Source organism: Gopherus evgoodei, chromosome 1 (assembly GCF_007399415.2).
Source record: "Gopherus evgoodei ecotype Sinaloan lineage chromosome 1, rGopEvg1_v1.p, whole genome shotgun sequence".
In the NCBI taxonomy this organism is placed as follows: Eukaryota; Metazoa; Chordata; order Testudines; family Testudinidae; genus Gopherus; species Gopherus evgoodei.
In genome coordinates, this window is record NC_044322.1 from 276646377 (window position 1) to 276786114 (window position 139738).

Consider the following 139738-nt stretch of genomic DNA (forward strand, 5'->3'; position numbering starts at 1 on the left):
CAGTTGTTGAAGTTCTAGTGAAATTTATGAGGAAGTTAAGGCATCTCTCTGGAGGATGAAAATAACATTGATATAACTCAATCAATCTCTCTGTTGGTTTTGTGGCGCATTTGAGAAGGTTTGCATATTGGGGAACCATGCTAATACCCATGGTTGTTCCCACGGTTTGGACAAAGTGTTGAATGTAAAACTGTTATGGGTGAGGTTGAAATAGGTGAGTTTGGAGATGTGCTTGGGGTGGATACCCTAAGCATTATCCTTTATCTTGTAGATATTTATGGCAGTCGATCATGGAGTCCTTGTGAGGGATGTTGTTGTAAAGGGAGGTGACATCCATGGTGGCAAGAATAGTGTTCTGAGGTAGGTTGTTAATGTTGCAGAGTTTCTAGAAGAAGTTGGTTGTGTCCTGGAAGAAGGTAGCCTTTTGTGGGGTGAGTGATTTGAGGATGGTTTCTATGAGTCCCAGTATTCCTTCAGTATGAGTGCTGTGGCCAAATATGATGGGTCTGCCTTGGTTCCTTTGTTTGTGTATCCTGGGAAACATGTAGAAGAGTGGTTCTCAACCAGGGATACATGTACCTCTGTGGGTACACAGAGGTCTTCCAGGAGGTACATCAACTCATCTAGATATTTTCCTAGTTTTACAACAGGCTACATAAAAAGCACTAATGAGGTCAGTACAAACTAAAATTTCATACAGACAATGACTTGCTTACACTGCTCTATATACTATACACTGAAATTTAAGTCCAGTATTTATATTCCAATTGATTTATATTATAATTATATGATAAAAATGAGAAAATTAGCAATTTTTCAGTAATAGTGTGCTGTGACACTTTTGTATTTTTATGTCTGATTTTGGAACTTAGAATCAGAGGACTGGAAGGGAACTCAAGAGGTCATCTGCTCCAGTCCCACGCACTCATGGCAGGATGAAGTATTATCTATCCTAGACCATTCCTAACAGGTGTTTTTCTAACCTGCTCTTAAAAATCTCCAATGATGGAGATTCCACAACCTCCCTAGGCAATTTATACCAGTGCTTAACCATCCTGACAGTTAGGAAGTTATTCCTGATGTCCAACTTAAACCTCCCTTGCTGCAATTTAAGCCCATTGTTTCTTGTCCTAGCCTCAGAGGTTAAGAAGAACAATTCTTCTCCCTCCTCCTTGTAACAACTTTTTCATGTACTTGAAAACTGTTATCATGTCCCGTCTCAATCTTCTTTTTTCCAGATTAAACAAACTCAATTTTTTCAATCTTCCCTTATAGGTCATGTTTGCTAGACCTTCAATCATTTTTGTTGCTCCTCTCTGGACTTTCTCCAATTTGTCCACATCTTTCCTGAAACGTGGTGCTCAGAACTGGACACACTGCTGAGCTGGGTTTGTGGTGGATGAAGTTGTAAAGTATCTCTTGAAGTTGTTTGTGAAAGTATTTGATGATATCTTTTATTTCCTGGGTAAACTGTGTGGTGTAGTTTTCTTTGTGTTCTTTATAATAGGTAGTAGTTCAGAGAGTTGTCCGTTGATCTGGTTAACAAAATCATGGTTGAAGACTATGATGGCACCCCCTTTGTCTGCTGGTTTAATCACTATCTGCGGATTGGATTTCAGGGACTGTATAGCTGTCCTGTCAATGGTGGAGGGATTGTGGTGTATGTGATTTCAGGTTTTTTTGTGTTTTTTTTTTGGTATTGTTTTTGTTTTTTTTCCTGAGCAATTAATGATCAATAGTGTGGATTTCTCAACTGTGGGGTGTCCATTGTCCATCCAAATGATTTTTTTTTCTTATGGCTGTTGGTGGAAATGTGATTATTGTGGCTGGTGTCATCATTGTTGTGAAAGAATTCTTTGAGGTGGAGTTGGCAGAAGAATTATTTTAGTTCTCCACGTTAGTATGGTAACAGTTTCTGTTGTGGGGCAGAAGTCCAGTCCCTTGGAGATCACAGATAATTCAGCTCAAGTTAGGAATAGTTTTGATAAATTGATGTTGTTGGAGTGTCACATTGTGTCCATGTGGTGGGTCCTGGTGCCATGGTTTCTCCAGGAGATGGTGTTCTGTGGGTTGTGGAGTTGTTGTAGTTGGTTCCACTTTTAATTTTGGTGTTGGTTTTCAGGTATTTTTGTTTTTCTTTGTATAGCTCCTTTGGGATTTCCAGGCTGGTTCCCAGATAGTTTTTTTCTCCAGTGTGTGAGAGTCTGTGATGATTTCTTGTTTGATTATGTGAGGTGCAGTAAGTGGTTTCTCAGGATAAGTCTTCACTAGCAACATTAAAGCACTGCCACAGCAGTGCTTTAATCATGACTGTGTAGTTGTGGCACTAGAGCTGTAAAAAAAACACCCCCACAAGGGAAGTAGCTACCAGCGCTGGTGCACGGCCTACAGTGCCACTTTACAGTGCTGAAACTTGCAGCGCTCAGGGATGTGTTTTTTCACACCCCTGAGCGAGAAAGGTGCAGCACTGTAAAGTGGCAGTGTAGACAAGGCCTCTGTTTTTTCTGAAGTCCTTCTGCAGAGCTATTCAACATATCTGGAGTTTTTATGTAGTGGTCAAAGGGTTATAGATGATGAAACCTCTGGGGATGATGTTTTGTTTCTTGAATTTACTCAGGAAATAGATGTTGCTGTTAAGTTTTTCTTCCTTTTGCTTCATGTTATGGCATTTCCATTTCAAATGGCAAAATTCAATATCTTCCATTGTTGCATGCAATGTTGTTGTAGCCATGTTAGTCCTAGGATATTAGAGAGACTCAGCAAGACGGGAGAATCCCAGAGCCCAGGTTCAAACCTGAGCCAAATGTCTACACTGCAATTAAACAGTCCCATATAGACCGACCTCTGCGAGCCTGAGTAAGCTGACATGGGCCAGCAGTGGGTGTTTCATTTCTGTGTAGACATACCGTCTGTGCTCCTTTTACACCTTTGTCATCTAGTGGCCCCAGTGCCTGTTTGGCAGGCTTCCTGCTTCTGATGTACTTAGAAGAGTTCTCACTGTTAATTTTTTGCATCTTTAGCAAGTTGCTTCTCAAATTCTTGCCTGGCCTATCTTCTTATACTTTCACATTTAACCTACCAGAGTTTGTGCACCTTTTTTTCTATTATCCACACTAGGATTTGACTTCCAAATTTTAAAGGATGCCTTTTTGCCTCTAAAGGCCTCCATTGCTCTGCTGTTTAGCTACTGTGCCATTCGTTTGATCCTCGTGTTGTCTTTTCTGACTTGGGGAACACATTTAGTCTGAGCCTCTGTTATAGTATATTTAAATAGTCCTCATGCTGCTTTCAAGCATTTAACACTTGTGACTGCTCCATTCAATGTATATTTAACAAGTGTCCTCATTTTTGTGTAGTTTCTTTTTTTAGAGTTAAATGTTTCTGTGGCTGGTTTTTTTTTTTGGTATTATCCCCTCTACAAGGATGTTAAATTTAACTACATTATGGTCACTATTACTAAGCAGTTCAGCTATAGTTACCTCTTGAACCAGATCCTCTGCTCTCCTTGGGACTACATCAAAAATTGCCTTTCGCCCTTTCCCCAGGTGGGTTCCAGAACTAGCTGCTGCAAGATGCAGTCAGGGCCAGCTTTAAGCTGATTCACCCGATTCCCTAGAATCGGGCCCCATGTCTAAGGAGGCCCCGCTCTGGGGGTCTTCAGCAGCATTTCAGCAGTGGGGGGTCTGCTCCAGGGGTCTTTGGCAGCATTTCGGCAGCGGGGGGGGGGGGGGGGAGTTGTCCTTTGGTGCCATGGAAAACCCAGAGCAGACCCCTCCACTGCTGAGTATTCCAATTGGGCCCCACGGGTCATAAAGCTGGCCCTAGATGCAGTCATTTATAGTGTCTAGAAATTTTATCTCTGCATCATGGTCTGAGGTTACATTTACCCAGTCAATATGAATATAGTTGAACTCACTCATTATTATTGTGTTTTCTGCTTTTGTAACCTCTCTCTAGTCTCCCTTTGCATTTTACAATCTCTGTGACCATCCAGGACAGCTGGCCAGCGGTATATTCCTACTGCTATACTCTTTTTATTCAAGCATGGAATTTCTATCCATAGAGATTCTATAGTATAGTTTGTATCACTTAAGATTTTTGCCCTATTTCATTCTTCTTTCTCTTTAACATATAATTCCACTCCCCCACCAGTGCAACCTACTCTGTTGTCATTCCTATCTATTTTATATCCTGGTATTGCCATGTCCCATTGATTATCCTTTATCCACTAGGTTTCAGTGATGCCTATAATATCAATATTCTCTTTCAATGTCAGGCACTCTAGTTCACCCATGGTATTAAGATTTCTAGCATTTATATATAAGCATTTGTACATTTTGTCAGTATTCAGTTGCTTGCCTTCATGTGTTATATTTAAATGGGACTCGATTACCTTTGACTGTCCCTCACTGCCTCCTACCTATACTTTACCAACTTCTTTCATATCCTCTTTATTAGGACACAGTGTTCCCCCTTTAATAAATTCATCCCTAAGGGACATCTCCACTCAAACTGTGTACTCCTCTGCACCTGTCAGTGCTCTCCCAGCACTTCTTTTTAACTATATGTGACAGCTGTCTGGTTGCCTCTTGGTTAAGGGGGAGCCTCCTGTATAGGCCACTCCTTCCCCATAAGGTTCCCCAGTTTCTAATAAATCTACGTCCCTCATCTCTACACCATTGCCTCATCCACACATTAAGACCCTGCAGTTCTGCCTGTTTTACTGGCCCTGCATGTGGAACTGGAAGCATTTCAGAGAATGCTACCATGTACATCCTGGACTTTAATCTCTTACATAGCAGCCAAAATTCCAGGACTTTTCTCTTACATTTCTTTACATTATTGGTACCCACACGTACCACGATCATCAGATCATCCCCAGCAATACCTATAAGGCTATCTAGATGTCCTGCCTGTGGCTGCCTCACCAAGCTGGATAGGGTATATGGCTCCCCTTCCCTCCACTGGTCTCTGAATACAGGAATAACACAGAACTCCCCTTCTGCTCCATGCTGTCTCCAGCAGTAAGGCCACGTCCAGGCTACCCGCCGTATTGGCGGGTTAAAATCGATTGCTCGGGGATCGATATATCGCGTCTAATCTAGACGCAACATATCGATCCCCGAGCGCGCTTATATCGATTCCGGAACTCCATCAACCCCAACGGAGCTCCGGAATCGACACAGAGAGCCGCGAACATCGATCCCGCGCCGTCTGGACGGGTGAATAATCCGATCTTAGATATTCGACTTCAGCTACGTTATTCACGTAGCTGAAGTTGCGTATCTAAGATCGATTTCCCCCCCCTAGTTTGGACCAGCCCTAAGAGGCGCCAGGTTAATCCTACAGCCCCTCATACTTCTGCTCTTGGAGGGAAGGAGAAATCAGAGCAATGCAGTCAATTGTGTGCACAAAGAGAGTCTAGAGAGTTGGAGGTGTGGAGTGGGTGACACAGGGAGGTTCAGCTCTGCCCTTTCCAAAATACTACAGCCATGCCCTCCAACCCTCCCCCCATTTCTGTCCCACTTCAAAATTGCTGCTTCTGACTGCATGTCATCCCTTCATTGTTCCTGTATCTGCTTCTGAACTCCTCAGCTTGCTCCTATGCAGAGAGGCATGCTGGGGAGGAAGGGCTGAGCTGTGTTGGACATGTGAAAAGTCCTTGAGATGATGCATAGACAATGAAGAGATTAATGTGCAGCCAGTGCCGTCTCTGGCTGGGGTAACTATTGCCAAGGAACTGGAAGAACTGGAAGAGACTCTCATCTGTAAAATATGAAGATACTGAGAAATTAAGTTTTAATAAAACATGGAAATTTACTACCCAAAAACTTTGTTAATGCAGGTTGCCCAGCACTGCCTAGTGCCCCTCCACATGGTAGAAGTTTGGTAAACTTAAACCTCTGAAAGCCGAAGTTAAAAAGTCAAGGTACACAACACAATTTTTATTGTGTACTCTTTGATTGATGTCCCAAAATGATAATAATAAGCATACTAGCACTCTACACCCATAGATGCTTCAGAACACAGTGGGAACAGAGCACAATGAGCACTCTGTGACAAAGTTTAACAACTTCTGTTCACTAAGGCAAAACTTTGATTAGTTCAGGCATAGCCAACAGGAGTTACCTACACGTGGCCAATACTCAAAGCCTACTCCAACCAGGCCATCCCAAACCTGCAAAATGTTACCACCCCTTCTTTCTTGCCCTAAAAATTCCTATGACCATTATCTTCACCTATCCCCCACTAAGTCCTGGAGATCACTCTTATGTATGCCATCAGGCTGCTAACAATCCCCAGGATAAGAAGACCAAACATAAAGATGAGCATATTCTCTTACTCATTTATCATGTTCACTTTTTAAGGCATAATAATTATTGAACCATTTCCAGTGGCTAATTCAAGCTTTAGGGATGCATTGGGGGAGCAATATAAACTTTAATTTACCATTTTCTGGTTTTCAGAAGTTTCAGGTTGTCCACTCTCCAAATTCTGGAAAAGCAGAAGGTAATGTTTGGCAACCTTAACTCTACATTACCTAAGTTTTTAGGCATTAAATTAATTATTAATGTACAGTTTTGAGAGAGAAAAAAATGTATACATTCAATTTGCCTGGGCAAGAGAATGACTTGAGAAACTGGAAGGGAAAGGGATTTATAGTCAGTCATTTAAATTTCTATTTTATTTTTATTTTATGGCTGGTCGAATTGTATTTGTTTATTTTATCAAATCCTGATAGTTGAGAGAAGAGACCTTGTTCTTAAAAATCACTATTCTGTTATCAGAATCAGATTGTAATATTAATATTGATATTTTATAAATAAGTAATTCAATACTTAAATTACATAAAAGTTATGCTAATATATTTGAAAAGGCAAATAGGAAACAATACAGAAACAAAACAACCATCAGGTGTAGCTACATGTGTCAGTTTCTCCTGTGCAGTTTAATTTCATATTGTAATCTCTGCAACTCTGAAAGAACAAATTGAAACATCCATGAAAATAGAAACAAAATATGAGGATGGAAAAACTGCTGCTGTATTTCATGTATAATTACAAGACCAGATGATCGGTAAGTAGGGTCAAGTTTTTTGTGTTTTTCAGAACACCAGAAACAACCTAATGAAACACCTGCCAAATATGAACCAACCGACCAGCCAGAAACAAAACTTACTCCAAGCAGAGTCAATAAGGGAGAAAAGCCAGACACCTTCAAGTTCATTCCTATATTTATTGATTTTACCTGGAAGCTGGAAGTATTGGATAGCATATACACAAGATTAGCATGAGAGAGAGACTACACAGCAGTGTGTGTGTAACTGGGAGAAAAAGGTGCTATGACTGATTAAACATTTAATCATTACCATCTATGATTTGCAGAGATTAACAAAACTAAGATAACCCATTACTGCATAGAACTTTCACTGTTTTGTTTTGGGGCCTGGGCAATATATATATATGCACTAGCTTTCCAATTAGCTGGATAAATATAACATATAATAAATAAATATAACACAGTATATGTGGTTCTCCCCGTATATTCAACTGAGTAATTCAACAAGTAGCCCTTTCACAATCACAAATATTAAACCTTTGCTTCAATTTTATACATTAAAGCAAAGATAAGTGTCTCTTCCAGCCACCCCACTCCCAGCTTTCCCTTTGTGAAATAGGAGAGAAGCCTGATTTTTTGAGTGTCCTTTCTGCAACCATTCAAATCACTAATCACACTGTGGCAGCGACATCATTCACATTAGGTGAGGAGACAGAGAAGAAACATACATGCGCTGCCCCTCGCTACTTTTAATTAGATCTGAACTAGCAGATTTTAAACCTTCCTTTGTTCAAGTTTGGAAAATGGCGACGAACGTCAGGGAGGCGGGGGGAAGCATCTGTCGGGGAACCCGATTGGCCATATTTCGCCGCAGATTCCTACTAGAAATGGCAGGGGGGAGGGGGAAGCTTTACTAAGCCACAGAATAGCACACACCCCCACGGGGAACCGCGTTATCGAAAGATTTTATCAGAAGGGAAACTATTCAAAAGACGAATAGAAAAGATATTGTAAAGAGATTCCTAATTTAACCAGCAAGACGTTGAGAGCCCCAGCAGTGTCAGGAAACGTGGGCTTCTAAAGCAGTTATAATGATTACTGCTAGCCCTTAGCACTGAGTCTCCTAGTCCTAAAGCTATAAAACAACAACAACAACACGTTGGAATGTTTTGCCTGCCTAACGCTGTCCCCCCACCCCCAACCGCCGCATGCATAGACAGTGAAGACCTTGGGAGGAGGGAAGGTGCAAATAACCCGCCCTTTTTCCTCTGCAGTTCTCAATCAGGTCGTACTCCAGGCAATATACAGAGACGTTCACCCACACTCGCTACACAGCTGTCTTTGCAGCTCTAGTAAAGATGTCTGGTCGTGGTAAGGGAGGCAAGGGTCTCGGAAAAGGAGGCGCTAAGCGCCATAGGAAGGTGTTGAGGGATAATATCCAGGGTATTACAAAACCCGCTATTCGTCGTTTGGCTCGTCGTGGGGGAGTGAAGCGTATTTCAGGTCTCATTTACGAGGAGACTCGCGGGGTGCTGAAAGTGTTTCTGGAGAATGTGATCCGAGATGCTGTCACTTACACCGAGCATGCGAAGCGGAAGACTGTGACTGCTATGGACGTTGTTTATGCGTTGAAACGCCAGGGTCGTACTCTGTACGGATTTGGAGGCTAAGCTGTGCTACTAATTTTCTTCCAAAACATCTATAACCCAAAGGCTCTTTTCAGAGCCACCCACGCTTTCATGAAAAGAGCTGTTATGCGTGCATCTTTCTCTTTTGGCGTAAAAGCCCGATAAAGGGAGAGGAGAGCTTGTACTTTAGTTTATATCTAATCGAGCCAATTATCTGTACTGTGCGAAATGAAATTTTATAGAACGACTGCTAAATTATCGGGGTTTCTGTATACTTTTTTACTCTTACGTTATTTTCAAGCTGGGGAAGTAGTTCGTGCACAAACACCGAAATTCAGTGAAAGCTACAAACGGCTTAAAATTTGAGTGCGCCACCTACATGATGCCTGTCTGATCTCTGGAATTTTACAACTTCGGTTTCAAAGTAAGGGATTTGCAATCTTGTCAGGAACGCGGGAAGTGATGTTGTATGTTATTTTACAGGCGCTCTAAAGGAGAAGCCACCCCACGGCATGCAAAATATTCGTGCATTGAACTTAAAAAAAAAAAGCCTACGAAAATCCTAGACCAATGGCGGGGCTGTTTTACGTTCCTCAAGGATAGTATGTACTCTTCTGAGCTCTTTAAAACAGAAATATACAGCTCCTTCTCGTGTAAATGTGGTGGCTCTTAAAAGAGCCTTTGGGTTTTTAGATGATTGCAAAAGGGGCCTTTAAGCTCTTTCCCCACGGATGCGCCGAGCCAACTGGATGTCTTTCGGCATAATAGTGACTCTCTTAGCATGAATAGCACACAGGTTGGTGTCCTCGAAGAGACCAACCAGATATGCTTCGCTAGCCTCCTGCAGAGCCATAACGGCCGAGCTCTGGAAGCGCAAATCAGTCTTGAAGTCCTGGGCGATTTCACGCACCAGGCGCTGGAAGGGCAGCTTACGAATGAGCAGCTCAGTAGATTTCTGGTAGCGGCGGATCTCTCGCAGGGCTACAGTGCCAGGGCGATAACGATGAGGCTTTTTCACTCCCCCAGTGGCAGGCGCGCTCTTCCGAGCAGCTTTAGTAGCCAATTGTTTGCGAGGGGCTTTGCCACCGGTGGATTTACGAGCAGTTTGCTTGGTCCTGGCCATTCTGCACAATCAGTTCTCCTAAATCTGAAAACAAGAAAAAATGAACGGAACGAACTGCCCTGATCTCTCTTTATAGACCAACTCTGTATCATGATTGGATGAGGACACGACAACTCTCATTGGACTATTCAAAATACATTTTACTTCTCTCTCCTTCCAAATGTTCAGTGAGGAAGCGGCCAGAAAAAAAGTGGCTATAAATTTGAGATCCGTTAATTATATTAGAATTAATAATATAATGGATCAGTCACTTAAGAAATACCTCCCTACAAGCGCCCCATCCACAACAATTCCGGGGGTACGACTGACGTGCTGGAATCAGAGCTTTCTGTAAATAACGCGGGCTTTTCAAATGTATTTTAAATAGTCCAATGAGAGTTGTCGTCTCCTCCTCATCCAATCACGATACAGAGTTATTCTATAAAGAGCGGTCAGCACACTCGCTTAGATTCATTTGTTTCCTGTTTTCAGCTTTAGGAAAACTCATTGCACAGAATGGCAAGGACTAAGCAGACCGCTCGTAAGTCTACCGGTGGTAAAGCTCCTCGCAAACAATTGGCTACTAAGGCTGCCCGGAAAAGTGCGCCTGCCACTGGGGGAGTGAAAAAGCCCCATCGTTATCGCCCTGGCACTGTGGCCCTGCGAGAGATCCGCCGCTACCAGAAATCTACTGAGCTGCTCATTCGCAAGCTGCCCTTCCAGCGCCTGGTGCGTGAAATCGCCCAGGATTTCAAGACTGATTTGCGCTTCCAGAGCTCGGCCGTTATGGCTCTGCAGGAGGCTAGCGAAGCATATCTGGTTGGTCTCTTCGAGGATACCAACCTGTGTGCTATTCATGCCAAGAGAGTCACTATTATGCCGAAAGATATCCAATTAGCTCGGCGCATCCGTGGGGAAAGAGCTTAAAGCCCCCTTTTGCCATCACCTTAAAACCCAAAGGCTCTTTTCAGAGCCACCACGTTTACACGAAAAAGAGCCGCATTTCTTTTAACTGGTTGGGAAAGGTACATAGTATCTGTCATCGTTGAATGTAAAACAGCTTCCTGTTGGTCTAGGATATTTGCCGGGGAGGGGGTAAGCTTAATGCACAACTTTTAAATAGCTATATTCTCTTTTATTATTAGGAAACCCTCCCCTTTCCCTGCATTTCGTGGATGGAGTTAGTTCCTCATCACTATTTTACACAAACGTACAATATCGCTTTCTGAGTTGCTGACCAGATTTAAAATCTCGCTTAGAAATCTACATTCACTGAGGTTTGATGCTCGTGTAGTGTATAGATGACCCGACAGCAAGTGTGTGTGAAATCGTGAAAGGACTAACTTACACTTTATTTACAAAGAAAACTAGTGCAGTTCTAGAAAACCCACTTTCACCTACAATATGAGGTTTGATCAAATATAAACAGAAGCACAGGCTCTCGCTCTATCGGGCTTTTCTACTGAAAAAGAAAGATGCACGTACAACAGCTCTTTTCATGAAAGCGTGGGTGGCTCTGAAAAGAGCCTTTGGGTTATAGATGTTTTGGAAGAGAATTAATAGCACAGCTTAGCCTCCAAATCCGTACAGAGTACGACCCTGCCGTTTCAGCGCATAAACAACGTCCATAGCAGTCACAGTCTTTCGCTTCGCATGCTCGGTGTAAGTGACAGCATCTCGGATCACATTCTCCAGAAACACTTTCAGCACCCCGCGAGTCTCCTCGTAAATGAGACCTGAAATACGCTTCACTCCCCCACGACGAGCTAAACGACGAATAGCAGGTTTTGTAATACCCTGGATATTATCCCTCAACACCTTCCTATGGCGCTTAGCGCCTCCTTTTCCGAGACCCTTGCCTCCCTTACCACGACCAGACATCTTCACTAGAGCTGCAAAGACAGCTGTGTAGCGAGTGTGGGTGAACGTCTCTGTATATTGCCTGGAGTACGACCTGATTGAAAACTGCAGAGGAAAAAGGGCGGGTTATTTGTACCTTCCCTCCTCCCAAGGTCTTCACTGTCTATGCATGCGGCGGTTGGGGTGGGACAGCGCTAGGCTGGCAAAACATTCCAACATGTTGTTGTTTTTTTATAGCTTTAGGACTAGGAGACTCAGTGCTAAGGGCTAGTAGTAATCATTATAACTGTTTTAGAAGCCCACGTTTCCTGACACTGCTGGGCCTCTCAGCGTCTTGCTGGTTAAATTAGGAATCTCTTTACAATAACTTTTCTATTCGTCTTTTGAATAGTTTCCCTTCTGATAAAATCTTTCGATAACGCGGTTCCCCGTGGGGGTGTGTGCTATGCTGTGGCTTTGTAAAGCTTCCCCCTTCCCCCCCCCCGCCATTTCTAGTAGGAATCTGCGGCAAAATATGGCCAATCAGGTTCCACGACAGATGCTTCCCTCCGCCTCCCTGATGTTTGTCGCCATTTTCCAAACTTGAACAAAGGAAGGTTTAAAATCTGTTATGTTCAGATCTAATCAAAAGTATCGAGGGGCTGCGCACGTATGTTCCTTCTCTAGTCTGCCTTCTCACCTAATGTGAATGATGTCGCTGCCACAGTGTGACTACTGATTTGAATGGTTGCAGAAAGAGCACTCAGAAAACTTGACTCCTCTCCTGAGTGCAGGGGACTGGACTAGATAACCGCTCGAGGTCCCTTCTTGTCCTATGATTCTATGAAATCTATTAATTTGTTTCACAAAAGAAATTGCAGGAGTGTGCGGGAAAGATCGGTAGCATTTATTTCAACTTATAAAGTGGGCATAAAGGTTGTGTGTGTGTGTGTGTGTGATTTTGTAGGAGCTTGGTTTTTGCTTACTTGGACCAATTTACAGGGAAAAAATACCCAAATCTACCGAAAATTATGCAATCTATGTATATTTGCCCAGGTATACACACACGGTAATTAAGGAACTACATAGTAACAGGTTGTCTTTGGTTTGCTAATCTCTGCAAATCAAAAGCGATAAAGGTTTTTTCAAAGTTAGTCACGAAATACAGCACTGTTTTACTTTTCTTTTTCCTTTGTTTCCATCTTGGGGAGGTAGTGGTTTTGTTGGTTGGTTGGTTTTGGTTCCCCCCTCCCCAAGTCATTCATTTGGTGTGCTCTCCATAGAGACGAAAACAAGGACGTGTATAAATTTTAACGAGGCAGCACCTTTATTATTCAAATTACATTCAAGATTCCCATGGGGAAACAGATCACCACAGTCACTCCCACTCCACTGATCCTTTGCCAGTTCTTGGGTCCCCCACTGCACAGGGAGCCAATCACACTAGAAAGCTCTCTGTGCACTTCCACTCACTCATTAGCATCCCTCTCTTTTTCAGGTATTGAGATGAGAAGGGACCTCAAACCCCAGCTAGCACCACATCAAGTGTATTGGCAGGGTGGTTCCTATAGGATAATGCCTGATTCCTTTCCCTCCCTGTAAAGGCTGCTGTGCCCCATGCTAGGAAGAGGAATCTCTCATTTCCACAGAGTAAAACATGAGATAGACTAAGCTCTGGTGTCCTGCCCTTAAATCTTTCCAAGAGGAGTTAAGTATATTCCAGTTCCTGTCAGGGACATCAGACAAGCTTCTGTTCAGAATACAGTATGCATGTCACAGGTATGGACCATTTGGGGCAAGTAGGATTCCTTCCTGGAGTGGTTCTGCTCAGCTCAGCACAAGATCTGCACTCTTGAAGCCCACTTGAGGGCACACAAGGAGTGATATAGAAGAAATTCCAAAACTGAGCCATTTTCCTCACTGTAAAGAGTATTCAGTTCATGCAGTGTGACTGGTGCTCTCACACTGGAACCAGTGTGTGGGTACATGAAACACCCATCTCCCCGGAAGAATTGTGCACTGGCACTGGCCAATGTGCTTGAACAGGACTAGTGTGCAAGGACAGAGATGGACACATTTAAAACCTTTTAAAGCATAATCTAACAATCCAGACATTGTCAGGGAAGGGGGGAGAAGGGATTAAACTCCCATCTTCACTAATGCCTTGCCTTGAGGACCCAGTTAGGCCATCTGGCTCAGGGGATTCTACTCTAGGTTGTCCTATTTAACAGACAAGACTAGAGGCCTGCAAGGCTGAAGGCTGTGCCTTATCATGCTTTGGAGGCATGGCTTAGTGTCTCATGAGCACAGAGAGACAGAGGACATCAGAGCTACCATGTTTATCCATATTTCCAGCATGACAGAGATGCTAACATAGAGGTGGTTCCTTAATGCAAAGAAAAGTCGCATTAGCTCTGTGAGCAAGGAGGAGTCCCTCTTGAGACATTACATCAGACAACGAAAACTAAAAACCAGAGTTCTGCACAGCCTCACATACAAACCCCTTCCCGTATCTCATACCAGTGTCTGCTTAGTGTACATTTTTCACAGGGTTTTTTAAGCACCTTTCACTAGATGATCTATTCATACCCGCATTATCTTGGCTTCTCTTGGCAAGCGTGGGGTTCAGACAGGTGTGGGAATAGTCATTTGCCTTCTAGTAACAGATTGTCTTCCCCTAGCTTGTACATTAGAATGTAAAAGGTTGCATTCTCATGGACAAAGACTCCTCCCCTTGTGCTCCAGTTAGGGGTTTGCCCTAATAGATCTATGAGGCCTGGTCCACACTACGCTGTTAAACCGATTTTAACAGCGTTAAATCGATTTAACGCTGCACCCGTCCACACTACACTGCTCTTTATATCGATTTAATCAGAGTAGCATGTGGCTGCTGAACACCACAAATCACAGGTGATAATGATTTTCTTGAAATCAGTCATGAAATATACAGCACTTTTACTTGTCCTTATCTCTGCTTTTGTTGTTGATTCCCCTCCCCCCATTTGTTCTTTTCCAGTTGCAACGATGTCACCTAGAAGAGTAATTTAAAAAAAAGTGGAGTAGAAATAGTTGGGGAGGGGATTTATTGCCTTATTATTATATAGTATTCATTATAGAAAGAGCCCAGGAAAGTTTGTTTGATTGCTTGGTTTTCTTGTTGATTTTGTTTGTTAAATCACACTTGTTTTTCACCTTTGAAAGTAGTGATTTCATTAAAAAAAATTAATATTTACAGATCATCAAAATAGTGATGGATTATTTATATAGTTCCTAAGAGTTTACAGTATAAACATAGAAGTAAATATAACCAGAGGTGGATATGGGTGTCATAGAAATTTGTTTTTTAAAATACAATATATTTGTCATATAATTTGTTAGCATTACATTTTCTTTATGCATTTTCTAATTTTTAATCTTGTTGTCTCTGTTTTCCTTGCATCAGCAGAAAATGTTCACAGAAGCTTTCTCAGCCCTTAATTTAAGAGGCAGAAGTTATGTTTCTCAGCATTTCTTACAATTTTAGGTGATATCTCCACAAAATGCCTTCCTCAGACACATTTATGATAGATCTTTAAATTCTCTTTCAAACCAAGGCACTAAACAAAAAGCTTTATGACGTAAATGATATTATTTGTATGAAAATTAAACACAAGTGTTTTCAGGATGAAGTGCTAGAAAATCCTAATAGACATTATAAACTATATAAATTAAAAAAAAAAAGGTGATGGAAACAGTAACCTCAGTTTGTAAATAGATTTTTCACTCCATATTGTTTTGATAATATCACTTAAGGATTTTAGGGTGGAATTTTCCTCAAGAGCACTGAGATGTGGCCTAACTGCAGTAACTGGTAATAAAAATCCCTTTCTATTGAGTTCAGCTGGAAATGAGTTAGGCTGCACATGAGTGATTTTGACAACTTCCATTCCCCCGCCCGCCTTCCTTTAAATGACTGTATCATGAACATCAATTACTAATGATCTATAGGCAATGAGCATTTACTGTGGTTAAGGGGAAAAAACAGTTTTCTAGAAATCTAGGATGGAAGAAAGGAAAATTTGCATAGTCCAATAATAATATTAGATCACTGCAGTTTCTGTTTGCTAAATGTAAACAAATGAACCAAACAGCAGTGGATTTTATTAATCAATTTAAACATAATTCATAATGTAGAGAAAGTAGATGAAATATACTAACCTATTGCTACAGCACTTGACTGAAAATTGAAATGGCTCTAACCTTTGGATTTGAAAGTGTAGGATAACAACACCCAACTATGGTTTAGAAGGACTTATTAAAGAATATATATTTGTATAAAATCAACTTTCCATAATAAAAATATAGATGTCCACTTTGAAGATACTTTGATTATTGTATAAAATCATTACATTTTCTTATTCATAATAATTTTATTATCCCATGTTGAATGTACACATTATTTTTATTATCACAGCTACCATGGTTAGATGTCAATAAATAAATTTACATTTTGATTAGTAATATCTAGAGGTCTTGAAACTAACTTTGTTTTATGTGACATACACAGTTCATGTAAAACAAAAGAAAATACCAAGGTGAGGTAACTAAGCCAGTATCCTGAAAGCACATGGGATATATTTAATTTTAATCACAAGAAGGCAATGGGAAAAAAGCATATCATGAAGCATTTTGTCTTTGCAGGGTGAGAGATGAAATTCTGGCCCCATTGAGGTCAAGGCCAAAAACTCATTAACTTCAATAAAGCCAGATACTCCCTGACTTGTTGGTCTTGCCGTGAGTTGCACACAGGCAGATCCCTGTGGTCCTCATTATAGTATCATTTTTGTAATTTTAACCTTCACCTATTGTTCTTATAAAGGATTTCCATATTTATTGCATCTCAAATATTTCCACATCAAATTTCTTCAGTTTACAATTTTTTAACCAAACTGCCACAACTTTAAATTCATCATTCATTCTGAACAACTGTTTTTATAGTTGTTTTTTCTTCGCAATGATCATCAATAATAATAAATATGCCACTGTCCCTATTATTTCCTTAATTGTTCTTGTGCTAACTCATCTCCAAATTCTGATCACAGTTATAATTGTGTGATTTCATGAGCCTACACAGGGGATGTGCACCTACATCTGAAGCCACAGATTTGGCCTGTAAAAACATATAATTACTAGTGATGACAAACAGGGAAAGAATCAAGGTGAATTTTGGATCCCACTAGCAAGTATTAAGGATAGAGTGAGATGGAAACACAACTTTAGAAAGAAATCTGTAGACTGGATTAATTTAACCTCGAGAATATTGATAAACAAATATGGAACTTTATAATGACTTTTCACAAATGCACTATTTAGAGTGTACTTGTATAATTTGTGTCTTTAATAGATAAAGATCCTAATTTTTTTTTAGTTTAATTACTAATGTAGGAGTAGACCCCAATGATCCTAGGGGATTGAGAGTAACGTCTACAGGGATTTGTGTCCCCCCATAATATAAACAGCTATAAACCATCATTAAATTCGACTTTCGCTCTAGATTTACAGTTTTAAAAGCTATTTGGGACTGCACCTAGAGTGAAACGTTTGCAAGTACTGTTTCCAACGATTGGTTGGTAACTTGCTTTTTGATTGGCTGAAAAAAATAACAACCAATGGTGACATGGTATCTGAAGCTGACCAATTATGAAATAGTATGTGCCGGTGAGGACACTATTTGTTTCTTGTATCAAATAGGAAGTCAGACGGGAAAAGCTACTCATTTGCATACGTTCCCTATAAATAGAGGGGTAGCTGTGATATCAGTATACTATTGTTCTTGAACTGTACTGTAAACGTAAACGGTTACTATGCCAGAGCCAGCAAAGTCTGCTCCTGCCCCTAAAAAGGGTTCTAAGAAAGCTGTGACCAAGACTCAGAAGAAAGGAGATAAGAAAAGAAGAAAGACTAGAAAGGAGAGTTACTCTATCTACGTGTACAAGGTATTGAAACAAGTTCATCCTGACACCGGTATCTCCTCTAAGGCCATGGGGATCATGAACTCCTTTGTAAACGACATCTTCGAGCGTATCGCTGGGGAAGCGTCTCGTCTGGCTCATTACAACAAGCGTTCAACCATCACTTCCCGGGAAATCCAGACCGCTGTGCGCCTGCTTTTGCCGGGGGAGTTGGCCAAACATGCTGTGTCTGAGGGTACCAAAGCCGTCACCAAGTACACCAGCTCCAAGTAAACTTTCAAATCTTTTCAGCTATAACCCAAAGGCTCTTTTAAGAGCCACCCACTTTTTCAATGAAGGAGCTGTATTACTATTTTATTTCTGTCTACGCAGACTATCTAGTGTATAGGGAAAAATAGGATTTCATTTTCAAACAAACTCTAAATAGAGCTTAACTGCAAACTAAAGCTTTATTTGCTCTACTTTAGTTACCAATTTTCTTTGGTGGTTAAATAGGACAGTGTGTTACTACTTCACCCCTCGCCAAGGAGCACGAAGTCAACCGGCTAGCACTACCTACAGGTTTGTGTTTTATATTAGTCTGCAGCGTGTATCGTATCGGAAATACTGTAAACCATGTAAGTGAGGATAAGGATAAGATATTTGAAGTCTAAACTGACTTTTACACTTCATTTTTCTCTAGTTCCTGATTTGAGGAACTCCCCAGAGCCTTTTATTGAATATTTAGAGTGGGAAATGAGCAAATTAGTTTAATCCCTATAGCTTTGATTAGAGCTCCTAGTATAGATTTACTATGTATGGCCAACAAAACATTCTATTCTGAGTTTCATAACTTTCTGAAAGTTATAGCTAATGCACAGAGAGACTGTTTTTGGCATCTTTGAGCATTAGGAAAATTTAGGGGGAAGAGGGAGAGAGTTCTTCTCAAAATACGAAAATAATGTTCTTACAGCGCAGGCTGAACAGTTGTAAATCCCGACTGATGAAACGTGTGTAGAGTATCACAGTGAAAATTGGTTGGTGAAAAGCATATGCTATGCAATAAATGTATATTGATCCTGAAGCGTTCCTGAAAGGACGCCTATATACATGCGTACAATATAGGAATTTCATCGTCTGTGTGGTGGATGTGACCTTCAAATGAGTCAGTTGTGCAGTGGATACGTAATTTGTGTTTAAAATCTTGGTACTCTTAAGGTTCTCCATCCTACATATCCTCTTAATGAATAATTTAAATTAGTAAATGGCAGGCTTGTTCACAACATCATTATCGGTTTTGATCTAATATTAACGAGGAAGGCCTAGGCATTGAGGGGCAGAAGGTACAGCTAACGTACTAGGGGGGATATTGGTAGCGAGAGGGAATAATAACACAAGATAAAAGCTAAACACGCAGTGTATTAGTCAACAGTGAAAACAAAACTACGAAAGACTCACATGCACCCTCCCGCCCATCAAAATATACGTGTTCAGATTTTAAATTAATGTCAGCGCAGGATGCCCGGCTTTAAACCCAGGGCAGGAGACGGACCAATCCTTGCACAGCGCGGGCTTTTCAAACCCTCCACCAATTTAGTTCTGCTTCCCGCAGCCAGTCAGGTACCAGTTTCTACGTCAAACATTTGCTTTGTCCCCTCACTAGATCTCCTACCCTCCCCCTCTAGCTTAGGCAGAACAATGAAGGACCTGAGCACCACTTAAAACGTACTGGGGGAGAGAGGAAAGTCTTCCAAAGAGTGAGAGGGGAACTATTAGAAACAGTAACCACAAAATAGTTAGCTTCCCCCAGAAAGCGAGTAACTTTTTAAAAGTTACTTTGTAATATTTCCACGTTTCGTCACAAAGGGGGAATATTTGTTACTGCTGTTGCGGTGAATGCACGAAAGTTTCAGCTCCTTTTGGAAAAGGTGGGTGGCTCTTAAAAGAGCCGTTGGGTTTGTTCGCACGAGTTAAAACTCTATTTTCCTTTTCGAGTCGCCTCACTTCTTCTTAGGCGCTGCCTTCTTAGCCTTTCCTGCTTTGGGTTTGGTCGGCTTGGGCTTGGCAGCCTTGGGCTTCACCGCCTTGGCCTTAGCCGGGCTCTTGGCTGCCTTTTTGGGCTTGGCGGGTTTGGCCTTTTTCGGGCTCTTGGCCGCTTTCTTGGCCGCGGAAGCCACTGGTTTCTTGGCTTTTTTCGGGCTCTTTTTCACGGCCGCAGCCTTTTTGGGCTTCTTAGCGGCGCTGGCGGGTTTCTTGGCAGCTGGTTTCTTAGGCTTTGCGGCTGACTTCTTCTTGGGAGCTTTTTCCTTGATCTCACCCGGCTTCTTGTTGAGTTTGAAAGAACCAGAAGCGCCGGTACCTTTTGTCTGTACCAAAATGCCTTTGCTCACCAGGCTTTTCAGTCCTAACTTGATGCGGCTGTTGTTCTTCTCCACATCGTATCCTCCGGCGGCCAGAGCCTTCTTAAGAGCGGCTAAGGAGAGCCCTTTGCGCTCCTTGGAAGCAGACACTGCCTTGGTGATCAGCTCGGTCACGCTGGGACCTGAAGCCTTACGGGCTTTTGAACCTCCTGCCGCCTTCTTCGGCTTTTTAGTGGAGGTTTTTGCCCCAGGAGCGGACACAGCGGGAGTGGCAACAGGCGCAGTTTCCGACATTCTAGCAGACGTTTTCTACGAATCAGAAGAAAACAATTGGGCTAGAGTAAGTCAGATGCCTGGTATTTATAGAGAACAGCTACTCTGTGATTGGTGCGTTAAAGAGCCCGCCCAGCTGCGAGCCAAAAAGTACTCTTCTTCCCGTTCAGTTTGTGTTTCTTGGAAGTCAAAAAAGTGTGTTTTTTGCAGTATATCCGCCACCGAATCATCCCCACTTTATAGCCTGGTGAAGAGGAAAGAGGGTATTTTCATTCAGTAGAGTTTCCCGTTGAAGAAACAAAAGGTGAGTTTTAAAAGAGTCAATAAACCGCGAGTCCTGGACCTGGGGAGACCTCGGGAGAGAGAAACTTTTGTTTTTCCTTCTAAATAAAAACTGCACCGTGTACAAAGAAATTTCCAAAGTAATGAAACGTTATTCTTTAAAGGATCTTCTCTCAATCAAGGCTCAAAGCCAGAAATTTGAATCAATGTTTTCATAGTAAATTGATTTCAAAGAGAAGGAAGTAACACAAACTCGTCCGTGAGCGTTGAATATGGATTAGAAATTAGCTTCTTTGACCAAAATCTTTTACCCTCCTTAAAACGTGAAATGTTCAATTAGCAAACCATGGAACAATGCGAGGAGCAGACTGAAGTCCCGTGAGGGACTGTTTGTGCCCCAAAAGTGGATGACTTGTTAAAGCAGAGCAGTTCATAGTGTGCTGCCCTGTGTACAATACAGAGCTGCTAGTTCTATCTTATTTCTGTGTTACAGGAATATTAATTATCCTAATAGACAAGGTCATAGTAACTTAAGGTGGAAGAATTATTGGCCAGGTTTTATTAGACTATGAAGAAAATATTAACATTAATTAACGCAACACTGCGTTTCTGAACTGATCCAGTAACCAACTTTTGAAATCCTGATCCACTGTCTAAAGGGCATGGCTATTGCTAAAATCTTTTCATTCTTGTACATTACAAACTTTAGCAAATTGTCACTGACATTCATCTTTGGTTTAGGTCATAGGGGTTCTCAAACTCAGGGCAGGACCCCTCAGGGGGTCACAAGGTTATTACATGGGGGGTCACGAGCTTTCAGCCTCCACCCCAAACTGGGCTTTGCCTCCAGCATTTATAATGGTATTTATATTTTTAAACGTGTTTTTAATTTATAAGGGGGGCGCACTCAGAGGCTGTGTGAAAGGGGTCACCAGTACAAAAGTCTAAGAACCACTGCTCCAAGACTAGAACATTGCATATTACACATTGTTCAATTAGTTCCTTATTAATATAAACCCATCACTATTTAAGATAGAAAGGCTTGATGCAAACTTTGAGAACAAGATGATACAATAATGTTAACACACACAGGGAAAGAAACAGAAGAAAACATTCCCTTACTATTAAATCAAATGCAGAGCTCTCTCATAATTGGCAAGGTTTTACCTTGTGTTGTTACAAGTAATTCCTAATGGTACTATATTAGAAGATTAGATTGTAAATCAAGAGTTGCCATTTTAAAAGGTATTTTTTCCTGTTACTATCCTTTGATTTTGACATTTTTGAACCCACAGACCAGTTTCATATGCAACATCTAATCATAAATAGTTAATTTGATATAACAAGAGATTTCGTCCCTGATCTCCCACAAACTTTAATGAATCCAGACTACTGAGGGAATGGGTTAAACAGTATGTGTTACATATGTTTGAAATTAAACTTGTTAAAAACTGTTCTATGTACCTGAGGAATTTGAGACCCCCTTTTAAGGGAATTATGGTTTCACTATTTTGGATTCAAATGGACCAATCAATATTTGGGAAACAGTTCCTTAAACATGAGCATAAAAAAAAACACAGGGCAGATGAGAACTTGGGTGAAATTGTAGATATATTTTTTGTCACAGCAATATTTAAAAAGTTAGTCAAACAGGATGGATTGAACATTGAATGCACCATAATCACTTGTTTCTATCGAATTAGTAAACCAACGAGAAAAATAAATACTATGATTGATTTTATATATATATATATATATATATATATATATACACACACACACACTGTTTATAATCTGTTTGACCCCATCGATATTTATGGAATTTGGAAAAACAAAGGCTTGACACCTAGTTTCCCATCCCCCAAAGGGGCTTCCATTACCCCTGAAAAATGAATGGGGTGATTACTAATAAATGCTTTTTGGCAACCCATAGTAAATGGGGGGGGAATTTTCTATTTAAAACACAAGGAGCAGCCCTATTTGCTAGTGACATGCAGCTCTTTCCATGACAGTGTAGATGGCTCTGAAAAGAACCTTTGGGTTAGCGCTGAAGTTGAAGTGTTCATCTTTTTTCTTGGTCAGTTTCATTTGCTTTTGACCTTATGACTCGGTTTTCTTGGGCAGCAGCACGGCCTGGACAGTAGGCAGGACACCCCCTTGCGCGATCGTCACTTTCCCCAGCAACTAATTGAGCTCCTCGTCGTTACGGATGGCGAGCTGCAGGTGACGGGGGATGATCCTGGTTTTCTTGTTGTCCCGAGCAGCGTTGCCAGCTAACTCCAGAATCTCAGCGGTCAGATACTCCAGCACCGCGGCCATATAGACCGGAGCTCCAGCCCCCACCCGCTCAGCGTAATTACCTTTGCGGAGCAGCCGGTGCACACGGCCCACCGGGAACTGCAATCCAGCCTGCGAGGAGCGAGACTTTGCCTTAACCCTCGCGTTTCCTCCCTGCTTTCCCCGGCCTGACATCGTAATTCGTTCTCTAAAGACAGCGTACTACACACAGGCTCTCCTAATGCTACCCTGACCGCGTAAAAGCAGTTGTGATTGGCTAAAAAATGAACATGGTCTGGTCAACCAATGGTGATGCGGATCTGAAGCTGACCAATGGCTAAACAGTAGTGTCTCTAGTTTCACCTTTCCTCCCTGCACGCCGCCTTCGCTTTTGCATTTCCCAGAGATTGTCTTGCTCGAGCTATATTTCTGTCTTTGTCAACGTGAGGATTTTCTTTTACAGCATGTACTTTGAGTACGTGTGTTCTAGAATATTTTAACGTTTTTCTGGCTGCAGAAATAATAACTAGTCTTTCCACATCGGTGTGGTGTGGGATATTTAGTTAACTATAAAATAATTGATTCAAGCATGATTAAAAGGAGAAGAGGAGAATTTTTTTTTCCATAATGAATCTTGCCATAAATGAGATACTTTTATTTAGTTTTTTGCTTGCCCCTATGTCTTTATAACATCTTACCAAAATATCCAAGTATAATTTCACAGCTACAGAGATATTTTCAGCCCCAAAAAATAGAATAATGCTATCAAAAATGTACACAGTCAAAATACTATCACTCTGAGGAAAGCTCAGTAGCCATTCTTCGGTACCAAAAATGTACAGCTATTTAGAAGAAATGTAAACAGTTTGTCTTCAATAGTAATAATGTATATCTTTTTAGGAATGTGAATAATTCTGAGTAAAGTGTGTTTAGCTTGTCACAGATTTAGTTAGAATACCCAGAAAAGTGATTAGTTTGTCAAAAAAAGCTAAACAAGAAATTCAGATACTTTTCTTTGAGGAAGGAAGGGAGTTAAATCAATATTTGCCACCATCACAGTGACAAAATGTGGTGGGATTGGAATTTTTTTTTTTAATATAAATCAAGAATATGTTAATCTGGAAACAAATAATCCAGGTTATGTTTTACACTGGTCAAGGCTAGACAACATAATCCCTTTGTATGTTTTGGAATCTAATATGGTCTATCAGTCTCTGAGGAACAGTTTGTGATACCATTAGACAAAATGAAAAATATCTAACTACACCAGTAGTCCAATTGACTTCAGTAGGACTTCTCCAGGTGTAAGGCTATCACAATCTGGCCCTAAAAGAGAACCACTAAACAGGCTCAGCACCTCAAGTTGGAGCAAACAGAGACCCTAACTTCAGACCAGTTGTAATGATCTGCCCCTGATAAAAGTGTCATCACTGTTACCCCCTGTATTCAGTATTTCCAGCCCCACTATGAATATTAGCATAAACCAAATCTGAGTCAGAAACCAGCTGGGAGAGGACCTTCATTATTATGGAAGCTACCATATGTAATTTAAGAGCAACATAGAAGAGTCATCATCAGCATAGACAGTGAAATTACCTTGAGGCCGCAAGAGATCTCTGAGCCCATTTTCTCTGATGGCTTGGGACTCCAAAACCCTGTCTTGTTGAGCCAGACATGCTAGCCTGCTGCAACACAGACTATGGGTCTGAACCATGCCCCTAAAGCTGCAGACTTAAGTGAAAACAGCTCAGCAAGTACTCCTGTTTTCAGCACCTAGAGACCCAACTCCCAATGGAATCCAAACCCCAACTCAATTCATTTCACTCTGTATAAAGTGTATACAGGGTAAACTCATAAATTGCCCATCCTCTAGAACACTGATAGGAGATATATATGTAGCTGTTTGCTCCCCTAAGTATTAATCACTTAACTCTGGGTTAATTAATAAACAAAAGTATAAAAGTAGGATTTAAGTGGTTTCAAGTAATGACAGAAAAGAGTAAGTTTAAGCCGAATACATTAAAAAACTGAACACAGGTAAATCTCACCCTCAGAGATGTTCCAAAAAGCTTTTTTCACAGATTAGACTCCTTTCTAGTCTTGGCCCAATCTTTTCTCCTTGTTAGTTCCACCTCAGGTGGTAACTAAGAGATTTCTCATGACTGGCAGCCCCCTTTGTTCTGTTCCACTCCCTTTTATAGCTTTAGCACAAGGAAGGACTCTTGTGTGTCTCTGGATCCCCACCTCTCCTTCTAAATGGAAAAGCACCAGATTTAAGATGGATTCCAGTTCAGGTGACATGACCACATGTCACTGTAAGACCTCCTTCTTCATTACCTAGTAGCTGGAAGACAGGTACATAGGAAGGCTTGCAGGTAAACAAACCCATTCACAGTTCATTGATTCTGAAGCACCTTTAATGGCTTCCACTTATAAACTTGTTTACATTAGTAATACATGTTTTTATTTTATTCTCCTAACTCCAGGCATAGAAATAATATGTCCAAACAAATAGGATGAACACACTCAATAGATCATAAGCTTTGTAATGATACCTTACAAGAGACCATTTGGATAAAGCATATTCCAGTTATACTTGAGTGTATGTATGATGTATTTCCATAAAAAAAATGGAGTGCAACACCACAGGTGGGTCTCTGGGACAGAGATCTACTCCTCCCTTGCTTCCAGTACCGCTTTTGTGCCAGGGAGTGGGAGCGGTGCCAGGTCAATCCAGGGGGCTTTAGTGTCAGGGAGCAGCGGTGCCACGGGTCTCTGACAAAGTTCTTCCACAGTGCTGCTTCCATCACTGCCATGGGGGTGTTGCACACCAATGAGCTCAGTGACAGGTCTTGCTGCGCAGCTGGAAGTTGTGGTCTGAGTGAAGCCTCCATAAGGAGCCACTTGAGGTGAAAATCGTTCTTTTTTGTTCTGGGGCAAAACCTTTTACAAACCCAGCACTTGTCTGCTTCTTGAGCCTTCCCCAGACCCTTTAAATAAGCATTGTGGGCATCACCCATTGGCATAGGCTTGTTGCAGGATTTGCAGGGCTTAAACCTCTGGGACTTGGGAATGTAACCCCCCCCCAAGGAAATGTGGTCAGGGTGGAGGGTAAACCTCACAGTCCAACAGCTAACTAACTACTAACTCAGAACCTGTACACAGTTGTGCACATTGCCAGATGGAGGGGCTGGCTCCTGCTTCTGTCTGAAAGAAGCCTGGTGTAGAAATGGAACGGTGACATCACTGTTGTTGAGACAGGAATGTTCTGTGGCCACAGTCTTTCCATTAGTGCTTCCCAAGAGCTCCAGTCGGGAGGTGGGAGATGAAGGAATGGAATTTGAAGACATCAGGTGACAGTAGCCAGCAGAGAGAAAGCGAAGTTTGAGAGGGTCTTTGTTTTTCCCATTTTTGTTCAGACCAGGACAGAAATAGGGGTATACATCCAGAGAGGATTTCAGTCTAAAAGTGTAGATGTGAGACATTTCTGAAACATCATAGAAATTTAACCTCTGAGCTTTACCATCCAAGTGAACCCCAACTACTTCAGGCTGTTTGCCAAGTCTTACTTTAACTGGAGACTCCACAAAGGCTATATAATCAGTATTGTTAAAAAATCGTATCCCCCAGTACCCATTCTCTGGCTTCAGATCTTGCCAGCCTTTCCTATTAGCTTTCCCGTTTGTTACCCCAAGATCCCAGTCTGTCTTATTTCCCACATGCACTTCCCAGTAATATTCCTTCTCAGCTCGGAGGGTCTCAGATCCTAGCACGCAGGCCCATCCATCAAATCTCTCTGGAGTATCTGTCACCTCTTGCTTCTGGTCAGTGTGGTTTACATGTAGGAAATCCGATGAAATATGAAGGTTGGGATGCGCTGTTTTAGGATCCAATCTGATTTGCACTGTACAGTCAAATTGAGACACATGGGGGTGGGGGGAACAAAAAACAAGTGTGGGTGTTCTTTTACTTCCTACATAACCCAATTTACAGAAGCATCTCCTACATTCACTACCCGTCTTCCTGATTCCCTAAGGTCCTTCTACAGCCTTAAAATAATTTTCATAGTAGAAACATATATTTTAAGTAAACATTGTTTCTTCTTACTCATCAGAACTGTGCCTTGAGTGTATTCAAAATTATATCTGCTTACTTTACTGACTAAGATTCTGCTTCTTGCTACTGTGAGCAGAGCTCTGCACGCATACAAAATTTGCATCTGCATCCATGATCCACAAACATGGTTGGTAGATATAAAGAGGATACCTACAGATTCGCAGAGTTTTACCTGTGAGTGCCACACAGATAAGAGAGTTAGCTGGATTCCATTCCTTCTTGTAGTTTGTTAACAGAAGTCTTCATTACATTTCATTTACACCTGGCCAAATTCATTGACTGGAGGTTGCACAGGTGTCAGTGAAGTTTCTCCAAATTTAAGTCATCAAAGTTGCAGGAAAGATCCTAGCTAGACTTTCAGAGCCCAGATTGTGTTTTATATCTTTTTATTTGCACAATAAGCAAATTTCCTGTGGAAATCACTGACAGACAGCAACTGTGGACTCCCACTGGACTCTTTTTACAAAGACAATTTTCAGGGCAAAAATCATACTTTGATTGGCAAAGACTCCTTTTAGGTCACTCCGGGAGGTACTGTCCAATTTCACACACATTTAGAAACAAACTCTGCTCTCAGTGACACCAATGTAAATTAGAATAACTCCAATGATTTCGCATAACTACTAACTTTCATGTGGATTTATCCCTCTGCAATGAGATCTACTCAGGTCCCCAATAAACCCAATAATAAGAAAAAGGAATTTGACACAGCGGTTACAGAGACTGGGACTGTGAGCTACAGCTTTCAGGAAGTCTCACAAGTTCCTTTCCTTTTTATAGTTCCCTCCCACCCATTCTTTGAATAATCAGTCCTCTCTGGCAAGAAGGTAAGACACTGGATTTAGCTTGCCCACCTCTGTTACTGAGGTAAGTTCTTCATGTATACTGAGCAGAGGACAGACCTTCAGAACTTGGTGTTGGGCTAAAAAGGAGGTAATTTCACTGCTATCCCAAAGAATCAATAAAGTAACTTTTTTTAGTTACTCACCAGCTGAGTTTTTGGCCATCAATAGCTCTGAAATGTGAAACAAGAGAAGTTAGGAAAGAATACCAAAGTTAACAGAGTTTGCACCGTAAACCCGATTGTGACACGCCTCTTACATTCCACAGAAAAAGTACTATCAGTCTCAAAACTGGTAAGTTAGGTATGTCACGGAGATAGAATTCTTCTGCCAGATTTGAAATAAACTGGACAAGGAGTTCTTTGGTTGTGACACCTTTTAAAAAAAAAAAAAAAAAAGACCAGCTCCAAAAGTACATACTTATACTTAGACTCCAGCTATACCCACACTGAAATACCTAAACAAATGACCTGACTTTCTAAACTGATGTATACCCAGCAGCTTCAGAAAAGTCAATGGGAGCTGCTGGGTGGTCAGTACTTTTGAAAAATTGGGCCTCTTATTTTGGCATTTAAATATGAACTTAGAAACTTAACTTTAAATACTCACTTAAAAAAAATTGTCCATAGGTATTTAGAGTTTAATACAGACACAGAAATATCTGTATGTGTGTTTTATCTAGCAAGAAAACAGAATGAGGCAGGGAGATAAAACATAGTTTACTGAATTCAGTTAGTTGAGATCTATTGCACAGGGCCAAAGATTACTTTAATTTGATATTTTAAATAAGTTCTCCAGAAAGGAACGTTCACATCTGTCAAGCTGATTGGAAGTTCTGGAGACCAAACCAGGGAACAGCAAGAAGCAGCCAAGGAAGGAGTTCTTCATTCCCCATGTCGCCTGTATGGAACTCAGGGAGCAGGTTAGAAGAAATGCCCTTTTCAGCATGCTCCCATTCGCCCTGCCCTCAAAGTCTTTCCCCCTCCCCAATCCAGCATGCAATTTGCCCACTATTACTGAGCACTTTGACATATGCCAGAAGGAGGCCCCCCATTTTTTAGCAACTCCTATGGAGGAGTATGTGGGAGTACGAAGAACAGAGAAGTCAAGACAGCATAGGGAGAAGTACATATCCTCCCCTTGCACACGCACCCCCCGAATAGACTTTATGGTCTGATAGAGTTCACTAAAAACTAGCATATAAAAGAAATGTGCTGTTTCTAGATCACAGTGAGATACATAAATTTAGATTTTTCAAAAAGCAGAGTAGTCACTCAAATCAAAGTCTCAGATTCCCCAAACTGCTTTATCAGATTAACCTCAAACTTTCAAAAATAAACAAAAACACCTCTTCATGCTACGAATCACACATGCCAAATTTCAGGAAGAAAGTAAGTTTGGGTTTTGTTTGCTGTAAGGAAGTTATAGACAAAGGTCAAAAACAGGCTTATAATGACAACTGTCTTAGAATCTTTTAAACTACAGAGTCACTAAAGCAGCTCCAAAATATAACATCAGAAAGACAGTGCCACAGAAATCCAGTCACAGGCAGAAATACCCAAGACACCCATGTGCGGCTGGGGTGCGTGCCAACAGGGCATGTGTAAAACATTAGTGAACTTGAACATGTTACAAGTTATAACTGTTAACCCATACTAAAAAGGAAAATCACTAACTGTCTCACTCAGCAACTCAAGAGGGGGGTGATGCCCCCAATCAGCGAAGAGACAGTTATTCTTCTGAATGAATCCTCAGGCTTCTGAGAGACACAGACACAGACACACACAAGATACAAGAGCAGGGAGAGACAGACAGTAATGAAAAGAGAGGAAGGTGCAGAGAGAGAGAGAGAGACCAAAGGAGTCCATTCTAGAAAAACAAATTACATACCTTTTGCAACTTGAAGCTTTCCTGAGGGAAGAAAAGAGCAGAGATGACTGTGTAAAGAAGAGACCATTATACTTACAGTGTGTCCATCCTCAGCCAACCTGCACAATACCCTCATCCTGAATTGACACTACATTCCCATAATCAAAGGGTCTCCTTCCCACAGAGATCTACTTCAGCGAAATACGATAAAATGTTGGCAAAAATAAGAGCATTTTTTGGTGAGCCCGGGAAATCTAAATGTAACGGAGGAAATTTTCAGGGCCAAGGGGTAGAACCAATCAATCATTCAAGGGGGTTAAAAAACAAACATCTGTATCTTATTGATATTTCTCTCCCTTCACACATTCCATACCTAATTCTTGCTTTGAATCTCTATCTCAGGATGCATTTGTCTATGAAGAATATTCTACATTGGGAAAGGACCAGAAACGTACCTTTGGATTCTCTCTCTCTTTTGAATATGAAGCCTGTAACAACACCCAAATTAAGGAACAATAGACAGAATATCACTGTGGTGACTACATATGGGTGTTTATCATATGGGAATAAATCACCTGAAATGAAAGAGAAGTAGGTTGTTAGTTCAGGAAGAAGATAACTTTAGAACTGGAAGGAGTCTCAGAGTGTCTCACTGACATTCTTCATGGCACGTGTCCACATCTAGGATGCTCCATAAGCAGCTCTAAAGTCCCCCATGAATCCTACTGGGATCCCCTAAACTACAAGCATCTCATCTAGATTCCCTCATCCACCATAAGCCCCAGCCACAACATATGATACTATGTATTTTTAAATGCTATATAGAAAATAAAGAGGGGATGTTCAGAGAGACTAGAAATTCCCCAAGAAGGCACACTGTAAAGCTCCTGCTTTCTGTGGCTCTGTCCTGCCCTAACCATTCATGTCCAGCAAACCATTAACCGGTCTTCTACTACCCAGACAAACTCTTTGCAATATGATTGCCTTACTGGAAAGTTGCAGTGCTGACTGTCTTGTCTGGTCCCAGAAGTTGCTTTGGAGCTGACACATCAGGACCTGGTTCTTGTTATCTTTCACATCCACGTGACTCTGAATATTGTGTAGACCTTGAACATCTTTTACAGATGATACAGTTGAATTCTGTCTTTGACCATGAATGTCAGTCCACAGTATTGCTGGTTCCGGATACCACCCTTCTGAACTGCAAGTGAGTGTCACTGCCTGGTCCTGGGAACGGTGCACAGAGATTGTGGGGCCTGTGCCAACAGCTGTCAAAGCAAACCAAGTAATATTAGCTTATTCGACAGGGAAACACCAATACTTTACTCCCATTGGGAGGGAAAGGATTCACCATGTTGGTATCACTCACATGTGCATTGATGCTCTATGATAATGTGTAGTCAACAGAGGAACATCATGGCCCTCTGTAGCCATAGCCAGTTACCAAGGCCTCTCAGTAACTGCTTGCAGCTGCCATGGCATCTGAGTGACTAGAGGTGGATAATAACTGCTTAGGTATCTGGCAGAGATTTGAAATGAAATAAAAGAATGCCAGAGGAAAATGTGTGTGTGTGTGTTTGCAGGCGATACATGTCAGTGAAGGACGTGTCACCTGCTAAAACAGAAAAGCAATTCACTGACAACAAGAACCTACGTTACCTCCAACCTTTAACTCCACAAGGCCTTCCAAATAATTCAATTTGTTGCCAATGAAGCAGACATAGCTGCCTCCATCTGCCACCTGAACCCTCTTTAACAGTAGAGAGACATTGCCATTGGGAAGCTCCTCCTTGAATAGCTCTGTCCTTCCCCGGTAGTGTGGGTTCTGCTTCTGCGGGGCATTCTGCCCATTCACATAATGATGGGTCAGGCCAGGAATCTCACTGCTATGCCACCTCACTTCCATCTGTTTGGCGCTGGTCCTTGGTGAAAGTTGGCATGGAAGGATGACATCTGTGCCAACTGTGGCAATCACTGGAGAATCTGATCCTTTCAGGGTAAAGCTTTCTGAAAGGGATATGATGAAAGGTATTAATACAACACCTGCACCTTATTGCCTATTCAGTTCCAACATTGCCAAACCCCACCTCCACCACATTCTGGATTATAACCATCTGCATTTTCATCACTGTAGTTCTCCTCACTTTACTACCAACCATCTTCATCACCAAAACACAAAACTCCAACAGAGTGACAAAGGAGACTGAGACCACCATTACACAGGGGAAAACCATGCAGAGTGGCATCCTAGGCAACACAAGCATCCAACAGGTGAAATGGGAGCTACTCCTTTTAAATCTGATAGCACTGGGAAAGAACATGGCATAATAACCTAAAAATACTAGAATTGCTTACCACCAGCCCTACCTACCATCACTCAGCAGCACCGTCAACAGCCCATACATCACCACTCACAATTCTCACCATCTTTGTTACCACTACCATGGTCTAGGCAGATTTCCCGCTCACAAATGTGTCTCTCCCACCGAGCCACGCTAACCAGTATGCCCCAATCCTAAAATGGGGAGCCAAACGCACTGGACAATCCCCCAGCAAGTGCACATAGAACTTCTCAGGATCGAGCCTTATATTTACAAACATTTCCTAGAAACTCCATTCTCCAGCATCTGTCTTGATTTAGGAGACTCACGATAGGTAAGCAGGGAAATGTCCTCTTTATCCCATTTAGGAGATACATGGAGTAAAATTATTGGATGATCCTCTCTGTCAAATTCACTCCCACCTCCTCACCCCAATTTGGAACTAATGTCCTAGGAGTAAAAAGCTCCATAGCCCAATTCCAACAATACTATAAGCCATGTGATTCCTGAGCCAGGTGTGTTTATGATCTATGTCCAGGTGCAAAGTGAATGGGTGATTGGTAAAGAATTAAGGTTCTTGATAAAAATGGACAAATACTGAGAAAATTCATTCACTACTGATTTTCAGGAATACAAGCACAGAGTTTGGGCGATTTGTATTAATGGGGTAAAATTCAGTCACACATGAGTATTCAAACAAGTGCCAGGCATTTGCGGAAATGTTTGTGAAGCCTGATAGTGTCATGAATTTTAACATTAAGTGAGTGTTCATTAGAAAATTCACAGTAGAGGTGTGTTCCTGGTTATTTACCAGTCATTTATTATTTTCCCATGTAAAGAGTTCATTCACAACATCAATAGGCAGTAACAACAATAGGCAGTAACAATAGCACATAAGTTAAGTGACCAGTCACACAACAAATTGTCAAAAGTTTGTTTGCATGTACGTTATTTGCTTCAACCTTACTACAGAACAGGATTGGTGCATGGATCTGATCAGAAAGGGGCCTACATTAAGGACAAACAGTTTGATCAGCTTTAGTTCTTGATATCTTACACCACTTGGGCCTAACATAGGATGTTGTTTTATGTTTCTGTGGGTTTTGTTTGCTTCACCTAAATAAATATATACAAGGAAAATTACCTCTTCCACTCCCATTCTGGCAAAAATATATTAAAAAAAAAATCACCTCCCATCCCCCGATCTCTTGTTTACAATCTCTTGCTTCTACAGCTCCTTTCTTCTTTGCTCAGTAGCCCTAAGAAACCCTCCCTCTACTTCACCAATAACTTCATCTCCTTTTTCCCCTTTGTCTCTAAATTCCCTGAGCAAGTGGCCTTGATTTCCTATCCTCCAGCTCTCTTTAATCGCCTCAATCAAACCCCAACAAATCTCACTATCAGCCTCCTCCTTAACCCAAAGGGCTTGTGCTCTGTAATTATTCACTTCCATTCTTCTACTGCCCTTCATAATGTGGATCAAATTATTTTCCTCTTTTCCTTTCTTCCCTGGACTTCTGCTCTTATGCAGTGCTGCCATTCAAATCGTACAGCAGCACAAGAGCTGTCTCCTAAACAACCGCTATTTCTATGTGAATTCAATCCTCTCGTTCCCTCTCACACACCTTGGTGGTGCTGTTGTAATTCTGTCCACATGATTCTTGGGTAGAAGTGGCCCCTTTTCCCACCATGGGGCTAAGGCAAAGGTCAGTGAGAAGCGTGTGACTTGGGATCCAGGTCAAGATTCCGCTTACCTGAGGAGACCAGGATTCCTACATGGCAGAAGAAGGCAAAGGCCCAGAGCTCACTCCTGGCTGACAGTTCCATAACCCCTAAAACACAAAATAGAAGAGTTCACACCAATGTACAGAAAATTCTGGGGGAGGAGTCTGGAAAGCATTCACAGATCAAACCACACTTTCTGCCGGGTGAAAATAATATGAAGTTCAAACTAAATTTTTCAGGCTATAGTGGGAGAATTAGGAGTTTATAGTCTAGTCATATTTTACATTTAAATAGCACCTTTCATCTGCAGTGTGCTCCAGTGGACAGAGCATTGGACAGGGCCTCCGGAGTCCTATGTTCTATTCCTGTAGCTGCCACTAGCCTACTGTATAACCTTTGGCAGGTCAGATCACCACTTCATTCCTCAGTTTCCTCATGTGTGAAATAAGGACAATAAGGACAATGATAGTTACCTCCTTTGTAATATGTTTTGAGATCTACGGATGAAAAGCTCTATACAAGAGCCAGGCATAAGTAATATTGTTCTAAAGAATCCCAAATGACTTCTCCTACACAACACAAAAACAATGAAATGCAGCCTATGAAGTGGAAGTGTTATGATGAAAGGGCATATATGTCAGCCATATAAATAGGCTTGGAAGGATTAGATTGGGGTGGCCAACCTGAGCTTGAGAAGGAACCAGAATTTATCAATGTACATTGCCAAAGAGCCACAGTAGTATGTCAGCACCCCTCCCATCAACTACCCCCCACCCAGCACCTCCTGCCCATCAGTCCTCCCCCCCGCACCTCCTAATCAGCTGTTTTGTGGCATGCAGGAGGCTCAGAGGGGGAGAAGCAAGGGCACAGCAGGCTCAGGGGAGGGGGTGGAGTGGGAGCAGGGCCTGTGGCAGAGCCAGGGGTTGAGCAGTGAGCACCCCCCGGCACATTGGAAAGTTGGCGCCTGTAGCTCCAGCCTCGGAGTCGGTGCCTATACAAGGAGCCGCATATTAACTTCTGAAGAGCCACATGTGGCTCAGGAGTGACAAGCTGGCCACCCCTGGATTAGATTTTTATTGGTAAATGTTGATTTCACCATACACACACAAACCCATGAAAATATATTTCCATTGATGATAAATGAAATTTATCAAAAGGCAAAATAATTTTTTTTTGCTTGAGAACTTCTTACAGTTTGATTTAAGAATATTTACTTTGTATATTTTGACATTTGATGTTGACAGTATGTGTTTTCACAGTTAAAAAGTTTTAATTTTCTGAATCTCGGCATCTACTGTCATTTTCTGACTCCTCCTGCCACATAACTTCCTGCAACTGTGAAATTTTTAAATCAATACCAAAAATGCTTAAAAATAAGTGATTTTTTCTGTCAGAATTATAACAAAATAAAAACTGAATTCTACATAGATATGAAGCATTCAGAAGAAAGGAAGTAACATCTTAGAAAGGTGAATTTTCCTAATTCCAAAATGAATTGTGCTGATTTTATATTTCCAACTCGTTGGGGCAAGGACCCTCTTTTATTCTGTGTACAGCACCTAGAACAAGGGCTCCTGGCATAGGTGCTGGAACTATGGGTGCCAGGGGTGCTGCTGCACCCCATGGCTTGAAATGGTTTCCATCATATACAGGGTTAACAGTTTGATTCAATGGCTCTCAGTGTAACGCACACACCTCCTGGCTGTGGTGTTCTGTCCCATCTAGTGGCATCAAGACCACTTAGAGAGAGAGATTAATGAGTTTGCTCTCTCCAAGTGTCTCTGTGCCACTAGATAGGACAGAACACAGCCAGGAACTGTGTGCGTTACAGCAGCACCCCGCACTATACAAATTGTCCCCGCACCCTTGGCTCCTGATGGGATTGTAACAAGTACTAGCCCCCTCCAAAGGCCAGGTGCCGCAGTATAGACAGGTGCTGCCTGCAGTGACGCTGAAATACCTTGCCAGAGGCACACAACAGAAAGCCCAGCAGGATGGGAAGGAGCAGGGCACACCCAGCTGCAGTGACTCGGGGTAGCGCTGGCAGGCCTGAGCTCACCGTCGCCACGGCCAGGAAAGAGCCACCCCCCCGATGACCCCCCGGATCCCTCTGTTCAGTTCACCCTGCAGCGCGCTCCCCATTCCCGGGGCTGCAATCCTCCCTCCCCGCCCTTCTCCGAGCAGGCCCAGGGGCCTTGCCTTGCCCCGCCCCGCGCCTTGCTGGGGTGGTGTCCGCTGCAGGGAGCCGCCCCGCGAAGCCCCTCGCACCTGCAGGTCCAGCCAAGTCTGTAGCGTCCCGCTTCTTCCCTCGCTCTGGGGGCCGAGGCGCCTCAAGCCACCGAGGAGCGAAAGAGAAACAAGCGGCCCCAGACCTGCTAAAAGCGAAAGGAGAAGATCAAGGCGGGGCTGGAGCAGAAGGGGGGCTGGCTAGAAGCGCTGGGTAAATTTACACTCACAGCGCTGCTGTGGCTTGGGACGATCCTTGCACGGGAGGAAAGGACTTTTCTCCATAAACAATGGCTCTTCTTGGTTCCCTAAAATGAAGGAGGGGGTTAGGGTATTTCAGGGCAGGGAGAAAGCCAGAGGTCGATGAACTTCCGGGATCAAAATATGATGGTTCTAAACCAGGGGTCTCAAACATGCAGCCAGCAGAATTATTTCCTGCACCTGCCATAGGTGCCGATTCCAGGGTGGAGTTGGGGCAGGGACTTTGGCGAAGGGGTTGGAAGAGGCAGGAGTGGGGCCTCATGGAAGAGAGGAGCAGTCTGAGGTATGAAGTTCAAGCATGTTTGATTATTTGCTGTGAATAGTTGGGAAGAATGTTTATTAAAAGCAGCGATGTATTTTGTATCAATAGTTACTTTATAAACTTCCTGTGATTACAGCTATGTTGATAGACTGTTAGTGTAGATCATCATTGGTGTTACTGACCACATAAGGAATAGATACAGGTGTTTATATTTTATTAAAACCCCTCTTTGCATTACAGCTTTTAAAAAGTTAATACATTGACTTTTAATAGGATACTATATTACTCTTCATTTTTTTTCATTTTTCACCACACTTTGGTATTGTTGTATGAAAAGGCTTCAGTGATGCAGCCATCGGGCCAATGTAGTAGTCCTCAGGTGGCCCTCGTGGTGGGTTTGAGATCCCTGTTCTAAACCATACCCAAGAGAAGGTTGTTGCATATTTTGTCTTCTAAAAGGTTGTCTATAGCCTGAGAAATTATCTAAAACTTGTAGATGGAAGGGGGGCTCAGATGACTTACCCCCGGGGAAGCAACATAGATGCTGATTAGTACACATCAGATGTGAGTTTTCTTTATCAGTCATAAAAAGTAGGGTAGAAAAAGACAGTAAATTGTCACTGAGGCTTTAACCAAGTATAGGGCAGCTGAGCAAACTTGCCTATTTGTAGCCGCTATAATTAAAGAGTAGACAAATGAGAACAAGATTTTCAAGAGTGACTAGTATTTTTGGGTGTCCAACTCAAGTCACCCTAATTGAGGGAGGGGTGATTTTAAGGAAATGTACTTGAGTATCAGCCCTCCAAAAAGTCCAGTTAAGCCATATCAAGATGGGTACCCATTAATTTGGGAATCAGTGTTTATTCCCTAAAATCTTGGTCTGAGTGTGTTAGTCTACAAATTTAAAGCATGCTTAGTGAGATGTGTTCGCTTTGAGTGATTGTGAAGAAGCAGCTGTTGGAGAAGAGCTTATCAGATTGAAATTTCATACACTGAACTTTTATAATTTAGTATGGCATGTTAACATTCCCCTTCTGAAGTTCATTGTGTATTTTTTAAATAATTTTAATAAACCTTTATATAGAAACAATCACCTTGCAAATGACCACCTGAATTGAAGCACTGAGTCTTAATTTAGGTAATATTTATTTTCCAAATGGTTTTATTGAAATGTGCCAGTAACACAGACAAAAACTAAGATGTAGTTAAGTTTAAAAATGTTGTCTATTGAAAAAGTGTATATATATCCACACCAGCTGGAAAGCTCAAGGGGATAAGTAGGAGCACTTTGATTCTGACCTAGCCAGTGAGAGTTTAAAGCCTACCTAAAAAAATTGGGAGGTATATTTAAAAGAACAGAAAACTTGCCTTATGGTGATACTTAGTTAACTAAGAGAAGCTTAAAGGATGCCTTGAACTCATCCATAGCCCATTCCAAACCTGTTTGAAAAAGATGGAAGACTGGTGTCAGGGTAGCAGCTGACCCTAAAACTTTGCTAAAGTCATCCATAAAATGAGTCCTGTGAGCTAACTCCATATAGATGGGATGAAGGCAAGGAGGAGGAGGAGAAAGGATGATTTGATTACAATCTATAGGTACCTACATGGCAAACAGTTATTCAGTAATGGACTCTTCAACCTAGCAGAGAAAAGTGTAACAATCCAATGGCTGGAAATTGAAGTCAGACAAATTCAAACTGCAATGACAAAATTTTAACATTGAAAGTAATTGACCATTAAAACAAATTTACCAAGGGTTATGGTGGATTCACCACCACTGAATTTTTAAATCTAGATTGGATTTTTCTTTCTAAAAAATCTGCTCTGGGAATTAGGAGGTCAGACTAGATGATCATAATGGTCTATCAACTATATCATAGTTAACACCAAATACTAGAAAGTCAAGGAAATCAGAATTAAGTCCCAATCTCAGTGCTGCCCAAATCTCTACTCAACCTCCCCCTACTGACTGAAAAAGCACCTAGTTGTCAGGTGAAATTTCAGTTTCCCCAACTAAGCAATAAAGTATACAATTTAGTATCAATTTTAGTTTTATGATTAGCTCACAACCTTCCTATCCATACCAGAGAGAGGGAGTTTGTCTACAGATGCAGAAAATGGAAACACAAGTTAAAGGCAGATTTTCAAAAGCCTCAGTAGAGGACCCATGACAGCTGAGTGCTAGTGTCTTCTAGCTTGTGCAGCACAGAACATAGAGAATGGACAAGCAGGAACACACTGCATTTTTCCACCTCTTCTCTTCATATTACTTGACTTAGGTATTGCCCTGAAGGAAGAGGAACAGGCAGTAACCAGCAGGAGACACAAGGAGGTAGCCCTCCTAAGCATATATACTAGCTCCCCTTTCCCTCAGTGAGTATGAGAGATATTGGTGTCTCTACCAGATACTTAGAAGAGGAGGAGTCTCCAACCTATTGCTAAAGAGCGGGAGTCTGAATAATATCAGGAAGATGAGTGGGTTTAGTACAGTGCGATATCCAGTCCATATTAAAAGGGTGGATAAGGTGAACAGGATCCAATGCAATGGTACACTGTCTTTGGACTAAAGGTTGTGATGGATTCTCTATCACTGGAATTTTTTAAATCAAGATTGAACTTTTAGGGGGAAACAAAACTGTAAAATACACACACACGTAGTTCAACCACAGGTATTGGATTTGAAATAGGATGTAATTCAGGGAATTCCAATGGTCTGGGTTATGCAGGTCACCCCTAGATCACTGATACTCAAACCTGTGTTTCAAGAGCCAAATTAGTGATCGTTATCCAAAAGGGCCACAGTAGTGTGACTTGTTTCATTTACTATTTTATATATATATAATTATTCTCACAGTGAAATGACTGACCAAGTATTATTTTATCAACTACAATTGGTTAATAATGTAGTAAAAGCATCCTGATTAATAATTACATCACAGAGTGTTTTAATATCCTGTGCTGCAAAGAGCCACAGAAGACACATTAAAGAGCCACTTGTAGCTCATGAGCCTCAGACTGAGTATCACGGCCCTAGATGATCACAGCTGATCTTCTGGCCTTAAAATTGATGAGATGCTGTGGGGTTTAGTCCCCATTTGGCACAGAGAAGTTAAGGTACTGTTATCTCTTGAACAAAAGCAGGTGGACTAAAGGAGCAGGAGGATTGTGTCCTATGTGTGGTGGGAGGGTAATGATGCATATGGTTAGTATGTAGATGTGTGCTAGTGGTAGTCTGTAGTTCACACTGGAAAAGGAGATGGAGGAGTATGGTGAATGGAATTAGCAGGCCTATAGATGGAAGGAGAGTTGACTTATGAAGAAAGGTTAAATTTTAGAATCTCAATTTGTTAAGTGAGGAAACACTAATGTTTAACATTTTTAGTGCAATAGTCTCAATTTTTAAATAATTTAACAGAATTTTTGCATAGAAGTTTCCTTTTCAGTGAAAGTATTATTTATACTCTTAAATTTGTAAGGGTATGTCTGCACTACAAAATTAGGTCAATTTTATAGAAGTTGATTTTTAGAAATTGATTTTATACAGTTGATTGCATATGTCCACACTAAGCACATTAAGTCAGAGGAGTGTGTTCTCACCACCATGGCTAGCATCAACTTTTGGAGTGTTGCACTGTGGGTAGCTATCCCACAGTTCCTACAGTCTCCGCTGCCCACTGGAATTTGGGGTTAAATTCCCAATGCCTGATAGGGCAAAAACATTTTCGCGGGTGGTTTTGGGTATGTCATCAGTCAACCCTTCCTCTGTGAAAGCAACATCAGACAATCATTTTGCGCCTTTTTCCCATGTAGATGCCATACCACGGCAAGCATGTAGCCCGCTCAGCTCACCATCACTGCTGCTGTTGTGAGCATGGTAAACACCTCGTGCATTATCCTTGAGTATACGCAGAACTGGGCTAAGATACGCCAGCACAAGGAAGATTTTGATGAGGACATGGACACAGATCTTCCTGAAAGCACGGGCTGTGGTAATTGGGACATCATGGTCACAATGGGGCTGGTTGATACAGTGGAATGCCAATTCTGAGCCAGGCAAACAAGCACAGACTGGTGGGATCACATAGTGTTGCGGGTATGGGACGATTCACAGTGGCTGCGAAACTTTCACATGCATAAGGCCACTTTCCTGGAACTCTGTGAGTTGCTTTCCCCCACCCTGAAGCACAAGAATACCAAGATGAGAGCTGCCCTGACAGTTGAGAAGCGAGTAGCGATAGCTCTATGGAAGCTTGCAACACCTGACTGCTACCAGTCAGTCGGGAATCAATTTGGAGTGGGTAAGTCTACTGTGGGGGATGCTGTGATCCAAGCAGCCAATGCAATCGTTGATGTTCTATTATCAAGGGTAGTGACTTTGGGAAACGTGCAGGTCGTAGTGGATGGTTCTGCTGCAATGGGGTTCCCTAACTGTGGTGGGGCAATAGATGGAACGCATATCCCCATCTTGGCACTGGACCATCTTGCCAACCAGTACATAAACTGGAAGGGGTACTTAATGGTGCTGCAAGCACTGGTGGATCACAAGGGGCGTTTCACTGACATCAATGTGGGAGGGCCGGGAAAGGTGTACGATGCTCACATCTTTAGGAACTCCAGGTTGTTCGAGTAGCTGCAAGAAGACACTTACCTTCCAGACCAGAAAGTTATCATTGGGGATGTTGAAATTCCAATAGTTATCCTTGGGGATCCAGCCTACCCCTTGCTCCCATGGCTCATGATGCCTTACACAGGCAGCCTGGACAGTAATAAGGAGAAGTTCAGCTATAGGCTGAGCAAGTGCAGAATGGTGGTAGAATGTGCCTTTGGACACTTAAAAGCTTGCTGGCGCTGTTTGCTGACTAGGTCAGACCTCAGCACAACCAACATTCCCATTGTCATTACTGCTTGCTGTGTGCTCCATAATATCTGAGAGAGTAAGGGAGAGATATTTATGGTGGGGTGGGAGGTTGAGGCAAATCACCTGGAATCTGATTATGAGCAGACAGACACCAGGGAGCTAGAAGAGCACAGCTGGGCATACTGGGCATCAGAGAGGCTTTGAAAACCAGTTTCACAACGGGCCAGGCTTCAGTGTGACAGTTGTATGTGTTTCTCATTGATGCGAACCCACCCCCTTTTTTATTTTAATTCTCTGTAAGCCAACCACCCTCCCCCCTTCGAAATAAAGTAGCTATTGTTTTGAACCCATGCATTCTTTCCTTAATAATTAAAAAAAAATTAGATAATGGGCAAGGTAGCCTGGGTGGAGTGGGGGAGAAGAGAAGAACAAGGCTACATTGTTTATTGTAGCCACACTACAAATCCAACTGCTTGAATGACAGCCTTCTGTTACTTGAGCCATCCTCTGGAGTGGAGGGGCTGGGTGCCCGGAGCCTCCCTCCCCGCCTTCTTGGGCATCTGGGTAAGGAGGCTATGGAACATGGAGAGGAGGGTAGGCGGTTATATAGTGGATGCAGTGGGGGGGTCTGTGCTCTCGTTGGCTTTCCTGCAGCTCCAGCACACGCTTCAGCATGTCTGTTTGCTCCCCCATTAGCCTCAGCATCGTGTCCTGCCTCCACTCTTCATACTTACCCAATTCTTTCCTGGCCTCTGCCACTGAATGCCTTCATGCTTTGAGCTGTGCCCTATCAGTGCAGGAGGACTGCATCAGTTCAGAAAACATGTCATTGCAATGCGTTTTTTTTTTGCCTTGTAATCTGTGATAACCACAGATGGAGATGTTAGGAGAAGCATAGACACTTTTGCACCTGTGGGGTGATAAAAAGGGAGAGTAAAACTGGTTTTGCTTCTTATGCCTTCATAACATGTGGGAATGTTTTCAAACTGCAGCGCTCTACCTTTCCCAGAGCAAGCAATGGGTTGGGTTTCATATTTAGAAGGGCTGCAGTATTTGGGTAAATATGCAGCACACACCTACCCCCACCCCACCGCGTGGCTATTCTCCCGAATGATCCCTTTTAGCCAAGTGCAATCAGCCCATCATGAACGAGGTCCTTTTACTGTTCCCTTACAAAAATTCTATTTCAACCCGGTGACCACGAACACTATTTCTTTTAAATGCTGTACTGTAGTTACAAATGTGCACTCACCAGAGGTGCCTTCTCTGGCTTCAGGGTCAGGGATTCCACCTTGGGAGGGTATTGGCCCCAGGGTGATATTAAGTTCTTGGCTACCGGGGAGAATGGATTCACCGCTTGCCTGCTGCGCATTCTCCTCCTCTTCCTTCTCTGCAAAATCCTCCTCTGTGTTCCATGAGACTACCCCCCTTGCCGGTGTCCACAGACAGTGGTGGGATAGTGATAGGGTTCCCCCCTAGAATGGCATGCAGCTGTTCATAGACATGGCACGTGTGGGGCTCTGACCTGGAGTGACTGTTTGCCTCCTTTGTCTTTTTGTAGGCTTGCCTCAGCTTCTTAACTTTCACGCAGCACTGCTGTGTCCCCCTGGTGTAACCTCTGTCCAATATGCCCTGTGAGATTTTGGCAAATATATTAGCATTTCTTCTTCTGGATCAGAGTTCTGCCTGAACAGATTCTTCTCCCCAAACAGCAATCAGATCCAGTGTCTCCCTTTCGATCCATGCTGGAGCTCGTTTGCGATTCTGGGACTGCATGGTCACCTGTGCTGCTGAGCTCACCACGCTGACCAAACAGGAAATGAAATTCAAAAGTTCCCGGAGCTTTTCCTGTGTACCTCGATAGTGCAGCGGGGTTCAAAGTGCTGTCCAGAGCGGTCAAAATGGAGCACTCTGGGACAGCGCCCAAAGGCCAACACTGTTGATTTGTGTCTGCACTACCCCAAATTCAACCCAGCAAGGTCGATTTTAGCACTAGTCCCCTCGCCATGGGGGAGCACAGAAGTCGATTTTAAGAGTCCTTTAGGTTTACGGAACAGGGTTGGTTGTGTGGACGCAAACATTTTTAAATTGACCTAACGCGGCTAAATTCAACCTAACCCCGTAGTGTAGACCAGGCTTAAGTTGTTTCTACTTCTAACTTGATATGCTCTCTCATCAGTCCAAGGGACATCCAGTGTAGTCAAGTATTTTAGGCTTGATGTAAGTTAAAGTTTTGCCTGCATAAAGAGAGGAGCTTGTTAAGTGTTGCAAGCTCCACATTTCAGGTCTCAAAATGACAAGTTCCACCAGCAAAGATTGGTGGGCAAAGGGAGATTATAAATTACAAGTGAGGGTTATGAATGATACAGCAAAGTACAGGTGTTGTGACACACAGTTTCAGTAGGTTTGCTCACAACTTCATAAAACATTTTTTGAAAGAAAGATTGTACTTAATTCAAAATCTAGCCAGGTGCTTCTTCCATGAGGTTCAGTGCAATAGTCCCTTCCCACGAGCTATGCACAGCCTTTCCCTATCTGCATTAATACAAATACCAGATCACAAAAAGACAAGTGTTTTAGTACATCAAACATTTATTGTTTTCATGAGACACATTGAAGTTTTCCCTGTCAGCAGGAACCCAACAAGTTGACTCTACAGGGCACAGGGTGCAAAACTCCCATAAAGTATATGCAGCAAAATACCTTTTTGATAACCCCCTTGCAGGAAATGATCGATCAATCTCACTGCAACTAAAAACACAGTATTACAAAGTATTTACAAAAGACAACCAAAATGGAACATAAAAACTTAATGACCAGGTGTGTGTATGAAATGTTGCCAACGAATTTCCAGTACCTCAGAAGTTTATTCTAGCACTCTACCCAAAGCATTCGGGGGGTGAAAAGGTTCCAGTGGGAGTGCCAGACTCACTCATCTTTCAGTACCAGTGTCCCGCAAAATAGAATAAAGACCCAAGAAAGGTTCCATCATAGTGTCACTTCTGGATTTTAGTCTCCTCTCGCAAAGGGGACGGAAGTGGCAATTCTGGCTTTGAAAGGAAGGCCCCCACCAGAACCTGTCTGCAGTGGTCTCTATTCTGAGCCTGTTGGTAAATTAACCTGTGGGGAGATGGAATATTCCATCGCACAACACCCCCTCCCCACACACACTGAAAATGGGGTGGAGGAGTGGTCTCCTTCAGTGACTGGGTCTATTACAGGAAATACACCTTCCCACCCCCCTCAAGAGTAGTCTGATTTGAGCTGAGCAGGTAGGAGAGTTGACCAGGATGAGGATATGTCACAGTAGCCCCTCCATTTCCTTCATGAAGGCTTCATACACATCATCCTTAGTCTGCACAGAGACAGGGGCAGAGGAGCCAACCTTAGGGGTTGCTTTGGTTAACTGGAGAGCTGGCTCATCATCATGTTTTCTCTGAGACACAGCAGAAGCCCCCTTATTCTCACGTCGCACTCGCAGGGCAGTGGGCACAAAGCGGGTGATCTCTGCTTTGGGGTTGGTAATTTGCGGCTTGGCACTGATTGTGGCCGTGGCTTTCTTCTCAATGGTAGCTCCACTGGTGTCATCCGCCTTGGGGCGCTGGATTAGACTGGGTGGGGCACTCAGCACCCCTGGGTTTGGAATGGGAGCCGGCGGGAAAAGGCCTGGTGGAGGCCCCAGAGGTGGACGCAGCATGCCTGGACGAGGAGGAGGGATACCTGTGGACAGGGGGACAAAGTTTGAGCAAGCGGAAACAGCACTTGGAAACAATCCAGAGAAAACTCGTAAATTGGAGGCAGGGCCCCCATGTTAGAGTAGCAGTCGGTAATCTTACAAATTGTTTTCAAACCCTGCAGCATCAGATTCTTCCTGATGGAGAACAATGTGTACACACATTTAGGAAATTCTAGCTATTGGCCTTGTATGGAGGTTAAGGCCCCAGTGTATTCCCCTCCCTTGAATTCCTATATATATATCCAGTGCTAGAGCACAAGGGACAACATCCCATCATGTGTATGAGAATTTCAGAACTATCAGCAGCATGTGACTAGTGGGGTGTAAATAGTCCCTGCTTCAGGAGTGGACAGCTGCAGGGACTGTCCTTTTGTTCTGTTTATATATAGCCTAGCGCAATGAGGTCCTGCTCTATGACTGGGGCTCCTAGGCCCCAAGAAAATACAAGTAATAATGCAAATTCTAACAGGGAAGTCAATGCAAGAGGCAATCTGGAACAGTTCTGTGATATAGCACAATGAAAACAAACTCTGACATAACAGGAATTCAGACCTCCAGGTACAAGTCTGCACAGAACAGCAGGGACTTAGTCACTAATGTTAAACAAAAGTAACTCCAAGAGACCTGCAATGGAGGGGAACAGGTTACGCCGCCCGATGCCGCGCTTGTAGTAATGTAGCCTGAATGTAAGCACATAAGTAGCATGGGATTGTCTGAGGCCAGGCACTGGGAAAGAACGTTTCCCCATACCACATGTACTAACTCAGGCACCAGTGGGAAGGTTTAAAATGAAATACACATAATAAGGAAGCAGAAAATTTTACCTGGTGGTGCTGGAGGTGGCAAACGAGGTGGAGGTCCACGTGGGGGAGGGCCGGGTGGCAGTCCTGGAGGTGGGCCTGGTGGAGGGCCAGGGGGCCGGCCAGGTGGAGGCCCTGGTGGTAAGAGTCGTGGTAAAGGCCCACGCAGACCTGGCAATCCTGGCGGCCTCAGGAATGGAGGAGCCCCTGAAAATATACACCCAAAACAAAAGCTACTTAACTCATGGGCATAAAAACATAGCATCATGTAATATCAAACACCACCTGATTAAGGGGAGCTGTCTTCAATATAAGCCAACCCTCTACATAACTGATCTTCTAGGTCTTATGGTTTCTTAACCCCTTAGACAAAGGCTATGTCTATACTGTATGTACAGATATTCACGCTTGCTTTCACTGAGCTAGTGGGTATAAACAGTAGTGCAGCCAGGATAGCATGAGTAGCAGAGGTATGTCTGACCCATGCTGAGTATATATCTACCAGTTTCAGGCAAGTTTGTACTCAGCACAGTTCATCCCTGCCTCTACTGCCACTACCTACCTTTCCATAGCTATGCTATTATTTTCTACTAGCTCGATGAGCGCTGGCACAAATAAGTATTCGTGAGCAGGAGAATCACACCATTATCTTGTAGTGTAGGCAAAAAAGACCAGCCAATGTGGTGTCTTGGCTGGTCAAGCGAAGTCAGTTCTTTCTCTTCTCACCACAATCGTCCCTTCTGTTATCTTATAGCAGACGCTTCAGTGCTGAGCTGTATTCCCAAGAACACAACATGCTGATGTGATCTTTCCAGTGGGCAGATATTTGAAAGAATCGCTTTGACAAGCTGGTCCCTGAACTAGAGTCATCAGAGATTTCCCATTTGAAAAATATGTCAAGATTATGTTAAAGCCTATAGTCCTGTCATAACGATATTACCAGATTTTACCCATGTTTTATCCATTCTGGTAGTGCCTCTTTGGCAATTGTGAAAGCCAAGTATCAGAGGGGTAGCCAAGTTAGTCTGGATCTGTAAAAAGTGAAGAAGAGTCCTGTGGCACCTTATAGACTAACAGACGTATTGGAGCTGACGAAGTGGGTATTCACCCACGAAAGCTCATGCTCCAATACTTCTGTTAGTCTATAAGGTGCCACAGGACTCTTTGTAAAAGCCAGTTACTTGTGAGGATTTTATGCTTTCTTCTTGATGTAGCTGTGCAATATATTATGATGGAGGGTATTTTCTTCCTGATCCCAAGTGGTCATCAGCTTTTGGCTTGAAGCATAAGAACTAAACCTGGGCAGCCTCACAAATCTTAGGGACTGTGACTGAAGAGATCACTGCTTTTATAAAATAAATAACTTTTTGGAAATTTAATGAGTTAATATACTGCAGTATCAAATTCCACAGTTGCGTAAAAGAAGTGTCCTTTCCTCTATTGTGCCAACATCACAGATTGGTAAAAGGAGAAATCCTATTTCTCCTATACACACAGTGTTTACAAGACATTCAAGTGCTCTATGTCACACCACATTACCAAGACACTGTATTCTAGTACCCACGCTTCCTTTTCTTGAGGAATATGAAGTCCTACTTAGCAGCTGTCTCAGAGACTCTCTCCCCACCATGTACTGCAGTGACTCATTAGCTGTTCTTTCAAATGTCAACAATGCCTGAATTTAAATAACTGAAGATAAGGACTTCAATGTAAGGCCTTTACTCTGGAATCTGCTTCCCCCACTGTCCTAGTAGAGTCAGACTTTGTTGATTTCACGGAAACAGTAAAGGTGGAGGGCTGTTGTGGGTTTGGGTTGTTTTTTTTTGTTTTTTGTTTTAGGGAGGACGAGAGGAGCAGAAGTGAAGGACATGCCTTATGTTTACTTATTAAAATCATATTTGTTATTCATTGTATGTGTGCGCAGGAACAGCAGTGGGCTCATGTTATATATTGTTCTAGATGTCCTCACTCTATCAAAGCTAATATTCTTTTTAATGAAATTAGAGGGCTAGAGAATGGGTTAGAGAGATTTTCATTTTTAACCTAATTAATGCAATCCAGTTCAGACAGGTAGTGCCAAATCACTCCCCACTGATCTATGTGAAATAAGTTGCTGTCTCCCTCCAGTTCCTGGTAAAATAGGTGTTTACATTGCAAAACCACCATCAGAACAGGCACCAATTGGCCATCTGGCTCACTAGGGAGGCCCACTACTGAATAAGAATGTTTCCCTTTCCTGGTAAGGGTTGAAACACATTCACAGGACAGTTTCAGAGAGATGCCTGCACTGCTACTATAGCTGGTCAGGGAATAACAAGCCAACTCTTGGTCTGCAGGACTGGGACTGGAACCTAACGCCTTTCAGCAGCAGCAAGTTGATTTAAACAAAAATAAGCTATGTGTTCACCTGGTGGAGGGCCAGGAGGAAGACCAGTAGGTGGTCCTGGAGGTCTCAGGGGAGGGGCAGGAGGTGGTCCCAGAGGGGGAGGCCCAGGCATGGGCGGTGCCTGTATCTGAGTCGGAGGAACAGGCTGTGGCGGTGGTTGCTGCTGTTGCTGTGGCTGAGAGGGTGTAGTAGATGATGACCCAGTCTCTGTACGAGACTCCTCCTTGCGTTGCTGCTGTGGTGTCTCTTCAGACTCAGAATCATCTTCATCCTCCTCTTCCTCCTCTTCTGAATACTCCTCCACTTCTCGCCCCTCCTCAGGGATTTCCTGACCTGAAGAGACAAGATACATTTATAAGCACCATAGGAAAACCTGAGATGGGAGATCATCTCTCCCTCACACACACAAAATAGTGATGAGGAAGAGGGAAGAAACTGGCCTTAGTTAGGTAGTATACAAAACAGGGAACAGGAACACAGTACAGCTCTCACTGGTAGCATGGAAGGCTGTGTCATCATAACCCCTTATTTTCAGGGGCTAACAATTCCTTTGGGGCTGAAATTTCTCTTGCGTAACTTCACACAGCTACAGTCTGGAGATTTTTTTAGAAGGAAACCTGTGGGAAATTGATTTAGCCCTTTGAAGTAAAAAAAGTTCATTTTTTAAAAAAGGTGATTTTATATGAGCAGAGAAGTGAAACAGCTGACACTTCTACGCTGACAAGTGCAGTTCTTAATGAGGAAGGAAAAATGAGCTCAAATTTGGAGAAAGACATTAGTATCGATGAAGTTAAGAGGTTGCCTTTACACATCTGCAGAAGCATCTTTTATGGGCATCTTAATCCTGAAAGGCTTTAGAACATTGAGAGCATAGTAAATTTGCCTCAAGAGATAAATTACTTAAACAGCAACTCAGTTTTAAGTTCTTCCCAGCTCATTCTTCATCTTAAGAACAGAAATATTAAATGTTTCATTAGTCTTCGTTATCTTCATTAGGGTTGAGAAATGAAGCAAGCAAAAATAAAAATTTTTAAAAAGCTACATATTTTGTTCACCAGCTAGGGAATCTATGTTCTCACCTGCCATTCGCAACATCATGGCCTGAAGTGGAGTCAGTTCCTTCATGTTCTTTTTCTTTTTCCTTGACTTCCCAGGCATGTCAGCAAACCGCACACTAAGTCCTGCAGAGATAAGCACAGGGAAAAGGGAGAGATTAAATGTATACAAGAAAAGTTATCATTTGATGTGGATAGTAAATTAAATATCCCATGACTCTTCAAAATAGTAAGAATGTTAACATTGGTGTTATTTGCCGTATTACATCCTGCTAACCCAAAATTCCCATCAGTTTCAAATAAATACATTGTTCCTGACTTCCACTCAAATAGCTGAATGGATGATTGATACTCTCCTACAGTGAGTGAAGTAGTCTCTGTCTATGATTAGCCTGAAATTCAATAAGGTATCTTGTACAGTTCTTTTGAAAAGTGTGGTGACATGGAACTAAAAATTACATTGTGGATTTCATTGTTTCTGACTCAATGCTCCAGGTCGAGAGAGACCGAGAGAGAGAGAGAGTGTGTGTTTTAACAAGACAGCTAAATTTGAATACTGACGTAGCAATCTCAGCCTGGGATCTCAAATTTTAGCTGGGTGCTTTCTGACTCATTTATCAGCAGTAATAAAAATTCTATAATAGGAACTTAGGTAATAATTTAGTTAGTGAAGCCAGAACAGAAATCAGTTTGCTCTTCTTCCAGCCTCATGACCACAGAACAAACAGAAATAAGAGTGTCACTTTTCAGGCTATAATGAAGTGGAGTTCCCACCACACAAACCTGATTTCTTGTCTTCACCCTCCCTTTCATTGTCATTGTCACGATGCAGGAATTCATCACCTTCGCTGTCTGCATCTGATCTGTCGCTATCACTGTCATCACTACTGTCATCATGCCTGTCTTGATCCATGTCCTCAGGATACCCTTCATCTTCACTGGTACTGGAGGCATCATCATCGTGCCCTCGCTGACCTGAGAACGAGAGAGCAGAATATCAGAAAGCAAAGCACACCAGGGTGGAAGAATGAGAATATACATCATCTTGGGTTTATTTCTATAGTTACAGAACCCCCATCCCAGACAAACTCCATTCCAGTGAGGAAAAGACATACATTGTCTAGCATTTATCCTTTCAGGTCCTAGAGTTAATCAGTTCTATTTCTGATAGAAGACAGTAATTTCATTTCACTATCTAGGAATGAGGACAGGGGAACAAAAGGGGGGTTAAAAAAAACTCTACGATGGAGATCTTATTTGGAGTAGTAACAAAACAACCTCAATCACCATTGCTTGTTTTTTGCCTACTGAACAATATCTGCACCCTAAAATTCACCAGTTCATTTCTGTTTATCCATTTCTACTTTTCTGAATTTCTCTGGTCACTCTACTTTGGCGGTCCTGCAGGAAGTAAATGAAATTGGAGGGTCTAATTAGTTTCCCTTCTGGTGCTACTAATCCTACAGGTGCTAATGAGAATCACTTTGGGTGGGAATGAAAGAACATACACAACTTTTCTGAATGATGCCAGCTGGGGAGATTTTAAAATGCAGGATCCCACAATCTTGCAGCCATGAACCCTAGAGGGAGATTTCTCTCCCATTCAACAATATACTAGTGTAAAACCAAGTATTTGAAAGTTATAACTTGAAGCTTTGACATTTGATAAGTAAATGCAACTGATATTAAAATAACTGACTTTAGATTACGCAGCATACCAGCACCTTCCAAGGGGTTTAGGAGCATACTCATTCAAATGAAGGACGCTATCTCCAAAACTAAAGGGGCATGCACCTGAGACTTTTGTTCACAGAAGTCTGAAATGGAAAATTCTCTCTCCCCCAGTAGGGTAGTTTTTCAGATGGTTTTGTCCAATCAAATGATAGAAAACCCTATCATTTCCCTTAGTTAAATCTCAGACTAGAGAATAATTTCCTGTTAGCAGCAAAGACTTATTGATATCCAGTCTCATTTTCCCCCTTTATTCAATTTCATTCCATTCCACTTAACTATAACCATCTAGACAGGTTCTTTGTCTCAGAGGATTCTACACTCTTCAAACATTTGCAAATGTATCTTATCTTAGTTATCATTTGACCAAGCTATGTAGTTATTTCAGTCTTTCATAAGTAAGAAAATTCTCTGTGAACCTACAGAAACTAGTCTCAGATCATACAAGTCTGCACATTCCCTCACAATTAAGTCATAATGGCAATACCAGTGCACATCACATTCGCTGTAAAGAGAAGAGAAGACAGAAGTCAAGGTAAATCTCCAGTACAAGGATAACATGAGGACTGGGACAAAGGAGGAGCAGCTTTTACCTATGTCAGGACTGTAAGAAATCTCTTCCTCTCGCCTCCAAGGGGCCATCTCTAAAGTGAAGCCTACTTTACGGCCATACATCTGTAGGACCTGAGGTGGGGGAGGCCCTGGAGGAGGTCCAGGGGGCTTCCGACCTGGAGGTAACCGTGGAACACCAAGTCCAGGAGGTGGAAGTACAGAAATGGGCCGGATTGGAGGGCTGGAAATAAAAAAAAAATATGTATGAAGGAAATAAACATGAAAATCTGTCCCGAGTCCTCACGATCACCTTCACAGCAACCGTTTAGACAATGATCCAGATGTCCCTGTCCTAAGTGCTACGAAAATACGTTAGAAATTTACAAAAACAGATTAAGGCATGGTGCTTGCCCAACGAATTTATGAACTGACTCAAAAAAAGGTTACCAATTAAATGTGTGATGGTTTTGGAGACACTGCTGATGGACATTAGAGATAAGAAAGCTTTATGGAAGAAACAGGCTTAAAGGAAGACAGAAGGAGAAGATTAAGGACACATGGGACCTGGTGCAAATATAGGGGCTAAATGAAGACACCATGAAGCTGACAGAAATAAAAGGATGCTAAGTAATCAGTAAGAGGAAAGGGAGTAGGAGGATGTGAGAGAGAGAGGCCAGATTAAGAGGTTAAATAGAAGCTTGAATTTAACATAGCAGCAAACAAGAAGCCTATGAAAGTATTTAAGACAAAAGGGATATCACAGTGAGAACAATGGGAGAAGAGAACTCTAGCAATGGAGCTTAAGGTGGACTAATGTGCAAAAGGAGATATGCAGGAAGACCAGAGACACTTATCAGAGTCAATATGAGAGATGAGCAAGGCACAAAGAAGGGTTTTAACTACAAAAACAGAGGGGAAATACATACAGAACTTAGGATTCATCACTCCTTCAGGACTTCCAATTCCCTTCTCCCAAACATCACTTCTATCAATAAACACACCCACCTGCAATTCATGGGTGTTCACCATTTATTACCCCTCCATGACACTTCCCTCTTACCCATAGGCTGATGTTTTCTTGAGGATAGAAGGTGGTTGAGCCCCAGGTAGGGGGATGTCCTGTATAAGGATGTTGGAGGGGGCATGAGGCATGTCTGGCAGGGGTATACTCTCCACCTCAACATGTTGTGCATTCTGCAAGAAATACAAACAGCAAGCAAGTTAATCTCTTAGGAAGCAGAGGGAAGAAGATCATGTGCACACTCCACACTTTATAGAATATAGAGGGTAGGAAGTCAGTTCCTTCTCCCTCATAAAAATGGTTATTCAGAAGGGTGCCTGTCCAACTAGTATGTCACTCTCTGTGTTAGACCCCTGAATAAACATTTGGAGAAACAGATCACAAGCATAAGATAATTAAGGCTTCCTTGGTCAAAGGTAACACACAGAGCTCAACTAGCTGAAAACATTTTCCCATTCAAATAATCAAAACCTGATCAAGCTTATATTCCTCTTAAGATACTTAGCCCTGGTATACACAATAGTTAGGTTGACATAAGGCAGCTTATGTCAACCTATGTCAATGTACACACACTACCACCTTGCTCCCTCCGATGTAAGCGTCCTACTACACAGACATAATTTCACCTCCACAAGAAGCATAAGGCTTAAACAGGCGCAGTTAGGGCAAGCAGATGGCTCTCCCATCTCAGCTGAGCTGCTACTCAGGCTCCCTGCCAGGCTGCTCCCAGGGTCCTGACTCCCCGCTGGGAGCCCAGGCAGCTGCCCCGCTTCCAGCAGAGAGCTGATAGCTGAGAGCCAGGGGTAGCCAGGCTTCCAGCAGGGAATGGAGAGGCAGAGATGGAGCTGGAGGGGAGTCTGTCGGGCAGCCAGGCACTTGGTAGGGAGCTGCAAGTGGAGCTCAGAGCCCGGCTCTGCCTTAGTTTGGTGGAGGCACTCCTGGTGAGGACGCACACCACTAACTGAAGGAGGATATTGCAGATATGAACCACCACAGTAATTACTGCAGTGGCTGTAAGTCAACCTAATATAGGTCGACTTAAGTTTTTAGTGTAGATATGCCCTTAGTTCCCAAACAAAGATATACTGCAAGCAAGAACACCATGTCCTTCCAGAGTATCTGGGAAGCACCCATTATAGCAGGGGTCAGCAACTTCTGGCACACAGCTCGCCAGGGTAAGCACCCTGGCAGGCCAGGCCAGTTTGTTTACCTGCTGTGTCCGCAGGTTCAGCCAATCATGGCTCCCACTGGCCGTGGTTCGCCGCTCCAGGCCAATGGAGGCTGCAGGAAGCAGTGCGGGCTAACGGATGTGCTAGCCACGGCTTCCCACCGCGCCCATTGGCCTGGAGCAGTGAACCATGGCCAGTGACAGCCACAATTGGCCGAACCTGCGGACACGGCAGGTAAACAAAGTGGCTCAGCCCACTAGGGTGCTTACCCTGGCGAGCCACATGCCAGAGGCTGCCGACCCCTGCATTATAGGAAGGATTTATAGCTGACTGGGACAGAGCTTAGGAACTCAGATACTACAGCAGAATAACAGAAACACTTATAGATAAATGCTGAGAGACACTCATTACATGCATACAGACTTAGGAGGGTATTAAAACAAAATTAGCATTATTCATGTTACAAAAGACATCTCACAAGCCAGGGTATGCAAGATAGTAAGGGCTTCCATTGTAAAACCATTCCAAAACCATCCTTCCCTGTAACCTTCCAAGAAATAAAATGTAGCATATCACAGAAACACTGAGGACATATTAATGGTTCATCATGTTGTCCCTGCTAAAGTACTATGACTGAGGAGGCAGCCAAGGTCCATGGTACGCAGCTTGGTGAAAAGAGGACCAAGTATAGAACAATGTTACCTTGACAGCATCGAAGTATTGGCTGAGCTGTGATCTCTTCTGCTCATACTCTACTTCCAGCTTGCGCAATTCTTTGTAGATGTCAGGATTCTCCTTCTCGTAGAGCCGCAGAATTCGCTCGAAGGTCTCACGCAGCTTCTTACGCTTGTCCTTCAGCACCTTCTCATTAAGTTGCGGCTGCTGTACTGGGTTAAACTCTGATCCAGGAGAGTAGGACCAAGGCAACAAAATTCCAAAAAGGAAATTATAGGACTTGCAACAGACACCACGATTACCCAATTGCATATACTGCATATATGTTCAATATAGCAACCTCTGGAGACACTAACAGTGACTATCTGGAGACCTGATGGAAAGCTGATTCAGAGCCTTAAGGGGGTTGTCTCCTTTTACACAGCCATTAGAGACAATATGCACCATTCCTATCCTTTTGTCTTTCATAGGAACGTCTAGTCATCCAATATTCTCCAATATCCAATTACCTTGAAAAAGTTCACCATCTATTCCCATTCCACGAACCATTTACCAACTTCCTTCTCCAATCCTTCTAACAAGCAAAAGCCAGTATTTAGCAAAGTTTCCACAGTTACAACCCACATAGTCACTCCATTAACCCCTAAACCCATCTTGTCCCATCTCTCAATTCTCACCTCCCATCTTACCTGGACCTTCCATCTCCCCTCTCACCCTAAATGCAAGTCTCTCCAGATGGTACCCCACTCACCCATCTCATCCAATTTTTCCATGTCCCGAATTATCTGTTTGGGATCTTTCATCTTAAGTACAGCTGCCCGTACCATCATCCGCTGCTTCTTGTTCTGAGGTCAGAGAATAAAGAATCAGGAATAATGTTGTTTGTTGTTCTAGGATAAATACGGAGACAGATATAATCTATATCATCACATTTCTCTTTGTAATTCAGGTTTCCGGGACTTCTAAATGTGCTCAAAGAACTCCCTCAGAAAGAGATATAAATTAATCCATTCTTTTCAAAGTGCTTCACAAATGTTAATCACTCCACACCACCCTGTAAGGTCCATTTTAAAAGTGAGTTAAGCAATGGCTCTGAACCTTTCCAGCCTACTGTACCCCTTTCAGGAGTCTTATTTTGTCTTGCATAGCCCCAAGTTTCACCTCACTTAAAAACTACTTAGAAACTCAGACATAAAAATACAAGTGTCACAGCACACTATTACTGAAAAATTGCTTACTTTCCCATTTTTACCATATAATTATAAATCAAATGGAATATAAATATTGTAATTACATTTCAGTGTATAGTATATAGAGCAATATAAACAAGTAATTGTCTGTTATGAAATTTTAGTTTGTACTGACTTTGCTAGTATATTTTACGTAGCCTGTTGTAAAATTAAGCAAATATCTAGATGAGCTGATGTACCCCGGAAGATTTCTGTGTACACCCAGGAGTACACGTACCCCTGGTTGAGTTAAAGTACTTTTGGGTATTCCATATACACTGTTTCCCTGCACTGCCAATTGTTGTAAAATTAGTCTTTTTCCTCCTCACATTTAAAAATGTTTCTCCCGTCCCAGTTGCTTTGGAAAAGATCCACACAAACAACAGGGGGACACAAAGTGCTATAAAATGAACAAAGTAAACAGGAAGAAAAAAAATCTTGGGTTTCTCTTCCCTTCTATTTTAGGTATTACAAGTATAAGTTTCAGGTTAACAAAATTCAGACAAATGTGATTTAAGTTGACAACATTCCTTTAAATTACTTGGTCAGACACATTTTCCACAGAAAGAAAGTGACTCCTGAGGAGCCAACCAGAAAGGCTGGATTCTACCTATTGTCTCAAGTCTAATAGTTGGGAATGTGATGCATATTAGAGTGGTGCTAGCCAGGTGTTCTTAGTGATGGTAATAGTGTCTTACCTTCTTCAGCTCCCTCTTGCGGGCCTCCTTTCCTGTAGAGGAGAGAAATGACTAATTGAAAAAGAAGCAAATATAGTCATAATTCTTCCTTTGGGACTACTGGAGTTCTGTTTTTTAAAAGCTTGTGATTTAAAAGCCAAATTTTATCCACCCCCACTTTCACAGTCTCAGATATTTCATTAGAAACAATTTCATACCCATTATAGAAGAGGGAAGGCGATAGATGGCCATACTGGCAACCCCACTCCTCCAAAAGCAGAGATATTTCTATATACACACACCCCTAACTGATGTAACAAGTTCTGGAGTAAGCAGTCTTTTTGAAACAAGACTATATGAATTTAATGCTCATTAAATGATTAACACCCTAGAAACTGAAATATGCATAGAATAGAAAAAAAATTTTTTTTAAATCTACATTTCGGACAAACTTAAAACATTGCTAATCATAACCATCTGAAATTATTTCATAATGAGAGTTTATCTTTTTGCTTGTTTCAGAATCTTAGTAGTTACATCAATGCAGGAGGAATAGACGTGTGTAGTCTTGTTTCCTCCTCTAACTACACAACACTTGTGGAATCTGACCTGACTCCCAACCAGCTTTCATTCCCATCTTTATCTCATGAATTAACCATGCTTACAACAAGAAATGTAGTAAATACTTACGGGCCTGGTCTGTAGGGTTCATGAACTTCCCACTCTTGGTGGAGGATGTTGATCTCCGCCCCATTTTGACCAATTATCTTTATTGCTTCAATAAAATGGGGGAAAAAAAAAAGACACCTGAAAAAGAAAAAGCCACATCACACGCTGTATATAGTAGTTAGCATACTTCTATTCCTCCTCTTCCCTCCCCCATTAGTGCTTGTTTTCTCAGAAACTCAAAAGTCTATTGCCTCCCTAAATCCCAGCTCTCAAGAATGTGCAGAATGCCACTGCAGACTCAGGCAAACATACAAAGCCGCACAACCACAACATTTCATCAGCAAATGACTACTGCATCTCATTCATTTCAATAATCAAATGAAAAGTATGTTTGTATTTACTAGGGTTTTGCACACTTTGTTGCCTCTGTTATCAGAGTAGAGCCCTGCAACTCAACCTAAGCCCAACTAGAAGTGTCGGGCCCAGGTTGGGTGTGAAAACAAACAGACCCTCTTGGGCTCATGTCTGCTTGGTGATGGGGTCAACACAGCAGCGGCTGCATGCTCTGCTCCTGGTGGCCACCACCACCTTGCTGTGCTGTGTGAGCTGCAGAGTGAGCATGCTGAAGAGTTCAAGTGCCTCTCACTCTGCAGCTTACACAGCACAGCAGGAGCCGCTGGACAGCAGGAGCATGGCCCACAGCTGCTGCAATTCCAACAGCCAGGGCAGGAGGAGAAGACTAGTGCTGATTCAGATTCGGGGTTGGGTTGGAAAATGACTCAATCCTCCACGGCTTTGTCAGCTGGGTTTAGGTCTGATTCAGGCATTAGGCCAGAGCAGATTTGTAGGGCAGAGCTCATTGCAAACACCAGGGGCTCCTTCCTCCCTCTCCCCCTGCACCAACTCCTTGTATGCCATCATCTCATCCCTCTCTGTTTCAGGGACTCCCTGAAACACTGATCATTACAAGATCTCCAAGTGTCATTCAATCCTCCCACTGCAGGGTCCTCCAGACCCTCACCAGGGGTTCAGTGTGATCTCCCATTTCACCCCCATGCCAGGGCTTGTCCCACATTCCTCCTTCCCTCATAACAAGACTCCCCCTTCTTTCCACACTTCTCCACTGGCCTACATGCCATGGCTCTGTGTCCCCCTACTCTCCCCCCTTTATTACTTCTCTTTGTTCTGTCTGAGAGATAAACCATTCAGGATGTGAACATCAGACTGAACATCAGACTCTATTGGTATGATGGGCAGAGAAGAAACAGGGTACTGTTATGTTGCAAGGTGCTGGCTTCATCAATGAATTATTTAATCTGTAAACAACTACAGAGGTACTTGAAGCTGTGGGCAGCTCTGCTAAATCAATGGCAGGAGCTCTGCATATCCTCCCACTTTCCTCTTCTCAACTTCCTCAAAATCAATAGGGTTCTTCTGCCCATTGATATCTAGAACATTCTTTGAAATTTTAGAATTGATCCGATGCAATGTTCAAAAGTTATTGTGTTCCATTAAACAACCAACCAAATGGAAACATGACATCCAGTTGAATCTAAGGCTGCACAAGCTTTGTGGTCCTGTTACAGCCTACCACATATACCTCTCTGTACACTCTTTCCATACATCCAGTACCAATCACCTTCCTATCACAGGGATACCAGTTTACCATCAGTCCTCTTTTATGTGAAGTCTCAAAAATGTGCATTGTTGAACATCTGGATTTAGATTTTTTCTAAATTGTGTCTCTAGTACAAAGTGTGAAGATCTGTCACCACACTAACCTTTCCTCTTTTTATTCAAGTGCTCTAATTTCATTATCTAGAGCTATAAAGTCCTGTGGCACCTTATAGACTAACAGATGTATTGGAGCATGAGCTTTTGTGGGTGAATACCCACTTCATTGGATGCATGTCGGTCATCCACCTGACAAAGCGAGCATTCACTCACAAAAGCTCATGCTCCGATACATCTGTTAGTCTATAAGGTGCCACAGGACTTTTTGCTGCTTTTATAGATCCAGACTAACACAGCTACCCCTCTGATACTTGGAGCTATAAAGATATGGATATGAAGAATGTGTAATGAAACTTTTAATCCACCACCATATAATGATAATTATAATCACATGACTGCCTTTAAGGTACTGAGAAGTGCACTAAGGTGGCATTATGTGCCTTCAGTATGTTAGAAGATTGAGCCATTTACTGAAGAGCTAGGAATGATTGCATTCAATATACTGTTTAATTCAACATTTGTAAAATGCATTTATCTGTGCTGTCTCGTTATAAAGCACTATAACAGCCATGTGTACAACTAAAGCAATCTAGCTTTTGAGTTCACTGACAAAATACGCTCTCTCTTATGGATAGTTAAGGCAACACGAGTTTGATTTCTCAGATTCCTCTTTCTCTAACAAAGAACGCAATGGGGTGAGGAGTTAACAGATTTATACCTCTCACAAAAAGGTCACAAACGTTACATTTTTCAGGTATGTAATACCGAGGTCGCCTCCCCCACCGGCCCGCTTCGAACACCCTGAGGACACCAGATCCTTGGGTCATTATCGTGTTCGCAGCCTTAACTTCACCTTGTCTCTGTGCAGGACAGTTAGGTACAAGACCCCTCCATGTATAGACTCCGGGCCTGCAGGACACGAGGTCCGAGCCAACAGTGAGGGTGAGGCAGGGATGCGGTTGGGAAACAAGCCCTTGCGCTGCTGACCACAACCGGCCTGACATCGATACCTACCCCTCCCCCCAGTTATCCCGCCCCCGCCACCTGAGAACTTCCCCGGCATCACGGCTCCTTCCCTGCAGAGCCGCCGGCCTGGGTGCGCCGCCAGGCGGGGAGAGAAGAGGGGAAAGAGAATCCCCTCCCTCTCCTGCAGCTCCGCGATACCCACCCCGGGGGATCCCTGGGCTGCTCCTCCCCCCCTACCGGGGGGCGGGGAAAGACGGGCGCAGGGAAACAGCCCGGGACGCGCAGGAGCACCGCGGGCGGTTGGTCTCTCAGGCTGCTCCGCTCCTCTCACTCCTCCGCCTCGCTGCGGGGCGGCAGTTTCTACGCTGTCCCCTCGGCTCCTCGCCTCCTCGGCCTCGCCGCCATCTTCAATGGTCGCCGGCGGGACGCGCGCGCCACTTCCGCCCCGGAACCTCCGGTTGGGCGCAAGAGCCTTCGAGGTGCCGGAAATCGGCAGCCAGAGCGTCGCCCACCTCGGGCCGGTCTGAAACAGACCTCCTCAGGCTCTATGGTGCGGCGGCGGGAGGGAAGCCCACTCACCCGAGAGGAGGTCACGTGACGCTGCAGCGGAAGGGGCGGTAATAGCGACGAGGGGGCGTGTCCAGGCTCAGGGGAGGCCGCGAGGCTGCGCGGGCCGAGAGGCTCCGAAGGGCTGGGGGTGGGACTGCCCATGCCCCACCCCCTGCTCATGGGGTCGCCAGGCTGCGTCACCCTCTCTGAGCTCCCCCCACTCTTCGTCCCCCGCTCCGCCCCTTTGTGATGTCACCCGCCATGCTCCCAGCCTCGGATCTCGCGCGGTTTCTGCCCCCGGGCTGTGCCCTGTGCCCCTGGAGCCTGTCGGGAGTCTTTGCGGTGCGCAGGCCCGTTCTCCTGGCGGGCGTTCGCGGGCTTAGCTGAGCTCTTCGGCCCTGCGCACCAGGGGAAGGTGCTTTGGCTTTGATCCATCCAGCCCCGAGCGGCAGCCGGGGAAGGGCTTGTCTGCACCTGACAGGCTGCCGCGCGTCAGTGTGGCGACGGTCTGCGCCGATAGGAGGCGATCTCCTGCCAGCGTAGCTAATCCGCCTCCCGATGCGCTGGGTCCATGGGAAAATTCTCCCATCGGCCTTGTACTGTCTACACTGGGCGGTGGATTTTCGCTCTCCCAAGTCACACAGCTGGGTCAACCTAATTTTTTATTGCAGACCAGGCCTAAATTTCAGGCACCGAATAGGCCTCCTGCAGGTTTCCTGCATTTTCAGTCTCTCTCTTCTCTGCTGCCGCCTAATATGTCCTGTCCATTTCAGGCCAGCACTTCCAGTGTCCACCTGCTGGTCTTCCTCTCTTGCACCTGGTCCAGGCTAAATGTAGCTGCATGTAATATTACCAACTCCTCACAGTCAAGAATCGTGAGTCAGTTCTCCCGCACCCCTCCACCTACCCCCAAATCTTGAGATTGGTTTAAAAATCTTGGGTTCTTTTTATTTTCTTTATAGTTTTTGAACTTTATGCTGCATTTAAATAACTTTTTCATCCTTTCCTCCAAAGCCATGAGCACCGGAGCCTTCTTTGTTTTAAAGCTGAAATTCTTACATACTTACACATTCCCAGGTGCTGGGACTTTAAGAAAAGCACCAAATGTTACAAGTCTTGGCAGTACTGTTATATGGCAGGGTGCTTTAAACACCAGTAGCCACTTGTACCCTGATCTGCATGGGGGTTCTCACCTTTGCTGCCAATATGGAAGCTGAACTAGTAGCAACATGGGGGAAAAAAATACCAAAAAATAATATTTCTAGTGGTTCAACTGTAATCTCTATCCTTGTTTTTGTTATTTTTTTAAGTCCTCTCTCAGTTACTTCCAGTCTCTGTCACACACCCTTTCCCGCTTCTTCATTCTCTCCCAATGACTTTTCCTTCCTTTCCTCTCCATCCAGGGTTGGTCAGAGCACAAATTTTTTTACAGCCCTGAGCATCATAGCTAGGTTAATGTCAATTTTTAAGTGTAGACCAGGCCTAAAAGGAGACTTGATTATGGTGAATTATAACCTTCATGGGGAGAAAATTCCAGGTACCAATGCTCTTTAATCTAGCAGAGAAAAGTATAACAAGAACCAATGGCTGGAAGTTAAAACGAGAGAAATTCAAATTAGAAATAAGATGCATGTTTTTAACAATGAGGCTGATAACTTATTGGAATAAACTACCAAGGGAACTGGTGGATTCTCCATCTCTTTATATCTTCTGATCAAGACTGGATGCAAACACAAGTATTAGGTCTCTGTGCAGGTGAAACTCTGTGGAATTCTATAGCCTGTTTTACACAGAAATTCAAATGATGATTTAATTGTCCCTTCTGGTCTTGAAATCTGTGAATACATTAATCAAACTTCTGGTTAAGCATCTACAAGTCCATAAACTTTTTCCAAGCTGTTTGGTCTGGGGTTATTATGAAAACAGAAATTCTAATTTCAGTTAAGCTGGACAATAAGTATAGCATTTTCTCTCAGTTATTTTGATATTTCAGGTCTCTGGAAGTCACTTAAGTGCATAGGCAGATAATTATTGATACATGGAAAATATTAATCAAGATTTCTTCCCTGAACCTCAGGAAATATTTGGGAGGGGTCGCATTAATTTTGGAGTGAAGTTTCAGGTCTTGTACGTTATCACAACCAGTCTGATCTATAACCTAATCAAATATATATTTAGCTAAAATTAAGCTGTGTGGTCAGAAGTGACAAAGTCTGATAGCTGTTTAGTTGCCTGTGTGAAATGAGGTGATGATCACTCAGTTGTGTTCCTGCTGTACAAGTGCCCACGTCATAAAAGTCGCCATGCATTTGGGGTCCTAACTGACCCTTGGCAGTTTCACCAGGCAAGCTAAGGACTAAATGAGCCCTGTGAACAAACACCTCTATAACCCTTAGAAGTGGTCCTGGTGGCCTTGTGACACTTTCCCGTGGCAGATGATGACCCACTAAGCAGCCAGAAGAACAAACACATGGTACTGGCAAGAGGACTGGGGAAAGCAGACTTTTTTTCCTATTTCAAGAAACATTGTTTCACTTGCAGATGACACTTAAAAGGAGAAACAGCTAGGCTGCTTCTACTCTGCCTTCTCTTTATTCACTCTGATGATTTGCAGGCAATTGAGTGCACACTTCCATTTTTAAAAAATAAATTCAAACACAACCGTAAATAATATGTAAGTGGGAGGTTGGTCCCACTATTGTGGGGAACTTTCCAGGCTTATATATTACCTCAGTGGCATTGGCTAGCAAAAGGATCTGAGTCCTCGTTCCCACTCTCTTTACCCAGAGGCCTGCCTGACGTTGAGGACTCCCCTGCCACCCTCCTGTGCGGCAGAGTCCTCGTAACCGCAATAAGGCTGGGCCCAGGATTCCTGGGGGGCTTAACCCCCAATCTTGTCATGGTCACTTAGAACAGGAGCTAGGGTGTCTCTACTCCAGGGTGCTCTCTCTCCACTGGATGCTTCCCCAACCCAGTGATCATTAAATATAGTTCAAGCAAATACAATGTATTAAACAGCAATCAATTTAAAAAATAAGGAAAATGGGAAAGGTTAAAGGAAAACATATAACCCCGCTCTGTGGCTTGGGGACATCACAAACAGCAGTCTCTAGCATATAAAGGAAGTTCACAATCTTTTTCCTCACATGTGCCAAGCCTCCTGCCCAGGCCCTGGCTGTGCTGCAGGGATGCTATGGGTTGGACGCTTGCTCTGGCAGTGACCACACGCCCTCAGGCTCTAAATGGCAGGCTCTTTCTTCCCAGCATTGCCCCATGCCATCAGGGTTATGATCCCCCTCCAAGTCTGGCCTGTCTCCAGCTCCCTGGGCTGCTTTTCTGGCCCCTCTGGCTCTGGTTGCTGCAGCTCTCCTCCCAGCACAGGTTAGGGTTGCCAGGCATCCGGTTTTGGATCGGAACACCCAGTCAAAAAGGACCCTAGTGGCTCCAGTTGATGGTGCTAAAAGTCCAGTAGGGAGCACAGTGGAGGCCTGGGGCTAAGGGAGGCTCCTGGCCTGCCCTAGCTCTGCATAGCTACCAGAAGTGGCTGCCAGGTCCCTGCAGCCCCTAGACCAGTGGTTCTCAAACGTTTTTTTTTTCCCCCCATGGACCACTTGAAAATTGCTGAGGGCCTTGGCAGACCACTTAATGATTTTTTCAAATGTTGTTTGTACCGTTAGCTAACTACTGAAAAACACTTTGGATAAAAACACTATATATAAAAAAAAGTAATAATAATTAACATTTTTTTGTTCTAAATAAAAGCACACAACTCATATTTTAATATCAGGAGTCTTACCTTTCTACTGCGATGGATGTATCCTCTCCTTCCCACTGCAACAGCCCCTGAGCTGGGGCTGGGAAGGAGGGAGCACTCTCTCCAGCAGCCGCAGCCCGTAGAGCTGGGAAAAGTTGCCTTTTTCTCTGTGCCACAGCCCTGCAGATCCCAAATTTCCCCCACCCCCTCTTCTCACCCCACTGCCCCCTCCCACCTACTCCCTATTCCCACAAGACCACCACCTCACCTAGGGCTGATGCAATCCATTAAGCAACCTAGGCAGTCGCCTAGGGCACTAGCATTTGGGGGACAGCATTTCGGGTCCTTCAGCGGCAACCACAGCAGCCGGATCTTCAGCCGCCCCAGTTGTCGTCAGGATTTAGGCGGAGTGATCTGGGGCAGTAGGGAGCAGGGAGGGCCACCTGCAGCAAGTAAGGGGGGGGCGCGGCATGCAGGGGAACCACTCCCTGCCCCAGCTCACCTCTGCTCCGCCTCCTCCCCTGAGCAAGCCGCTGATTGGCACCGCAAGCCTGGGAAGCGGGAGGAGGTGGAGCAGAGGTTAGCTGGGGCGGGGAGCTGCTGCGGGGGGCACCTCAGGGGGGTGGGAGGAGCTGCCGCAGGGAGGTGCCTCAGAGCAGAAGAGGAGTGGGGAGCTGCCATGCGGGTGCCTTAGGGTGGAGGAGAGGGAGGAGATCTGCCACAGGGCTCGGGGAGGGGGGCGCAAGGTGGAAGTTTTGCCTAGGGTATGAAACATCCTTGCACTCGCTCTGACCTCACCTTACATGGGCATCTTCTCCATGATCCAGGCACCTAATTAGTGGAGCCACGCCTGCACGGCTCCACTAATTAAGTGGGTGGCCCTTCATTCTCTCACGTGCAGCCGCCATGGGGCACACAGAGGAAACTATCTGCAGACCACAGTTTGAGAACTTCTGCCCTAGACACATGGGCAGCCAGGGATGCTTCGTGGTGCACTGCCCGCACCCCAAGGACCAGCTCCACAGCTCCTATTGGTTGGGAACCACGACCAATGGAAGCTGCAGGGACAGCACCTCTGGGTGCAACGGCACTGTGCAGAGCCTGCCTGGCCACCCATGCATCTAGGGGCTGCAGGGAACAGGATCCTGCACCTGAACTCCCTTCCACACTCCAACACCCTACCCCATCCCAGAGTCCCCTCCTCCACCCCAAACCATTCATCCTTGGCCTCACCCCAGAGCCCACACCCCCAGCCACCTGCCCCAGCCCAGAGCACCCTCTTGAACTCCAAACCTCTCATCCTCAGTCCCATCCCAGAGCCTGCACCCCCAGCCAGAGCCCTCACCCTCTTCCCGGATTTCAACCCCCTGCCCCAGTCCAGTGAAAATGAGTGAGGGTGGGGGAGAGTGAGTGGGCATGGGGCCTTGGAGAAGGAGTGGGGTGAGGCAAGGACCTTGGGGGAGGTGTCAGGGAAGGGGCGTTTTCTGGATCTCTCTGGCTCTGGCCAGGGCAGCTCTGCTCCCCGGCTCCTCCTCTCTCCTTATCTCAGCTCCACTCTGGCCCAGGGGCAGTTCCAGCTCACACAGAGGACGGGATCCCCCTTCCTCCTGACTCCCTCATTAGCCTGCCCATGCTGTCAATCACTCTGACTTGGAGCACTGACCTCTCCCCATTGCCCCTGAGGACTGTCAGTCTCCTGATTTCCCCATTGACCCTTCCCCTTTCTTTTGGTACTGGAAGCTAGTCAACTAAAACAAAAAAAAACACCTAAGTTTTAGTAAGGAGCCAACAGTCCACTTACATGTAACCGTTCTTTCCCTCTGAGTTGGCAGCAACAAGGGCCGGGTTTTAGTATCCAGGGGTTCCGTTTCAATAACACAATGCAAAACCAGCTTGAGCCCCCATCCAGTGACCTGGGAAAATCTTACACACACCCCTGGGCACTTTGAAGAGGCAACACTTCCCCTCTCACAAGCACAGAGTCTCGATGTAGCACAAAAGGTTTAATTACATGAGATAAACAACAAGCATTAAATTGGGAAAACACCTCAACTAGAGTTCATAGACCAAACCTTGAGCAAAGACACCCCCCCCAGTAAATTGGGCCATGTCCTTTTCCCTGGGCTCTTGAGTCCAGCAACCCCCAAATCACCCACAGTCCCAAAAGTCCCACAATCCAAAAGTCTCTGTCCTGGGTCAGTGCAGCCCCAGAGTTAGAGAGTCTATCTGCAGAGGTTCCCCCACCCCAGCCTGGGTAGAAAGGGGCACCTTATGTGGTCCAGGGCCAACTACCCTGACTCTCCATGGGGTTCTGCTTCCGCCTTCTCCACTCCGCTCCTCCAGCTGTCCTCACAAACTGCTCCGCTCCGCCAGCCGCTCTGCTCCACCAGCTGTTCCGTGATCCACTCCAGCTGTCCCGTGATCCACTCCAGCTGTCCCCGCAAACTGCTTGGCTCCACTCTGCCAGCTGCTCTGTTCCACAGTATAGCTTCAGGCTCCCCCACTAGTTAGCACAGTACTCAGTGCTCTCAGCTCAGTAATTCCAGCTCTTTAGTGATTTCAGCTCATAGTAGCAGAGCCCCAGTGCTAGTGCACTATTAGCCCAAAGTGAGTTCAGCTCAGTAACCTGTATCTAGATTCTTAAGGGAATACAAAAAAATCAACTCTGATATTCCACAGTGGAGAGAGGAGTGGATGGAACTGTTGCTTCTGGCTCACACAAGGCACCTACACCACCAGTCATAGATAGATAGATAGATGCCTGCCTGCCTGCCTGCCTTTCTCTCAATTCACTGGGTTTTGGAACCCATGTCCCTTGTCTAGCAAGTGTCACTTAATTTATATTGAGACATCTCTGTCATAAAGCAGTCTCATAGTTCCTCATTCACATAATCCGGGTGTTGGATGTGCCAATGCAAATACCTAAAATTCCTTTTCACACTCCCCATAATTCATCATCAGATGTCAGGGTAGGGCTCATCCTGACTCTGCTTACATACAAATAAAAATAACAGCCCAAATTATACTTTTGTTGTATTTAGAAAGAAGAATTTGATAAATGTCTGGGCTAATTTACAGTTGACTATCTGCAAAGGCCTATACTTTAAGAATTAAGATTAAGATTACAGATATATTTGTGCACCATAAGCTGGGAAGTGTATGGTCACATCCGAACATTCCAAACTAGTCACATTGAAATAAGGTGCTATTGGGCTATTAGGAATACAATCCTGTCCTTGCTTCTTGGCTGTCTATGAGCTAAGATCAAGTGTGAGTAGTCTTTAAGGCCATGATCAAGTGTCTTGATGTTTTTGGTCTTTTAGCCTCAAGATGAAAACCTTGTCTGTGTCTCTGGGACCTTGAAGTAAAAACATTATCTAAGTTATATTCCTATCATCTCCAGAGACAGGGAAGAGCCTAGAAGATGTAAAAGGAAACTTAGTTTGATAGCATCCTGTCTGGCAAGAACTCACTTATCAATAGACACAGCTGGAAAACCCTTATGTCTGTATAGATGTAGTTGTAAAATCCTCACTTCTGTATTGTTTTGTATGTTTATTTGCATGGTCTCTGTCTGGTTCTGTGATTGTTTCTGTCTGCTGTATAATTAATTTTGTTGAGTGTAAACCAATGAAGGTGGTGGAATATAATTGGTTAAATAACCATGTTACAATATGTTAGGATTGGTTAGTTAAATTTCAGTAAAATGATTGGTTAAGGAATAGCTAAGCAAAACTCAGGTTTTACTGTATAATCTGCAGTCAATCAGAAAGAGTGAGGGAATGGGAACAGGGACTAGGGGAGTTGGGATCATGTTTTGCTAAAGGAATGGGAACAGGGGATAGGAACAGGGACACAGGCAAGGCTCTGTGGTGTTAGAGCTGGGAAGGGGGACACTAAGGAAGGAAACTGGAATCATGTTTGCTGGAAGTTCACCCCAATAAACATCAAATTGCTTGCGCCTTTGGACTTCGGGTATTGTTGCTCTCTGTTTATGCGAGAAGGACTAGGGGAGTAAGAGGGTGAAGGAATAAGCCCCCTAACATTGACTTTCACCTGTTTCAAGGTAAAGCACAAGGTTCCTCCTGTCTGGTTTATCTGCATATACCTCTGTGAGGTAGCTGCCTCCTCTGGATCATGCAGGACTGCTGACCTGCCACAGGTCTCTGTGAGGTCACTGCCCCCATGCTCTGTATTCTGTGGGACAGCTTGCCTCTGATAGGAGTAGTTCACAGAGATGAGCACCCCCTTCTCCTTTCTCTTTCCCTAGTGGATTTGTCTTTTCTTCTTTCCCACCGTTGTCAAGGAAATGTAGAAAGGTGAATGAATGCTTTTTGTCTTTACATGTTAATAATTTTTACTGGGATTTCCTAATGGTTTATGGTGGTTTGTCCCCTCCCGATATAGATTGCTAGGCGTGTGTCTGTAGCTCCTTCGATTGCCCTTTTGCTGAACTGATCAGACAAACTGAAGTGTGCACAACTGCATTGTCTTCTAGTGCAGCAGCCTACAGAGGAAATGAGACCTAGGGAAGGGAAAGACAAGAGGGAAAGGGGAAGAGGAATGTAAAGAGAAGGAGGGGCGATAGAAGGAGAAGAAGAGATTATAAAGTGGAAAAAGAGAATGGGAAGGGAATGAAAAGAGGAGAAGGAGCTACTCTGTTATAATCTCTCAGATATAGTAGTTTTCACAGATATGAGGCATTTATTACTATTATAGAAAACCACTGCTAAATATTCATGAATATTTCTGAATTGTTTAGTCACAATATCATATTTGTGGAATATGAAAAGATAGACCTGTATGCAGCCCTGGAATCTTCTTCTTAGCATATGCACAACGTGCCTCAGATGGCACGTGACCAGATTTCATCACCAAATTTGGTCTGCTGTTTGGATCATTAGCTTCCCTGGCCCAAGCCAGGTAATGATGGGGAGTGTGAGATGAACAGTGAATAACATGAATAATAATCTATATATGCAGAGTAATTTATATATGGCATCCTATAATAGAAATTGTAAACTTTCTCTTAGGGTCTGGTTTGATTTTTGAGATAGAAGGGAACACGTACATATGGACTAAATCAGCCACACACAGGGAGGAGAACTTTCAAAACCTATAATGTATATTTCTGATTCATTTTAAATTACAATTTTTCTGCAAAAAACAAAGCAGAGAATCAAATCACAGCATGTCAGAGAGAGAGAGAGAGAGAATACAAATCACACTTTTTACTCTAGCCTTTTGTTTACAAAGTATGCAAGTTAAAGACATTTAATTTTGTGCTATTCCTATAATGGTGTATGAAACTCAGAATTGTATTGAACAAGCCCTCTGTATGCTCACATCACTAGCATGTGAATGACTTTAAAGGAAAATAAAATAAAATAGCATAACAAGTCCTATGATTTATAGGCCAACGATCTTGCAGACACTTTTGCATGTAGTCCCAATGACCCTAGTGGGACTACACACGTACAGAAGGTTAATTATATGGGTGTTTACAGGAGCAGGGCCATAATGAGGATACAAAAAGTTATTAAGAGATACTGTAAATAAAGCCCCTTGGAATACTAGAGACAACTTCTCTTAACTATAGTGTTTAGGGGATTTTGCAAACCACAAATCTGTCAGGATTAGAATTTATTTTAAGATAGGCACTTGGTGGCTCCACCAATCTGGTACAATAGTTACAGGAAACAGCAGTTAAATATTCCTTGACCTTCCCCTATAAAGGTTACTGAAATAAGATGCATCTACATTAGAAAAGATTTGCTAATATAGTTACAGCAGCAAACCCTCCTACTCTAGATGCATCTTATTTCAGCAGAAACATTTATTATATTTTATTTTATTGCCCGTATAACTACATCTCCACTAGGGTTCTTGTGGTATAGAAATGTCATTTAAAAATCATGTCCCTAACTGGCATTACTGATCCAGCAAAAGTGTCTAATGTAAACCTGGCCTTTTTCCAAACTGTAGAAATTAGTGATAGTTTTGATGGTGATTTTTGTACTTTGAGCATTTGGAAGTGGATTGGAAATAACCAACTTGGTTCACATAAGCTACCAGACCTCTGGAGCAGGTACTGTCATACACTACCTACTTGGAGTGGTCTTGAACCAATTACCTATTTGTATAGTTCTGTGCTAATCTCCTCAGCCATAAAGGCCTCCATTTCCATGGCTATCTAATTGCTGCTAAAAAAAGAATAAGAGCACTCACTCTACCATAAAGAATCAGAAAAGTTAATATAAGCATAATTAGTGTGGTCATTGTGACAGCCAGAGAGAACATTAAAAGCCATTCATTTAATTTTACATTTCACCATAGAAGTTACTTCAGTTATGGCACGCTGATATTTTTCTGAGGCTGCCTTAAATTCAGCCAGATGCTCCTCATAACTTTTAACAGTTGCCAGAAGTTGATCCCTCTCGACTGCTCCCAGGATGGCCTGGAGGATCACGTCAATACCCAACCCAAGAATGGCAATGCCAATACCTCCAAGAACAGAAGCACCAATCTGGGCTAGCAGAGTGACCAACTTGTTAACAGCAACAATTATAATATTTGAGCCAATTAGTTTTACGGCTACCATACCAGCAATGGAAGTAGCTTCTCCTAGAACAATCGAAAAAACTTTGTGTGCTATTGCAATTTTCTCCACCTCTGGCTCTTTGATATCATAAAGCTTTTGGTACAGCATTGGCTCCAGCATTTCCTTCATTTCTTTGTCAATCTTCCATACTTCCCGTTGGATCTCGCTCATAGCTTGGATTATAATGTCACAGTTTTCCTTGATGGTGCCACTCTTTTCCATCTTAATCTGGGCAATTGTGCACCCCAAGTGTGCATTCAGTACTGCAATCAGTTCGTCTGTGGCATGGAAATTAACCAACATGCAGTCCAGCAGCTCCTGGTGCAGACGGATCACTTCTTGACGTCTCTTCTGGTTATCTGGGTAGAGGAGGTCACTCAGAGCCATTCTTCAGAGAAGAGCTGCAGAGAGAGGAAAAATAAAGTTTTTTACAATCTTTAAAACCCAGAACACTGGAAGGGGACTGGATTGCATTGGGAACTGGGATACAGAGCCTCTAAGTCAGTGATTCACTTCAGACCCAACAAGTCAAATCCAGAGGTGTGACTCAGTATGTCTTGAAGTAGTCTTAAGACGACATAATTTACAACTTCTGTATCTGTCCAACGTATACATTACACCACAATAGACTTCCTAAAACTTGTAGCTGCTTATCACTGTGAACTAACATCACCCTGGAATTTAGCCCTATGAATGAATCTGAGGACACGTCCAGACTAGGGTATTAAAATCGATTTTAGATACGCAACTTCAGCTACGTGAATAACGTAGCTGAAGTCAAATTTCTAAAATCGAGGTACTCACCCATCCAGACGGCGCGGCATCAATGTCCGCGGCTCTCCATGTCGATTCCGGAACTCCGTTCGGGTTGATGGAGTTCCGGAATCGATGTAAGCGTGCTCGGGGATCGATACATCGCGTCCAGACTAGACGCGATATATCGATCCCCGAGCAATCGATTTTAACCCGCCGATGCCACGGGTTAGTCTGGACGTGGGCTGAGTGACTGCAAGGGAATTTGAGTAGGTGTAAATCACTCCACCAGTTGTCTAGAAGAGAGGGGAGTAGCAAGAAAAGCAGCTCACAGATCAGTGTTGGCACATGTTTAAGGTAAAGTAGAGCAGTCCCTCCTGTAGATTATACCTTCTTCTGATTTTTTGGTCCATAAAGTAAACTGAGTGGACTCCCTTACACTTACTCACATATTAGCATGTTGATATAAAATAAGTCTAAGGGAATCTGAGAAAGTCAAAGTCAAAAGCATGTTCTACACACAGTTTTTGTAACAATATAATAATTTCACTTTACCAAAATAGTTATGACAGTAAAACCACTAGTGTGGACACAGTTATACCGGTATAGTTAAGCTTGGCAGGATTAGATAACAATGGATAGATGTTGCTAAACATTTATTTCAGCTGCCACACTGAAATCAATGGTTTCAGAGTAGCAGCTGTGTTAGTCTGTATCCGCAAAAAGAACAGGAGTACTTGTGGCACCTTAGAAATTAACAAATTTATTTCAGCATGAGCTTTCGTGAGCTACAGCTCACTTCTTTGGATGCATAGAATGAAACACACAGACAGGAGATATTTATACATACAGAGAACATGAAAAGGTGGAAGTCTGCATTACCAACAGGAAGAGTGTAATCAATTGAGATGAGCTATCATCAGCAGGAGAAAAAAAAATTTTGAAGTGATAATTAAGATGTCTCATAGAAGGTGTGAGGAGAACTTATGTTAAGTTATGGTAAGTTAAGTTAAATTCTCCTCACACGCCCGCGGCAGCTCCACCGGAGCCGCAGGACCATCGGACCCTCCGCAGGAACGCCTGCGGCAGGTCCACCGGAGCCACGGGACCAGCGCGCAGGGCAGCGAAATGGCCGTGCACCTAGGGCGCCAAAAACACTAGCGCCAGTCCTGCCTCCACTCTGTGGCCTCAGGGATCAGGTGTGATTAACTCTGTGGCAGTGAAGAGAGCCCTTTTCAGCCCCGCTGTCACAGTCCTGCTGTCACACCACCTGGAAGTGCTGGGTCTGGGAGTCTCTTCTCTGTCCCAACAGCCCTGCAGCCCTTCCTGCACCTGGCCTCTCCAGGATTCGGGTGTCAGGGGTCCTGTAGCAGCAAAGGGAGCCTTCTGCAGCCCTGCTATCAGGGTTCCCTGCACTGCTTTGAGACTGGTGTCGGTAACACCCAATCTGTGCAGTCACACAGTGTGAAGAAGACTGCGGTTCTGGCGGGACAGAGCAGAGAGTCCCAGCCAGACCTGCGAGGAGGAGAAGGAGGAGGAGTTGGCCCCAAGCTCCCATCCCCATGCAGGAGCCATTCAGCAGCAGGTGTCGTCCCCCCCTCCCCCCCACAGCTGAGAGTTCATCCTCCTTTTTGCAGCCCTGGCCAACGGTCTCTGCTCTGCCCTGCCAAGACTACAGCCTTCCCTGCACTTTGAGCCTACAGAGATGGGGTGTCACCGGCCTCACAGCCAGTCGTAGAGGGAGCGCTCTGCAGCCCTGCTATCATGACCCCGCTAACTCACTAGCCAGGAGTACAGAGGTTATCCAGGGCAGGAACTGTCCAGCAGCACCCTGTGGCTTGGGCCTCGTCCTCCTTGCAGGGCCAGGAATAAAAATCAATATTGTTGAAATGGAAAAAAAAAATTATATTCTGCAGATCCTAAGTATTCCTGTTCCCATAGGGGAATAAGCAATCCTGGAATAAGCACCTTTATACCAGTATTAGCCACAGTAGGGGGATGTCTGGCTTTAACTATACTGGAATATTTTATATGGTGTAGCCAAGGCCTAACTTATAGCACCTTACACATCATCTAATATATCTTACTGTATTTTTGTCCTGATATTTAACTTTAATGTTCGCTTTCTTACTTTGATCTCAGTATTCCTGTTTATTTCACCATAGAAATTATCTCCATCTGTTAGATATCTGAAGATGGTGATCTTGTCCCAGATTTAAAGTTAGCACATGACATTTAGGCACTGTCCATTTTAAGGGGTGACGCTTAACTGCACTGCCCTAGTTGGAGCACCAAGAGGCATCCTACCTCACAGATAAAATCTCTCTCTGAACTTCCCAGGCACACAGAGAGAACACATCCACTTCCACACCCTTTTGTGGTAGTGACCTTCTCCCCATTGTGTGTCAGTCCTGCTCCAGTGCAATTGGTGGGAATACTATAGCCCCATCTCCTCTCACACTTCTTTTGGGAATGCTGTGTGCCTGGGAAAGTAAGAACTGAGCTGACACTGCTCCCCTGACTGCAAGGTCCGCAATTCTACCTGAGCGCACAGGCTGCTTACATTGGCCTAACCACTGTAAAGGCTAGGCAGCATCTGGCTCTTAGTTATCACTTAACCAGGCTGTAATATGTCATTTTAGCTCTTTCAGTCTTTCCCTACAGGCTTCCCCCTAATAATCTGTGGTGTTCTTGTCTAAACAGTCTCAAGTTTGTCACTATTTTTCTAGCACTGAAGCATGGAGAAAGGAGTATTATTCCCCTGCTCCAGGACATGTTGCCTTTTTATATGCAGCCTAACATTTCTTGGCCTTCTGTGTTACATTAACAAATCATCCCTAGTGTGCTATTCACCTTCATCCCTGAGTGCATAGGTTGTCTGGTTTGTCTGTTTGCATTATCCTCCTTCTCACTGACAATCTGGGTTTGGGGTTATTTTTGTGTACTAGCCTGCCTTTTTCCAAGATAAGTTTCATTTTGTTATTTGTGCTTAGATAATACAATGATAGGCACCTCAGAAATATCTAAGATATGGTAGATCACATAGCTATTTCTACTACTAGTCTCCTTCATATCATTTGTCTGTCCTTACTAGCTTTTGCAACACTTGTCAATTTAGAATCAGCTGTCTCCTACCTGGTGGTACTCCACTAGACACCACTCCCTTCCTCAGCAGATGCATTGCTATATATAAATTTTTGAGTCGTCCTTCAACCAGCCTTCAATCCAAGTGACCGTGTTCAGCCACAAGCCAATTGGAATGTATATAATTAGTAACATTGTGTGGAAAATGAACATTGATTTATGAAAATCCAAATATATTACATCTACTGCATTTCCTTCACACATTTCTTTTGAAGTTCTCAAAAAAAAAATAGGGCAATCACTTCAACTCATGCTTTTTTTTCCTTTCAGGATGGAGGAGGTATTATTCATGTACACAAAGAGTTTATGATTTTGATGAAAAGCTGTGAACTAAACTGAAACAAGACCTTGTGAAAGCAGGTATGATTTCTTATTAATTCTGCCTAAGGAAAATAGAGAGCAGGCTTCTTTCTGACTCAGAGTGGTATTTGGGTCCTTTCCCTCTAATAAGTTCTCTGTTAAATGTTGTTGGTTAATACTGTACTGTGGAAATTTGGAGAGGATGAAATGTGCCGAATGGAGTGCAACTTTTGTGAATGTCATTAGTATAATAGAAATGTAAGAGATTGAAGAGGCCTATTAGTTCATATTCTTTATCGCTGGCCAATCTAGGATTATTTCAGTTTATGCTATTATACCTCCTCTGAACATCGTAACCCTCTCTCTCTTTGGCATTAACACTTTTCAGATGATGTTATATTACTCCTACAGTCAAATAGCCAAGTTGTCCATATATATTTATTTAAATCTTTGTGCATACTATAAGTTAGCCTCTGCAGCCCAACATAAATATTTTTAAGGGATTCTACACAGCAAATCATAAAGGCTACCTACCTGCTTTTTAGTCAGAGCTTTGTAATCAGCTGTAGGTATGCAGGACAGTGAATTCTCTTTTCACTGGATTTCTCTGGCTGTTTCTGGTGGAATGTGATGACCTAGGTCTGCAGGGATTGTTGCTTCAGTTGGGTCCTGTTGCCTGCCTGGTTTGTAGATTATTTTAGTGTAACACTGCTCTCTGGACTCTATATCCAGCCGCAGCTCATGGTTTCTCCATTCCCCTTTCAATTTTAAAATTGTTTAGTTTATTTCATGTTGGTAAAATAATTTGATTCACAACCCTAGAACCTGTAGCCTTCTGTTTATGCTAGGAACAGGTAAAGTACAAATCCATATGCATCTAATGCATGTTCCATCAAAAATATTTCTAAAAATATATACTTCATAAACTTGAGTGCCCTGCAAACATAATCACAAACAGCTAAATGTTGCTATAGCTGTAAATCTGTGAATTCCAAAAGCAAAGTCATGGACAGTCCAACACAAATAGAATAGTATATACCGCAACATATCTGCTTGGTAGTACAAGCTTCTGTCACAGCAGGACAGCCTGTACTCCAACACTAATCCCATTTAAACTCCATGCTGGGAGTTCCACAAAAAGACAGACTCAATCCTGTGCATCACACTTGGGGTAGGGGGGCCTCCGGCATGTCAGATGCAATCACCAGGGCCACACCAACTGACAAACCCTTCCTCAAGTCAAAATGGATACATTCTGAGAATGACAGGAAAAGCTCTATTCTACTGCTAGGTGGAGAAAGGTTAATCCATAATTTCCAGTTTGGTTTTCTTCTGAATGATGAGACATTGGTTCAATACAGAATCAGGGCACAAAATTCCTCTTGACTTCAGAGTTTTGGGCACAGAGAGAAAATTCTAACTACATAAGGACTAATTTTGTGCAACATTCTGATTTTTGTTTTATTTTAAAGTCTCCCGTTCAAGTACTGACCAGGGTCATCTAGTTTAGATTGCAAGACCTGATGATACCACATCCCTAGTGGATAGGGGTGCAGGAATGTGCCTTTTCTTCTCTCACTGATATGGAGATACCATCACCTAAACTTTGTTCCCTTTAAGCATTCGTCTAGTTTGTGCAGGGCTTCCTGCCAATTTCAACTCCTTGATACTACATCTGTAAGGTTTCTAGTCAGTGCCAGGGCCAGCTCCAGGCAGCAGCCAACCAAGCATGTGCTTGGGGTGGCACCTTCGGGCAGGATGGCACTCTGGTTTTTTTGGTTTGTTTGTTTTTGTTTCAGCTGGGCGGCGCTTGGGGGGCAGTGCGGGGACTTCGGCAGCGCAGCGCTCGTGGGAGTGGGGACTTGGGCAGCATGGCGCAGCACAGTGCTCAGAGGGGCAGGGGGCGCGGGGGGCTTTGGTAGCATGGCGCTCAGGGGGGCGGGGACTTGGGCGGTGCGGCGCTTGGGTGAAGCGGGGGACTTGGGCAGCATGGCTCTTGGGGGGACTTTGGCAGCGTGGCATTCAGGGGGACGGGAGCTTGTGTGGCACGGCGCTTGGGCAGCGCAGCACTCGTGGGGGGGGCGTTACTGCAAGGCAGTGCTCTTTTCTTTTTGCTTGGGGCAGCAAAAAATTTAGAGCCAGCGCTAATCCTTCTGTTCTGGAGTCTTCATGTTCATAGAATATCAGGGTTTGAAGGGAACTCAGGAGGTCATCTACTCCATCCCCACTTGATCAAAGCAGGATCAATCCCCAGACAATTTTTTGCCCCAGATCCCTAAATGGCCCCCTCAGGGATTGAGCTCACAATCCTGGGTTTAGCAGGCCAATGCTCAAACCACTGAGCTATCCTTCCACCCTTTTATGCTCTAGGTTAGAATGTGATTGGCAATCATTTAACAAGAAATGAATAGTTATTCCTCCACATACACTAGGAAATACCATATTTGTAAATATTTTAAAATTCGTTTAATATTTAAAAATATTTTCTTTCTTATAAAGACTTGGTAAATCCCACATGCCAGCCACTGATACAATGCTTGGAATTCTTCTTGGTTTCCATTTTATTACCAATAGTTCTTTAGTCATTATTAGAACTTATATTATCTTACACAAGTACATAACACATTTCAGGCCTGATTCTGCTCCTACTGAAGTCAATGGGAAATTTGCATCTAATTTAAAAGGAAGCAGAGTTGAGCCCTTCTTGAGCAGAAAATACACATCCAACAATCCTTCTGCCCTTTTGAGATAGATCTAAATTAGTGCTGGAAAAACCTCATAAAATTGTCATTTCTTTTCAATTCAGATGCTTATCTGAACTGTATTAGTCTAAAAATCAAACTGGAAATGTGCAGAGAACACAGTTTCTTGGGAGATAACTGGTGGTTTCTACTGGAATACAGAACACACAAATTGTCTTTCTCATGGTTTTTCAGAACTTCCACTTACAACCTAAACCAGGAAATTCAGGGATGCCTGACTTTTTTGTTTAAAGAATGTTAATCACAACTCTTTCAGAGCACTTGAGTTTGGGGGAAAGACTTAGTCTGGCTTGCCCATTACTAATCTTTTTTGTTGACATCTCAGTGCACCAGATGGGAGGATCTAGCACTTGAAAAGGGGCTAACAGTGACATAACATTTCTTCCCAGATCTGGACCTTAGCGTCCAAAATATGGGTGTTAGCATGAAAACCTCCAAGCTTAGTTACCAGTTTGGATCTGGTATTGCTGCCACCAACTAGGAATTATACAGTGCCTAGCTCACTGTGGTTTCCCCAAAACCTTTCCTAGGGGACCCCCAGACTCAGATGCCTTGAGTCTTACAACAAAGGGAAATAACCCCCTCCCCTTGTTTCCTTGTTACTTCCTCCCAGGCTCCCCTCCCTGGACGACCCTAGGAGATTCCCTGCTTCCAGTCCTGGAAACACAAGTACCGAGAGATCTAATCTCTCTTCCCCCTCACCCAGAGGGTATGCAAAGTCAGGCTTAGTAGATCTAACACAAAGAGATTTTCCCCCTGACTTCTTCCTCCCACCAATTCCCTGGTGAGCTGCAGACTCAATTCCCTGGAGTCCCCACTAAAGAAAAACTCCAACAGGTCTTAAAAAGAAAGCTTTATATAAAAAGAATGAAAAAGGACATAAAAGGGTCTCTGTATCAAGGTGACAATATACAGGGTCAATTACTTAAAGGAAAAAAATGAAAAAACAGCCTTATCCAAAAAGAATACAATTTAAAACATTCCAGCAACTACACACATGTAAATACAAAAGAAAACAATATAAATCTATTGTCTTACTATCCTTGTACTTACAACTTGGAAACAAAAGATTAGAAAGCCAGGAGAAAGAAAGATCACTCTCAGAGCCGAAAAGAACAGATCAAGAACAAAGGACTCACACCCAAAACTTCCCTCCACCCAGATTTGAAAAAGTCTTGTTTCCTGATTGGTCCTCTGGTCAGGTGTTTCAGGTTACTGTTGTTACCCCTTTACAGGTAAAAGAACATTAACCCTTAGCTATCTGTTTATGACAAACAGAGGCAGAGAAACTCTTACTTTTCACCACCCCATGCAAGAAGTACGGCAGAGTTTCTCCCTAGCAGTCAAAAGAATGATAAAATGAAAGCCCAGTCAGTGAGTTTGCTTGTGCCTCAACCTACCAAGAGCTGTGAAATGCTAGCTAAACGATGTGTATATCATCTTAGTCGGATATCAGGATTACAGCATTCAGAAACACGTGCATGCTGAGAAGATGCTCACTGCTCTAGAATAAGGAAGAAATAGTGTGCGTGACTCTCAGTCCTGAGTCATTCTGGTCTGTAACTGAAGAATGGCTCTTATGGGCCAAGTACCCTTCTGCTTCTGCCACAGAGGACCATGCTCTAATTTTGTGAGGCACACTGCATATACATATGGGAAAAAAATATTAGATTTAGCCAAAACAAGTACAGCTAGTAAGGATGAAGACAGGTATATTAGTTTCCAAAGACTTATAGTAAATCTAACAATAAATAGCTAAGCTGTCTTTCCTCAAGAGGAATGTTCTTATTCCTACTCTTAATTCCACTTTTCTGCTTACACTTAAAGGGTCAGATTCATTCCAAGTGTAAGAATCAAAATCAGTGAAGCTGCACCTACTTACATCAGTTCTACATTTGACCTAGAAAATAACATGAACTGTAGAGGCTAATGGAGGATACACTATTTAGGAGCAGTTGAACTATAGTTCTGGTTTGAAAAAAACCCTGTATGGTATTATTACTGGAGATTTATAGCTCAGGATACAGGTACTGTACCACTTAGATTCCTCACCTGTGTCTTTTGATTTGTTTTTCAGTGTCAAATCTCTTTTCTGGAAATGTTGTCCATCTTTGGTGCAGAGAGAGATAAACAAAGGGTGCTCGCAGCCAGCCAGACTCTGTATGATTTCGTATACATATATGTCTCTTCCACCAATACAATATTTCGAATCCTCAATCAGCACCTTGGCACCAGCTTCCCCGTCATTACCGTGAAGGAAAACCTTAGCATTAAGGAGAACCTTCAGCTCCTGATCAGTACTCTGAAAGAGATGCAGGCTGTTGTGGAAATGAAAGACAAAGATGTGCAGCAGAGCATCAGCCACCATCTATATGCTAAGATTGCTGGGCCCATCACTTCTCTGCAAGAAAAGATTACTGTTGTGAAGGACCTTTATGAAAATTATAAGGGAGTCCTAGGAAGTATCATAGGTCCAATCGCTGCCGTGCTACTGAAACACAGCAATCTCCCTGAGACTGTAGAGTCTGCCATTCATCATCTATTGACTTCCCCTGCCCTGTCCCTCCAAGTAGCTGACCTTCTCATGGGCCACAATGAAATTGCCAAAATATTCCCAACTGTCACTGAGAACAGCTCTTCAGGGAGTAGGATTCAAGAAGCTAGACCTCGCAGTTCATCAATTGCCTTCTCATTTTCCAATTTCTTGCAGGCTGTCCTTTGGGGACAGGCTTCTACAAACACCCTGAAAATAGCTGCAGGCTATCTGGAGGAAGCTGTCAGAGTGCTGAGACCATCTTGTGAATCTTTCCAGTGCATTGTTAAACTGGCTGAGGTCTATATCTCACTGATAACAGACAAGTTGCAATGATCATTACGGCAATTGTTCGTGTGTTAGCAATATGCTTCTGTTCCTTCTTTTCTTACAGCAAGGGAAGTTGCACAAAGGAGCAAGAGAAGGTTGCGGCTAATTGCTGATTCCATAATAATTTCTGCAATCACTTTTAGTGTCTAGATTTGAGCATTGCACTAAGGCGTCAAGGTGAAGTCTTCTTGCTTTGTTAATTTAAAAACTTGATAAATAAAAATCAACACGAAACTAAAGTAAACAGGAAAAAAGTCTAAGAATCAAAATGCTGAAACAGTATCTGTTTTAATAAGTGTATTTAAACTTTCTGGGCAAGCTTTTTAGATTATTCTGATAGCAACAATTAATTTTGACAAGTCAGGTTATAGTGGCTAGCTAACAGGAATTAGCTCATTCAAAATAAACTATGATAGTATCGGTCATTGGGAGGTTAGCCATCATGGTTGGATTTTCATCTGATTGACCAACTGGGAATAGTAAATCACTGTGATTTGAGATGAGAAGTAACTAGATAATCTGTGGTAGAGTGAAAGATAATCTTGTACTCTGCCAGAGGCTTTGTGTTCAACTTTTGGGCAATTCACTTAATCTCTCTTTGCTTCAGGTTCTCTGTGAAATTGGCATATTTTCTCCCTACCATAAAGGAGCATTGTGAGGCTACATTCATGAATGAATGTTTACCACTCTGAGATTCTTGCATGGAAGGTGCTGTATAAGTGCAAGTATGATGGGGACTAAACCTTTGTGATGGGGCAGGTAAACCAGAGAAACATAATTGATGGAAGGGGATTGTGGAAGCTCTTCCATATTTCATGCCTACGTATGACCTCAGAAACTAATTTGTTTTCTGTAACTCTCTTCTGAAGTCAAAATAAAACCTACAAGAGACTTTGCTGCCTTTGAAGCGTGTAATGCCTGAGCTGGAGGAATAGCATGGTGGCTAGGTTTAGGAAGTGTTTAGCAAAGCAGACATGATAAGGAGTTCACTGAGCAAACTGAAGGAGGAACTTGGTGAGGTGATTTGGGGAGGAATTCAACAGGGTGAGCTAAAGAAGGGGTACAGCTGATGGTCTGGAGGAAAGGCATATTGAGCAGGTTACTGGAAGAACACATCAGCTGAGATGCACAAGGAAAATTTAAAGGAAGAGAAAAGGTGATGCACAGCTGTTAAAATGGCGGAAGGGTATAGCAAGTGATCTGAAACAGAAGTGAGTCACCGAGACAGTTTGGGGAGAATCCCAGCTGCTGGGCTGGGGAAGATCTGTGATAGGAAAGGACACTGCAGGGTGGATTGGAGGAGGGATTTGATTGCATAGTCTAGGAATAAAAATAATTAGTGGTTTGGTTGAATAGGAGATAGAGTGAGGTAGGCTGGGGGAGGATTTACTTTCTGAACTGCTGTAAGACCCAATGTGTTGGTATAGAAAAGGAGCAAAATGACTAGACTGGACATGGGCATAGTGGTGTGGGCTGGAGAAGGGCAATTGCTAGCCACTTGACTTCAAAGAGATTAAAATTGAATTTAGTTCTTGTATAGTTCTCAGGGCGGCTCCAGGCTCCAGAATGTCAAGCGCATACCTGGAGCAGCAAGCCACGGGTGGTGCTCTGTCGGTCACCGCGAGGGTGGCAGGCAGGTTGCTTCTGGCGGCATGCCTGCAGAGGGTCCGCTGGTCCTGTGGCTTTGGCAAACCTCCTGCAGGTGTGTCGCCGAATCCGTGGGATCGGGGACCTCCCGCAGGCAAGCTGCCAAAGGCAGCCTGCCTGCCGTGCTTGGGGTGGCAAAATACCTAGAGCCGCCCCTGATAGTACTGTTCATCCACATATTGCAGAAAGCTTTTCTCCTCAACTTCTGCTTTATATTCAGCTAGTCATCAATCAGCAGTTTGTTGGTAGTCAAAGGGCTAGGTCTTTTAAGTTCAAGTCTATAATATAAACAACTAGCTCTGTGCATAGTGAATAGGTCAGGGGGATGGCACATAGAATATGGAACTTCTTGCCTTTTGATCACCAATTCCATGCCAACTCAGGTTGATAGTTACTGGCTGAAAATTGGTACTACCTGATGGCTATTTGTAGCCTATCTAGAATGTGTTAGTGAATTTCAATTCAGTACTTGGTGGTCAGATGTCTACATTACAAAACTATATTATCACAATTTATCATCTGATTGGTAGTCTGAGCTCAGTCCAAGAACAAAATGGGACAGAGGCTAAAAAACAATCTGATCTCCAAGATGTGTGGTCCAGGCATATTGGAGGGAGGCAGTATGAGGGGAAAATTTGCATTACATGCTATAGCTTTTGTGAGACTAGAGGATTTCAGGATTATTGCCTTGTGCCTTGCAGGAATGCTAAATTAACTTTTTAAAAGTTAGGAAAGAACATAGTTAAACTGGGAAGGAGAATTCAGTATGAATTCACATTTAAAAACAGAGCAATAGAACTATATATGTGTTTAATAACATCAACCTCTCTTTAAAATGGACACAACCCAATCGGCTCTACAATTTCAAATTAACCTTCATAAGAATTTGCAGGTGTTTTCTTATTGTCCACCAGAGGGTGCTCTTACTACTAACTCAAGAGAACCTACTGAGACCTGCAAAAGAAATGCTAATACAAATAGTAGTTCAAGAGTTCCTACTGTATGGTTGTATTCAAAGCCTTGCAGACTAGGTACCTAAATTGACTGGAGTCTCTGCCATGCTCTTCCTTAAGCACACAGACCCATTATCTTCCTACTTTGAATTAGGGTTGTAAAAGTTTAACTGGTTAACCGGTTAACCGATAAGTACAGTCTTATTGGTTTCAGTTAACGATTAAACTCCTCAGCCCTCCACGCCCAGGGTCCCAACTCCCAGCAATGTGCCCAGGGTCCTGGAATCCCAGGCACGGAGCCAGCAGCTGGGACCCTGGGCATGGAGAGGCAGTGGAGTATCGGGCATGGGGCAGCAGCCAGGACCACAGGTGCTGGGCAGGTGGCAGTGGCATGCTTGTCCCAAGACCGGCATTCCAGCAGCCAGGATGCCAGGCCCAGGGAGGTGGCCAGGACCCCAGACCTGGGGCAAGGAACCTGGGCACGGGGAGGCAGCAGAGCTCTGCACCCAAGCCTGCAGCCAGGATTACTGGTGCAGACAGCAGTGGAGCCCTGGATAAAATGTGGGGGTGCTGCAGCACCCCCACCCCACCCCTAGTTCCCTGCCTATGTGAACTCCTTAATGGTTAACAGTTTAACCAATAGAATTTTAATAGGTTAAACAGTTATTATTTTTAAACCCTATTTACAACCCTATTTTGAATGTACACCTGGGGGCTTGATTTTGCAAGGGATTAAACACTTCCTTTGAAATTCTGAGCACCCTTAACTCATTGAAGTCAGGGGGAGTTAGAGGTAAAATCGCAGGAGGTGTTCAGCACCTTGCAGCATCAGTAACCTCTGTGGCTGGTTAGCTGTAAATCCCTTGCTCCGTCACTCATTCCTTTCTATGCAGCACATGAATCCTTCTGTGACCAGGGAAAGAGTCATTGCCTGGTGGAGTAGAAGAAAGCACTGATCACACAAGAAAGAAAGGCAGCAATTGGAGGAATGTGGATACAGTTCTTGCTGCTTGAAGCTGCAAAAGAATCAAAAGAGATGTTCTTTAGAAATTCAGCCTAGAACTTCAATGCACAACTTATTCCTTTCTTAGGTTTGACTTTATTTAGTAGTTGGAATAATAGCACAACATAAACCTCAGCTCAGACTTGGCTGTTTCTAAGGTTTCCCTGCAGAGACCTCTCTGTCTAAGACTCTAATTCTGTCCAGAGAATCTCTTTCACTGCCTTTATATCCTGGTGGAATTAAACCTCACCTGCCGCAATGAGTAAGTAGAATTTACTCATCAGATTTATGCAGGTTTCTAACACAGTTTATAAACATCTGTCACCTTGTTACAGAGCTGTTTTAAAATAAAAAATCTCAAAACCCACTTACTCAATCAGCATTTCCAGAATATATTTTAATTGACAATAAGATTTAGCCCTAAAATGTGAAAGATTTTTGGTTTTGTTGGCGTTTCAATGGGAATCAAAATCAGACTTACAATGGCACTGTGAATGCAACTTTAACTACTGAGAAACCTTCGCCTCGCCATTCTACACTACATGCACCAGCTGAGCTGGTATTAAAATTTTGGTCCTATACCTCCAAAAACACAGACCTGTATCATTGCAGCTAAACAAAGACTGGTTTTACATGCCAATTACAGAAGGCAACATACACCCAGTGCCCAGTATATATATAATGGTAGCTGTTTGCACCTTGAACTATGAAAAGGTCATTCTCTGTGGATTGCTGCCTTTTTTGGAGTCTGCCCTACCACAGTCCTGAATGGATTTAGCAAGGAAAGTTTAGGATCCTTCTTATTGACTGAGATCTGCACTGGAGCAACAACTTGCTACTGTGCTGTCAACTTCATGAACAGAATCAGCCCATGCTTTAAGTCTACCTACTATTTTGTCTTAGTACCAGGCAGTTGCTTTCATTTTCTGAATGGTGTTCTGTCCTTAAAGGTTGCATTGACCATTATTGTCCTGGGACAAAAAATAAGAGCCCTGTGTCAGTGATGTGTAACGTACTACAGCTCTGGCAGCTATTTCTAGCATCATGCTGGGATTTTGCCAAGGGAATGTAGGTGGGAGTAATGGAAGCATGGAAGGAATGGCACTTGGTTAGACTCAGGTTCCTTTGCCAGCAGACTCTGTTAGAACTTTAACCTGTACACAACAAAATGTCTACTTTCTCCCCTGCCCTCCTCCCACACCTTTCATAGCAGCCAAAAAACACATGACAGTGCACACTCAGTCAAAGGACACTCCTGGCTTCCTCTGCCCCAGGGAAGATATTAGGCCTGAAACATGAGTTGTGGTGCAGCAGGGTGAGCCCTCAGGGTGCCTGTCAAGACGACCCTGGGTCTCCATTATGAGAGTTCCTATATACAGTACCTTTCAGGAGCTGGCAGTTGTATTGACTGTAATTTCCCACAGAGAGCAGATAAAGCCGGTTACCACTTGGTGTTCGACTGAAGTTTCTGACCTGGAATATCTCATAGGGTGGAATGAGGACCTCCCTCTCAGAGAAGTAGTGGGAGAAGCGTTGCACAACTGCCCCTAAGCAAGTCTTCAGAGTGAATATTGTTTCATTCCCAAATCTCCGGGCTTCCTTCCGGAGGAGTGAAGTGGAGGTGAAGCGGCCAAACCGCACTTTGGTGCCCAACTCAGCCTCAAAATACAGGCCTTTTACCCCCCGGTGCACCTGGTAGCACTTTTTTCTTGTGGTGCCACTCTGCCATCTCCTCACCAGTTGAATGGCTGTAGTCAGATAGAAGTGGAGGTATTTGAAGGGGAAGTTGTGTCTGTAGTGCTCTGGGGATGTCCCAGCTCTGGACACAGCCCAGTTCAAATCAGAGTGCAGCGAGGTGTTCATGGTGTAAGCCAGGAGCGCTACGGCATGATTCTCCTGCATCTCCCTTAGCAGAGCCATTGGCTTTTTTGACCAGTCCAGCTTTGCTTTCTCCCAGATGCTGGAATAGTTCTTATTATTACCCAATTCCTTTTGGAAATAGTCTCCTCGGTTCAGTTCTTCCATTACCTGCTCACGGCAACCCTGGTACTGGTCATCAAAGGAATCTGGTGCTATATCCATGAGAATGTGGGACACAGCCTGCAACATAAAGAATGGGACCCTATTAGTTTGTGTGTATGTGTATGTCAATAAATCAGATTGTCTCTACTATTTTTGTCCTGCTACAGAGATCCCAGAGTGTACGGTGGAGCATTAGAAGCTCACAGCACAATGTGTGGCACACAAATATTGTAGTCATTTTGAGCATGTCAACAGCACATATGCAACCTTGCACATTTTTGTACCAGCTAATCCCTGTGAGTGAATATTGACCAGGATTCTACCATTATTTCACTTTATGAAGCTCAATATTGGAGCGTGAGGAGAGTTCATAGGTATGCTGGGAATACATGCAACAGCCAGAGGAGATGAGGTTAGGACACATTAACAGGCTGAAGAAAGGAACATTCACTTGGTCGCCGAAAGATTTGAGGTCTAAGATGTGGTAGAACACTCCACGTAGGTTCTAAACAGACTCAGAAACTTGAAGTGAGGGGCTAGTCAGCTCAGAGCTATGGCTCTGAGGTTGCCTTTGACATTCTGTTCTCTGCATTGGGTGCAGTGAGGACATTACTTGTGAGGCTTTCTGCATGTTGCCAGTTCAAATGTACAAAGACCCATGTGCAGCAATTAATCTCAGCTCTGACAAGTGGAAGAAGCCCCCTTAATGAATGAAAGTAACTATATCTCCAGTGTCTCCACTCCCTTTTAATAAGAAAGGTAGATAGGTAGATGGAGGTAGTCAGGTGGACCATTGGTAGCCTAATTCTGCCTGGCAAGTGCTTCAGCGGCAAATGAAGGAACCCATAATGCAATATGTTAATTGTGCAATGCTGTGGGAGTGCACTAGAGAGGAGAATTTCTTCCTGGTGCCCTGTTTACAACTAGCGCTTTTTTTTTTTTTTGTCAAAGCAATTATCTATTGGAAAATGCCCTTTCACTAAAACTGAAATTTTTCACAAAATCATATTGATATCAATGACATTTTGTTGAGGGGAAAAATTGGGGAAAAAGTATAGAAAATATCAAAATGGAAAATTTTGACATTTTCAGAATGATAAGTTTTGATTTTTCATTTCAAAATTTACTTTATTTTGCATTTTAAATGTTAAAAAGGGTTGAAATTGAAACAAAATGCTTTGATTGAACTGAAATAAATTTTTTTTTGTTTTGGAATTCCATGATGCGAAAAATGTTGAAATTTTGGCTTATTGTCCTGATTCAGGACCAAAAAAGTATCAAAATTTCAGGATTTTTTATGGCATGAAAAATCAATTTTTCAGCCAGCTCTAGTCCTGTTGAATCAAAAAAGAGGTTCTATCTGCAGGGCTTTTTTACATAATGTGGTTTAAAAACAGTCCCATAGCAAATTATTAACAAAATAACTTCCAGATCTGACAAATCCTAAATCACATGAATAGTCTGTAGTCATATCATTCATCCTAATGAAGCTGGTTGGGCAAATCATGCAAGCTAACACTTGACAATGGTTAGGTTGCTGGTGTGCTGAGATCACTGCCCATCAGGGTGATCAATATTAGAATCATAGAAGATTAGGGTTCTTTGATAGGATAACGAGTCTTGTGGATAAGGGAGAAGCGGTGGATGTGGTATGCCTAGACTTTAGTAAGGCATTTGATACAGCCTTGCATGATATTCTTATCCATAAACTAGGCAAATACAATTTAGATGGGGCTACTATAAGGCGGGTGCATAACTGGCTGAATAACAGTACTCAGAGAGTAGTTTTTAATGGTTCCCAGTCCTGTTGGAAAGGTATAACAAGTGGGGTTCCGCAGGGGTCTGTTTTGGGACCGGCTCTGTTCAATATCTTCATCAACGACTTAGATGTTGGCATAGAAAGTATGCTTATTAAGTTTGCAGATGATACCAAACTGGGAGGGATTGCAACTGCTTTGGAGGACAGGATCATAATTCAAAATGATCTGGACAAATTGGAGAAATGGTCTGAGGTAAACTGGATGAAGTTTAATGAAGACAAATGCGAAGTGCTCCACTTAGGAAGGAACAATCAGTTTCACACATACAGAATGGGAAGGAGTATAGCAGAAAGGGATCTAGGGGTTATAGTGGACCACAAGCTAAATGTGAGTCAACAGTGTGATGCTGTTTCAAAAAAAGTAAACATGATTCTGGGATGCATTAACAGGTGTGTTGTGAGCAAGACACGAGAAGCCATTCTTCCACTCTGCTCTGCGCTGGTTAGGCCTCAACAAGAGTATTGTGTCCAGTTCTGGGCATCGCATTTCAAGAAAGATGTGGAGAAATTGGAGAGGGTCCAGAGAAAAGCAACAAGAATGATTAAAGGTCTTGAGAACATGACCTATGAAGGAAGGCTGAAAGAATTGAGTTTGTTTAGTTTGGAAAAGAGAAGACTGAGAGGGGACATGATAGCGGTTATCAGGTATCTAAAAGAGTGTCATCAGGAGGAGGGAGAAAACTTGTTCACCTTAGCCTCTAAGGATAGAACAAGAAGCAATGGGCTTAAACTACAGAAAGAGAGGTTTAGGTTGGACATTAGGAAAAAGTTCCTAACTGTCAGAGTGGTTAAACACTGGAATAAATTGCCTAGGGAGGTTGTGGAATCTCCATCTCTGGAGATATTTAAGAGTAGGTTAGATAAATGTCTATCAGGGATGGTCTAGACAGTGTTTGGTCCTGCCATGAGGGCAGGGGACTGGACTCGATGACCTCTCGAGGTCTCTTCTGGTCCTAGAGTCTATGAATCTATGAAAAGACCTCAGGAGGTCATCTAGTCCAATCCCTGCTCAAAGCAGAACCAATCCCCACTAAATCATCCCAGCCACGGCTTTGTCAAGCTATTCCTTAAAAACCTCTAAGGATGGAGATTCCACCACCTCCCTAGGTAACCCATTCCAGTGCTTCACCACCCTCCTAGTGAAATAGTTTTTCCTAATATCCAACCTAGACTTCCCCCACTGCAACTTGAGACCATTGCTCCTTGTTCTGTCATCTGCCACCACTGAGAACAACCAAGCTCCATCCTCTTTGGAACCCCCCTTCAGGGAGTTGAAGGCTGCTGTCAAATCCCCCCTCACTCTTCTCTTCTGCAGATTCAGTAAGCCCAGTTCCCTCAGCCTCTCCTCATAAGTCATGTGCCCTAGCCCTCTAATCATTTTCGTAGCCCTCCACTGGACTATCTCCACTTTGTCCACATCCTTTCTGTAATGGAGGGCCCAAAATTGAACATAATACTCCAGATGTGGCCTCATCAGTGTCAAATAAAGAGGAATAATCACTTCCCTCAATCTGCTGGCAATATTCCTACTAATGCAGCCCTATATGCCATTAGCCTTCTTGGCAACAAGAGCACACTGTTGAATCATACCCAGCTTCTCATCCACTGTAATCCCCAGGTCCTTTTCTGCAGAACTGCCGCTTAGCCAGTCGGTCCCCAGCCTGTAGCACTGCATGGGATTCTTCCGTCCTAAGTGCAGAACTCTGCACTTGTCCTTGTTGAACCACATCTGATTTCTTTTGGCCCATCCTCCAATTTATCTAGGTCGCTATGGACCCTATCCCTATCCTCCAGAGTATCTACCTCTCCCTCCAGTTTAGTGTCATCAGCGAGCTTGCTGAGGGTGCAATCTATCTCATCATACAGAACATTAATGAAGAAGTTGACCAAAAGAGGCCCCAGGACCAAACCCCGGGGCACAACTCTTGATACCGTCTGTTACTAGACATTGAGCCATTGATCACTACCCACTGAGCCCGACGATCGAGCCAGCTTTCTATCCACCATATAGTCCATTCATCCAACCCATACTTCTTTAACTTGCTGGCAAGAATACTGTGGGAGACTATATCAAAAGCTTTGCTAAAGTCAAGGAATAACATGTCCACTGCTTTCCCTCATCCACAGAGCCGTTATCTCATCATAGAAGGCAATTAGGTTAGTCAGACATGACTTGCCCTTGGTGAATCCATGCTGAATGTTCCTGATCACCTTCCTCTCCTCCAAGTGCTTCAAAATGGTTTCCTTGAGGACCTGCTCTATTATTTTTCCAGGGACTGAGGTGAAGCTGACTAGTCTGTAGTTTCCCAGATTCTCCTTCTTCCCTTTTTTAAAGATAGGCACTATATTTGCCTTTTTACAATCGTCTGGAACCTCCCTCAGTCACCATGAGTTTTCAAAGATAATGGCCAATGGCTCTGCAATCATATCAGCCAAGTCCCTCAGTACCCTCAGATGCTTTGCATCTGGCCTCATGGACTTGTGCATGTCCAACTTTTCTAAATAGTCCTTAACCTGTTCTTTCACCACTGAGGGCTGCTCACCTCCTTCCCATACTGTGCTGCCCAGTGCAGCAATCTGGGAGCTGACCTTGTCTGTGAAGACCAAGGCAAAAAAGTATTGAGTACTTCAGCTTCTTCCACATCATCTTTCACTAGGTTGCCTCCCCCATTCAATAAGGCTCCCACACTTTCTCTGACTTTCTTCTTTTTGCTAACATACCTGTAGAAACCCTTCTTGTTACCCTTCACATCCTCTGATAGCTTCAACTCCAGTTGTGCTTTGGCCTTCCTGATTACACCCCTGCATGCTTGAGCAATATTTTTATACTCCTCCCTACTCATCTGTCCAAGTTTCCATGTCTTGTAAGCTTCCTTTTTGTGTTTAAGCTCACTGAAGATTTCTCTTTTAAGCCAAGCTGATCACCTGCCATATTTGCTATTCTTTCTGCACATTGGGATGGTTTGTTTCTGCACCCTCAATAAGGCTTCTTTAAAATATAGCCAGCTCTCCTGGACTCCTTTCCCCCTCACATTAGCTTCCCAGGGTAATAGCCTGCCCAGCAATTCCCTGAGGGAGTCAAAGTCTGCTTTTCCGAAGTCCAGGGTCCATATTCTGCTGCTCTCCTTTTTTCCTTTTATCAGGATCCTGAACTTGACTATCTCATGGTTGCTTCTGCTCAGGTTGCCACCCACTTTTACTTCCCCTACCAATTCTTCCCTGCTTGTGAGCAGCAGATCAAGGGGCGCATGGCCCCTAGTTAGTTCTTCTATAACTTGCACTGGGAAATTGTCCCCAACACTCTCCAAAAACTTCCTGGATTGTCTGTGCGCTGCTGTATTGCTCTCCCAGCAGATGTCAGAGTGATTAAAGTCCTCCATGAGAACCAGGGCCTGTGATCTGGAAACTTCTATTAGTTGTCTGAAGAAAGCCTTGTCTACCTTCTCCTCCCGGTCTGGTGCTCTGTAACAGACACCCACCGCATCATCCTTTTTGCTCTTGCCTCTAAACTTAACCCAAAGACTCTCAACAGGCTTTTCTGCAGTTTCATATTGGAGCTCTGAGCAATCATACTGGTCTGTTATATACAGTGCAACTCCTCCACATTTTCTCCCCTGCTTGACCTTCCTGAACAGTTTATAACCATCATGATAGTGCTCCAGTCATGTGAGTTACCCCACCAAGTCTCTGTTATTCCAATGACATCATAGTTCCTTGACTGTGCCAGGACTTCCAGTTCTTCCTGCTTATTTCCCAGGCTTCTTGTATTCATGTACAGGCACATAGGATAACTAGCCAATTGCCCTGCTTTCTCAGTAGGAATCAGGAGTCCGCCCCTGCTTCATCCTCCTCCTTCTGTTTCCTCTTGGTATCCCACTTCCCCACTTACATCAGGGCTAAGGTCTCCATCCCCTGGTGAACCTAGTTTAAAGCCCTCCTCACTAGGTTAGCAAGCCTGCCTGTGAAGATGCTCTTCTTCTGTTCATTAGGTGGATCCCATCTCTTCCTATAAATACTGCTTCCTGGAACAGCATCTCATGGTTGAAGAATCCAAAGCCCTCTCTCCAACACCACCTCTCTCCGCAACCATGCTTTTACCTCCACAATTTGATGGTCCCTACCTGGGCCTTTTCCTTCAAAAGGAAGGATGAATGAGAACACAACTTGCATCTCAAACTCCTTTATCTTTCTTCCCAGAGCCACATAGTCTGCAGTGACCCACTCAAAGTCATTCTTGGCAGTATCTTTGGTACTCACATGGAGAAGTAGGAAGGGGTAGAAGTCCAAGGGCTTGATCAGTCTCAGCAGACACTCTGTCACATCCTGAATTCTGGCTCCAGGCAAGCAGCACACTTCTCGAGTTCCCCAGTCTGGTCAGCAGATGGATGACTCCCTCCCCCTTAGGAGGGAGTCCCCAACCATCAGCACCCATCGCCTCCTCTTGGGAAAGGTGGGTGTGGAACCCCCATCCCTAGGACAATGCATCTCATGCCTTCCAGTTGATGGGGTCTCCTTCTGATTTCTTCCATCAGATGAGTCTTCCAAACAATTCTCTGCTATAGTACCTGCACAGAGAGCCTGAAAACAGTTTCTTACCTCTGTCTGCATTGGGGGTACATGGTTCTCCTCTTTCTTCTTCTTGAGGTCACATGCTGATTCTTCAGCATGCTGTGCCTGCAGTACCAAATGCTGACTTCTATCCAGAAAGTCTTCATCCTCTCTGTGGCAATGCAGGATTGATACTTGGGTGTCTTGCCCTTTAACCGTCTCTTCTAATATGGAGACCAGCTTGCACTTTGTACAGACGAAGTCGCTTCTGTCCTCTGGGAGAAAAACAAACATGGCACATCCTGTGCAGGTCACAACAGCTGACCACTCACTATCCGTATTGTCTTCCTTCCAAGAGCCTCTTCAGATGTTGTATTCTGCCCACAGAATCCTGAAAGGCAAAAAACTCTGTGGGAACTCTCCCCACGCAAACTCCCTCTGTTTGCCTCTGTTCTGTTCTCCGTTCGTACAGATTGTGTACAATGGTTCAACAATATTATGTCATTGTTTCCATTTACTCCTCTGTCTGTATCTATCTGTTATCTCTTGTCTTAGATTGTAAACTCTTTAAAGCAAGGGCTGCCTTTTTGTCCTGTGTCCAGAGAGCACAATGGGGTCTTGGTCTGTGGCTGAGGCTCCTAGGTTCTACGATATACAATATACTATACACAATATAACTGGGCCCTGTAACAGGAAAATAATATTTAGTGTATTCTGTTTGTGTGGTTGTACAACTGATTAACTGTTGATAATGCTTCTTATCCATGAAAACCTTTTGTAATTAAACATCAATATAATGCATGTGATAATATCATTGATTGCTCTTTTCACTGTTGGGTTTTTAAGTGGGCTTTGGCCAAACACTATATCCAGTTATTTGATATTTGGCTGACTACAAGTAGACATTCAGTTCACCATGAACATTCATCTTAACCTCTCACTTGGAAAAGGACCCCTAAGTGAATACACTGACTGGGCCCATGGAATTAATAGCATGGACCTCACTTTTTTGGGACACACCTTCTCTACCCATAGAATCTTAAATATTTTTGAGGAGAATCCCAAACTCAGTCACATGAGATGGAGAAATTACCAAGAATATCTCTGTACCATCTAAGAAAGATTGTACTGATTGGTTTCTGAGTGGTAGCTGTGTTAGTCTGTATCAACAAAAAGAATGAGGAGTACTTGTGGCATCTTAGAGACTAATAAATTTATTTGGGCATAAGCTTTCGTGGGCTAAAAGCCACTTCCTTTGATGCATGCAGTAGGAAATACAATAGAAAGATATATAGATATATATATAACCCCCATCTTTTCATGTTCTCTGTGTGTATATATACATATACACACACACACAGAGGAACATGAAAAGATGGGGGTTGCCATACCAACTCTAATGAGACTAATCAATTAAGGGAGGCTATTATCAGCAGGAGAAAAAAAAAAACTTTTGTAGTGATAATCAAGATGGCCCGTTTCAAACAGTTGACAAGAAGGTGTGAGTAACTGTAGAGGGGGAAAGTAGCATGGGGAAATAGTTTTTAGTTTGTGTAATGACCCGTCCACTCCCAGTCTTTATTCAAGCCTAATTTAATGGTGTCCAGTTTGCAAGTTAATTTCAGTTCTGCAGTTTCTCATTGGAGTCTGTTTTTGAAGTTTTTTTGTTGAAGAATTACGACTTTTAGGTCTCAGAGTAGCAGCCGTGTTAATCTATATCCGCAAAAGAACAGAGTACTTGTGGCACCTTAGAGACTAACAAATTTATTTCAGCATGAGCTTTCGTGAGCTACAGCTCACTTCTTCAGATGCACAGGTCTGTAATTGAGAGTCCAGGGAGGTTGAAATGTTCTCCTACTGGTTTTTTAATGTTATAATTCTTGACATCTCATTTGTGTCCATTTATTCTTTTGTGTAGAGACTGATAATAGCCCACCTTAATTGATTAGTCTCATTAGAGTTGGTACGGCAATCCCCATCTTTTCATGTTCTCTGTATATATATATCCTCCTACTGCATTTTCTACTCCATGCAGCTGATGAAGTGGGTTTTAGCCCACGAAAGCTTTTGCCCAAATAAATGTGTTAGTCTCTAAGGTGCCACAGGTACTCCTCGTTCTTTTTACTGATTGGGGCATTTCCTTGATGCTCAACCACAAACATTCCCTGGGAAAACATGTGACTTGAAAATGGAGGGCATTGCTAACAATGCAATCGGAAGGGTTAGAGAAGGTGAGAAATGGAACACAGCAAGTGAAAGCAAAGTAGTTCTCATTGCTAAGCTTGAGTCAAAGCCCACTGAAGAGACTGGAAATATAGCCATACAGCCACTCTCTAAGCAACTTCACAGCTTCAAATAAAGCACAACCTTGTCACCTCTCGTCAGCCTCAGCAGGGAGAAGATCAGCAACAGCAGGAAGCTCAGTAGATCAGCTGTCATCCCAGGGTCCACAGGAGATCTGCTACAGGATGTTGAACGCTCACAGAACCAGAAGAGGGGGATACCCTCTCTTTCTTATGGATGTTTTGCTCTTGTCTCTTTTAATGTCATAAATTGAATTCCAACAAATCTGCCATGTGAAATTTACACTCGGATATGAGTCAATATTCTTTCTTTTCCTTTCCCAGAGTTGGGATCACACATTGGACTCAGGCTGCAGTTTGGAGGACAGTAACTTAGAACCAAGGCGAGGACATATCAGAAGTAATAGCTCCAAATTTAAAATAAAATTGGTAAAAACGATGTCCAAAAGAAATGGTCTAGGTCCTTTAAATGTCAGTTTCTCCTCCACTCCAGTTCCAGATGCTATGCATTCACCTGATCTTTACCAGTTCACTTAATGCTGAGATTTCCTATGGTCTTTTCTCTTTTCTTTCTGGCTCATGAAGGTTCCTTATGCCAGGCCCTGTTCAAATCCCGTTGTTAGTCTCAAGTGAGAAGAGACTCTGACCTTTGAGGCACCCAAGACAACTCTCTTCTGTGGATTTACATGACAAGATGAGGTTGAGTGAAGCAAACTATCTCTAGCCAAAAGTTTAATGAACAACATTAAAGGAATGTAGGGTTCTGATAAAGGCAGAACTGAGATGTCTCTCTGGTTCAGAACCCATCTGGCACGACAGATAATACAGCTGCCTATTCCCTTCTTGCCCCACCCTGTCCTAGTCTCGCAAACAACACTGCTGCCCATCCTACTCTAGTCCTTTTTCATATATTTTTAAATGAATATATTACTTGTGAAAGGTGCCTGACTCAGCCACTGCTTGCCAGCTGCTCCTCACCAAACAAAAGATTACTGTTCTTGGCCTCCCTGGATGAGACTGCCAACAAAGGAGTCAAACAGTGGCCAAAGTTGCAGGTTATATGGGCATTTGTCCCATAAATGCACTACGCTGAGACCCACCAGCTAGTTTTACACATCACAGAACAGGGACAGAAGGTAAAAACTTTCAGTCCCTGCTGACTGTCTGGATTCCAACTAGTGCCTTGCTTGTGAGAGGCTATATGTCCCATTCCTGTTTAGGGCTCCCACATGAGCTCATTTTGAGGAGCAGTCCTGGTCTGGAGAAGAGAGGCTGCTCCATGCCTGTAAGAAGCAGCTTGCATAATACTGAAACAGACCTGAACAGGGATGGCCCTAAGTTTTTGAGGGTCCTTTGCAAAGCTGCATATGCTGGGCCCTATTCAGCAATCTACACTAATCCTCCCCCATCAGCGGCTTCCCACCTCTTTGTGAGCTCCCACCCATTAGGCTATGGTGAGTCCTCTCATTCGCTTACCATGCTTTGTGGGCTTTGATGATTGCTCTACATCAGTGGTCCCCAACCTTTTTCATCTGGCAGGCACCAGACGACAAGCCATGGAGGATCATGGCAGCGGATGAGCATCCGCCAGCCAGTACGTGGGTGCCGTGTTGGGGACCTCTGCTCTACATAGAACAAGAGCAAAAGAACAGTTCTCTCTATTTGTTGCAGGGGAAGGGAGGCAGGAGATTCAACCACTAGCACAGTTTGATAGCACTGAAGTCAGATGGGATTATGGATGGAAAGTCAAGGATGATGCTCTGACTAGCAGGTCAGGTACACAGGTGTGTTTGTGGTTTGGTTCATCTAAAAGAACAGGTCCCTATGCCACCACATAGACAACATAGGCATCATTGGTGCTGAAATATAATCAGGGGCTGGCATAATATCCTTATATCGTGACACCGCCTCAGAATGTTATAACACTGGATCATGACATGTCAGTGATGTAAAGGCATTTGCACCCTTTTGCTGATGTTATGTTGTGCCACAGAGGGCAAGGTAATAAAGGCAGCCAACCTCCTTCTAATTCTTTGAACTGTCCAGTTAAAGCATGAAGTCTCAGCCTCCGAATCATGTTCCCTTTGGGCGGATCACAAGCATATGTCAAGGCCTTGGCCCTTCCCAAATTGCTAATTAGATTAGACTAACTAATCCTGACTAGATCCCAGCTAGATTGAAAAGATTCCTGGTATAACAATGGCTGAGAACCACTGTTGTAGGCAGGGCCGGTGCAAGGATATTTTGCGCCCTAGGCCAAACTTTCATCTTGCGCCCCCCTCCCCACGCCCCCCACCCCCCAAAAATCACATACATTATACACAATACACAGTCACGAAATTGTGCCCCAGACCTTTTTTTTTATCTGCCATGAGGCTGCATCAACTGTAAACGAAAAAAAATAGAAATGTTATTCCTATCACTCCTTTTTCTTGTTCACTATTAAAAGTAAAGGATAGAGAATGCATGTCATTTACTATAATTAACTATTTGAATTTCATCAACTGTTTGACGTAAATATTGATTAAGAGATCAAGATGACTTTCCCTTAAAATTAAGCAATGTTGATTGTAATCAGAAATACACCTTTTTTAGTCACGTATACGTCCTTCCTTCATATCAAAATCTGACTGGGAGTGCTGCGGAACCCATTCTGCCTGACTAGCCATGCACCTCCAAATGATTAAAACATCAAATGGTACAAACTCAATTTGAATGAAAAATTCCATTTTCTAACTAAATAGATCACACACACTCAAATGGTTGCCAAGTGCTCTCTGTGGTGGTATGTTCATCTGCTCTAAATGCCTACTAACTTCCCTGTGAAAATAATCTTTGACTTTGATCCAATGAAAGCAGGAAGGAAAAGCTCCCCCACCCCCAGAAGACCTAAGACATGATGGCTGGATGACATAAACAGACACCTGTCCCTCACAGGCACTACCTCATAACATGCCAATTGTGCTCAGGACAGAACATCACAGAGGAATATTATGCATTCAGTGGTCTCTACACTGGCCAAGCAACAGCACAACAACTAACCTAACCAGTCCATCCAACTTTTTTGACTGCTTCTTGGGCATGGGTGAGGGGTAACGGTGCCAGACTGAGCCCGGTGATGGGTGCAGTACAAGTCTACAAACTGAGGCAAGGTGCTGGGCCTAGAGTCCTGCTGAGATTGCTGTCCTGCACCAAGTGGAGCACAGCCTCCATGAGGAGAGAACTCAAATAAATATCATGCTCCTTCTGCATGATTCCCCCAAGCACTTCTTCAGGCAGCTGCTATGGGGGTCACTCACAGGCTTAGGCCTGCCTGTTGCAGGCAAAACACAGCAGCAGGGCATAAAACTCAGACAGGGCTGCCCAGAGGATTCAGGGGGCCTTGGGCAAAGCAAAATTGGGGGCCCCTTCCATAAAACATTTGCAATACTATAGTAACATGTATTAGGAAATGTAAAAAATAACTAGTGAAATACTTTCAAAAATTAACTTGTAATAATTTGAAAATACACTAAATACATTATTTAAAAACATTAAAAGCTGTAATGGTCTGTATACATTTGCAATTACATAATGGGCAGATGATGGGTGATTGTGATGGTTGGTACCAATGGGCTGTCGCTGCCTGGGAGTGGTGCTGCTGTTGCCCAGGGTTGGGTGGGGAGCTGGGCTCTGGGTTCAGGGGTGCCCAGCTCACAGGGGCTGGGTTCAGGGATGTGGGGAGATGGGGTCAGGGTGGTGTCCAACTCAGAGGGGCTGGGCTCGGAGCTGGGAGTCAGGGCTGGGGTCGAGAGGGGTGCCTGGGGGCACTGGGGCAGCTCAGCTCTGCAGACTGCTGTTCTCTCCAGCCGCCCACACACAAGGGGAGCAGGAGCAGGGACCAGCCAAGGACCAAGGGGGCAGGAGCACAGGCGTCTGAGGCCGAGCTGTGGGGAAGCACTTGCTTACCTTGCCCAGCACATGAGCGTCAGGGTCCTCTTTCTTCCTCCACTCCACCAGACCGCCGCTGAGGCTCTTTTCTTCTCCTGCCCCTCGCTGGGGCTGATGTGGAGGCTGAGCCAGGGGGCAGCCGCCACTTTCCTCCAGAAGCCCTTGTGTCGTGCCGTCGCAGGGCTCCTACCACATGCCCTAAGCAAAGCTGCGCAGCTCTGCTCAGCCACCGCCAACCCCGCCGGCAATGAGAAAAATTGCATAGGCTGGAGCCCCTGCTCTGGGAGAGAGAGGGATTCTGATTTCTGAGCCTCTGCCTGCAGCCCAGGGATTCCCCTGGGTCAGCGTGCCGCTGGCAGCCCAAACCTCTGGGCAGTCGCAGCAGCACCCTGACCAAGGGGGCCCCTGGGCTGCCGGCTGCCGCGGCGGCGCACTGACCCGGGGGCCCCTGGGCTGCCAGCTGCCACGGCGGCGCACTGACCCAGGGTCAGTGCGTCTCCGCAGCAGCCGGCAGCCCGGAGTTTCCCTGGGCCAGAGGATCCCCTGGGTTGCCGGCTGCCGCGGCAGCGCCCTGACCCAGGGGACACCCTGGGCTGCTGGCTGCCGCTGGCAGCTCAGACTCCCTCTGTGTCCCAGCAGCAGCGACTGCTCAACCATTTAAAAAAAAAATTGGGGGGCGCTTTTTGGCACCCCCAAATCTCTGCACCCTGGGCAACTGCCTAGTCCGCCTAAATGGTTGCACCGGCCCTGGTTGTAGGGTATTTGAATTTTGGCAAAGCTAGCCCATTTGGAGGCTGTAAGCAGAAATATTTTTGCCCCCTTCCACACACAACACATGCTAAAAAAGGGAAGAGGCCCCCGCTCCCTCCCCCCCACCACTTGAGCTGCATGGGGCCCTAAGCAATTGCTTAATCTGTTTATGCCTAGTGCAGACACCATTTAACTAATCAGGAGATAAATCCCACATGTATCTAGGTTATAATTTCAGAGTTGATGTCAGTTCACAAATCTGACTGTGCCTCTCATGCCCACTAGCCATTTATCCCTTCTCACTGAACCCTTAGGCCTTTGCTTATATGTATATTTTAGTGTGACGATAATGGGAGATTAGCCTATGTTTGGAGTGCAGGATTCGTGCAGAGCTCTGAAAATGTTAAATGCTTTAGTGGTGCCACATGCTCTTTCACTGAGTGAAATGAAATGTCCGTTAGGTGGCAGCAGAGGATATGTAATGATGAGACAGGGCTGCAAAACTATAAGCAGCTTGTGCCACTGTGGCCTGGTCTACACTACGCGTTTATACCGAATATAGCAGCATTAAACTGAATTAATCCTGCACCCGTCCACACAACGAAACCCTTTATATCGATATAAAAAGCTCCTAATACCGGTATCTGTAATCCTCCCTGACGAGGGGAGTAGCGCTGAAATTGGTATTGCCATGTCAGATTAGGGTTAGTGTGGCCGCAATTTGAAGGTATTGGCTTCCGGGCGCTATCCCATGGTTCACCATTGTGACCGCTCTGGACAACAATCTGAACTCTGATGCACTGGCCAGGTAGACAGGAAAAGCCCCGCAAACTTTTGAATTTCATTTCCTGTTTGCCCAGCGTGGAGAGCTGATCAGCACAGGTGACCACACAGTGCTCATCAGCGCAGGTAAACATGCAGTCTGAGAATCGAAAAAGATCTCCATCATGGACCGTACAGGAGATACTGGACCTGATCGCTATATGGGGAGAGGAGTCTGTGCTAACAGAACTCCGTTCCAAAAGATGAAATGAAAAAACATTTGAAAAAATCTCCATGGCATACGCCATGATGGAGAGAGGCCACACCAGGGACTCAGTACAGTGCCGTGTGAAAGTTAAGGAGCTCAGACAAGCCTACAAGAAAACCAAAGAAGCAAACGGAAGGTCCGGGAGAGGGCCGCAGACATGCCGCTTCTATGCTAAGCTGCATGCAATTCTAGGGGGGTCCACCACCACTACCCCACCCCTGACTGTGGATTCCAAGGTGGGGGTAATCTTAGCCATGCCTGAGGATTCTGCAGAAGGGGAAGAGAGGAGGAGGAGGAAGAGGAGGACGAGCTTGAAGAGAGCACACAGCACTCCGTTCTCCCTAACGGCCTTTTTCTGAGTCTGACAGAAATACTCTCCCGGCCTTCCCAAGGCAGTATCCCAGACAATGAAGCCATGGAAGGGATCTCTGGTGAGTGTACCTTTGTAAATATAAAACATGGTTTAAAAGCAAGTGTTTTTTAATGATTAATTTGCCCTGAGGACTTGGGATGCATTTGCGGCCAGTACAGCTACTGGAAAAGTCTGTTAATGTGTCTGGGGATGGAGTGGAAATCCTCCAGGGACATCTCCATGAAGCTCTCCTGGAGGTACTCCAAAAGCCTTTGCAGAAGGTTTCTGGGCAGCGCAGCCTTATTCCGTCCTCCATGGTAGGACACTTGACCACCCCATGCATGTAGCAAGTAATCTGGTATCATTGCATGACAAAGCCTGGCAGCGTATGGTCCCGATGTTTGCTGGCATTCAAGCAACATCCGTTCTTTATCTCGCTGCGTTATCAGGAGAGTGATATCATTCATGGTAACCTGGTTGAAATACGGGAATTTAATTAAGGGGACAGAGGTGGCTTTTCCTACTGGACTGCTTGCCTGTGGCTGAAAAAAAATCCTTCCCTGCAGTTAGCCAAGCAGCCGGGGGGGGCACGATTGGCGCTGAGCTTTTTCGTGTTTGGCTAGCAGGGATCTTCCCTGATACCAGCCATGCGGTGGGGGGAGGGGTAATGCTATCATCCCAGAGAATTGGATGGTGGGGGGGTTGGTTTCTGCTGCTGCACGTTAACAGGAAAGAAGCAGCACTCAACGGGCTTTGCTTGGTATTTGGGAAAGGAGGGCACTGGGTATATGAAGGCTGCAGAAGCAGAAAGACAGTGGCTTATCATGGCCGCATGCAAGCCGAATTCTGTTGCCCGGATCTGCGTCTGTGATCTCTAATACCAAAGCCACAGGCACTCAATATTAAGATGCAAAATGCAACCTTGTAGTGAAATCACATGTGCTATGTAAGGTGAATAGTGTTGTTCACCGTGAAAGAGTATAACCATTGTTCTGTAAAATGTATCTTTTTAAATACTTCTCTCCCTTTTTTCCCTCCCTCCTGCAGCTGCAAATTTTTCAAGCCTCCCTCCTCTGTCCCGAAGGCTATCTCAGATAAGGCAGTGAAAAAAAAGGACGCGAGATTAAATGTTCTTGGAAATCATGGAAGTGACCTGAAATGAAAGAGCTCATCTGAATGAGTGGAAGGATGTTGTATCAAAGTACAGGAAAGATGCCAGTGACCGTGAGGACAGGAGGGACAAATGTGAGGAGAGGAGGGATGCATGTGAGGAGAGGGGAGATGCTCGAGATGAGAGGTGGTGGCAGGAAGATCAGTGGTGGCGGAATACAACGCTGGGGCTGCTGTGTGATCAAACTGACATGCTCCAGCATCTGGTGGAGCTTCAGAAATGGCAGCAGGATCACAGAATGCCGCTGCAGTCCCTGTATAACCACCCCCCCCACCATGTTCCATAGCCTCCTCACCCAGACATGTAAGAATGCGTGTGGGGAGGCTCCATGCACCCACCCACTCCACTCCAGTGGACAGCCCAACCAAAAGGCTGTCATTATTTTGAAAAATTTTCAGTGGCCTTTTCCTTCCCTCCTATCCTCCTCCCAAACCCCATCCAGACTACCTTGTCAGTTCTCTCCCTCTTTTTATAATGAATTAATAAAGAATACATGATTTTTAAATGATAGTGACTTTATTTCCTTAGAAAGCAAGTTGTAATCGAAGGGGGAGGGTGGGTTGCTTACAGGGAATGAGTCAATCAAGAGGGCAGGTTTTCATCAAGGAGAAACAAACACAACAGTCACACCATACCCTGGCCCGTGATTAAACTGGTTTTCAAAGCTTCTCTGATGCACACCGCTTCCTGGTGTGCTCTTCTAATCACCCTGCTGTCTGGCTGCACATAATCAGCGGCCAGGTGATTTGCCTCAGCTTCCCACCCCGCCATAAAGGTCTCCCCCTTACTCTCACAGAGATTGTGGAGCACATAGCAAGGAACAATAACAAAGGGGAGATTGGTTTGGCTGAGGTCTGAGCAAGACAGTAATGTGTGCCAGCGTCCCTTTAAATGTCCAAATGCACATTCTACCACCATTCTGCACTTGTTCAGCCTGTAGTTGAACAGCTCCTGACTACTGTCCAGGCTGCCTGTGTATGGCTTCATGAGCCACGGCATCAAGGGATAGGCTGGGTCACCCAGGATAACTACAGGCATTTCAACATCCCCAACTGTTATTTTCTGGTCTAGGAAGTAATTCCCTTGCTGCAGCCGTTTAAACAGAGTAGTGTTCCTGAAGACGCGAGAGCCATGAACCCTTCCCGGCCATCCCACGTGGATGTTGATGAAATGTCCCTTGTGATCCACCAGTGCTTGCAGCACCATGGAAAAGTACCCTTGCGGTTTATGTACTGGGTGCCTTGGTGCTCCAGCACCAAGATAGGGATATGGGTTCCATCTATCGCCCCCCCACAGTTAGGGAATCCCATTGCAGCAAAGCCATCCACTGTGACCTGCACATTTCCCAGAGTCACTACCTTTCGTAGCAGCAGCTTAATGATTGCTTTGGCTACTTGCATCACAGCAGCCCTCACAGTAGATTTGTCCACTCCAAATTGATTCCTGACTGACCGGTAGCTGTCTGGCATTGCAAGCTTCCAGAGGGCTATTGCCACTCGCTTCTCAACTGTGAGGCCTGCTCTCATCTTGGTATTCTAGCACTTCAGGGCAGGGGAAAGCAAGTCACAAAGTTTCATGAAAGTGCCCTTATGCATGCGAAAGTTTTGCAGCCACTCGGAATCGTCCCACACTTGCAACACTATGCGGTCCCACCAGTCTGTGCTTGTTTCCCGGGTGCAAAATCAGTGTTCGATGGCTAGAACCTGCCCCATTACCAGCATGATCTCCAAAGCGCAGGGGCCTGCGGTTTGAGAGAATTCTGTGTCCATGTCCTTATCACTCTCGTCGCCGCGCTGCCGTAGCTGCCTCCTCGCCTGGTTTTGCAGGTACTGGTTCAGCATACACTGAACGAGAATGTGCAAGGTGTTTACAACATCCATAACTGCTGTCTTGAGCTGAGCAGGCTCCATGCTTGCCATGGTATGGCATCTGCACAGTTCACCCAGGAAAAAAGGCATGAAACGGTTGTCTGCCGTTGCTTTCAAGGAGTGAGGGGTGAGGCTGTACCCAGAACCACCCATGACAATGTTTTTTGCCCCATCAGGCACTGGGATCTCAACCCGGAATTTCAACGGGCAGAGGAGACTGTGGGAACTATGGGATAGCTATGGCATAGCTACCCACAGTGCAACGCTCCGGAAATTGACGATAGCCTCGGTACATGGATGCACACCGCCGAATTAATGTGCTTAGTGTGGCCACGTGCACTCGACTTTATACAATCTGTTTCCAAATACCGGTTTTGGTAAAATCGGAATAATCCTGTAGTGCAGACATACCCTGTGAGTCTCCTCTGAGCAGACTTTACCCTCCACACTCAGCTATGCATGCCTGCCCTAAACAAAGCCCCTCCCAAACCATACAAGCTCCACAAGATTCACACTGACTCTATGAGCTCGATAGGATGCCCATATCAGCAGTACGTCATTATTTCAGTTTGTTACAGATATATCCCACAACACATGCTGTCCCAGACTGGGGTGGGGTTCCACTTGTAGAGGGGACAATTGACCTGTGTCTTTGAAGGAGCTCCAGTCACCCAGGTCAAATATATACCTACACTGTGCAGACTGAAAGGCCTAGTACCTTTTGACCCACATGGTATGGTACAAGGTAGTTATCTGGGGCTAGAACTTCCTGTAGCTCTTCTCTCCACTGCAGAGCCAAGAGGGACAGGCATTTCATTCAGACCCACATCTCTTTCTCTTTACAGCTGGAGTGAGACTCTCATAGAAGGAAAAACATTTCTTGACCCAAAAGAAGATGTTCCTTCAGGGGAGAGTTGGGATTCCCATTTGAGTCAGTGGGAACTAAGTCTATTTCTACATGAACATGGGGAGTGGGTTTACCTCTTATCCCAGTACAAAGAAGGTCTCTCCAGGGGAAGGAAGAATTCAACTGATGGTGGAGTAGGATCCACCTCTCACTTACACAGTCTTATGCAGGTATCACTTCATTGATTTCAATGTAATTACTCCTGATTAACACTGGGATAAGGGAGAGGAGAATCAGGCCAATGTTGTTGTTTCCTGTTCAGTACCCATCTTAGCTACAGAGAAAGGGCTTTATCTTCCAGACCTCTCTTTCACTCCAGTTGAATCTCATCACCTCTCACTCCCACTGGATGCTGGACACATGAACAGAGAGAAGCAAAACACAAACCTGCTTTACATAACCAGCGTTTATTATAGCCAACAGCTGGGGATGATTTCACCAGGCAACATGCGAATTTTGCTGCTGAGCCGACACCTGCCCCTCTACAGAACCTGATATCTCCCTTACAGAACAGAACATACGATGGTACAGGTGAAATTTCAGAAAGTTGCTAATGCATAAAACTCATAAAAAGATGCCTGCATGAATTTGCAAAGAGGGAAGATACATATTGGGGATAGACAAACCAATTTGGATAAACCTGGCACTGACCCAACTTCAACCCAACCCAACCCTGAACTGACCCCCTTTTTTCTTTTTGACGATTCATAAAAGTTCAATTAACTTTTTGTTTTATTTTTACATCTGCCTCTGCATTTTTTGTTTGTTCGTTTGAGTCAGAACCAGAAACATAAGTGTCAAGCTAATTATGAGGAACAGCTTTTTGTTTGGGTATTTTCAGCCTGACCAGAAACAGGGTGTATCAGAAGCACCAGAGATTTCCGCCCCAATTTTGCAGGTCCAAGAAGCTCAGTGAAGTATATGAAATCAAGGTGCTTAGTTGAATGGACCCACCAAACCTTTAGGGGCTCATGCATTGTTACTAACATACACTTGGGCTGATCACCCCACCCTGGAACCTGGTGGTTGCAAACTGTTGAACCTTCCCCAACAGGAAGCAGCAGGACCCCCCGATTCCAGTGGGTGCATGAGGATCACTGCTCTCCACAGCACACACACATACACACACAGTTGCATTTCTCGTATTAGTCACCCCTCACCTTGTACTTTTTTGGGAGGGGAGGGAGCAAAAAGTTCTTGCTGCTGCCCTTTGTCATATTTTGAGTTTCTTCAGAAGAATCTCCTCTTCCTATACTTGCTCTGGAACTTCCATAGCAAGCAGATAAGATGGATTCTCCTCACCTTCCTTTCTCTGAAGAAGCTCAAAATACCATGGGAGGCCATGGGGGGAATGCCTCTGGTAGAAGGATCACAACTAGTGTTTAGCAGTCTTAGACTGGACAATGGATACATGGGATAAATTTTGCCATTGTGCTCTCATCAGTGCTGAGCAGAATTGAAGTGGGCCCAATCTAAGTCTCCCTTTTACTTCCTTTCCTTCCTCCCACTACCCCATTCTTTATGGAGGTCAGACTGGACGCTAGCCAGGTGGGGGAAGGGACAGTCTCTTCCTCAGAATCTCCCAAAGTAACGCTGATATGCAGCATAAAACCCCACGTGTTCTGACAGGTAGTCACAGGGGGCGTAGTTTTCACACTGTTCCTTCCTCATCTCCATTGGGGACTTGTACATTTCATAGTACCTGCAGTAGACAAAGAGAAAGATGCCACTCATGACTCATCAGACTCCTATGCCACCTTCTGAACTCAGGGAGAGTGATTACCCAACATTCCCTAGAGAGGGACTCCCTTATAGTGAATATAATATTTACCTACAACAGGTTAGAACCTAGCCCCTTTGAGAAATGTCAAAGCTCAGGGAGCTCTATCAGTTAGGGATTGAAGCCAGTTCCCCATCTCGCTCACAAGGCTCTAACAGCTAAAGATAGAACCCAGGCTCCCTGGTTATTGTTTCAGGGGAGTGGGTCAGGTCTATCAGCTGGGACTTTACCCAGGAACCTTAGTTATCCTTTCAGAAGCTTTACTGACTGGGGATTAAACCCAGGCCTTTAACTACTGTCCAAGGATGCTCAACTAGAAATGTCTTATCCCTTAGGGCCCCTGTGAGATGTAGCTTGGTGACCTCTCCCAGGAGGTATGTGAAGCATGTTCTTGTGTCAATCTGTCAGCTGAAGTTCTCCGAGTCCCTGTCTCCAGGAGTGTTATAAAAAAAGATGTGCTTGCTGTAGTATCTGGGCCTAGTCAGAATTAAGAGCCTGTCTGATCTGACCTCATCCCTGCAGCAGAGCTGAGCTCTGTGCAGGAACTGAAGGCAAAGATGAAACCTCCTTAGTGCACCCTGTGTAGCGGGTTGCTTCAGTCCCTGATACAGACTAGAGAAGCCTCTAATTTGCACCCCACTCTCCCTGGCCCCTAAGGGCAGTCCAAGTAGCCAGAAGTATCAGCAGCCTAGGAATGCTGGCCAAGTATCCCCCCTTCCTGAGTACTCCCAGCAATGCATCTGGCATGTCCCTGTGCTGGGGTCTCTTACAGGAGGTGATGTAAAGCTAACTATGGTCACTCTATGTCTGTCAGAGACTCCTCAGGGGATATTTATGGCCCTTTGAGGAAGAATAGGCCACTTGTCTCCAGTAAGTATCTCCAGCATCCTCTTTTTTCTGCTTGTGTGTGTGAGGATGTTATCCCAGACATGAATCAAATTCCTTGCCACATCCCACTGCCTTCCTATCCCCCTCTGAAATAATCAATACAGAGTTCAGTCCTTAGCCCAACTGGTGAGGCAGGGAAGATTTTACCTTTCATAAAAGGGGTAGGACCTCTTCTGCCTCCTCACAAAGGCATTAGCCATTTCTCTTTTTACCTTAACACCTGCCATGGGAGAATAGAAGAGTAGGTTAGAGCTTTGGGGCTGCCCGCCTATAGTCCAAAAACTAGAGTGTCTTCTGGAGATGGAACATCTGCTATCCCTTATCACAGTCCCTCCTCACCTTACTTCCCAGACCACACCTACTCAGCCCAGCCTTCACAGTTCCACCTCCCTATCTTCCACAGCTTCAGGGACCTATCTCCCCCTCCACTCAAACCTGCTTGGTCATGAACTCCAGGAGCATGATTCTCTTGTCACTTAGCCTGAGGTAAATCTGGAGCAAAGCTATTGCAGTTCGTGGGGTCACAGCAGTAGGTGAAGAGACTCAAGCCTCAAATCTGCAGGGACATGGTTCCTTCTCTCTCCAGTCCTGATCACCTTAGAGTCTTGCCTTCTTTTACACAGTCTGACACAACCTAATATGGACTGTCACACTGGCCACTGCACAGTGAAGCCTTGGTATCAAGGTCCACAGTGCACCCCAAGGTGACTGAAGGCAATGGAGGTTGTGTCACTGACTGTTGCCTGCTGAGACACTGCAGCCGGAATACCTTTAAAGGACTGTAAGAAGGCTGTGCTTAAGAATATCGGTGCCCATGTGTGCAGAGTGCTAGGAAAGATTTTAGAGGGGTAGCCGTGTTAGTCTGTATCAGCAAAAACAATGAGTCGTCCTTGTGGCCCCTTAGAGACAAACCGATTTATTTGGGCATAAACTTTCGTGGGCTATAACCCACTTCATCAGATGCATGGAGTGGAAAAAAGTAGGCAGGTATAAATAGACAGCACATGAAAAGATGGGAGTTGCCTTACCAAGTGGGGGGTCTGTGCTAATGAAGCCAATTCAATTGGTGGATGTGGCCCATTCCCAACAGTTGACAAGAAGGTGTGAGTATCAACAGAGGGAAAATTACTTTTTGTAGTGATCCAGCCACTCCCAGCCTTTATTCAGGCCTAATTTGATGGTGTCAAGTTGGGCAAATTAATTCCAGTTCTGCAGTTTCTCTTTGAAGTCTGTTTTTTAAGTTCTTTGTTGAAGAATACCCGCTTATAAGTCTGTTATTGAGTGTCCAGGGAGACTGAAGTGCTCTCCTACTGGTTTTTGAATGTTACAATTCTTGATGTCTAATTTGTGTCCATTTAATCTTTTGCGCAGAGACTATCCAGTTTGGCCAATGTACATGGCAGAGGGGCATTGCTGGCACATGATGGCATATATCACATTGAGAGTATTGCCAATGGGGAAATACACCGGCAATCTCTGCACAGAGAGATCCTGGTGCTCATTTGTGAAGAGTCTTGAGAGGACAGAGGACCCTGCACCCCTTGCTCCGGCACACTGAGCTCTGCATGGAGAGTTTTGGATACCTGTGTTTGGGGAATGCTCTGAGAGGGCCACCAAGTTCTTCCTGCATAGAGATTGTACCATTTCCAGCTCATCTCATCTCCCTAACCCAGACTTTCAACTGCCAGCAAAATGTTCTTTCTGATGCCAGATTACTTGGCCAGTGAGAGAGCCCAGCTGTTTATCTCCTAGGGACAGACGGTGTTATCTCTGGGTACCAACTGGCAAGCTGAGCTTAGGTCATGTCTGAAATACCACCTACAAATAAACCTTCACTGTAAGAAGTGCCAGCAATTACAACAACTCTTGTAAAGAAGTTTCTCTCTCTCTCTCTCCCTCCACCCCATGTTTTGATTGGTTCTCTGGGAATTCCAGCTTTAATGATCCCCAGCGGCAATTTATTCCTCGTCCTATGGGACAAGAGAGGGGACAGAGGGGGCCAAGAGAGCCAGGGGATATTTTTCCTAATGGATTTCTGTGAGCCAGTCTGCAGAGCGGAGTGAGAGGCAGGGAAACGTTTCAGACCCTAAACTCAGGTCCCACTCCGAACTGAACAGAATATGCATAGTCAGTACATAGTCCAAACTTACCCTTTTCCTGCTACTTGAAATTGCAGTTGTACAACATAAAGCTCAGCCTAAACCTTCTCCCAGCACTTGGCTGTTCTTAGGTTTTCCCTGAAGGGATCTCTCTGTCCCAAACCCTAGCTCTCTTTGTCACTCCATCTCCCTTATATCCTAGTGGAGCTAACAAGCCTCTCTTGCTCCAGCAAGTCAGCAGAACTACCAACTGAGCAGCTCAGTGCAGGTTTCTAACTCCTGCAATGATAAGCCAATAGAGGAGCCCTGCCATTCTGTGACACCCATGATGGGCATCCGTCCATTCTGCTACTACCTCAGCTAGCTCACACCCGAATTCCCATGTAGCTCCCAGAGCAACGTGATTGTTGGCTCGGCCTGCCTCATGTCCTGGTTTATTTGACAACTGAAAACCTCAGCCTGCTCATGTCACTGCTTCCTACTGTTTGCAGGGTTCCACCTGTTCCACTATGTCATGTGAAAATTGGACCTTTAGTTGCCACGAGTGCTCTGCTGAGACGAGAGGACTCATGATGGCACCTGCTGTAGATCTCAGTGTTGGTCAAGGAAGGAGAAAGAAATGAGAGGATTCTCTAAACATCTCACTCATTTCCTAATACTGATAAAGGGAAAGATGGAGGCAGATGCAGGGCTTGAGACAGGTGCAGAGATGGGGGAAAGTCATAGCAAGATACTCACCTTCAACATCGTGTGATTCCAAAGTGTCCTTTGAATCTGGAAAACAAAGAATAGGAGTCAGGAGGTACCACACAGGAACCAAGCATGTGATTCCAGTCCTTGGCCCCCATTGGATGACTGTATCTCCCTCCCTTATTGGGCAACATCATTTCCCTTCCCACATTGGGAATTTTTATCTCTCTGCCCCCACTAGGGCCTTGTCTGCACTAGAAGTTTGGGGCAAAAATTTCCCACTATGGCTAATACTGGTTCAGTTCTATCAACGTCACCACAGTTTATAGGGTATCACTACATTAGAGCTGAAAGGTGTAAATTCCATCTCACAAAGATATACTTGAACTAACTGTGATTAAGCTAATGCATTAAAAACCAAAGTATGGCTGCAGCTGTGTGAGCAGCTGGAGGGGCTATACATCCAAGTATGATCCTGTCCCAGACCACAGGTACATACTCAGGATGGCTAGCCACTCCTGCCAATCAGTATTAGCACAGGTATGTCCACCAGTGCTGGAATCATCTCCAGCTTTAGTGTAGACATACACATAGTGTCATTTCAGCTTGCTTGGAGTAAGATGACATAGTGATAAAAATGCCAAGATGGGAAGGGAAATGGTGTCACCCAATAAGGGAAGGAGATACAGCTATCGAAAGAGATGCAGTGGTGGTAGACATAATGGGAAACTTTGCCCCAAATGCCTAGTATAGACACTGCCTGGATGGCACCATCTCTCCTCCTTCTCCACTGGGAAGATGTGTTTCTTTGTTCTCTCTGATGAGCTGAGGGCCTTTGACAGAATGTGAAGAAGAGGCAGGTATTAAAATACTTAGGAATAGTCTTGCCCTCGGGAGCATCGTAGACCAGAACTGAGGTACAAGGAAGAATGTAATGCCTGTCATCATGTCACCCCACCAGCTTTCCAGTCATCTAAAGAGGAACATAAGAACAGCCATGCTGGGTCAGACCAAAGGGCCATCTAGCCCAGTACAGTAACTCCTCACTTTAAGTCCTCCAGGTTAATGTTGTTTCGTTGTTATGTTGCTGATCAATTAGGGAACATGCTCGTTTAAAGTTGTGCAATGCTCCCTTCTAATGCCATTTGATAGCCTCCTGCTTTGTCCACTGCTTGCAGGAAGAGCAGCCCATTGCAGCTAGCTGGTGGGGGCTTGTAACTGAGGTGGACAGGTAGCCCCCCCATCAGCTCCCCGCTCCCCTAAGTTCCCTGTGCAGCAGCCACCCAGCAGGCTATCAATTGCAGGGCAGTTCAGGTGTCCCTCCCCTCACTGCCATGTGCTGCTCCTGCCCTCTGCCTTGGAGCTGCTCCCGGGAGCCTCCTGCTTACTGTGCATGGAGGTGGTGGGAAGAGGGAGGCTAATGTCAGCGTGTTGCCCTCCCCCATGCTCCTGCACCCTACTTACCCCTTCTCCATATCGAGCAGGGTGGGGATACCGACAGAGAGAGACAAAGCGAACTTGGGGCAGCAGCTGCTGTCTCAACTTCCTGATCCACTCAAAAAGACAATGCACTTAAGAGTGGGTCAGCTTACTTAAAGGACCAATGTGCATCTCTCTCTCTCCCCCACGCACAAGGTGTGTGTCTGTCTCTGTCTGCTATGCTGTCTCTCCTCCCTCTCCATTTGTGCTGCCTTGTTGAATGTGAGAGGCTACATTAACAACGTGTTAACCATGGAGGGCTCAGCCAAGTGCTAGTTCATCATTTAGCAGCAAGGCATTCCCTAGGAAATACCCCACCCTCTTCCACTCTCTCACTGCACCACCTCAACCAAGCTTCACAATCATCATTGCTGTGAACAGTATTAAATTGTTTTTTTTAAATGTACACTGTGTGTAGATAGATAGATAGATAGATAGATAGATAGATAGATAGATAGATAGATAGATAGATAGATATAGTTTTTGTCTGGTGAAAAAATTTTCCCTGGAACCTAACCACCTCCCCATTTACATTTATTCTTATGGGGAAATTGGATTCGCTTAACATTGTTTCACTTAAAGTCACATTTTTCAGGAACATAATTACAATGTTAAGTGAGGAGTTACTGTATTCTGTCTTCCGACAGTGGCCAATGCCAGGTGCCCCATAGGGAATGAACATAACAGGTAATCATCAAGTGATCCATCCCCTGTCGCCCATTCCCAGCTTCTGGCAAACAGAGGCTAGGGACATAAGAACATAAGAACCCACTGTATGTACCGATGTCATTCTTAATTCTAACCTTCAATGGTCCCTGCAATCACCCAAGGGGAATTCCCTCTGATTTTACTGGGGGTTTATGGGACCCATACTCTGCTCACCACTCCAAACCACCCAGGCTCTTCTTTAGTTCTTCACCAATCACTCTTTCACCCATGGCAAATCCTACCTGCTATTGTCTTAGAAGTGTATTTAAGGGGACAAAGAAGATTTAGGAAAATAAATGTGTTGATTAATTGCTAGATTGTAAACTCTTTGAGGGGAAGGTTGTGGTTTTTTGTTGTTTTTTCCAAAGCACTGTGTGCATTTACATCAGCAAGACATATTTGATGTCTGATCAGACCCTGCAGACTATTTGTGGAGAAAGGAGCTATTCAGCATGAGTCTGGGTATCTGAGTTTGACTCTAAGTCACTTAGGTTCAGCTTGTGACTCTGAGGCTCATGTTAAATACACGCTACTTAAGTAGTACCATTGATTTCAATGGGTCTGATTTGCAGAGTGAGGTCTTACTCAGCTTGAGCAAGGGCATCAGAATCTGGCCTTTACCTAGCAGCTTCTGAGAGCTAAATGGCAGTTTTGCTGTATCACACTCACACAGTGAAGAGAAAGGGGAAACTGGTAGATGTCTCATTCACTATGTTCCAAGTAATCTCTACCCCCAAGCAGTCCCCAGTTCCTGTTCTCAGCTATCGAAACAACCTGTCACCAGTGGCAGGAGGCGGAAGCTAGCATGGCTGATTTTCTTCTGCCCCCTCCCCTAATAATAATAAATAGAGATATACCTATCTCATAGAACTCGAAGGGACCCCAAAGGGTCATTGAGTCCAGCCCCCTGCCTTTACTAGCAGGACCAAGTACTGATTTTGCCCCAGATCCCTAAGTAGCCCGCTCAGGGATTGAACTCACAGCTCTTGGTTTAGCAGGGCAATGCTCAAACCACTGAGTTATCCCTTCCTATTTCCCTCTGCCCCTAGAGGAGATGAGCAGTCTTCACCTCCACCTGGTGAACCACCACCCCAAACTTTAGTCAGAGATCACCAGACACAGAGCCGGTGCAACCATTTAGGCGGACTAGGCGGTTGCCTAGGGCGCCAAGATTTGGGGGTGCCAAAAAGTGGTGCCCCCAAATTTTTTTTTAAATGGTTGAGCAGCAGCTGCTGCTGGGACAGAGAGGGAGTCTGAGCTGCCGGCGGCAGCGGCCGCTGGCAGCCCAGGGGGTCCCCTGGCTCAGGGCGCTGCCGCGGCAGCCGGCAGCCCAGAGGACCACGTGGGTCAGCGGGCAGCCGGCAGCCCAGGGCCCCCCCTGGCTCAGGGTGCCGCCGCGGCAGCCAGCAGTCCAGGGGGTCCCCTGGGTGAGGGCGCCGCCGCGGCAGCCGGCAGCCCAGGGTCCCCCCCCAGGTCAGGGTGCCGCAGTGGCAGCCAGCAGCCCAGGGGGTCCCCTGGGTGAGGGCGCCGCCACGGCAGCCTGCAGCCCAGGGCTCCCCTGGCTCAGGGCGCCGCCATGGCAGCCGGCAGCCCAGGGTGTCCCCTGACTCAGTGCGCCGCCGCGGCAGCCGGCAGCCCAGGGCCCCCCCGGCTCAGGGCGCCGCCATGGCAGCCGGCAGCCCAGGGTGTCCCCTGATTCAGTGCGCCGCCGCGGCAGCCGGCAGCCCAGGGTGTCCCCTGACTCAGTGCGCCGCCGCGGCAGCCAGCAGCCCAGGGCTCCCCCCGGGTCAGGACGCCACCGAGGCAGTCGGCAGCGCAGGGCCCCCCCTGGGTAAGGGTGCCGCCGCGGCAGCGAGAAGCCCAGGGCCCCCCTGGGTCAGGGCGCCACCGCAGCAGCCCAGAGGTTTGGGCTGCCCATGGCGCGCTGACCCAGGGGAATCCCTGAGCTGCAGGCAGAGGCTCAGAATCCCTCTCCCTCCCAGAGCAGGGGCTCCAGCCTATGCCATTTTTCTCGTTGCCGGTGGGGGCGCCGGCGCCTGGGCAGAGCTGCACAGCTCTGCTTAGGGCACGTGGCAGGAGCCCTGCGAGGGCAGCACAACACCAGGGCTTCTGGAGGAAAGCGGGGACTGCCCCCTGGCTCAGCCTCCACGTCAGCCCCAGCGAGGGGCATGGAGAAGAAAAGAGCCTCAGCGGTGGTCTGGTGGAGTGGAGGAAGAGAGAGGAGCCCGATGCTCATGCGTTGGGCAAGGTAAGCAAGTGCTTCCCCACAGCTTGGCCTCAGGTGCCTGTGCTCCTGCCCCCTTGGTCCTTGGCTGGTCCCTGCTGCTGCTCCCCTTGTGCCTGGATGGCTGGAGAGAACAGCAGCCTGCAGAGCTGAGCTGCCCCAGTGCCCTCAGGCACCCCCGACCCCATCCCCCCCACAGCCCTGACCCCCAGCTCTGAGCCGAGTCCCTCTGAGCTGGAAACCCCCTCGACCCCATCCCCCCCACAGCCCTGACCCCCAGCTCCAAGCTCAGTCCCTCTGAGCTGGAAACCCCCTGACCCCATCCTCCCCACAGCCCTGACCTCCAGCTGACAGATAGTGTCCCTAACACAGTTATTGCTCTTCGCATCCTCTTGACTCTCCCAGTTTCTGTGGCCAGTGGTGAGCGAAGCTTCTCAAAGCTCAAATTGATAAAAACATACATGCGAACATCAATGTTGCAACAAAGACTTGTTGGGCTATCTACCTTGTCACTAGAACATGACATTGCTCACAGCATTGACTTGGAGGAATTTCTCACAGCATTGACTTGTTTCTAAATTTGCTAAACTTAAAGTGCGGAAACATAAATTCTAAATTATAACATGTTACTCTGTGACCGTGTATTGTGTATAATGTATGTGATTTTGGGGGGGGGGGGGCAGCGCAAGATGGAAGTTTCGCCTAGGGCGCAAAATATCCTTGCACCGGCCCTGCCCAGACAGCCTCTTCACTATCATCCTGCCCCAGTACTTCCCATTCACCTGTCTCCCAGTGCTGCTGCTCATTTGAAGTTCATGTCCTCTAAAGCACTGTCTGTCACACTGCATTGAATCCCCCAGCTCTTAGCCATAGGGAACCCAGCAGAGCAGCAACCCTCATCAGAGTCTTAGTAATAATGTGATTAATAATAGTTCCAGTGTTTTTCATCTGAGGATCACCAGGTGATCTACAAACACTAACTCAGGGGTTGGCAACCTTTCAGAAGTGGTGCATCGAGTCTTCATTTATTCACTGTAATTTAAGTTTTCACATGACAGTAATACATTTAAACATTTTTAGGAGGTCTCTTTCTATAAGTCTATAATATATAACTAAACCATTGTTGTATGTAAAGTAAATAAGGTTTTTAAACTATTTAAGAAGCTTCATTTAAAATTAAATTAAAATGCAGAGCCCCCCAGTCCGGTGGCCAGGACCCGGTCAGTATGAGTGCCACTGAAAATCAGCTGGCATGCCATAGGTTGCCTACCCCTGCACTAACCAGTTAATTCTCCCAATGATCTTGTGGCTTAGGAAAGCACTATAATCCCCATACTACAGCTGGAAAAACTGAGGCACAGAGAGGTAAATGATTTGCCTAAGCCCTAAAGTAACACAGCAGAGAATAGACACTAGGACATTTGACCCCCAACCTCCTGTACTAGACACTACAGCAGGTGAGGCAGCAGATGAAGGATTGTAGTAAGGGAGGTAAAAGTAGTGACCAAGTTGATACCCCCTTCACCTCCTCCTCTGAGGAGAAGATTGCAGATGAGAGGGAATGGAGAGTCTTTAACTTAATGCTTTTTAACCTTAGAAAGATTCAGGAGTTCGACTGTGAGCTTTGGCAAAGGTACTGGCCAGTTCCTGTTTTATCCAAACTGTGCCACCCAGGAGACAATGACTCCTTACTAAATGTCAGAGAGCAACATGCTGTCTGCTGTAGAATGGAGCCTTCTGGAAATCTCTAGGCTAGTGGAGCCCAGGGCTGGCACTTCCATTAGGCGACCCTAGGCGGTCGCCTAGGGTGCCAGGATTTGGGGGGTGGCATTTTGTGTGCTCCCCACGGGGCGCATGGGAGCTTCCGGGTCCGCTCCCGTTGCGCCATAGAAGAAGGACCTTCTGCCGACGTGCCGCGGAAAACAGCGGCAGGCAATTGAGCAGCTCAATGACTGCCGCTGTCGCCTGCGGCATTTCGGCGGAGGGTCCTTCTTTGGCGGCGAGATGGAAGTGGAACCGGAAGCTTCCGCGCGCCCCGTGGGGAGCGCACAAAATGCCACCCCCCAAATTCTGCCTAGGGTGCCAGAAACCCTGGCACCACTCCTGGTGGAGCCTATCTGAATTTTTCACTCCACATGGAAACTGATAAAGGATTAGACCAAGACTAATGAACAGACTGGAATACAATAGCTGCTTTAGAGCAGACTGACCAGGAATGAAGGATAGAAGCTTTCTGAGGGGAAAACAATCAAAGATTAAAAACTGTATTGCAAAATATTAACTTATTTCTCACCAATCTGATGCCTGTGAGAGTGTATTTAATTTACAGGGTCACCTTTAACACTGAAGAATTTAACGCTGACAAGAACTGGCATAGTACAGGCAAGTACAGGGCAAGCTTTCTACCCTTCCTGTCTCAGCATCCCTGTCCAGTCTGCCAAAGCAGAGAGAGGTTGAACACCTGCTATTTCAGATCTATGTCTCCCACCCTTTTCCAGCTGTGCAGCTCACTCCTCTATGGCTATTTCTTATTTAAGAGGGTTCTGAAGCTTGCCTCCCAGCTGCAGTTTATATCTTATGACCATATTTTTTTAACAGTATCACTGCCATTTTTTTCATTGTGCCTTCAAAAACTCTCCCAGTCCAACATATTTTAATGAAATTAAAAGGTGTAGCTTTATTTTTCTCCTCAGATGTCTCTGGGTACTGTACAACTTTCCAGTGTTGGCAGATACAACATAGCCTTCCCCATGGTCCATGCAGTTTAGACAATTCCTCTCAATTCTGACCTGCAGCGCAGTCCATTTGCCCAAAACTGGGGACCCAGGTTTGCTAATTCACCTAAATCCTAAACTGGATTTCTGAGATTGCCAGTCATGCCCTGGTGTGCAATAGTTTGTGTCCTAATGGAGGCAAATGTCTATTAGGGATTAGGCTGGAGACCCCCAAACCCATTCTTATTTGTGACCTATATAATAATATAACACCTTGTCAATGATATAGCCCACTGTATACCACCTAGCCCAAAAGCAGGTCTTCTCCTGAGCAAGCAGTCTTCTCAAGTTTTAAGTGTTCAATAGTATACTCAGTGAATACTCCAATTGAGATAAATACTGTGTCCCCTTACCTCTTGCACAATAGCAGAAGGCTGCCAGGGTTAGGAGTAGCAGCACCAGAAGTTTCCTCATCTCCTCCTTTTCGTCTAATGCAATTCTGCAGCCTCAGAGCTTCTCTAGGAGCGTTCTGGAGCTTGCCTCCCAGCTGCACTTTATATCCTGTGACCATCTGGAGAGATCAGGACTCTGGCCAGAGTCTCTCAAACTTTGACATTCCTGTGTCCCAGTGCCAACACAAATCTTCACATCTGGGCCAATAGCTATCCAGCCCTGGCAGCCATGTGCACATCCATCTCAGTCCAAAGGTTCATGGCACTTCCAGATGACTTTATGGAGCTCTGAATGTTACTTTTAAAGGGGGGGGGAAGCTTAATTGCAAACATCCCATAGTTTAATGTTGAGCGAGAAAGCGATTCCAGCTGCATGGAAGAGATGCAATGTGAGAGAACCATCGTGTCATGATGTGGTGCAGCTGATGAAGGGGGTTTCATATGACCCATTTTTGCTAATGAAACAATCTTACACCTCTGATAATCTGAGTTTAATCAAATCCTGCCTCGGCTCAAATAAGATGATCTCAGTCTAGTCTCTGGCATGCTGAGGTCCCCACAGAGGCAGTTTTCTTTCTGTAAGAGAAGTGGAAAATGGTAAAACTGGATATGGCAAGCTCGGCACATTGACTTGTGTGGAAGGAACTCACCACATCACTCTTCACCTATTCCTCTACCCGCTCTGGAACTCCTTCCAGACCAAATCATATGGAACGATCCACTGTGCAGTGCTGGGGCAGGGGGAGCTAAGCAGAGAAGACAGAAGGGGGAAATGAAGGTTAGTAATCTGAGCTGTTCCAATCTCAAAACCAAGCAGCACCGTGCCCAGTTGTTTCAGGATATGGTCTTGGTGACACATTAGGGAATTGCTTTCATCCAAATCAAGACTCATTTGAACTACTGCCCCAGAATGAAGCTAGGGGCACATTGCTGCAGGAGGTGGCATCATTCAGACAAGGTATAAAACCAAAGCTACATTTCTGGGGTCAGACAGTGCAGCTAGGCCTATATATACCACTTGAATGTCCCACAGTGCTTTTTTGAAAGAGAATTAGCCCCAGTATCCTTGCCAAATTGCAATTTGGGCAGTTACATTCTGTCTACCTAAATTCCCCTTGTAGCATCAAGTAGATATGACATTTGATAGTTCCTGTCCTAAGATGTTGTTTGTACACTATTAAATGCCTGCCAAAGAGACCGCTGCATGGCAAGGGGAAGAGGAAGTGATCCCTCCAGAGCCCAGTTTTCAAAAATGGGCACTTCACTCTGTGTTTGGTGACTTTTGACACCCCAAAGCATGTGTATACATAGGAAATGGGGAGGATGTGGCAGCAACAGGGGGCAGAAGGAACAGTGAGTTGAAGATTAGGAAGAAGGAACAAAGGGCAACTACATAGGTTTGGGCTGAAACCCAGTAGGATGAAAAAAAGAGGAGATGCACAGCATTGAAGGATGAAAGGGAAATGCACAACAGATGAGGTAATATCTTTTATTAGACCAACAGAATCCAATATCCTGGGTTATCTAATATCCTGGGACCGACACAGCTACAACAATACTGCATATGACAGATGACCCTGTAAGACAAGGCGGTGAGGTAACTGGACCAACTTCCAGTAAAATATATTATCTCACCCACCTTGTCTCTCCAATGTCCTGGGACTGACATGGCTACAACACCACTGCAAATGACCCTGTAAGAGTCAGAAGAGTATCTGAGATGGAGTTCTGCCCCTCCAGGGAGTCTAGGTGAAACCAAAATGCTTTCAAGAGGGGTCTGGAGTTCTGGGTAGCATTTCAGTTGAGTGGTCAGCTGAGCTTGGGCTGAGGTAGAGAAAGGTACTGAATGTAAGGGAGGGAAGGAAGGAGAAGAAGAAAGAAAGATAGCTGAAGAGAAACAAAAGAAAGACCGACAAACAGGTGAAGGACAGAAGCAGAAGTGATTTCACTGGAGTATAGGAAGGCAGAAGACAGGAAATACAGTGCACAGATTTAGTTTAAGGATAGTAGTTAAATAAAACACAGAGGAGGAGAGAAGTTGGAGATCTGCCTGTAGGATAAACCCCATGATTTATTCGTGTTAAATTAAAATTAAAGTTAAGTAAGGGGAATTCTAGGCAGTACAGTAATACAAATAAATAATAATAATAACCACTATTTCCTGGAAACACAGCAACAGCCACCCATCAGCAATGGAAACTGCCATCTGGTTTCATCAGGCAGCACTGGATATGTTCATTATGATACAAGAGTTTGCTTTGGGAGGTTTTTAACATTCATTCCCCTGAACTTTTGGATTTTGAACCCTCTTGTGGTAGAGAACTGCACTGTACATTGACAACCAGAAGGTGTGTTCAGGACCAGAGGCAAAAAAGAACAAGCCAGTTTTGAATTCCCCTGGACATAAGCTGCATAGCAACATCAAATTCCAGGGCTCCCTGCAGCAAATCTAGAGGTAAGAGGATATTAACTAGTTCCTAGAAACTGACTCTGTTAGTGCTCTCAGTTGTAAATAATGGTTGTTAAGCCTTATGGAGATGGAGTCTTGTCTGATCCTGGCCTCTCTTAGTTAATTTTTCCCTGTGAGTGAATGGTGAGATAGGCATACATCTCTATCATTCCCCCAGCTCTTGCTGCACTATCCAAGGGTCCATTATCTATCTGTGTGTGTATGTGTGCTATACAGCTTCCTCTCTGTGTATGGGTTTGAGAAAGTACAGTGCATATGTGTGCACAACATTTATTAAATCTTAACTCTGCCAAATCAGATGTGATTTTCACTAGATCAATCAAAGACACATCTGCAACCTAGGGGCCATGTTTCTGCCAAATGTTAAGATTCCATCAGCTCTGGAGCTGTTGAAAAAAAGAAAGGGCATAACATTTTTCTTAGCAGAATAGCTGCAGTTTTCACCCTTTCATACTTGAAAATGGCTCACTGGATTTGGAAGGACCGTTAGAAAAAATGCGTCCCATGACTGAGAGCAAACATATCAAATTTCAGCTGAAAATAAAAAAGTATTGAAAAAACAACGGAAAAATGCCCTTTAAAATGGAAACCCTTAGGCAGCCTTAAGTATAGACCTTGCTGTGATTCCTATCTATAATATCTATGTGTGTAAGTGTTTAATAATAGATTTACTTGGAGAGAATTATTCAGCCACTAGATTCCTCTGGGCTCTGTACAGATTTTCAGAAAGCATACGCTTCCTAGTAAATAAAGGAGACATAGTTGAAACTCAAGCTGTATGGAAGTCTGCTTATTTGTGTCTATAGTTTATATCTATTTAGGTTAATAAGTGCTTCCAGCTTAAGATGGAATGTGATCCCATGTATCATGGCAATGTGTATGTATGGAATACATGAAGATGTGGGGTGCTATAAAGAATTTAAAACATGAGTTTTAGATGGCTGCATTGCTCATAATTGGTGCAGCCATGAGTAAATTATGCAGGTGATCTCAAATGAGCACTGCTAAAACCTTTATATCATACCACATTATGCTTTATTCTCTACATGCCATGTATTGTACATGGGATAAAAGATTTTACAAACATATCAGAACCCTTTTTTTATTGCATTGTGATTGTTTCTTATACCTCTACACATGTAACTCCATGTGCTTCAATTGGCATTTGTTCATCTGTTCAGAGCTCAGACATAAAAATGTTACAACTTAAGGTCTGATATCTTGGGAGTTTCAACAGCTAGAAGTAAGTTCTGCTTTGAGCCCCATTGGAAAGTTATGAATTTCCCCTTTCGAGTTATGTAGTGAACCCATTTCTAAGCTTGATGCATAATGAATCAGACAAAATATTGCCTGTCCTACAGTCTCAAACTTGGGTAAATTTGTAATCTGGCATGTGGGGAAATTGCACATTTGGGGGAAAGAGGCAGGGTGTTAAGCATCCGTTTAGAATGTTAGAATCAGTCTCAGAGGACATGGACTACCTGGCAGAATTCAGATGAGGGTCAATAAAACCTCAGCAACATGCACTGCCCCTTCCCCCTCACAGATGTTACCATAACTCCCTATGGGCTCATTTCAACTCTTCCCATTTAAAAAAAATAAAAATCTACTATTAAATTTTTTTCAACCTCTAAAAACCTGTTTCACCTTTTGAAAATAGCTCACTTTCACCAGGCTGCACTGCATACGCCACAGATTATTTCAGCTTGCTGGGAACAGTTCAAAGGATGGTCTGACCTGAGGAGCAGGAGTTAAGAAAAAGTTATATGCAGGGCCGGCTCTAGGTTTTCTGCTGCCCCAAGAAAAAAAAAATTTGGCTGCCCCTCGCCCCAGCCCTCGGCTCCTCGCCGCACCCCCCTGATGCCCTAGCCCTGGGCTCTCCCCCCGACACCCAGCCACCCACACCCCCTGCCGCCCCAGCTCTGGGTCATTGGTAACTCGCTCCCAGGGCAGGTCATTCAGCAGGAATTTTAGATGTGCACAGAACACAGACAGGATTGGTTCCTACATGGTTACAGAACTGCAATAAAGTGGAACAATTTTCAGCTTGTGTGATTGGAGGATATCTAGATGCCTATTATAAGACTGTCCTCCATAAATGAGGAAAAGTTGAGCTGCCTTTATTATTCTTTTGTTCCACTTTGTTTCTATGGGGAATTTTCCAGTGCAATATCACTGTCTTCCTTTTAAACAAACAAAAAAACAAAAGACAATGGCTGTTGAAAATATCAATTCCAGTCCTAAAAACCACTGAGAAGCATTTCTTGCTCAATTTTATCCTACTTTTTCTACAGCAAGTTACAGTGGATCAGTATATTCGATTTGGAAGAAATGAAGTAATAGCTGCCAAAACTGAGCTTGAGCACTCCTGAATTTTGAGGTGTTCAAATCTGGAAGGCAGGTGCTTGGGGGGGGCTGTGGCTCTGCAGGGGAGCACAGCAGCATGTATGCAGCAGTGTGTCTGGCGCTGCGTGGAGTGGCACGGTAACAGGGTTAGGGGGTTGGAGAAGGGGTAGGAGGTTCCGGGGGGGCAGTCAAGGGACAGGGAGCCAGGGAGTTGGATGGGGCGGAGTTTCAGGGGAGCAGTCAGGGGCAGGATGAAGGTGGGTGAGATGGGTCAGAGTTTTTGGGGGGGCAGTCAGGGCACAGGCAGCGGTTGGATAGGCATGGAGTCCCAGGGATTTGTCAGGGGACAGGTAGGGGGGTGGAGTCCTGGGGGAAAGTTGGGGGGGCCTCAGAAGGGGGCAGTTGGGGACAGGGAGATGGGAGGCTTAGATAGGGGGTGGGGTCCGATGGGGCAGTTGGGGCAGGGGTCCCGGGAAGGGGCAATCAGGGGACAAGGACCAGCTGCACTTACATAGGAGGTGGGGTCCTGGGGGGCAGTTAAGGGCAGGGGTCCTGGGAGGGGTGATCAGGGGACAGGGAACAGGGGGTTTGGATGGGTTGGAGTTTCTGTGGGGAGGCAGTTGGAGGCAGTGGATGGCGACAGGGTGGGGCTACCCTTCCTCCCCATGGAGTGTGCTATTTTTTTGAATAATAATATATGGTTCCCTACCCTTCACAGTGCAGCTCTCTCTGTCCTCAGCAGGCTGCAGCATGATGTCTCAGCTACCTTACTCCCTCCCCCTTCCTTTCCTGTTGGTAGTGACCAAGGGAATGCTGGGAAATGTAGTTCTTTCCCTGCTCCAGAGCTGGCTCTATAGGCAGGGAGCTAACGAAGGAACTACAGCTCCCAGGGCCCCCTGTTGGTTCTCAGCTCCTGTCATAAACAGATAGCTAAGGGTTCATGTCTCTTTCACCTGGAAAGAAGTAATCTAAACCACCTGACCAGAGGACCAATCAGGAAACAAGACTTTTTCAAATCTGGGTGGAGGGTTTGTAGTGTGTGAGTCCTTTGTCTTGAATCTATCTCTCTCGGCTATGGGAGGACTTCTGTTTCCTGCTTTCTAATCTTCTGTTTCCCAGTTGTAAGTACAAAATATAGTAAGGCAGTAAGGTTTCTATTGGTTTTCTTTTGTATTTACATGAATATAGTTGCTGGAGTGCTTTAAATTGTATTCTTTTTGAATAAGGCTGTTTATTCAATATTCTTTTAAGCAAATGACCCTGTATGTGTCACCTTAATACAGAGAGACCATTTTTATGTATTTTTCTTTCTTTTTATATAAAGCTTTCTTTTTAAGACCTGTTGGAGTTTTTCTTTAGTGGGGAACTTCAGGGAATTGGGTCTGCAGCTCACCAGGGAATTGGTGGGAGGAAGAAATCAGGGAGAGGTCTGTGTGTGTTAGATTTACTAGTCTGACTTTGCATTCCCTCTGGGTGAAGAGGAAAGTGCTTTTGTTTCCAGGACTGGAATTACAGAGGGTGGACTCCCTCTGCTTAGATTCCCGGAGATTGCTTCTGTGTATCTCTCCAGGAGCACCTGGAGGGGGGAAGGGAAAAGATTTATTTCCCTTGGTTGTGAGACTCAAGGGTTGGGTCTTGGGGTTCCCAGGGAAGGGTTTCGGGGGGACCAGAGTGCCCCAAAACACTCTAATTTTTTGGGTGGTGGCAGCAGTACCAGGTCCAAGCTGGTAACTAAGCTTGGAGGTTTTCCTGCTAACACCCATATTTTGGACGCTAAGGTCCAAATCTGGGACTAGGTTATATGACAGCTCCCATGCTGGATCACTGCTGGCTGCCGCCCCTACAAATGGGCTGCCCGAAGCATGTGCTTGCTTTGCTGGTGCTTAGAGCTGCCCCTGGTTATATGTGTCCTTTCTATAATCCTCCAGACAATTCAAACTAAAGACAGCTGAGCCACCAGCATGCAATAATTGCAGGAATCCTTGGTGATGGTCAGCCCTTCTCGTTCCCAGTCCTGACAATGAGAGTATACACACCTACCATACACAGACAATGCCACCATAGAGCAGGAACTATTAGTAATGTGTGCTTCTCTCTTCTCTGTTCCCTGTCAGAACTGCACTTCTGTCACCACAACAGGAGTCATTTAAAAAAAAAGTATTGGTGTGAGTGGATATGTAGCAGAAAACTGTAAATCCAATTGACTTAACTGATATTGTTTCTCTACAGTGTATGCTTTCTTTTTTCAGCAAACCTAATTCACCTCCTCCCTTTGATCTGGGAAGGACTGGGGTTGTGTGAGTTTGTATCTCAACCCAACCAGTGCTTCTAACTTTTTTATTCCAAATTAGTTTTTGCCTGAGAACCATCGGGTTTGAGTCTCCTCTCACTGTGAATTTACATTGGTTTAATTCCATTGACTTGGCTGGAAGTCCTCCTGAGTAATGTAAATGAGAGAAGAACTAACCCAAGAAGATTAAACTAAACTAGACCAGATTCTCAACTGATGTAAATGAATTTTAGTTGATAAAGTTTGACCATGCCACTTCCCACCAGCTGGGAAACTGTCTGTCTCTAGGATGTTTGCTTTTTGTATGATTGTGTATGTTCTTGTGGTTTATAGATGAGGTTTATATTTTTTTGTTTGTTTCCCTGACTGCTTTAACCAGACAGCAAGAAGATTTGTTCCTTCTTTCTCTGCACATTTTTTCCCTATATTATTTCCATGCTTTTGTGTGAGTTAGTAAGTTTAAGGAAACAATAGACCATTGATTACTTTAAGGCACAAAAGGCTCCTGAATTCTCAAAACAACTTTCTGCAGCTTTAAAATAACCACTCTTTGCCAGGGTCAGTGATCATCTGTTGTTTACAACATGCAATTCAGCACTTCTGAAGCTATATAGTGATGTGCTTCCTGCAGTTTAGTGAGGCAGATGCTGCTTGCCCAGGGTTAAGTCTTTATTTTGGAGCTGTGGTAGAGTCTGATTATGAACTTGACACTGTCCTGCTGAAATAAACCAACCAACCCATCTGAAATGCTTCACGTGTGAAGTGATTGCAGAGTAGACTTTTGCTGGTGAAAGTGTAAAGCAATTTATACAAGGCACTGTGGAGTGATGAATGTTTTAAAGAAATGAGATTTTTTTTGCTTCCTGGAAAGTTTCCTATTTTTTTATTTATTTATTTTGCTTGTCATCGTTCAAAAAGACGAACTACAAATTCTACATTTGTTTCATCCTATTGGGCTCAAATAACAATTAGTTCATTTGGCTAGTTTAGAAGAGTTAAGAATTTAGGTTCATTTGGTGGCTGGGGCTGAGCCATATACATGTGTCGAGGGAGGGAGGGATGAAAGTAGCCACAAGAGGCCCAGGTACAATTACAGTCTCTGTGCTCCCTTTGCATTCCCTAAAGAGAGAGGCAGGGAGCTGGGACCAGGCATGTGGAGGAGAGTAGGCTTCACTCCTAGTAGAGGTGCTCTCTGTCGGCGCTCCCTCAGGCAGGGGGCAGATCCACAGCACCTCCAACACTGGGCTGTTACAACTGGTTGAAAAAAACAGTTTAAAAATGCAACTCTTTCTGTAATATTTTTGAAATGTTTTCCAAGTTCAAGGAAATGTTTAGAAAGTCTAACCATCTCAGCATCTAAAGGCACAATTGAGCCCTCAGTTATTCCATACAGTTTTGATAATGTTTGAGCTTTCTGTGATTGCATGTTGGACACTGTAATCCTCACCTGATGCAATGCAGATACTCCAGTAGCTGCATGGTCTTTTGTTGTCAGACCATGGTCCTCTTGATCTGCAGACTTCATGCTTCCTAAAGCTTGGATCAGAACAGCTTCTCCATACACTAGGGGAGGTTGGAGGGAACAGGCATCCCAGAGCCATTTGTGGGAAGGAGGAGGAGTCTGAAGGCAGTGGGGAGAGAAAACAAGTTAGGATGGAGGAAGTGGGCCCATGAAGAGCCTCAAAGATCTGTAAGAAGCAGGAAACAGTGCACGGGAAGTGTCTGTGCAGTAGGGACAGCAGAATTTCCATATGGACTTTTTGTGCCTCATATAGAGACTTGATGTGGGAATATTCACTGCCCAGGGTTTCTGTCACAGATCCATTCTTAGAAACATTGACTTTAATAAATAAAAAAAAGTCATTAAACTTGAACAAAGATTGACAACGCATATAACTTCAGGGAAAAGTGCCGTCAAAGAACAATGATAAATAAAAAAAGATTGAAAGCATATAAATGCAAAATTCAGGGCACTCAAACAACCTGAAATCAGTTCCACCCTTTGCCATCCTCTGTGATTGTCATATATTCTAAGAAATGAATACTGGTGTCATGGGCAGTGAGCTAAATCCAGAGTAACTCCACTGAAGTTTATGGATTTACTCTGGATTTACACCTGTGAAACTGAAGTTGGCATTTGACCAGGAGGATGCTAAATCATGCATAGCTGCACTGTGGCTTAGCTGGCTAGTAATCTTGGGCTACTTCGGCACTGCAGTAAAAAACCCACAGTCCCAAATCTCAGAGCCCATCTCAACTGACTTGGGCTTGGGCTTGGGCTACAGGGCTAAAACTTATGGTGTAGGCCAGGGATCGGCAACATTTGGCACATGGCTCGCCAGGGTAAGCCCCCTGGCAGGCCGGGCTGGTTTGTTTACCTGCCGCATCCGCAGGTTTGGCCAATCGCAGCTCTCACTGGCCACAGTTCGCCGCTCCAGGCCAACATCCCTTGGCCCGTGCTGCTTCCCGCAGCCCCCATTGGCCTGGAGACGCGAATCATGGCCAGTGGGAGCTGTGATTGGCCGAACCTGCAGATGTGGCAGGTAAACAAACCAGCCCGGCCCTCCAGGGCGCTTACCCCAGCGAGCCATGTGCCAAAGTTGCTGATTCCTGGTGTAGGTATTCAGGAAGCCTGGACTCTGACCCCCTCCCCACTCTCAGGACCTCAGATCCTGGGCTCCAGCCTGAGCCCAAACATCTACACTGCAATTTTTAGCCCTGCAGCCCAAGCCCCAGGAGTCCAAGTCAGCTGACTCAGACCAACTGCAGCCATGCCACAGGTCTTTTATTGCAACATGGACATGCCCTTAGAAATGTTTTGATTAAGGTTTCATATATAGAAGAGTTTTAAATGCTTCTGTGGTGTGTATGTCCCAACTTTGCCTGTGAATTTGACAAAGGCTCAAGTTTGTTTATGGAAGATCTGTGTTTATAATATGTAAAGTAGATGATGGTCTATGCTTAATTTCACAGTATATCAACAAATTGGCATCTTATACCTCATAGCCCTTGGTGGTTTTCCATTTCTATATTTGGGTATTTGTATACGAATCTGAAGAGGCCTGGAGCCTTGAGTACTGAAGCAAGGTATATTTAGCAGATAGAGAAGACTTTGTGTGTTTTAAGATCCCCATAGCTGCAGATATCCAAACTGCTCTGGTTGCTAATGGACTGGGGGTATTTATATGCTTGTGTATGGCAGCACTGGCTTCTATTGATAATGTCAGAAGGGCTTTGCCCATCTTTTTGGTGTTGATATAAGTTACAGTGTCTCAGATGTCTGTGTTCTTCTCTTGTGACTGAGACGTGAATCCTTGGGTGGTCTGTGCATGGTGTTCAGAGATCAAGTTGCATCTTGATTTCAGATGAGGTGTGGGCAGAGATGGGGACAAAGTTAAATCTGTTTGGGTGAATTTAACTGTGCACTTCCAAACATTGGTGGTTTTAAGTATAACCTTAACTTGGAAGTTCCAGGCTTTCTAAAAATTAAGGTTATTGATTTATTTATTTTTAGCTGCCATGATGTTTTTAAGACATTCTCCCCAGCAGTCACCAACTTTCAATCTTAACACATTATTTTAACTTAAAATTAATATTCAGGTTCCTTGTCAGACTATATAATGAATTTGCAGCCAAAGATACAGACTCCCTGAGACAAGGTGTACCAGGAATATGTCTACCATTGAAATAATTTCCGGAGGATACACAGATTACAGAAAGCCCTTCTCTGCTGTCCTGTGTTCCCTCTAAGCTGTGCAGCTGCATGGTCACCCAAGAGCCAATCAAATGCCATGCACTTGATTAGCAGATCCACGCATATCCCACGACATGTGTTCAGGTGCTTCTTCCCATGGGCAACAGGTGAACAAGTTGTTGTGGGAGGCTAGCCCCCAGCGCCTCCCCTTCTGCCCCTCTTCCTCACAAGAGCCCAGAGCACACACAGCCAGCCCCACCCATGCACTTCCCAGCCCCAGACAGATGGTGTGGCCAGAGTGCCCCCAGCTCTGGAGCACTGAGTGGGCAGTATGGTCCCAGCACCAGGCAGGCAGATGGATGGGCAGCACGATGTGGCCTCAGCCCCAGGCCTTGTGCGCACCAGCCCCAGTTTAGCTGCCCCAGCCTTTTGGTCACAGAAGAGCAGGAAGGGAACTGGAAGCAGGCAGGTAGGAATCCAGGGGCAGAGTGTGGGCAGGGCTGTTTTGGGAGGCACAGCCTTCCCCTGCCTATGCTACCTGCTGCCCATGCTCCTCCTCCTGCTGCTCTGTAGCCACATTGCTCCTGCCCTCTACCTTGGAGCCCCTGGCCAACTGCTCTTGGGACCCTCCTGCTTGCTGTGCAGAGCGGGTGGGTGATGTAATGGTGTCCCCCTCCCCCACCACATACCCCATCTCTGCAGAGCAGGGGAAGGAGGACAGGGCTCAGGAGCAGGACAGAGCTGCTGGTGGCTGCTTCTGTCTGAATTAGATGACTGGTGAATGTCGCTGTGCTTAACGAGACAGTACACACACACACAATAAGGGCATGAACCCACCACTGCAGTGCTTCATGCTGGTCATGCTTAGGAATTAGCTAATTTTCCAGGCAGGAGCACCCTCTGCCAGCCAGTGATCTGCCTTAGCTGGCCTTGTATCTCTCATGCCCCTTTCTTGGGTGCTGCCCCGTTGGCAGTAACCCCTCAGTCTCAGGGTCTCCCCACACCCAGGGAACCCCCACCCACTATCCCTACTTCCTCTCAGTCTTGGCTATTGCCCAGTCTCCATCTAGCCCCCATTCACTGGGCAGACTGCAGTATAAGTCACTCATCACAGGCAAAGGGGTTTGGACCTGCTGCCTCTGGCTACCCATGGGCTGCCTCCTACAACCCAGTACCTAATAGGCCTTATCAGGCCTGCAGCTTTCCTAGGCCAGAGAGACTGAGAAGTCTCATTAAGTGATTAAAAGGAAAAGCAAGGAAAGAAATAAGGCAACCTAGTGGTCAGAACAGAGGACTGAACCACTAGGAGCTCCCCAGCTCTCTTAGCTTTTCCCTAGCCCTGCTCCACTGCAGATACCTGGTTAAGCTCCCTGCAGCCAGGCCCTTCTCTCTTTGAACACAGAGAGAGACTGTCTGCTTGAGCTCCTGGCTCAAGTCTTTATAGGGCCAGCTGGGTCCTGATTGGGGTGTGGCCCCAGCTGAGCCTGCTTCCTCCCAATCTTGCCCTTTCACAGCCTCCTCAGGGCAGGAAGGGTAACCATCCCAATACACACACATATATACAAACACTGTCACTGTCTCTCTCACACAAACACACTATTCTGTGTCTCACACACATACACAAACACATCCTCTGTCTCTCTCTCTCTCTCTCTCTCTCTCTCACACACACACACGCACACAGTCTCTTTCACACTCACCTCCCAATACATACCTGTGTTATCATTCTTCTTGTTACTTCTTGGTACTTCCTGCAATGCACATATATCCTCTGTAATCTTATTCTTTCAAAATGCTGTTATTTTAGTTTTTTGACTGGTCTATGCCTTTCATAATTTTATTTCTCACTTATGCTTAAATTTAATTCTTTGTGTAGTGAGTTCTAAAATGCCTAACCTGTTCTGGCCGAAGTAATTATCCCTATGGTAACTTTTTTAAAAAATACAGTATACATTATATCTAGGTTTTTTGTTTCTACTGGTGGCAAACATCCACACATTATCTCCGTATTGGTGCACATAACAAAATTCATTCTGCACATGGATGGAAATAATTAGAGGGAACATAGCTGCTATCCCCTAAAACAGTGGCTCTCAACCTTTCCAGACTACTGTACCCTTTCAGGAGTCTGATTTGTCTTGCATACCCCAAATTTCACCCCATTTAAAAACTTCTTGCTTACAAAATCAGATACTTTTGTATTATTGTATCTCAGCACACTATTACTGGAAAATTGCTGACTTTCTCATTTTTATCATATAATTATAAAATAAACTAACTGGAATATAAATATTGTACTTATATTTCAGTGTATACTATAGAGAGCAGTATAAACAACTCATTGTCTGTATGAAATTTTGGTTTGTACTGGCTTCGCTAGTGCTTTTTATGTAGCCTGTTGTCAAACTAGGTAAATAACTAGATGAGTTGATGTACCCCATGGAAGACCTCTGAGTACCCCCAGGAGTATGTGTACCTCTGATTGAGAACCACTTTCCTAAAAGATACAGTGAAGAATACAGTATGTTTACTCCTAACCATCTACCACAATATACCTGCACATATATGCAAAATGTGTACACTGTGCCCTGAGGCTCAGATCATTTTCTACCCCCTACAGATTCCAGAGGAGGCAGCAAGAGAAAGGAGGGATATATTATATGGGTGGTATTTTGCCTGTGAGCTCTGTCTGATTTCCCAGCACAGCAAGAAAGAGGAGCAGAGCAAGAAAGAACAGGGTCTCTTTCATACAATAGTTTCTCATTTTATCAGCTGAGAACATTTCCGCATTATACTTCAGAGAAAAGGTGAGATGATTAAATACTATGGAAGTGGTGGAAGTTCCATCACTTGAGAATAAACTTTGGGCTGTAGAATATTCTGTAACGTACAGAACAGACCTGCATCATCACAAATGGGGAAGTTGTATGGACATGGTGTTATTTAGCAGGTCTTTTCCATCATTAACTTCTCTGCCTACATTTTCACAAGTGATTAGTAACTTTGGGTCCCACTTGAGACACCTTGAAGGGACTTGATTTTCAGAAAGTATTGAGAACCAATTCAATGAAAATCAGGCCTCTCAAGTCAGGCACCCAAAATCACTAGTCACTTGTGAAAATTTAGGCTGATTTCAGACCCCGGAGCAGTAGTGGACAACCTGCGACCCATGGGCTATACACAGCCCATCAGGGTAATCCGTTGGCGGGCCACCAGACAGTTTGTTTACATTTGCATGATCACCTGCAGCTCCCAGTGGTCGCGGTTCGCCATTGCGGGTGGCCATGCAAATGTAAACAAACTGTCTGGCGGCCCACCAGCGGACCACAGGTTGCCCACCACTGCCCCAGAGAATAGAGGTCAGAGTCCTGATTGTGTTACAGCCTTTAAAACACATCTGATTCATAGATGTTCAAATTTACCACAGTACTGTTGTCAGGTATAGAGAGAAAAACTAACCCTTCCTGTAGAAGATCCCCAAAGAAAAACACAAGGGAACACAAAGAGTCAGAAAGAAATAGTATCAAACCAGCAGTTTATTGTCTAATAAACACCCAAATCCTGGCTCCTGTCCAACCTCCTCTACAGCGGCATTGGGCTAATTTACACAAAATCTAGGAATTCGTGGTTACAGGGGAGTGAAGCAGAGGGCAGGCAGGATAACATACAGTTAACAAGCAACTTAATAGATTTCAGAGACATTGCTCTTTCTAGGTACAGAACCCAGGCTCCAGGCACCGGGGATGGGAACTTGTTACTCGAACTTGCTCCTCCGCTGCCCAAAGTAGCGCTTATAGGCAGCGATGTAGCCATAGCGCATGGCATAGCGCTCACAGGGGTTGTAGTCCTCGCAGATCTCTCGCTGGCGTTCCTGGGGGGTCTTATTGCGTTCTCTGATCCTGCATATGCAAGGAAGGGGAAGGGGAGGAAAAAGCAAGTTGTCATTTTAAACTTTGCTGTTTGTGGCCAAATCCTCCTGCCACACCTTCCCACACATGCCTCTACAGTTCTTTCAGCTCTCCTTGGCTCTGCCAATGCAATAACCCTGAAATGAGCCCTTTCCCAAGTGCCATTCACAGCAGATGGGGCCTGTAGAGGCTTATGTTGCCGGAGGAGTGGGTCTCACTTCCCAAGTAGCTCAAACCTGCTGCCATAAGCTTCTCAGATCTTTCATGTTGCCAGGGGTAGGGAAGGGAGCTGGAACATCCCATGAAGGGACCATCTAGCCCTCTCATAGGGGGCCACGTGAACTCATCACTTTAGAAGAGTAAGTTCACAGGGCTAACCTAATTACAGTGAACTTTCTTTCTGTTATTCATTTGACATAGCCACATGGAAATCTCATAACAAGGGCGCCTTCTTCCTGTCTGATACAGTGGCAGATACACCCAGATTCAGGGAGGCCATTCCCTTTCTGGTGCCAACACAAACTGTTAGAGAAGAGTTTTGTCTTCGGAAAATGCTGGACGTACAACCTGGACCTGATTCTGATCTCTATTCACTTCTGTGCTCCAGAGTAGCTACACTGAAATCAGCAGAGTTATTCTAGGTTGACAGCAGTGTAAGAAGAGATCGGAGCTGCCTTTGAGTCTCTTACACAGAACTGTGCATTTCAGCTCTGGGTTCCTCCCTTCTTCTCTTTCCGGTCCCATCCCCAATCCCTGTTTCTGTCTATTTTAGGGATTTGTATGGCCCCCAGCACAGCACTATAGTATCTGAGCACCTCCTAATCTGTAAAGTGTTCATCCTCGCCACACTCCTGAGAGATAGGGCAGTGCTGTTATGGGGAACTGAAGCACGCAGAGACTGATTGACTGGACACAAAGGAAGTCTGTGGTAGATCAGGGAACTAACTAGTGTCTAACTGTCAGACCATCCTTCCTCTCAGGATTTACACCAGTGATTTCCCCACCGTCCTCTAGCGCTTTCTTCAGACTGATTAATCAATGCCCTATGGGCACTGAGAAGAGTTCTCATACTCAATCATCTCCCTCTATCTTCAATCAGTTTTGGGTTCCCCCAGGCTAAGAGGGAAATTCTGTCTCCAAGCTAATAGCATTGGCCTTCCTCAATGGCACCAACTTAAACTTGGTTAGGAGAGATCTTCATCTCCCCAAGCCCCTTCTATCCATGTCCTCAGACCCTATGAAAACACACCTCTCCTGCACCAAGAAGTTTCGTCTCGGCTGAGATCTCATGAAGTCGTTGGCATTTCGTCTGTTAATGAAGGGATCTGATGAGGTGAGAGAATATTTATTTTTACTTAATGTATAGTTGAAGTGAAGATCATCAGCTACTTACAACAAATCCTGTTCCTCCAACATCCCATTCTCACCAGTCCTCCCATTTACAATGGATTCCTGGACCCCATCAACCTTCTATTTTCACTAGCCTCCTGTACTCCAAAGTCCTGTAAACTACCAGCCTCTCATTGTCATGAGCATCCCATGTTCCTCTAGCCTGCCATTCTCACCAGCCTCCTATTCTTCATGACTTCATGTTCTCTACCAACCTGCTACTCTTATTCCACAAATTAATGATGGAAAGAGTCCAGTGGATCACCCTGTTCATCCGGCCTCAGCTGCTTGTTTCTTAGAGTGCACTCTCCAGATCAATTTTAAATAACCAATCAATGGGTCTTCCCTCATTTCTCTAAGGAGATTATTCCACACTCTGATAGATCACATAACTTGATCTTTTTCCTTAAAATTCAGCCTAAATTGTCCATTGTCTAGTATCATCTCTTTGAACCACACTGAACAGGTTCTTCTCATCTTCCTTTATGGGGTTTACATTTGTCAAATACTTATCCATGATTTTCATATTTCCCTTGGCTGTCGTTTGGCCAAGGTACCCAGATCTAGTTCTGTTACTCTTTCTTCATCTCTCAGTGTCTCTAGCATGTTAAACATTCTGTTGTTTTTCTAGGTATTCCCTCCCACTCATTGAAATATTTCTGGTATATAGATAAACTACATGTCCCAAGGATTCTCCAGTGCCATATAAACAAACCCTATCACTGACCTGCAGCCCAGGTTGATGCCTCTATAGATACAGCCCAAAGTCATAGTGGCACTCTCTTTGTTTTTCTGCCATTTCATATTACAGGATTATGCCCAGTTTTTGGATCACTATGAACCTAAGATCTCCTTTGTAATTTACTGCTTTCCACGCGTCCCCCTGCCACTGAAGATCTATAATTTGAATTATTCTTCCCCAAATGTACTAATTTGCATTGGTCCAAGTTAAATCCTTTACAGAAATAATGAATAAAAATTCCACCCATCTATAGTCTAAACTTCTGTAGGTTGCTCTCTGTTATTGCTCCTTCCCCAAATTTATCATCTTCTTCAAATTGAATCAACATGCTGCTTACTCCTTTTTCCAGATGAGTAATAGCTCCACGCTCTCATGCCTGCCAATCTTAGCTGCTCCTTGTAGTGACAAGGGGAAGGCAGTGGGGGATGAGTTCCCTTACAGCATCTAATTAATAGTTTAATATCAGATGTGGCATTGATCTCTGCTGCACCTCTTAGGCAGCTCTTCCCAAACTCGGTACATTGCTATTTAGCAATAGCATTTTCTAAGACACTTTTCAGGGAATATGTCAGTGGTCAAAGCTAATTCCAGTTAATTTTCAGGTAAGATTTTGTAAGACACTACATCAAATGCTTTCCTGGATTCAACCTGTATTTATCATTTTTGTTCCCCCTTCTACTCATCCAGAAATTCTGTCACCAAAGAAATCCAATTTGTCTGGAGTGGTTTATTCTCCCCTTTCTAATTTCCACCAGTCCCCCCACTCTCATGCCTGCCAGGCTCAGCTGAACCCCTAGCAGAGTGTGGAAGACAGGGGAGTACGGAAGTCCCTTAGTTCCCCCCTAATTTAAACAAAGTAATAAAGTTGTCTCTTACTGACAAACTCGTGGGATTCCATACTCTCGTGAGACTCTGGAGAAAGAAGAGGAAAGCATTCAGTGAGGCACTGTAGTTATGGAACACAGAATTTTTCACTCACCATTAATAAACTGAAGGGAAGAGAGACTGAGAAGTCTCATTCACTGATTAAAAGGAAAAGCAAGGAAAGGAATAAGGCAACCTAGTGGTCAGAACAGAGGACTGAACCACTGGGTTCCATCCATGGCTATGCCACTGATTTACTATGTTATCCTTGGGAGCATCACTGACCCTCTGTTCCTTTATGTATCCCTCTATATAACAGGTATGACACCTATTTACTTCACAGTGGGCGCAGGCTGCTTAATTAATGAATTCATATTTGTAAAGCCCTTTAAGATCTTTAGATGGAAAATGCTATAGAAATACAAATCACCACCAAATATGCATATTTCAGTGCAAAGTCAGATTGGTCCATTAATATGCAAGTGTATGCATTCTAGAGAAAATGGGAGAGACATTCAAAAGGAGAAAGGGAAGATGGGTGGAAAAATCTTGCTCGCCATTAACAAAGGAAAGGCAGGCATCTGAGGATGCAACAGAATGGCAAACCAGGATCAGTTCAGAGAGTCACCTTCTTATAGGAAATAGGGCCTGGGATCTATATATGGAATTTCCCTTACCAGACCCTGCATCACTTTGATATGTAAACAGCACCTGGGATCTCCCCTCCAGTGCATCCACAAGTTGTGTTGACTAAGGAAGGACTAATTTAGGTTTCTTCCATCTCCTCTTTCTATGATCCACACAGGTTGGGATTGTCGAGGATGTACGGATAGTTTGCAGTGGTGACAGAATGGTCTGCGGTAAAGAGGAAGGGTCTGAAGTTCAGGCAGCTCTAGACTGGAGGCAGAAGTATCTAGGTGATTGAGCTCTGGAGTAGAGGCAGAGCGGTCTGACACAGTGGTAGAGGAAGTGGACGGGCAAGAGGACAGCAACAGATAAGGGGAGATAAGCATCAAAGCAAAACATCTGAACAGACCAGGAGGTGTCTGTGGCTGGCTGCCACTCCAAGCAAGCTCCAGTAAAAGAGGTCACCTACCATAGCAGAAAGCTGCCACCATCAAAACAGCCAGGAGCGTGAGGAGGATGAGGGTCCGCATTGTGTAGGAGTCACTCTCTCTTGCACTGTCTCACTCTCTGCTTTACTCTCTTTCCACTGAGGGCAGCAGGAAATTCTGGACAGACTGCAAAGTTAGCAGTGAAGTGTTTATTATGAAAGCAGCAGCTGGGAGGGGAGGAATCAGATGAAGAAGCCTGGGGAAGGTAGGGCCTGGCTGGCACTCGCCTTCTATGGGACTGTTACAAAACACCCTCTATAAACAGGTCTAATCAGGCTTTAGTGGTGGGGTAGGCACACTCCCTTCCCTGCCCTTGCTGCAAGGGGAGGGTGCCAGAGTTCAAAGGGAGGTGAGCTGTTAACACTGCATGTCCAGAAATGTTGAACTATATGAGTGTAATTCAGACACCGAGGAGGACCACATATTTGCTTCCCTAATTCTTCCTCTGATCTCCTGTCCTTGCCGTCACCACCCTTGGTCCAGACACACAGAGCCTGGACTGTCTGTGAGCTCCAGTGGCTGGAAGGAATGGGACCAACCCCCTGCTTCCTGGAGAGATGGGGACATTTGATCTCAAATGTTCCATCCTTGGCTTCCCCTCAGACTGGTCCATAATGTACCCCAGTACTGCTCTGGTTGAACTCCATCTACCAGGGGAAAGATAGAAGTTCAATCCTGTGGTTTTCCCCCATACACACCCTATTGTGCCCTTCATGGTACTCAAACCCTGATGGGATCCCCGTCCTCTGCTGGGATTATTGTTAGTTCACATGTATATTGCAGTAGTCCCTAGAAACCTATCTCTACATTTATTCTCTGGGGTCCCACACAAACACTGCTCCCTAAGTAGAATGGGGCCACCTCTTCTTTGGGTGAAGGATGGATCCTTTGCTCTGAGCTGCTGACTCTTGGAACATGATTTGGTGCTAACACTCTTCCCTGCCATACAGGGGACCCAAGTTCAAACCAAATCTATTGCTCTGCAGGTCAGCAGGAGCCAGAAATACTTCACCGTCTGCTCCAGTGGTTCAGCAAATGTACTCTGACTTGCTATGTGGGAAACTCTAGTCCAGTTTCCAGCACCAGGCTAGCTAGCCCTGGGGGGAAATATGCGCTGCCGTCTGTAGCCTCATGGCTGCCAACTCAAAGAGAAAAGAGATGGGATCAGTGGTTTCACTTAAACCACAGGTGAAGCCACAACCAGAGCAGTGTGTGTGAGAACAAGGCACACTGGGCAATGGCTCTGAGCTGGGCAGTGGTAAGAGGTCACTCCAGCCAAACTGAGCTCACTGAGGAGCTCTGATGTAGCCCCCCTTGCACCAGACCAGCCTGTGGGATTGCATGCAGTTTTCCAGGAGTCTGGAGCTGTCACATAGCCTGGGCAGTGGGCACAATCCAGCTCAGTTCATTCCCTGAGGCCAGTGAGACAGTTGCTCAGTTGTCACTATTACTCCTTGCCATTGTGGTTACACATGTACAATCCTTTCCTGGAGGATTCACACTCTGCATGTGCCTGCATGGAACAGGGACCCTATCATGCACCAAAATTTTGCCAGGAACCAAATGATTCCCTACTGGGCTGAGCCTTGGACCTGTGAAAGGACAAGATTACTGTGGGCTTTGCCAATCACCCTACCAATGCCAAGAAACAGTTAACTTCAAACTCACAGCTCTTGTCCAGATTCTCTGATCTTCAGCGGGAGAAAAAGACCTGAAATTAGTAGAGCCTGTAACCAGGGGCCCCCAGTGAGAATAAGGTGCTTTTCTTCCTCCTTTTGCCCAACACAGGAGAGGATGACCACACATCATGCCTTCCCCCTTTCTACCACCAGCCCCATCCAGCTCATACCCACGCACCGATTCCTCATATACAGTGCTCAGCCTGGGATGATGAGGAGCCCCCAGTTACTCTGTGGTAAAGAGCAGAAATGGAGTCTGATATGCCCTGCTCCTGTTCCCCTCTGATCCCATTTCCCAAGTTCCCTTTCCTCTCCCTGCACCCCAGCACCTCCTGGATTTGAGAGCAGTGGGCTGCTCTGGGCCTGAGTAAGGATTTGTTGCATTCCATGTGGTTCGAGGTGTTTTACAGAGTGTGGGCTGAAATCATGGCCAATCTAGCAGCCTGTGGGAAGGCTGAAGTGAGAGGGATAAAGAGTGAGCCTAGAGAGACGGTGACTGGCACACGGAAAGGAAGATGCTGGAAGGACATACAGAGAGAGGTGCTGGTGACGGGGTCACACAGTGATAAATGCCATAACCAACCCTACCTCATGTACCTGTCCTGTCTTTCACTGCTGAGTCCTTACGGTCACTGCCCCAGCCTCTGCTTTCTTCCCGAGTCACTCAGCACTCCCAGAATGCCTGTGGCATCACACACACCGCCACCACAGAAGTGAGGGCATGTTATAAACAGGCATTAGCCCAAACACTTCACTTTTATCCACAAACAGACCTTATTGGAAGTCAAATTAACCACCCTTCTGCGCTGTCCCGAGGTGAGCACCTCCATTGTTGCTGTGGGAACTGCATTCACTTGCAGAGGCTCATTCCCTGGCTGCCCACCATTAGGATCCTTACACACACACATCCTTCCCGGAGGCTGCACCCCCCTACTTCACTAGGTGAAGCCAAAAAATGCTCACACCCCATGGTGGAACACACCCAGCCCAACATCTGACTCCCAGCCCTTGCTATCTAACAACATCCTCTGGTGTGCAGTGGTCACAGAACAGGAGCTAATATTAACTGCCTGCAAACTTTGTGGAAATTTCTGCAGTCTTTTGGTAAGAGGTAGCGCTGCAAAGGCAGCCCTGGGGCCCTTGTCACGGTGGATGAGATAATAATACATTCCATAGCATCTCTCTAATGTTTTCCTGCTGTTTGCACTGCACAGACATTAATAACTAACTAACTACAGGGAGGTCTCTGCATACTCACTCTGGACTTGCTTCCTTTTCAGTCGGCAGCTCTTGTCTAAGGGGGAGTTCTCCCAGCGTCCTGTAGCATTCACTGGAGAAGAGGGGGCCTTTTTATTTATCAGTGATCAGTGACTCCTCCTCTCCTGTCTCCCCCGCTGGATACACCCACCACCCCCAGGCTCCCACCTTCTCTGCCAAAAACACCTTCTGCCCTCACTAAGGAAACCAGAAACCTCAGGAAATTGAGCCAGGAGAGAGTGGGGGAGCCAGAGCGGATGCCAGTGGCTAATAGGGTCAAGGCCACGTCTA

General features: G+C 44.6%; 12 protein-coding genes across 26 annotated transcripts; 3 read left to right on the top strand and 9 right to left on the bottom strand.

The window, feature by feature from the left end:
* The first annotated feature begins 7030 nt into the window (after positions 1 to 7030).
* On the top strand, positions 7031 to 8933 carry LOC115644268 (histone H4). Its single transcript, XM_030548386.1, has one exon. The coding sequence runs from the start codon at positions 8418 to 8420 to the stop codon at positions 8727 to 8729; it is 312 nt and encodes a 103-aa protein (XP_030404246.1). The 5' UTR covers positions 7031 to 8417; the 3' UTR covers positions 8730 to 8933.
* Positions 8934 to 10160: 1227 nt separating this feature from the next.
* On the top strand, positions 10161 to 10838 carry LOC115644248 (histone H3). Its single transcript, XM_030548366.1, has one exon. The coding sequence runs from the start codon at positions 10306 to 10308 to the stop codon at positions 10714 to 10716; it is 411 nt and encodes a 136-aa protein (XP_030404226.1). The 5' UTR covers positions 10161 to 10305; the 3' UTR covers positions 10717 to 10838.
* Positions 10839 to 11174: 336 nt separating this feature from the next.
* On the bottom strand, positions 11175 to 11673 carry LOC115644271 (histone H4). The gene has a single exon (XM_030548389.1). The coding sequence runs from the start codon at positions 11668 to 11670 to the stop codon at positions 11359 to 11361; it is 312 nt and encodes a 103-aa protein (XP_030404249.1). The 5' UTR covers positions 11671 to 11673; the 3' UTR covers positions 11175 to 11358.
* A 5630-nt stretch (positions 11674 to 17303) lies between these two features.
* On the top strand, positions 17304 to 22674 carry LOC115644191 (histone H2B 8-like). 6 transcript variants are annotated; one of them, XM_030548323.1, is made up of 3 exons: positions 17304 to 17848; positions 20402 to 20495; positions 22598 to 22674. In XM_030548323.1, exons 1-2 carry the CDS (start codon positions 17472 to 17474, stop codon positions 20469 to 20471), a joined length of 447 nt encoding a protein of 148 aa, XP_030404183.1. In that variant the 5' UTR covers positions 17304 to 17471; the 3' UTR covers positions 20472 to 20495; positions 22598 to 22674. The 6 variants fall into 6 exon arrangements, 4 of the variants coding, with proteins under 4 accessions (XP_030404183.1, XP_030404177.1, XP_030404180.1 ...); XM_030548317.1 differs by lacking the exon at positions 22598 to 22674 and adding an exon at positions 19425 to 19486 and having other exon boundaries at positions 20402 to 20888; XM_030548320.1 differs by lacking the exons at positions 20402 to 20495; positions 22598 to 22674 and adding exons at positions 19425 to 19486; positions 19952 to 20030.
* On the bottom strand, positions 18958 to 22917 carry LOC115644163 (histone H1). The gene is made up of 2 exons (XM_030548282.1): positions 22834 to 22917; positions 18958 to 20227 (listed from the first exon to the last, which is right to left on the bottom strand). Exon 2 carries the CDS (start codon positions 20210 to 20212, stop codon positions 19559 to 19561), a length of 654 nt encoding a protein of 217 aa, XP_030404142.1. The 5' UTR covers positions 20213 to 20227; positions 22834 to 22917; the 3' UTR covers positions 18958 to 19558.
* On the bottom strand, positions 21388 to 24430 carry LOC115644269 (histone H2A type 2-C-like). The gene has a single exon (XM_030548387.1). It carries the CDS (start codon positions 22943 to 22945, stop codon positions 22658 to 22660), a length of 288 nt encoding a protein of 95 aa, XP_030404247.1. The 5' UTR covers positions 22946 to 24430; the 3' UTR covers positions 21388 to 22657.
* A 715-nt stretch (positions 24431 to 25145) lies between these two features.
* On the bottom strand, positions 25146 to 36003 carry LOC115644132 (butyrophilin subfamily 1 member A1-like). Of its 2 annotated transcripts, none has more exons than XM_030548243.1 (8): positions 35892 to 36003; positions 33653 to 33730; positions 31237 to 31584; positions 30567 to 30845; positions 30033 to 30152; positions 29599 to 29619; positions 27855 to 27881; positions 25146 to 26654 (listed from the first exon to the last, which is right to left on the bottom strand). In XM_030548243.1, exons 2-8 carry the CDS (start codon positions 33723 to 33725, stop codon positions 25894 to 25896), a joined length of 1629 nt encoding a protein of 542 aa, XP_030404103.1. In that variant the 5' UTR covers positions 33726 to 33730; positions 35892 to 36003; the 3' UTR covers positions 25146 to 25893. The 2 variants fall into 2 exon arrangements, with proteins under 2 accessions (XP_030404103.1, XP_030404111.1); XM_030548251.1 differs by lacking the exon at positions 35892 to 36003 and adding an exon at positions 35584 to 35726.
* A 7799-nt stretch (positions 36004 to 43802) lies between these two features.
* On the bottom strand, positions 43803 to 60350 carry WBP11 (WW domain binding protein 11). Of its 3 annotated transcripts, none has more exons than XM_030548393.1 (12): positions 60210 to 60350; positions 56952 to 57068; positions 56283 to 56314; positions 55107 to 55200; positions 54383 to 54579; positions 52551 to 52684; positions 51532 to 51731; positions 49991 to 50182; positions 49232 to 49333; positions 48174 to 48485; positions 45791 to 45973; positions 43803 to 44950 (listed from the first exon to the last, which is right to left on the bottom strand). In XM_030548393.1, the coding sequence occupies exons 2-12, from the start codon at positions 57013 to 57015 to the stop codon at positions 44532 to 44534; spliced, it is 1929 nt and encodes a 642-aa protein (XP_030404253.1). In that variant the 5' UTR covers positions 57016 to 57068; positions 60210 to 60350; the 3' UTR covers positions 43803 to 44531. The 3 variants fall into 3 exon arrangements, with proteins under 3 accessions (XP_030404253.1, XP_030404252.1, XP_030404251.1); XM_030548392.1 differs by lacking the exon at positions 60210 to 60350 and adding an exon at positions 59868 to 60137; XM_030548391.1 differs by lacking the exon at positions 60210 to 60350 and adding an exon at positions 59833 to 60137.
* Positions 60351 to 69036: 8686 nt separating this feature from the next.
* On the bottom strand, positions 69037 to 94793 carry SMCO3 (single-pass membrane protein with coiled-coil domains 3). 4 transcript variants are annotated; one of them, XM_030548401.1, is made up of 2 exons: positions 94716 to 94793; positions 69037 to 70935 (listed from the first exon to the last, which is right to left on the bottom strand). In XM_030548401.1, exon 2 carries the CDS (start codon positions 70919 to 70921, stop codon positions 70244 to 70246), a length of 678 nt encoding a protein of 225 aa, XP_030404261.1. In that variant the 5' UTR covers positions 70922 to 70935; positions 94716 to 94793; the 3' UTR covers positions 69037 to 70243. The 4 variants fall into 4 exon arrangements, with proteins under 4 accessions (XP_030404261.1, XP_030404262.1, XP_030404259.1 ...); XM_030548402.1 differs by lacking the exon at positions 94716 to 94793 and adding an exon at positions 85342 to 85430; XM_030548399.1 differs by lacking the exon at positions 94716 to 94793 and adding an exon at positions 79546 to 79634.
* ART4 (ADP-ribosyltransferase 4 (Dombrock blood group)) lies at positions 70849 to 95409 on the bottom strand. Of its 4 annotated transcripts, none has more exons than XM_030548397.1 (4): positions 94724 to 95408; positions 92397 to 92623; positions 85342 to 86059; positions 70849 to 70935 (listed from the first exon to the last, which is right to left on the bottom strand). In XM_030548397.1, exons 1-4 carry the CDS (start codon positions 94785 to 94787, stop codon positions 70925 to 70927), a joined length of 1020 nt encoding a protein of 339 aa, XP_030404257.1. In that variant the 5' UTR covers positions 94788 to 95408; the 3' UTR covers positions 70849 to 70924. The 4 variants fall into 4 exon arrangements, with proteins under 4 accessions (XP_030404257.1, XP_030404256.1, XP_030404254.1 ...); XM_030548396.1 differs by lacking the exon at positions 70849 to 70935 and adding an exon at positions 82795 to 83887 and having other exon boundaries at positions 94724 to 95409; XM_030548394.1 differs by lacking the exon at positions 70849 to 70935 and adding an exon at positions 82795 to 83972.
* Positions 95410 to 105047: 9638 nt separating this feature from the next.
* LOC115644279 (osteocalcin-like) lies at positions 105048 to 118068 on the bottom strand. The gene is made up of 4 exons (XM_030548403.1): positions 117655 to 118068; positions 110165 to 110200; positions 107475 to 107547; positions 105048 to 106361 (listed from the first exon to the last, which is right to left on the bottom strand). Exons 1-4 carry the CDS (start codon positions 117713 to 117715, stop codon positions 106232 to 106234), a joined length of 300 nt encoding a protein of 99 aa, XP_030404263.1. The 5' UTR covers positions 117716 to 118068; the 3' UTR covers positions 105048 to 106231.
* Positions 118069 to 131999: 13931 nt separating this feature from the next.
* Positions 132000 to 139526, bottom strand: LOC115644282 (matrix Gla protein-like). The gene is made up of 5 exons (XM_030548405.1): positions 139449 to 139526; positions 136493 to 136637; positions 135409 to 135444; positions 133651 to 133726; positions 132000 to 132392 (listed from the first exon to the last, which is right to left on the bottom strand). The coding sequence occupies exons 2-5, from the start codon at positions 136551 to 136553 to the stop codon at positions 132248 to 132250; spliced, it is 318 nt and encodes a 105-aa protein (XP_030404265.1). The 5' UTR covers positions 136554 to 136637; positions 139449 to 139526; the 3' UTR covers positions 132000 to 132247.
* Between the last annotated feature and the right edge of the window lie 212 nt (positions 139527 to 139738).

What these genes read in the sequence shown, in the direction of transcription:
- LOC115644268 (XM_030548386.1), top strand. Translation starts at nt 8,418, where the DNA reads ATGTCTGGTCGTGGTAAGGGAGGCAAGGGTCTCGGAAAAGGAGGCGCT.
- LOC115644248 (XM_030548366.1), top strand. Translation starts at nt 10,306, where the DNA reads ATGGCAAGGACTAAGCAGACCGCTCGTAAGTCTACCGGTGGTAAAGCT.
- LOC115644271 (XM_030548389.1), bottom strand. Translation starts at nt 11,670, where the DNA reads ATGTCTGGTCGTGGTAAGGGAGGCAAGGGTCTCGGAAAAGGAGGCGCT.
- LOC115644191 (XM_030548310.1), top strand. Translation starts at nt 17,472, where the DNA reads ATGCCAGAGCCAGCAAAGTCTGCTCCTGCCCCTAAAAAGGGTTCTAAG. An exon ending in ACCAAGTACACCAGCTCCAA is followed by an intron (nt 17,849 to 19,424) that starts GTAAACTTTCAA and finishes TTCGTCACAAAG; the next exon opens with GGGGAATATTTGTTACTGCT.
- LOC115644163 (XM_030548282.1), bottom strand. Translation starts at nt 20,212, where the DNA reads ATGTCGGAAACTGCGCCTGTTGCCACTCCCGCTGTGTCCGCTCCTGGG.
- LOC115644269 (XM_030548387.1), bottom strand. Translation starts at nt 22,945, where the DNA reads ATGTCAGGCCGGGGAAAGCAGGGAGGAAACGCGAGGGTTAAGGCAAAG.
- LOC115644132 (XM_030548243.1), bottom strand. Translation starts at nt 33,725, where the DNA reads ATGGAACTGTCAGCCAGGAGTGAGCTCTGGGCCTTTGCCTTCTTCTGC. An exon ending in TGTGGAGTTAAAGGTTGGAG is followed by an intron (nt 30,846 to 31,236) that starts GTAACGTAGGTT and finishes TTGCTTTGACAG; the next exon opens with CTGTTGGCACAGGCCCCACA. An exon ending in AAAGCTTCAAGTTGCAAAAG is followed by an intron (nt 27,882 to 29,598) that starts GTATGTAATTTG and finishes TTCACATTTCAG; the next exon opens with AGCTATTGATGGCCAAAAAC.
- WBP11 (XM_030548393.1), bottom strand. Translation starts at nt 57,015, where the DNA reads ATGGGGCGGAGATCAACATCCTCCACCAAGAGTGGGAAGTTCATGAAC. An exon ending in GGGTGAAGACAAGAAATCAG is followed by an intron (nt 49,334 to 49,990) that starts GTTTGTGTGGTG and finishes TTATCTCTGCAG; the next exon opens with GACTTAGTGTGCGGTTTGCT. An exon ending in GCCACCTCCAGCACCACCAG is followed by an intron (nt 44,951 to 45,790) that starts GTAAAATTTTCT and finishes CCCTGTCCACAG; the next exon opens with GTATCCCTCCTCCTCGTCCA.
- SMCO3 (XM_030548401.1), bottom strand. Translation starts at nt 70,921, where the DNA reads ATGGCTCTGAGTGACCTCCTCTACCCAGATAACCAGAAGAGACGTCAA.
- ART4 (XM_030548394.1), bottom strand. Translation starts at nt 94,787, where the DNA reads ATGACAGCTGATCTACTGAGCTTCCTGCTGTTGCTGATCTTCTCCCTG. An exon ending in CCTGCTGAGGCTGACGAGAG is followed by an intron (nt 92,624 to 94,723) that starts GTGACAAGGTTG and finishes TTTTTCTCCCAG; the next exon opens with AGGACAGAAGCGACTTCGTC. An exon ending in CAACTGCCAGCTCCTGAAAG is followed by an intron (nt 83,973 to 85,341) that starts GTACTGTATATA and finishes ATTCTTTTGCAG; the next exon opens with CTTCAAGCAGCAAGAACTGT.
- LOC115644279 (XM_030548403.1), bottom strand. Translation starts at nt 117,715, where the DNA reads ATGAGGAAACTTCTGGTGCTGCTACTCCTAACCCTGGCAGCCTTCTGC. An exon ending in GGAATCACACGATGTTGAAG is followed by an intron (nt 107,548 to 110,164) that starts GTGAGTATCTTG and finishes CTCCCATGGCAG; the next exon opens with GTGTTAAGGTAAAAAGAGAA. An exon ending in TCCTACCCCTTTTATGAAAG is followed by an intron (nt 106,362 to 107,474) that starts GTAAAATCTTCC and finishes TGTCTACTGCAG; the next exon opens with GTACTATGAAATGTACAAGT.
- LOC115644282 (XM_030548405.1), bottom strand. Translation starts at nt 136,553, where the DNA reads ATGCGGACCCTCATCCTCCTCACGCTCCTGGCTGTTTTGATGGTGGCA. An exon ending in GGTGGCAGCTTTCTGCTATG is followed by an intron (nt 135,445 to 136,492) that starts GTAGGTGACCTC and finishes TTCTTTCTCCAG; the next exon opens with AGTCTCACGAGAGTATGGAA. An exon ending in AACTTCTTGGTGCAGGAGAG is followed by an intron (nt 132,393 to 133,650) that starts GTGTGTTTTCAT and finishes TTGCATATGCAG; the next exon opens with GATCAGAGAACGCAATAAGA.